Source organism: Pagrus major, chromosome 5 (genome assembly GCF_040436345.1).
Source record: "Pagrus major chromosome 5, Pma_NU_1.0".
Classification (NCBI taxonomy): Eukaryota; Metazoa; Chordata; class Actinopteri; order Spariformes; family Sparidae; genus Pagrus; species Pagrus major.
Window position 1 is genome coordinate 5,571,508 of NC_133219.1, and position 144,179 is coordinate 5,715,686.

Below are 144,179 nucleotides of genomic sequence, written 5' to 3' on the forward strand. Positions count from 1 at the left end.
ACATATGAACTATGTGTTTGATCAGCCAGTGCAAACTTGTGTTTGTGCTGAGCTGGCAGACACATTAGAATTTCTGATGTGCTTTGAACTGCTGCCAAAGCATATGATCTTTACGCCAGCACAATAAAGCTATTTTACAGTTGCTTCAACGGGAAGTTGATGAAAGTGCTCACTTTCTGTCAGGGAATTTGCGTTTATGTTGGTTGGAATCTTGCAAAGAAAACAAATCTCCCTTCTAGGAGACACACCCATATCATGCCTACACATTCTGTCAAAAAAAATATCTCTTTACACATCTGTTTACACTGATTGTCTTGTGGTGGGTTGAAGCTCAAATATTGCATAGGCCTCCCTCGTACATGTTCACTTGAAGAGGGAAAAACATCCACAGGACTCCAAGGTCAAAAAGGATAAACAAAGTATATTGTAGGGAGCTGAGGTTTCTTGATGCAAGAAATCAGGCAGAGAGATGAACTCTTTGGAAAATGCCCTTTTATTCCACTCTTCAATAGCTCTCAAGCTCACACTCGGCTACAACAAAGTCTCTTCCATTGTCTGAGCGTACAACTTTCACCTGGCCTCTTCTAGCCATGAAACGATGAAGAGCATTTATAAAGGAGTCTGTGTCCGGTGAAAACGCTACCTATTAGTGCACTGCATGGACTGCCAGGCGTTAAAAATAACGACGTATCTTTCACTGTACCTCTTCCAAGTTTTACTTCGAACAGGTCGCTGTAGTTCACTCTACTTCAGGACTCTGTCGCAAGGTAAGTCAGCCATCTGTTGTTGTCCTGCAGCTCCATGCGGTCGTCGACAGACATGCCAAGTTTGCGCCGGGGATCCCAAACTTGGTCTGCAACTTGGAGAGCACATGATTGCGCCCGCTGTGACCAAAGTTCATGTGGATACCTTGAGGATCAGTTTTGTGACATGAAGATCCTTGTCCAGCCAGTCAAGTCAGTCTTCTATGGGCTTGGTGAGCAAGTATGGCCCCTGTAACCAAGTGTGGCTTTGGATGAACTTCTCTGCCTCGAGTCTCCTTGAAACATAGACAGCAGGGTTCAATGAGGTACTAACATATCTTTATTGATGTGGCTCAGAGATCTATAAGATGGTCTCCACTCAGTTAGTGAAAGTGTGGAATCTGCTTGTTCTCTTTCTGATGTATGTCAGCACAATTGTGCTGTCTGACCAAAACATTGATTCTTGGAGTTGCAGCTGCAGTTACTCTGGCCTTCCCCATGACATATGTACAGTGGACTTTGTTGCTGCTGTTTCTCTGTAACAAATAGCTAACTGTCCCGTAACCTTCTACACTAGCGTCAGCGAAGTGGTGTAGTTTGTTTTGAATGGCCTCACCAAAGCCTGCTGGCTTCAAGCACCTTTGGACACTGATGTTCTGCAGCTGGTGAAGCAGGGAATTCTACCCAGACTACTCACAAGTGAGCTCATCAGGTATCAGGACATCCCAGCCTAGCTTCATACTGCAAGGCTCTTGCAGGATTTTCTTCGCTGGGACCCCGAATGATACAAAGGATGTTCCTCCTGGTGGGAGCCTTGTCTGACATGATGATCTTGAACCTGAAGCTGTTGGTTCACAACGTCTGATACAACAGCAAGGACTCTTCTTCTGAGTGGACTGATTTAAGACAGTCATCCTCATAAAAATTGTGCAGCACTGTTTTGACTGCTTGGATGTTAGACTGATCTCTGTTGTCAGAGGAACCGGAGAAGGTTGGAGTCTTCATCTGGCACCTTAACCTGGTGGAAAGTCGCTTCAACATCAGCCAAGACTGCCACTTCCTCTTGCCTGAACCTGGTGATGACACCAAGGAGTGTGTTAGTGAGATTTGGTCCATGTAGCAGCTGATCATTCAGAGTAGTGCCCTGGTAGGATGCTCCGCAGTCAAAAACCACTCTGAGCTATGTGCTTCTCGGGGTGATAAATCCCAGATGTGGCAGGTACCAACTTACTGTCATCACGGCTGAGGTCTTTGCTGGGTACCTTCACAGTATAGCCCTTTTCAATTATGTTATCTACGAATGCTAAGTACTCTGCATGGAAGGCTGGAATTTTCATAAACTTCTGCCTTAAGTTCAGAGTGCATTGCTCAGCTACCTCACGGTTCCTGGGTATCTTCATGTCCTTGTTCCTTAGTGGCAGAGCACATGCTATAATGTCCATCCAACAGCCCACTTGTTGTACTGTGGCAGGTGTCTTCCTGGAGAGGTCCATTGATGGTCCAGCTAAGCCGTGTTCTTACAGTATATGGGCCGTCGTTTACACTGGCAATGGCCTGCCATGGTTCAATAGCCTTTGGCGCATTAGTCTGAATTAGCAGTCCAATCTCTGCATCTATCATCGCTGAAGGTGGGGCCACTTGTTGACATCATCTTGTGAAGGAATATTGCCTGCAGTTGCCGGAATGGTCTTCTGGCTGTATGTAACTGGGAGCCCCAGAAAATCGTTGCAGTCCAAGCTGCTCACTTCCAAGCCGGACACAATGTGACGACTAGCCACCCCCATGGTCTTTAGTAAGATGTACATCCTTCTTCCTGTATTACTGAGTTCTTTCATTAGCTCCTTGGTACAGAAGCAGGCAGACAATGGTCACATAAATTGTTGCCCCTGTTTTAGGCAGCTAAAGCAAAGACCTTTTGCTTGTAAGAAGTCAATCTTCTCCTTATGAAGAGACTTATTCATCTTCTTACACTGTTCCATAGTTTGCTCTCCACCCTGACAGAAAAGACAGGGTTTTGAAAATGCACAGATTTGGTTGCCAGTGACTTTACTTTCTGGCCTAGGTTTTGGAGTCATGTCTTGTTTACTGGCAATAGTTGCAGCTGTGATGAAGCCTCTCCTGCTACCACTTCTCCTGTACAACCTCTCATCAACTTCACCTCTAGTGTGGCTCTTTATGTCACCAAACAGTGGTTGCAAGGCTTCCTTAGCCTGCTTGCTGACAAAATCCACAAGATCATTGAACTTCGCTCGACAAAATTATGCCCTGAATTCCACAAACCACACTCCTTCACTTTTCCCTCAGCATTTACGGGAGCTCGGCAATAATAGCACGCATGTTAGCTGTGTTGGCCAGATCTTTCATGTAATCCATGTCAGTCAAAGCATTACGACATCCTTTGAGATAGAGGCCAAATGAGTGGGGAGCCTCTGCGTCGCTGGACTTGATGCTGGGCCAGTTTGATGGCCTTGTTGATATACAGTATGCCACCAAAATCTTATTGGCATTTCCAAAATGTTCTTCCAGAAGTCTCTTGGCTTCACAATAGCCATACTCAGGTTTTATATGGAGACAGCTCCTTATCAACTCCCTCGGCTGTCCACTGGTGTGCTGCTCGATAAAGTACAACCGGTCTATGTTGCCCTCTGTCTCGTCCTCTACTCCATGTTCGAATGCCCTGATGAACAGCCGATATTCTAGGTGGTCTCCCTTGAACACAGGAATGTTCTGAGGAGGCAGAATAGCTAATCTCTGATGCTTAGTTAACATTACAGCAATACCTTGTAAAGTCTCTGGTATCTCTGGCTGTGGTGGAGTAGTTGAAACAATTGTTCTTTGGACGTTGTGTTGAATGTCATTACTCTGTGCAACTTGCCTGTCTGTGAGTGAGGGACTCTTTCGTTGCCTCAGAGCTAGCACATCTCTAGATTCATTTGAACATAGGAGTTCATTCCATCACTACTTGATGCTCTGGATGAGATATGAAGCCCTTCAAACTAGGTCAAAATCTTAATTTTCGCATCAGATACAGCTATGGTTTGAATCTCTAGCTCCTTCTTTTCGCTTTTTAGTTTATTCTCCTTTTGTTAGGGCTGAGTTTTTTTCCAACCCAAATGCAGAGATTGGAGACAGATGTGTTGTCCAAAAATGTTTTACTCACAACAATACTTTCAAGCAGGGAGCGAGGAGAGCAGGCAGGCTTGGCTCAGGTGAGACTGCAGGCTGAGCAGAGAGACGCCGGTGAAATTTGCACATGAAAAGGGAAAAACACAAAGCATTATCAATGCCAAGGCTAGAGAAAACATAGCAGGAAGTCACTTGCAACTCTCACGCTGGAATAGTCACCGCTCGTGGTGGAACAATCTGGCACTGGAATGTTGGCGAGGTCAGGGTAATGTAGCGGGAGGTGATGAGCTGATGACTGTCAGGTGCGTCTCTCTGCTGCAGCAGGAACCAACAAGCCACGCCCACAGACACACACACTGGGAAGGAGCAGGTGAGGGAAAACGGAGGGGGAAAAAGGTAGGGAAAACACAACAACAAGACAACAACAACAAGACACAACAAGGCTGGCATGGCACACACCGTGAGACCAAACAAGCTATGGGTAAAATGTTTCAGAGCCTGATAATATCATTCACAGAGTAACAAGGCTAAACTGCAAGAACCATCAGGGCTACCCAGCTTGCTAATGCTTGGAATGACACAGCATCTCTCATGGGGAGAGTAGAGAATTACTCACGACCACTGCTTCCTTGTGGTTTCAAAACATTCCAAAATGTCCATTCATCCAAGTGGAACTAGGTTTTCTTATGAATGTGGTGGGTTGAAGCTCAAATATTGCCTTTTTTAATTCATTCCACAGTTTTGTTGTATCTTCTTACAGGGGTATTCAAAGTCAAGTTCCCCTGATCAGAAAACTATACTACGGTAAGAAAACCATGTGGCTGGGTCCATGATTGTGCCTCAACTGCCTGAAAAGAATTCTCTTTCTCTTCAAGCCACAGTAACTTATGGTGCATTCCATTGTAAAAGCGACATCTATCAAGGAAAAGTGCAATGGAACAGCAATTCAAGGCAGATATCCAAGTCGGAAACTTGGGCAATATCTGCGTAGCCCAAATTCGCCAATATACATTTATTAAATGTATTTATTTCCTCCGTTTTCCTGTGATAACGAGTTCATTTCATTTCTTTTCTCGAGATCTCGAGTTATTATCTCGAAATAACAACTGCCGTTTTCCCGAGATAACGGGATAATTTTCTCGAGATCTCGAGATAACGAAACTTTGTTTTCCCAAGATAACGATATAATTAATTCGAGATCTCGAGATAATGACTAAGATATGATAGCTGGTCTGATGTCGTGTCTGATGTCTGGTCTGATGTCGTCGTTGTGATGATTGAAAAGATATGTGACGCAGTGATCGATATGCTCCTGCTTCTACTGACATTGCTACACTGAATGATGTTTCCTGCAGTGATTTAATATACTACACTATCGTTTTGTTTTCTCAAGATCTCAAATTAATTATATCGTTATCTCGGGAAAACAAAGTTTCGTTATCTCGAGATCTCGAGAAAATTATCCCGTTATCTCGGGAAACCGGCAGTTCTTATTTCGAGATAATAACTCGAGATCTCGAGAAAACAGATGAAATTAAGTCGTTATCACGGGAAAACGGAGGAAATAAAATGTATGAATGCATGGCCCTTTAGGGCTTCCGTAGAAAACACAACAGCAAGTAGGAAAACATATCAGCAAGTCGGAAAACATGATTGGAAATTCCAAAAACACAACAACATTAGCCAGAAAACACATCAGAATTTTGTGAAACAGAAAGGGCGGGACTTGTACTTGTATCTGATTGGGCAGATCAGTGTCAAGAACAGTGGAAATGTGGGGAGGTCCATGCTGACCAAGTTCATACAGAAGAAGACGTGCTTGGTCATCACGCTCTACATCGACAAAGGAAAATTGGTGAGAAAATAAGTTTTTCTTTATATAATTTGCGAATAGTTCACATGTTGAGAAAGCTGATGAATTCATTTGTCAACTTTCTCAAGAGTTCGCGTCGTTCATAATGTAGTCAGTAATTTTAAATGTTACTGACACGTTACCATGTGAACTATTCACAAACTATATAAAGAAAAACTTATTTTCTCACCAATTTTCCTCTGTCGATGTACAGCGTGATGACCAAGCGCGTTTTCTTCTTCTGTGTGATTTATTGACACTGATCTGCCCAATCAGATTCAACAAGTACAAGTCCCGCCCTTTCCCTTTGAAAAAAATTCTGATGTGTGTTCTGGTTAATGTCGTTGTGTTTTGGGAATTTGCAGTCGTGTTTTCTGACTTGCTCCCGTCGGCCACCGTACTTAGGAGCCTACTCGTCCTGTCTTGTTTTAAGTGCCCTCAGCTTTTAAATCAGCTGCTGTAGTTACGTGTGAAGTTCGCAGACTTGCCATTCAAACACCCGTTTGCAGCAAGCTTCCATGTTTTTTCCGAGCAAATGAACTAGAACGCTTTTATATTGGAAGTCGGAAATACCGACTCATTATTTCTGACTTCCGACTAGCAAAGATACGCACCACTTCACCAGTGGAAGCAGCAAGCTTCCTCAGTGTTCTCTTCATTCTGACATCAACATTAATTGAATCAAGTGAATATTAGCTGACTTGTACCTATGACTTAACTTATGCAATTAAATCACTTGTTTATTTCAATTTACATGAACGACCAAACAAAAATACAGACGAGCTTAGTTATTGAACCAAACATGTATGAACTTTACTTGGCTCCCACAACAACCTTTTAAAGTGCATTAGGCTTTTATTTTGGAAAAAAATAAAAGTGGAGTTGTTCAAGTTTTCAATAAGGGCTCTAAATCTTAAGTAAAATGCAGCAAACATTCATATTATTGTTCTTTTATGTCTATATGAGACTTGTTTCAGGAATCCTTTCAAAGTAAAAGTGGTGTTCAATAAAGTATTTAATGTTTTCTAATGTTTTATTGTATGTATTTCTCACAGTGTTTTTGTTTTGATCTGGACTGAGTTTGCAGTGAGTTTATCTGGATTATACACAGTCGAAATTAGAGGCAGGAGTACTATAATCATCTATAATCACAGTATTAGCCTGTGTGTTGTGTACGTCTCCAATCCCACAAAGCAGAGAGCGCGGTGTGGAGAGTTGGTGGAGCTGTGCAGGAGAGGTGCTGTGGATGGCAGGGGGAGCCAGGTTTCCACCAGGCCGGACAGACCTGCGTCAAGTTGGAACGTGACAGCATGAATAATGTTGGACTTCCGGCGGTTTGACGTTCAGAATAAAAGCAAAACAATTACCCTCTAAGAAGCGCTGCAAATGATTTCCCTATGTACAGTCAGGTAAAAACGAATTAAACCAAGTTGAATATAAACATGAACAAAATATTTTTTGCAGTGATAGAAGGTATATTGTACTATATACTCATGTACTTCACTTAAGTACAATTTTGAGGTCCTTGTACTTTACTTGAGTGTTTCCATTTTCTGCTACATTTTTACATACATTTTTTTTAAATTAGCAATTATATATACACACACACACACACACACACACACACATATATATATATATACATTATATGTATGTGTATCTGAAGCTTTTTTCTCATGATGGCCAATGCTCTATTAACTTATGCTAAACATGTTACTGTTTTTGTAAAGGTAATTTGATTTGACTGATTTTATGCTGAATACACATAATGCATTTTATTTGCATTGACAATGTTTTGTGGACAAAAAGAATATTTGTGAAACTCGAATATTTGTGGCTGCATCATTTCTTCTAGTATAAGCAGTGTTGTATAAAGTACCCAAAAGTCATAGTCAAAAAAAAGTAAAGATATCTTTATGTAATTAAGCATATCTATTATATATATATCTTTAATATTACTTTAGTAAAAGTGAAAGTCGTACTAGTACTAAGTACTATACTATACAAATAGTATTTGAGTAAAAGTCTTAAAGTATCTGATATTAAAATGTATTTAAGTATCAAAAATCATTTTTAAGAATATAAGTACAAATGAAAGTAATAAATGAAAGAATATACTGTATACCGATTACTGATATACTGATTACCTGCCTGGATGACTATCAAATCTGATATTTAGCATTTTTCTGATTATCAGAATCTGTTTTTTGTTTGTTTGTTTGTTTGTTTGTTTGAATCTAATTGCAGATGAAATAAAAATGAATTTAAGAGCAGTTTGTTATTTGAAAAGTAACTAGTGACCAAAGTACTCATATAAATGTAATGCATAAAAAGTACTATATTTGCCTCCAAATCAGTGTGTGTGGTAAAAGAATGCCGTAGCAGTACCTAAAAATTGTGTTCAACTACAGTACTTGAGTAAATTTACTTAGTTACATTCCATCACTGAGTACAGGGTAAAATATTTTAATGTTTGATTTTGAAGTAATCCGAAAGTAATCAGATTAGATTACATTTTTTGGAATCCAGTGGATTACGTTACAGACATTGCCATGTCATTTGTGTTCAGTAACTGTTTCCATTTCAAAATAAATCCGCCCCGTCTCGTGTGTTTCCTTCAGTCCAGTGAGGCGCTATCAAGCAACTACACTTGAAGTATTGATCGCATCGGCTTTTATTTCGTAACGAGCGAGCGGAAGTGGTGTAATTCACGGTGTCCGCCTTCACATCGGTCCGGAGGATGCGCATATTATCAGTTTGAAGGGAGGAGGTTTGGAGCAGCACGGACCGTCGTTGTTCAACAGCATTTCTCCGCCAGGAACAGTCCAACTACCCCGAATGCTTCATTTCACTGCTGATGTGTTGTAAGAGTACAACGCTGACCGACATTTTGCTTTCGGATATTTTGTTAGAGTGAGTGGAAGAACTTTAGCACAGAGTTTTCGGAGGTTAGGGGACTTCGTTTCACCGTGAGCGGAACGTTTTGGGATACAGGGACTAGACTGGTGTCTTCTGCCTCTGTTGAGGCTAGCTAAGTGAAATAAAAGACTCTTGTGGCAAAGGAAATACGAACAAAAAAGCGAACTCAAACGCTACTTAAGAATTTCTTCCCGCTCCGTTGGTTCTTTGGGGGTTTCGGAGTGGGGGACGCACATTCTTTTCTTCTGCCGCATAAGTTTGGCAGAAATGCGCAAACTTGTTAGCCAGCGGTGTTAGCTCAGAGTGCCTGAGCTTTGTTAACGGGCCACACGTTGAAATCTGGATTTTCTGTTTTGTTTTTTTCCTGGAAGTTTTTCTGCCTCCAATCTGAGTTCAGGAGTTTATCAGACCAACACTGGCTGTTTCACAGCCCCCCGCAAGTAAGGTGAGTTGGTGTCTTATCATTCCTTCCCTCTTTACTTTACTGTACGTTTACATGTTAAAAGTGGTTAGCTTATATTCCACTTTTTAATGATAAGATTTTACTGATGAACATCTCATCATGTAATTGAGATGTTTAAAGAATTGTGGCTCTTAGATAGTTCATTCCTCCACTTCCTGTTCAACTTTAGAAAATATTTGTTATTCACAAAAAGGAAAACTATCTGTGTATTTACGCATTTTTTCCTCAGACCTCCTCCATGCTTTTAAAATGAAAGGCCCAAATGTTGCCTGCAGTCCTGCTAAAAACTGCTCTGGCTTTCTATCTGAAGCCTCAGCAGGCGCCTTTAATCAGATTAGATGATTAGCTTGAATAAATGCAGCCCACATCAAAGATGAGGCACAGAACGCGAATGTTTTAAACTCCACATCATGGTATTATTCCCTTTTCAACAATGGAGTTTGACTGTTTGCACTCTTAACACTTTCTGTCCTTTATTGTCTTGTGATGTCCTTATCAAATGTGATGCGTCTCTGCAAAAATGATCCTGATTCTTGTAAGCCTGTGCATTATAGTTGTGTCTGTAGCATTCAGGTCACAGACAAAACTATCAAACATAAACACACTAAAATGAAATGTCTTTCTTTTAAATCCAAACACTGATTACATTTTCAGCACAGTAACATGTTTAAATCCTCAGGACAAGGGCAGCCATCATTACTACGTCTGTCATAAAGTCTGGGTCTGCAGGGGCCAGTCTGAAGTTATATAAAAGCTCTAAATGTTATGATATAAAGGAAGAGGGAGAGGATGGATGGTTTAGGAAAGCAGCACGTCCACAGGGAGTTCACCACGAGATGAAAAAGTTTTCTCCTGAACCATATAATGGGAAGTGAGCAACAGTCCTGCCCTCAAATTTACTAGGCAAGTTACTAGTAATTAAATTGTAGTCGCTCATTCTTCAGATTGATATTTTTAGTTGTTTTCAAGAAGTTTGAGATTTAATTTGTGTGTGTCAATGTGTGTTTTAGTCAAATATGCCCATGTGCATGTTGGTAACAACTCTAGGGTGAGAGTCTCTGGATTTAACCTCCCTTGGGAAAACATACATATACATGTATACTAGTATACAAAGTTGGATCACCATATGGTTGAACTTGGCCATTTCCCCCCCAAAATTATAAGACTATTTATTTTTATTTTTTTTGGCCACCCAACAGATAAAGATTAGCCATCGAAAAAGGATTGAGCTAACTGAAAAAGTACTTTGGATTCATGTGTCTTTCAGATGGCTTTACATAAATTGTCACATATTACATTTGAGTGTAGTCCCATGACACCTGATCTCCCCCCATGGCATGCTGGTGTTGAACCACTGATTCAGACTGTGAAACTGCAAAGAAAAAAAGCCAGAAGTGTGTGTCTTGGTGAAAACAGTAGCCCGGGGGAAATGGTCTGATGCTCTGTGTGCAGACTGGCCTGTTGCACAGTTAAACTGGAAAGGGGGCTCCAGATTTTTGGGAGCTGAGGAATTTTATGCATGGATGGCAGTGAACAGTAATTATGGTGCAGACGATGTTATGGGTTAGGCCTGTAACCTTTTGTCTTTCTATAATGATAGAAGCTAAATGTGCCTAGCGAGTTCTAATTGGTTCAGTTTAGACCCTTTTATTCGCCAGTAAAAGTTTGTAATGAAGCAGAATGTCAAAATGCTTTCAAATGCAAGTTTTCTTTTATTTTTGTGCAGTGTCTGTATTTTTATATAATCAAATTGTGTCTATTTAGAAGCAAAATTGCTTCCTGGAAAAAATTTGAGCTACATTCAGAATGTCCTTTTTATGCCGTACCAACATTTATCATTAATAACATGACGCAAAACCAATTTTTTTCCCTTCAAATTTTAACAGGATGGTTACCGAAGCCCAGTTTTAAACAGGCCCTGGTGCTTAATTATTAAAGACTGTAGTATTGATAAGCTCCAGCAGTGTTGGAGAAATTAAGACATTCGTCTATGATACATTTTTACTGTTCTCAAGCCAGAAGGGAGGTCTTTCTCTCTCCTAGGATATGTTTTTTACATTTCAAATATAATTTTATAGTTTGTAATTGTTATTTTGTCAAAATGAATATTAATTCTGTTCAGAATGTTTTGTTTCTTCTCTTAAAAAATGACAAAGTATCAGATCAATAAGCAGCATCAGTAAGAGTAGTAGTACATTCTCAAAATCTTAACAATACCCATCCTTACTTAGTAGATTACAATATTTTGTTGTTGTTGTATTTTGTTTTGGCTGGTGAAAGAAGCAAATTTCCCAGCCTCTTGCACATTTTGCCAGGTTTTGTCCGGTATTGTTGTCAATAGTGTGTCCTTAGTAATAATGAAACACATCAGAATTAATAAGGGTTTTGAAACAAGATGGTTGTGCACTGAAAAGAGCAATGAAACATCAAACCTATGGATATGTGTGTTGGTATTTTGGTTTATCTTCACACCAGTCTGGTTTGAAGTTTGAAGTGGATATAAAGCAAGTAATCAACCACAACCAGTAGATACGGTTTAGTTGCTTAAAGAAGAGGACTGTAGATTTGGATTGCCCACAGGTGTGAGATGTGTTATGCAGGAATTTGGTTGTGGAGTTCTGAAAATTATATATCCTGAGACAGTATGTTTTACTGTTGATCACTTAATGATAAAAATGAGTAAAATTGATTAGAAATCCTCACTGAAAATTAAGTTATTGCACATGGTAACTTAAGCCTGACAGGTGCTGGCTTTTTGAGACCAATACTGATAATGTTACTTGTGATTTTCAAAAGCTCTGATAATGGTGATATTAATTTATTTCCACATAAACGCATTATTCAAACAGTCCTGTAACAGATCCCTGAGAGTTGTTTTTTAAAAGAATTGTGGCCAGGATGTGTTTTAAACTTGAGGAAAAAAACAACAACATGTAATTGTTGCAAAACTGAAAGATTTAATCAGTTAGTGGTCAACTATTAAATTCACTTCCAGCTGCTTTTGAAAACGTTTTATTTATTTTTTTAACGAAAAAGAAATTTCAAAATTCTCTGATTCCATCTTCTTACATATGATGTTTAATGGTTAATATCTTTGGGTTGTGGACAAAACAATACAATTGAGGACAACATCTTGGGCTTTGGGACACACTGATTGATTTTTCACCATTCTCTGACATTTTGTAGACCAAACAACTAATCCAGTAAAACAACAATGAGAATAGTCATTAGCTGCGGCCCTAAATGGTTGCACATATCACAAATCAAATGCTGATAAAATATTGAAGTGGCTGGTAGATTTCAGACACAAAATAATGATTTAGTGTTGAGTGGCAGGTGAATTTGCACATTTATCTGTCAGTGGCTGATAGATGTTCACATTTTAAAGAGTTAATCTTCCACCTTTCCAAATCCTAATCCAATTTCTTGATACTTATTGGCAATTCGTCAATATATCTGCTGTAAGCTAATATTGGCCTGGCTAATTTTTTGTTAGTATAGGTTAAAAACTACACTGGAAAAAAAAAAATCTGACAAATTAGTGGACATATTTTACTGCAATTTCTTTTGCGGATACTAATAATAAGCCAATAATATCAGCGAGGGTTATCAGGCTACTGATGTATTGGTCAGTCTCTGTTCTGACTCACAAGTTGAACATGAGTGTGTCCTGTGAATTGACAGTAAGACATACTGTGTGTTTAACTCTTGCTCCCATGAGAACACAAGATGACAGAATGTTGTGTCATACTTTGAAGAAGCTACTTCCTCCTCTTTCAATTAGTGACGGTTGTCGTCGTGACGATGGCCGAGGGAACGTGGTCGGCTGCTCTCTGCGGTTCCTTCTGTCTGGCAGCAGAAACTCTTTTCCTGGAGCCTTCCCAAACACTGACTCACTGCTTACAGAGCCACGATGACCAAGCTTCTTTATCCCCCCCAGACCCTCCTGACCCCGCTCAGCTGCTGGAACACTGGACCATTCTTGGAAAGTCAAATTGAATTGGTTTTGAGGAGAACACAGTGACTGTTTCAGTGCTGAACACTCGCACAAGCGATTACCTCTCAAAGGAACCCACAGCTGCATCTGAACATGACTTTGTGTGAAAACACAAACCAAGTCGGGTTTCTTTGACTAGATGTGACGCTGTTACTGTTGTTGTTGTAATACAGAATGGACTTCAGCGTTTCTCCTAGGATGGAGTTGTAGCAGCAGAGGTGTGACAGCACACACATTTTTCTTGTATGTTCGCAAAGTGTGACGGTTTCTATCTGCTGGCAGCATAAGGGCTGTAAGTACATATGAGGTGTGAATAGACAATTTTTAAAACTCATCTGAAAATTCAAACATGCAGGGGCAAAATCAGCTTGAGGGCGCAATTACATACAATTAGCACTGCACCTAATGATTACTTTCATTATTGAGTAATCTGCCTATTATTTTCACAAGTAATCGTTTTGTCTATTAAATGTCAAAGAATTGTGAAAAATTGTCATCACAATTTACCAGAGTACAATCTTTTGTCCAACCAAATGTCCAAAACCCAAAGACTTCATTTACTGTCATAAGTGACAAAGAAATTCAGCCAATCCTCACACTTGAGAAGCTGGAACCAGCTAATGACTGAAACATTAGATTCATTATCAAAATAGTTGGTGATGAATTTCATACGATCGTTGCACCTCTATTGTTGAGGCCTGTTTTGACTAAAAATGAGCATTTGTTGGACCCCTCCTGACAGCTCATGGGAGCAAATGGTTGCAGGGCCTGTGGACTAAAACCAACTGTGAGGTGATAGATCTCTCTGCGTGGAAATGATGTCCTGGCGGTCTCTCTCTACAAGGGTGCCACATAAAAGGCCAAAGTTTTTTGGTCTTAAACAAATTCCTCAAGGGGGGTTGTGGTGGGTTAGCGGCCGGTGTTAATCTCTCCAGATGCTGCAGAGGTGATGACGTGAGCAGATGTTCATGTGAGGGTCACCCACTGCACTGTGCCCCATTTCAGAGGGTACTGTACATCCTTAAATCCTGACAGTGGCCTAGCAGCAAAAACAAAAACCTGATGCAGTGTTTTCTGAGTGGTCTGACTTAAGACTTTTTACTTTGAAGTTATGAAACATTCAATTCCTCAGAAGTGAGCAGGATGTTTCACTGATTGTTTGTTGGAGCTATCCGAGCTGCCTGGTGTACTGCAGTTTCTAATCAGTGTTTTTGTACAAGCAGGCCTGAAGGCTGAAGTCCCTCCTTGAACCTTGAAAATGTACAGAATATTCTCTTCTTTTTGACCAGTGAAGTTATTTGTCAACAAGAAATATAGATGGTCATTTGTAAAAGAAATAACATTATAACATAAAGTTTACTCTCCTGCTTTGTTAAAGGTTTTCAAAAAAAACGGTCTCGTTTAAATCTTGCATATCAAAGTCCATTTTCCTCTCACATCGCCCAACTAAATCTTTCTTTCTTTCTTAATAAACTTGTACCCTGAATTGATTTTTTCTCACTCTTAACAGACTGTTAAAGCCATGAGGTTTACTCATATGGTCATGCATTCATTTGTCTTTTATTCTTTTTATCTGTCTCTAGTTTTGCACTGTGAATGACCTGTTGCTGATGCCCCAAAGGTCTGAATGGAGTTCCAGTCGCAGAAGCACCAACAGTTGTAGCTCCCTCAGCAGGATGCTGATGAGGCCAAGATTACTTCTGTTTCTGGCTTTATTCGCCCAAGTTTTAAGGACCCAGTGCCGGCCTGCCAACGCTGATGAAGGTAAGATGGTTGATAACTTAAAGCTACTCTTTATTTGTATGCTACTTTTTGTCCACATTCTTGGTGCAGTATCATAAATATATTGTAACTGTTTGAACTTCTTAAGTCTGTCTTATCTTTACTCTTGTCTTGATAATCAAAGCTTTGTTCTAAGAACAGGAATGTAACACTAACACACTCCAGGCTTCGGTTAAGTCTTTGTAGCATCAGTTTTTCCTCCACCGACCCCTTTCAACTGAGTTTGATGTTGTTGCTCCGTCAGATGTAGCACAAACATTTTCTCATTCTTTACTCTGAGCTTACTGGCTGAACTTTTGGTCGAATGATCTTGTTCCTAAACTCAATAGTACAACTTTCAGATTTTCTCTGGTTGTTATACAAGTCCTGAAAAGGGGAAAGAGGCACTGAAATCGAATCCCTAAAAATGTGTCTCTTGGACGCAGTCCAGCAGTGTAATAGCTGCCTGGACTTGTGGGTAGATGGGTTTGGATGTTTACACTCTGCAGTCGGAAGTGGAGAGCAGCAAAAGAATATGATAAAGCCCAGCATTATAATTAGAGTAATTAAGCAAGATGGTCTCTATTGGGCTGTAAGCCCTAAAATAAACTGGCTGCGGCTGTGTTTAAGCCAGCAGTGGGACAGGGAGGAATAAATGACTCCCATCTGTAGCCCAAGGGCAGCCCCACTACCTTGCAGTCCTTGCTCCTCTCCTCCTTTGTAATGAAAAGGTATTTGTTGTCACTGAGAGAGGAGTTGACTGCCAGGGAAACTATAAATTACCCCTTTTTTGAAAAAGAGAGAAGATGCTACTTTGAGCCCTCCCTTATCCTCGAGGATCGGGTGTCTCAGGAGAATGTTTGTCTTCTAAGGTGAGCCATAAATTTCCACCAAGGGGGGGGGGGGGTCTGATGCATTTACACTCCACCCTGTTCTTAATCACCAAATGGCCAGGTACTATCTATGCGCCTCTGTGCTTTTTCTTCCCGCTCCCCCACTGACTTTTGCTTGGGAATGCTTCACTTTCCCCCCCTGCTTTCCTGCTGGGTGACGGATGGCTTCAGCTGTCGACAAACAATCACTGCAGAAGCATTTGGTTGCATTCCTTTTGTCTCGATTCGGAAACAAAATAGTTATATGGAAATTGTCGTGTCTTATGCGTGCTTCTTTGTTTGTCTGTGTGGCTTTTGGTTGTGTGTCGTTCACATAAGAAAAGAATATTCACATCAACAAATGTATTACATTGAATTTCTTCAGGGGCCACATAAACAGCCTTTTTCAAACTATTACAGACTCTCACTGGGATCATTCTGATGTGTTTTTCCTCTCATCTTCACAGTGTTGGTTTATTTTTCTGGTGGTGACGGTGAATTGTCAGAAAGTTATTTCATGTTGTTTCCCAGGGGGTTTGTGTGACTTGATGCTCTGCTGTCAGTCACGGTGGATGAGCCACTGACCCTTCAGTAAAGGGCTCTTCAAATCTAGAGTTGCCTCAGTCCTGAGAAAGACTCTTTCAGACAGTGACAGGGGCCCAGAGGAGCACAGCTCTGCTGACGCTCAGATGTTATTTTGAAGTCAGTTCACTCTCGGATTCATTTTACTTTCCCTATATTGTTCATTATCTGTCTGTGATGATGCACTATTGTTTACTTTAAACCCTGTGTTAGTGGGAAATATAATAATTAGGGGTACATAACCAAAAAATTATCTTTTATTTTAAGTTTTTATGTAAATGCTACTGTTAAAAAAATCACCATCAATGCACAAAACAACTTTAATTAGAATTTAAAATGTAACTTAATAAATAAAAATAATATATGACAATAAAACTATCATATAACACCTGAAGATGGAAGAAACATTAACTTGTAGTCTAACAGCTGAACCTCAAGCATCAAAGCTTCCACATACTTGAGAAAAGATTCAATACAATTCACCAGTTGTGCTTTATTACAAAGGTTCTTCTCCTGCACACATTGGAGCTAAGACACAAAATATCAACAGAGAAAAAGTTTGACCCTTTTCATGATGGATAAGATAAGAGTATGCTCCTGTGAATGTGCTCGTAAAAATTCTAAACATTTAGATGTTTTTTCATTTTGTCCATTTTGTTTTTCCCTTTTGTGTTAGTCAATATTTGTGTCAGTATAAAATTGTTCAGCAAATAAAGAACGTTTCCCCAAAGCTTTTTACAGATGGAGTCTGAGCAGTAAAAATTATGTCAAACTACATTTGTTAAGCAGTTGAATTGTTCAGAAGAACCTGACTCCAGTCTTAAAGGAAGCTTTCTGATGCAGTTTGGGGCTCTACATGGTATCACATTGACCGTTTGCATCATCCTTAAGCAACAGTTACAGCTAAGAAACAATTAAATGGTTTATCAGTTATCCTGTTTATTACCTGTGTGAAAAATCTGGCTAGAAAGCACCTTGGAACCTTGGTGCAAAAAGTGTCACCAACGGAGGGCGATCCACAATGCACAAGGACCTGTAGAATATTACATGCCCACTTCAGGTAAAGGAAAACCTGCTATTTTTTGTTGTCGATTGGGAGCTATTGTTTTGGCTTTCGAACCAACTTATTGTTGGTTGAAATGCTCAGAATGGTTCCATGTTGGTGGGAAAAATGGAATTGGTGCATTGGATTTAAGGGTGTAATGATTCTCTAAATAATTCTTTCACCACTGATGGCTTTGCTATTGTTTCAGCTTGCATCTTGATTTGCAAAGTCAACAGATAATTGGTTTTATGCCCTGAGAACTATCATTTACATCTTCAAATTCAAATAATATTAACCAAAAATAAAGATTCCAAAGTTCAACAAAAAATACCAAACTTCAGTTAACACCATTCAGCAATAAACAACAAAAGATTTAAATTCAGTTTATCAAATCTGTTCAGATTAAACCATTTCCCAGATAAATCATTATAGGATCTTTGGCAGTGTCTTTAGTTCTGGCCAGTACTGCCTTTGAATTTGCTGAGTGAACTTAAAAGATCATTTTGATCAATTTTCTATGTAGAATCAAAAATTGTGACAACCCCAATAGGATTACTTTTTAGCAACATGTCTCTGCAAAACATTTTTAATGATGTTTTTCAAACTATGTGACTTTCTGATATCCTAAAACAAACCTGCAGTAGAGCAGACAGAAGTAATAGATAAACATATAAAGTGTCATTCTGTTCAGAGCTGCTGGTCTTCCTGTTTGTCTATTAAAGCCACAATGTAAGGCTAAATGTAGCTGAACTCATTTGAATGACATTGGAACAATTTTGCAGTGCACAGTAATCCATGTAGCTCCCAAGTGTTAATCCGTGCTGATTGTCAGCGGCTCATTTAGGAATGAAAAGCTCCTCCACTGGAGTGCTTTCAGGAGGGACACTGGCTCAGTGAAGTTTTTTGTTTTTTTGCTTCCTGCCAGTGCTGCCTTTTGTCTCTCATCAATCCCCTCCACACGTCAGCCACCCCTTTACTCTGCTCTGTTCAAATCGGTAGAGGAAACTCGCCACAGCAGTTTTTCTCTGTGTGCCACCACCAAGCTTTAACCAGCCTGACTTCACTTCATTCAGAGATCACTCCAGTGAGAGCAGGAAATCCCAGAAGTCATTCACACGGCATATTGCTTCCTATCTTGAAGCCAGAGAAAGTTGCATAGACTGGCGCCAAGTCTTCCTTTTTGTTGGTCTTGAATTAACAGACTAGTGCCCCCACCCCCCCCCCCCACCCCCACCCCCAGTTTAAACCTCTCACTGCTTTCTTCTTCACAAAATTCCTTTCACAGTTTGTGTAATTAGACTGATTAAAAGCCACGTCAATCAATTTTTCCAAATGGTCGGAAGAACACATGCGAGGCCATTCCAGGTGGGCTGGTTTTTGAAAATATGGTCCTTAATCCATTTTAATCCAATCATAGCAGCAGGAGGATTAATTGAGATGAAACATCCTCAAATTCAAAGAAAATGCTGGAAACTTGGCACCTACATCTGAGATGAAAATACATTTTCTGTGAGTGATACCGCTGTTGCTAGAAAAACAGCATCAACTTCATCTTCAGTAGGGTTGGCCTGACTTAGTTTTGTTAAATCTCACTCCGGTTTGAAGTAGGTTGTCACAGAAGCACAAATGGTCCTGACTGTGGCCCACAATAAAGCAACCAGCACATTTTACAGCTTTTATGGGCGTTTTATGATGCCTGCTGCTAGATTAACAGCTGGGATGTTGACACAGTCTTATCAGTGACATCTCCATTTAAAGGGCAGGGACAGAGACCTACTGCCCCAGACAGTAACAACAACAGACACACACACACACACACACACACACACACACAGCACAGAGAGCTTGTGTATAAGGCTCTGTCCAGGTTGGATAGCTGCATCCCATCACTAAATGCCGCCTCTGCTCTCCCCCCTTTGGTTTTGTTTTTGAGGAGAAAGTTGATCCTACCCCGGCCCCTTTTCCTGCTGGGATTAAGGGCCTGTCAGACACATGTGATCCAGGAAATACCTTTACTATGCCCAAGGCGGGTCACCATAGCAACTGGCACTAGAACCTGCTGCTGCAGGCCCTTGCTTGCTTGCTCCTGTGCACATGCTCACTGGTTCCCTCTTCCCCTTCATTGTTCACTGGGTTTTGTTCTGATGGTGGGAGGGATTAGTTAGATTTGCTGATGTTGTCCTGAGGTTGTGCTGTATAGATGTGCTTCCTGTCGTGAGGAAGTGCGTTTACAAACACACAGTGTGCTTTGAGAATTATTTTATCTTGAGGGATCGCTTATGGCATTTGATTATCTTCTTCATTTTTTTTGTCATAATGCCAAAGGGACTGTGTAGGAAATGGGAAAGGAGGATGAGTGAAATGACCCCAGATTTTGCATTGAAGTGCTGCCACAGTGGATTACTTTGGATAAAGCAACAAAACAATGCCATCTAAAGCTGAAACAGTTTGTCAATTATTCAATTAGTCTGCCGTGAAAACACTGGCCGACGAATATTTAGATAATTGCTAAGCAATTAGTAGTAATTTTTTAAACTTAAACCTTGAAAGCATTCTTTGGTTCCAGCTCCTGTAGAAGCAGAGTAGTACTACTTACAAGGTGCATAGAGAAAGGGGAAAAAGTCTACAAAGGTCAGAACTCCAGCAACACTTGGAGTATACAGAACAACTTTATTATTAGACCAATCGATACTGCTTGTGGCCTTCATCAGGGTCATCATAAAAAAAATTACAGACAACATTAAAATCAAACCTACCCTATTTAAATGTTGTTTGTAATATGTTTCATGATGAAGGCAAGAAGCTGAAATGTGTTGATCTAATCATAAAGTTGATCCGTATACCACAACTGTTGCTGGAGTTTTGACCTCTTTGGTTCCAGCTTCTTAAATAGGAGGATTGCCGATTATAAACATGATATTTTTTAGTTTTATAGTGTTGTTTGGACAAAATAAGATGCCATCTTGGGCATCTGGGAAATTGTTTGGCATTTTGGGCTGAACAATTAACCAAAGTGATATATCCTACAGCAGGGTATTATTCTAAGATGTCATTAGAAGATGTTATACAAGATATTTTATTGTTATTACATCACAAAAACATGTCACAGTGTATATCAAGAGACTTTTCTTGTATTAGGAGAGACTTCAGAATTAACTGTACTGGAGAACAGAGCACACTGCTTTAGGCAACAAACTTTATGAACTAATGTTTCGACGCCATATGCATCTTCAGTTAGAGTCTAAGAATAGAGAGACTCACATCCACTTAAATAACCTCCCAAATTTAGGACTTAATCCAGGCCGGAAAAAATGGGAGGGGGCAATAAACTGTGTGTTAACACTTTTAACTATACTATTTATCTTATTTTAACATATCAGTTTCATGTAATTACGTGATAGCTTATTGTCAAAACATGAAACGTTATAGTGTGATAATACTGCATGAAAATATCTTGTTATAACGTGAAATGTTTTTCATAACAAAATGATTTGGGTCCAACAGTTACTTGATTTTTGAGGCCAACACTGATTTTGGGAAGTAAACAAGTCTGATATTCATGTGCACACATTTTTTTGCAATTACCTCCCAAATTTTGATCAAACACTTGTGACAAAGATATGTAACATAGACAGGATACAGTCTAACAACAATAATAATAGTTTGTTGTCCAAAATGACATCACTGCACTGAAACAGTGAAGGTCACTGGGAATTTGAAAATGATAAATTACCCCAAGCTTCTTTTCCTGCATCATGTCTAAACAAAAGTTATATATTGGTGCATATCAGACACCGCTAATGCTGATACGGATATATCTGTGGTATGCCAATATCGTAAATTATCGGTAAATGAACATGTTAAAACATGAAACATTCCATGTTACAAGATGAATAGTATATTGTTATAACAAGAAAAAAATGTGTATCTCAATAACAAAAACATCTTATAATGTGAAAATATCTTGTTATAACGATCAACTTTTCATGTTATAAGGTGATACTAATTCATTTTTCTTTTTGTGCAATATGCTTTTTGAATTATCCAAATCACAGGAGCTGCATTTTTTTGATAAAGGTAAAATGTGTCACAACATACTATTATAAAAGAAGCAGTGTGGTGCTCCAAAGATGCTCCAAAAGAATCACATCATCATCATTTTTATATTTTTTTTTCAGTTAAAAGGAAATAAAAAATTACCATGCCCACTAAAATCTAACTTGTGTCATTATCTGTCAAATACCCCCCCACCCTTTTTTTTTTTTTTTTTTAGTTGTTAAGCCCATTTCTCACAATTTTCTGACCTATTCTAGATTACATTTATCCAAATGTTAATTGGAACAGTGGACCTTGCATGTGTTGTTGGCATAAATGTGTGATCCTACAGCAAGAATGTCAAGCAAATTGTCCAGTGACGATCTTTACCTTTTGTAACTAGACAAACAACACCATTGTGATAGACAATGTGTCAGAATAATTGGGTTACCCCCTCCCCCTGTGGACTCTGTAGTCATTTAGAACAGGGGGGCTCAGGTGTCTCTCTCGGTGACGCCTCCCCTTTCTTCAATCTTCTAATTGAATTTCACCTTCCTTTCCCAAGTAGCTCCCTGCCTGCCTGACGATGGGGCCTTAACTAATTTGGGATATGATTTAATTTGGGGGAGGTTAGGCAAGCGGTTTGCTGGGAGGAAATCGAGGAGGGACTTTTCTGTTCCTGTTTTATGATTGAGGCACTTTTTGATGTGTGTTTGCTTCGTTTTCTGTGTGAGCTGAACGTTTTAGACACTATGTTCTCGATCTTTATTATTTAGTCAGAGATATTTTGCAGTTTATTTAGTAGGAACAAGCTTGTTAATAACTTGGAGTATGTATCAGGCAGTTAGTTTGTGACAAAAATGAACTATTTTCTGTTTTCATGGAGCCATTCTTGTGTGTCTAATAACCATGTCCCACTGTTTCTTTTTGGTACTCTCGGTAGAAACACAAGCTGAGCTGTTCACACTCTATCTCGGGGATCGTCTGGATCTGAGCTGCTCTGCCCGGGACTCCCACGATGCTGTTAACTGGACCAAAGACCAAGTGGCAGTAGTGGATGGAGAACACACACGCATTCGCAATGGCCAGCTGGAGATCGAGGCTGTGGAGCTGACAGACTCTGGTCTGTACGCCTGCACAACCTTCGGTAACCACAGTGTCTTCTTCAACGTCACAGGTAAAGTCATAAGCCCTTTTCACACAGAGATTCCGCATTATCACACTAAACCAAGCAGCGCCGTCTTAAAGCTGCTCCAGTGTGTCATTTTCATACAGCACACCGGTGTTCGGAACCAAAAAGAGGCGTGATGGTACACAGAATAACGCTGACATCTGTGTGGGTTTTTTTTTTTACACGTGCTTCCCCAGGTTTCCACCTGAGAATCTGAACATGTATCCGCCTACTGTCTATAATTACATGGACGCTGTTATAATGTGTTGTGATTGAGATCCTGACCCATCATGCATCGTGGAAAGTGACAAAGTTACTTGTTTTTGTTCTAAATCACTAAAGTCTCAGTCGGGAGGGCTGACAGTTGTGGTGATTTTTTTTTTTTTTATACAAGTTTCCAGAAACAGTAACTACAACAACACAATAGTGGAAGGTGACAAACACTTGGTGAGTGAAAGTGTTTTGCTCTAAATCGAGTCACATAATCCCCACCATTCAGCTGCGGGAGCCGCCTGGCTCTGCTGCTGGGGACAGATGCTGTTTTTCGGGCAGAAATGTGACGAAGAGTCGGTAGGACAGACAGAATGACAGAAACTTTTCCACATATAACTGCGATATTTTTTCCTCATAAGATGCTGAAGACACTGCCCGCTACCACATTACTGTTGTTGGGTTGAAGTGTGGGACATTTCTCTTTTATTTGATGAGTGAAGGATCTATTTAGTTGTCAGACTGTGAACACCATCAGACCATCACACTCTGTACCGCCCTGCCGGCTTCTCCATTCACACAGATGCCGTCTCTGTTGCGCCACTGTTACTACCTCCGGTGGCGGATCAGAGGCGGAGCGAAACTGTCCCCCCTCTCTGCCTCTGTAACTTTCACACAGGCGGCGAGGTGGAGTATCGGCGCATGATTCCCGCCTTGAAAAGGGCAGTGTGAATTGGGCTATAGAAACAGTGCAGAGAAATTGCAGCAGCCTTTGTAGTTTGACTGTAAAGTTTTGCCAGATTCTTTTACTCTTTGTGTAAACTTCCGTCCTGTGGGCGGCTCCAATTGGCAGCAGGAGATTGTTGCTGATATGATCCTGTTTAAATCAATCTAAAATAAAAAAACATAAAAGTATAGCATCCATTCTTTTTACAGCAGGAATGTAAGGCTTTCCTCTTCTGCTTAATCACGTTGTATGCATGTGATGACATAATCTCGTTACATGACATGACAATAGATGTTCGGGAGAAGAGATGCAGGTTGATAGTTGTCAGGGAGAGATTGAGAGGAAAAGTAGTTTTGAGCATTGTGTATTTTGTAGTGTTGATTATAGTGTATTTTGTAGTTGTGTGCATATTGAGCATTTGAAGAATCAAAATAACTGACTAAAATACTGTGTGAATCAGTTTAAATGAGACTGTTTCTACTTTCTGTTTCAGTAGTTGATGCCCTGGCCTCATCTGAGGATGATGATGAAGATGAAGAGTCTTCGTCAGAGGAACAGTTGGGTAGTCAAAAACAGCTGCGTAAGTGTGTTTATCTCTTCACGTTACTAACGCTACTGCACCATACGGTCATTACTCCCTTGCCCAGAGTCACGGGGTTCTGACTAATGGTCATGGTCAGTGATTTGAGAGCTTTATGATTCAATTATGGGCCTGCCGTGTGTGTGGGGGTCACATTTGGGTGAATGATTTCACCCTGAATCAGAGGGTTTTTACTCCCTTAGTGACAGCTTTTACATGAGTAGACTGCAGTGACTAACGATGGTTAACCTTAGATATCTTCCAATTTATCCCAGGAGCAATTAAGACACTCAGACTTCATTTTATTATCTTGCTACTACTGCCCACTCTGCCCTCAGAGAATCTAGTGTCCCACCAAGCATGACAAGCATGCCAGCTCCGACTCTTGGTGCTTTATCTCGCTTTGAAACTTTCACAACATTACTTTTATGTAACTGAGGCAATTTTAAAGCCACCGCATCCAAAACAAGTTTTTATTTAAAGAAACTTAAGGTTCTTACCTATGCAGTACTGCCAAGCCCTGTGACTGTAATTTAGATATATTTTTGGGTGGGTTGAACAAGCATTATGTAATCCTACCATTTTCTGCTAATTATCCGAGGGCTAGTCATGGTGGCAGCAGACTAAGCAAGGTAGTCCAGCAATGTTTTCCAGCTCCTCCTTAAGCCAGACAACTTACCCCACCGTGAGCTATTGCCCCTGACAACACCACTTCCAGGGCCACAAACACCACCAGGATAAGGTGGCAATTCTTGGAGCGAGCAAATCTGTAATGTTTTCTATAAAAGGAGCTTTAGGGTCATTTCCATTATCAGTTTTACCGTGCCAAGTTGAGCCGTGCCCACCCCTTGATGGACCATCTCCGGAGAGGGGCCAAAGCGTGCATGCCAGGGGACTTTTATGGGGCATTTCCACTGGATCTTTTGGCCATGCCAGGTCTAACCGAGCAGTACCCTAGATAGACCCTCTCCGGGATAGGGCCAAAGCATGCCTGTCCCGCCTCCATGCAGGCTGTGGTGACGTTGCGCCACCAGACCAGAGAGAAAGGCATTTTTAAATATCCCTCTGTCCAACTCCAAGTAGCTTTGTAGCTTCTTACTGAATCTTGTGGTTTGAAGTTTAGTTTTAGTTTTTCTGTCCCTGCTCGTACTCTGACATATGATGTATTTTACTGTTTGATCATGTTTGATTTCAGCTCTTTCAAAAGTCGTCTGCTGCAAAGTTACTGCTGTTGAAAACCCAACATTTCCTGATTCATGATAAAAGCTTTAAATCACTAAATAACAGGACTTTTATTGTTAAGAATTTATAGGAAATGATACATGTTTATCACATTGGTGGAGCTGTGTAGTATTGCGGGGAGAATGTTTTTATAGCCCCTCCCACTACAACACAAAGTAAGCACTTCATTAGTTAAAGACACACCTTCAAGCCGTTAGCCCTGTTGTAATGGAAATGCAAATCCCCGCTGCACTGCGATGACATGCTGAGTCAAATACATGTGTATGATAAAGCCCTGTCAATTTTATGTTAATTTTATGTTTTGCATCTTAATCAACGACCTAATTGTATTGGCTACTCAACTGCAATCGTCCTTTTCTATCTTTTGCTTTAGCAATGCCTCCAGAGTGGGCTCATCCAGAAAAAATGGAGAAGAAGCTTCACGCTGTCCCAGCCAGTAAAACTGTGAAGTTTAGATGCCAGGCCAACGGAAACCCAACTCCCACTCTGAAATGGTACAAGAATGGCAAGGAGTTCAAGAGAGACCATCGCATTGGAGGCTTCAAGGTAAATAATTAAAATCTTCTTTACCCTCTTTAGCATTTCTTATTGAATCACTCCAAATTACGAGTGGAGATGTGTCAGTGATCTCATCTCCGCATTAGATCACCCCTGCAGTAACATTTCCTGCAAGTGAAAAGCAGAGGCAAGGTTCACATTTGACCAGATAGTGTCGTAGTAATAATATCTCCATGTTGGCAATCCTAGCCATGAGTCTGGATGAAGGATAACATTGGCTGTACTCATTCTGGGTATGCTCTTTTGTGTAATTACATCCATGCAGCAGTACCTTTACCATGTTACCTACTGTAACAGTGAGACATGACGTGTGGTGTGATTACTCCTTTTGTCAACACCTTCCCATTTCCAGGCAAGCTGTATTCAAATGTGACGCTAACTGCTGATAAACTGAGGTTATAATAGCAGATAAGACGGTCTACTGCAGCCTGTGGATTTACTTAGCAGAGGTGTGGACCGGATCTGTTTTAAATCACCTTCATTTACTGTAAATGGCATCATGACTCTTGAGAGATGATTAATCTGTTTTTTAAGATTCTGTCTGAGCCATCAGTCAGTTCCCATAGGGCACAATGAAGTTATTAAAAGCCAGTCATTGTATTAACCAACATACAATATGATCCTTATGTGTTAGTAGGCTGTAAATATTCAGGATTTGTACAAAGCCTTTGAATTTTGGGAAATGCTTAATGTTAGCTGTGTTTAAGGAATATGCATTAATTCAAATATGCTCCTTAAAAATACTTGATTTTCCACATAATCTGATGTTTCATCTACACCAGGGCTTCCCAAAGTGGGGGCCGAGGGCCAAAGTTGGCCTGCCAGATGTTTCCACTGGAGAAAAAAAAATAACCGAAGGAATTGTCCTATGAATGTCTTGATGCGGTTAAATTTTTTTGTGGTAAAAATGCTCTTCAGATATGTAGGATCTGTGATTATCAGTTATATTTCATAATCTGGACACAGTGGGTGACACTTTGAGCAGGAAGTGCGTCAATTAAAGGAACTTGGGATTCCTCCTTTACGGAAGCCCTGGGAGGCAAGTAGGAACATTTTCAAGGGATTGGATTAAGGAAAGATTATCCTGGCATTTTTTTCCACTTGTACTTAAATCATAAGCACATGAGAAAACACTTTAGAGCAGACTTGGAAAACGAATCAACAGATTAATTTTTTTCTCACTTACCTGTCAGGGCATCCTTACAGTACCATTTAGCATCTTAAAATAACAAAACAAAACAAAAGGTGTTTCCTTTTGGTCCGTGGTCCGCTAATAAGTTTCAGTTTTGGCCCTCGAAAGGAAAAAGTTTCGGATCTGATCTACACAATCATCCATGTAAACCAAAATAATTTTGATATTTGAAATTAAGTGATTCTGTTGTTCTTCTGGAGTTGATTGCTGTGTGTATAAAGGAATAAGAGCTCGGCGACATTACCTTTAAAATAATATTGCTATGTTCAAGAACCAATATTTATCTCAATATTTTGAAATCTCCTCAAACACACTTCATGACTTTTGGTACTAGGGCTCAGTGTTTCCCAAAAGCCCAAGATGACGTTGTTAAATGTCTTATTTTGTCCACAATTCAAATATATTCAGTTTACTGCCATAGAGGAGTAAAGAAACTGGGAAGTATTCACATTCAAAAAGCTGGAATCAGAGAATTTTTGACTATTTTTTTTTTTCTTGAAAAATGACTCACTGATTATCAAAATAGCAGGTGATTAATTTAATAGTTGACAGCTAATTGAGTTACTATTGCAGCTCTACTAAAGTGATGCCGTTAAGTTGCATTTAATTTAATTTCAAAAACTTACCAGACAGTTCTAATTTTTCTAACACTTGCTTTTACCCACTTAGTCATTATAGCCACATTACTGGTGATTATTTTTCAAAAATCTCATTGTGTTAGTATTTTGTCAAAGTACCAATAATCATCCCAAACAATATTGGTGCAATAACAATATCGAGGTATTGGATCAAAAATATTGTGATATTAGATTTAGTCGCTCAGTTTGTGCATTTATGAAGTGCTTTGTGCTTGTATCACAATCTAGCCTACAAATATCACAATGTTATTTCAAGGCCATTTTACAAACTATTTTATTAAGTATAGATATAATGGCAAAGTGTTTAAAAACAAGTATTAAAACAAGTAGAACAGTTTGGTAAGTTAAAAAAATTCCATTACACTTTACTGTAATGCAGCCTTTAAAACCAGGAAAAGACAACACTTAGGACAATGTATAGACTCATATCACGATAAAGATATAAAATCGATAAATTGCTCAGCCCTAAAAGGAATTCTGTAAACTTCTTTTTTCCCACAATTGCATTTATAGTAACCATTTAGATGATAAAGCCTACAAAAATCGAGAGATTCTGGTTTAGGTACCTTTTTTTTAAAGTGCGTGAAAAGTGCTTGAATTTTGCTCTTCAAAAGCTGTTCAAACCCTGATTATTGTGCTTTATGTACCATTACACTAGCTTCGGTTTCCTCACAGGTGTAGGGTGTATGTGTACATTCACCCTCCCCCCTCCTGCATCTGCTTTTCCCATCAAGGTGTATTCTAGTCCAGCCTTGTCTCGTACTTCCCCAGCCCATCTCCCTCCCCAGCTGGGACACATTTAGGAGTTTTCTCTCAGCTGCTTGCTCCCTTCAAACCCCCCCACCGCTCAACCAAGACCTCCACCCAGCCAGGCAGCATACTTCACCATCTGGATGCAGTTTTTTCAGTCAAGGTGCATAGGTCTGCATCAGCGGCCGCGGACGTCTGTCATCCCTCCCACACTTTTGCTTTTATGGCAGGGCTTCTATTGTTCCTATCGTCTGCATGTAGACATGCAGGAGGGAGGGAATAATGCACACCACATGTATATGAACCTAAGCACAGCACATCTGGCAGCAGGCAGCTGGACTCCCTCATCACGTTTTTAGCTAAATGTGGGAAACCGTATGGCTCAGTCTGTGTACATGCATGTTTGATGTTGCCATTGCCTTAGAGGTTGGTTGGTTAATCACACACTGCCGGTCTTGGCAGATTTATGGAAGAAAACATGTCTTGGAAAAAAAGAGCCAGACATCAGTTGGTGCTAATAAGACAGGCTGGGGCAGATTAATATAAAACATGCACCCTTTTTCCTGTGGTCTATGTTAGGTAGGACAAAGATCCTCTGATCAAAACGTTGGGTGGTGTCACAGGAAGAGGGTTATCTTGTTATCATCACATGGCACGTCATTTATCTTGTTAGTTTTTGCCTTAAAATGAACAAAATTTGATTGAAGACTAATAATTTTGGAGAAAGCAGACAGAGAAAAAATCTTTTAGGTTTTCGCTCTTATACACAGAAATGCAGCCGAGCTCCAACTCTGCTGCCATGATTGGCTCCCTGCTGGTCTCATTTATGTTAATGACATTTAATTGAAAACATTTTAGCTTTGACAGTCCAATTCTTAAAAGATATTAAGTGCTACATTGCTTATTCTTACCGTTTCTTTTGTGGACAGGAAGTAAAATGACCCGCTTTAAGAGATTTTTTGCTCTGTCTCATACAATAAACTATATGTCTGATTAAGTTCATTTACTTGACAAAAACAACATATTTTATTCAACTGTGAGTCCTATCTGGACTGGATGATTTTTGTTCTTTGCTGTCACATCCTGTTCTGTAAGCCAGCCACTTTAACTTTGTCTTTTCCCCAAACCCTTTAGGTCCGAGACCATGTGTGGACCATCATCATGGAATCTGTAGTACCCTCTGACAAGGGAAACTATACCTGTGTGGTGGAAAACCAGTACGGCAGCATCAATCACACCTACCAGCTAGATGTTGTTGGTAAGCGATCACCTAATTAAAATCAGTAGTTAGTTAGTAGTTATCAGTACTTTTAGCCATTTCAGAAATTTGACCTTAACCCTCCCAACCACCAGTTGTAATTGTTTTGACCATTCGCATTATATTAATCATAACCATTTTACATGGTTTACATGATTTTCATTATTCTAGATAATTTAATAGTTGAAATCTTTATTTCATCTAATAAATCTGCCATAACTGCACAATTTTAGGAGTTTTATGTAGCTGAATGTTATTTTACATGATTTAGATTTTATCATTTTTTATGGCTTAGGCTTTTTTACTAGCCTTGTGTGTTTTTTGTCCGTGTTTCTCCATGTTATTGTTCTTCCCCTTCTTTGTTTTGTTTGAATTGATGTCATTGTAAATAAGGGGTTAGGATCTCGAGTATGAATAAAGGCTGATTGATTGAAATGCAAATTGAAGATAAATGTATAAAAATAAAAAATCGGATTGTGCATGAGGCTAACATTGCCGGTGACTGACAGTCCAGCAACACAAGGTGATGGAAAAGTAAGGTAAAAACAGTGCAAGGAGAATCATTCATGTCGTGAGCATACAGTAAAATACAAATTAAAGGTTGATATTTACACTAAACAAATAAAACTTGTGCATTTGACACTTTTCCCAAAAGTACAGTCTTGGAGGGTGAACTGGATCTGTTTCTCAGCCATTTTTATAGATGAAACCTGTTTACTGCTTGAGTGATAGATCCATGTAGAGGAGAGAAGTGATTACTCCTTCAGGACCTGCCCTCTGACTCAGTCCTATACCATCCATTCTATAAATCACAGTCCTCCGTCACTCTTGCCCCCTGAGCCTCTCCTGACCTCAACAGAGGTCTAGACTCTGAGCGGTGAGATCTCTTCAATGAGGCGAGAGTTTTGTCACAAATGCTTTCCTCATGTCCCCATGGATGTCTTTGTCAAAAAAGCCTGGACAGTCAACATTTGGCCAGATGCTTGGCCTGTAAGTTTACTTGAGAGAGTTATCATTCATCAAAATGGAGCAGCAAGACAATTTAGTTTCACAGTAACAGCTCCAGATTAAATACTTAATGTGCTTGACCATCTACTGTGGCCTACTCTTACAAGCAGAATATGGCCGGGAAACACCCGCTGGGAGAAATTATTGTCTGTAACTTGTGAAATTACACAGCATCAGAACAAATTATACAGGCGACCTTGTTTGCCATCTGCCCGGCCATTTCCAGTACCAAAACTTTGACTCGTTGCTTTTATTTGTCAAAGTGTATACTTTTAAATTATAACCTCCGCCAAGGAGGTTATGTGTTCACCCTTGTCCGTTTGTTGGTTGGGTTGTTTGTTTGTCAGTAGGATTTTTTTTCTCACTTTCTTTAACATTGTAAGATTTTTTGACCTTTCATTAATATCTCAGGGCAATATGCACAGATCTTGATTTAAAAAAATAAATAAATAAATCAGGCGTATTTAGGTGGCTGGTATCCATTTATGAGTGAATGCAATTTCATGCAGATAAAAGTGGACTGTTCACTAGGGCTGCAACTAACAATCATTTTCATTATTGATTAATCTGCCAGTTATTTTCATGATTAATCGTTTGGGCTATAAAATGTAAAAACAAAATTGTGACTTGTACAAATTGAAACTTAAACTAACCTCTGTATATGTTTTGATTGTGTTGCAGAGCGCTCTCCCCACAGGCCAATCCTGCAGGCTGGCCTTCCAGCTAATCGCACTGCAGTGGTGGGCAGTGATGTGGAGTTTGAGTGCAAAGTGTTCAGTGACCCTCAGCCTCATATCCAGTGGCTGAAGCACATTGAGGTCAACGGGAGCCGAGTTGGTCCTGATGGGTTACCGTATGTCCGTGTCCTCAAGGTAGGAGCTTCTATGACCAATCCTGCTGCAACAAGCCAATTACAATCTGTTTTGTAGAAATTGTCCTCTGTTGCTATGTTGGTTCTTTTCTCAGATACCCAGTACTGTCTGTAAAAGTGCATCCTGATTCCAAAATATGGACTTCGTTTTGCTGTTATAACTGAAAATAATCAAAAACTGCTTTTTATGAATTCTTTATCTAGTTTGATTCTGTATTTGCCATTTTTTTCTGTGCTGCACATGACATGTTTTTATTTCCAGCATTCTGGGGTCAATAGCTCGGATGCTCAGGTGCTGACCCTCTACAATGTGACTGAGGAGGAGAGCGGAGAGTATATATGTAAAGTGTCCAATTATATAGGAGAGGCAAATCAGTCGGCCTGGCTGACTGTCAACAGATGTGGGTCCACAGGTAACCACCACGCAACAGCACAGGGACGACACAGTGGAGGCGCTTCTAGGACCACCGGGGAAAAACTAGGGCCGTATAACTGGAGACAACCTCAGCTGTTTCTCTCCTCCCTTCCTCCGTTTCTCCCTCCCTCTCTCCTGCCTCAGTGCCCCTGACTGTAAATGACGCTATGGAAAATTCCCAGCAGAACAGTTGAAAGTGTTTAGTCTCAGGTTTATGTTGGGCCCATTCTCATTCCTGCCCCATGCCTGTGCTGTGCCCTCCTAATAAGGGCCTCTCCTGCCATCTTCTTCTATTACTTTCGCTCCCTTGCCCTTCAAAGTCCTCCGTGCATGGCTCACGGGCTCTGTCTCCCCTTTGTTTGTTTTTTTTTCACAGCTGTCCTCTGCTTACCTATGTTTCACAGACCTCCTGTTTTTTGTGTAAGTGTGTAAGTGTGAGAGTGTTCTGTTCTGCTGTGAAGTTTTCCATGTTGCCCATCTCTTGCATGTAGAGATGAGACTGAGGTATTTGATGTGGTGATGGGGTGGCCCAGTGTGGGAGACTCAACCTAACCAGCTCCTCCACTAACAGATACTGGAGGGCTCTTCCTGACAGAGTCCTCTGTAGGGGCTCTCGGTGGTACTTTTCTGGCAGATGGTGTTGGATGGCGGAGGAGAACGCTCCTCCATCCCCTTTCTCTTTCAGAATCCTTTACTCATCGTTCCCTTTCCCCTCTTGGGCCTCTTGTTGGGTCTGCTTCCTTTGTTATTTTCTAGACTGCTGGCCTTAACACCACGGACAAGGAAATGGAAGTCCTCCAACTGAGAAATGTGTCTTTTGATGACGCTGGGGAGTACACCTGCTTGGCGGGCAATTCTATCGGGTTCTCTCATCACTCTGCATGGTTGACCGTTTTTGAAGGTATCAATGGTTCTGTCTCTCTCCTGTATTTCCTTTTTTCGCTTTTCCAACTGAAGCCTGGCTGTCCATCTTCACATTTGCCAAAAAAATCGTCTTCTTGGACTTGTTTTGTTGAAAAATGTGACAGGAAGCCAGAGCAAGTTACAAGTACTAAAACTACCCCTCTGTCCTCAGCATGGCTCCTGTTCCATCTAAACTCTCTAGATGGGACAGTAAGGGCCATGCTCTGTTGTCTCTTCAATTAAATCAGTAAATGCCAAACACTCCAAAAGCATTAGGCTACATGACAAGTAAAAACAGGCCAGTAGTCTTTTAAAAACAAGAACACATAGAAGTGTAATTAATGGCCTCAGCCAGGTAGAACTTCACATTTACAGACGGTTTGTTTGGCAGCTCTGATCAGGTTTTACTTGAACTTCACTGAACTGTCTCTGCCACTATGCTGTTTAACTGGTGTTCGCATTTGATTCGGTGGAAAGCTGATTTTCTTTGACAAGCACTACAAATGACATATATTCCTGATGTCATTTCCTGCCGTGAGCACAGCAGCTGGCTTTGATAATTGGCTCGCTGTAGTGGATGTGTCTCATTCCTGAGGGTTGGAATGGGCATTTGTCCAATTATCAAGCTGCTTGTCAGTCAGCCACTTCACACAAGCGCAGCTCACTTGTGTTGCTGGTGTTGGTTAGGGGTGTAACGGTACACTTCAGTCCGTATGGCAGCCTTGGTTTGGGATGGTTTGTTCTACACGGTGCCTCCAGCACAAATTGGTTATATAATCTCACTAACATAAAGCAACCAAATGCCATATCTAATAATACTTAATACATTATCATGTATGGAAGCCTATTTCAGCCAGTGTGATGAAAAATCCTTTAAGTCATTATGATAAGAAGCTTTCTCAAAATGATTTAGTAGAAGAAAGTTTCTTGCTAATTTTGAGATACTACAATTTTTTTTAGAAGCTTTTTACTGAGATACTAACTCATTATTTTTGAGATACTTATTCATTTTTTAAATGACTAATTATCATTAGATAATAAGTCATCATTTTTGAGAAAATTGCTCATTAGTTTGAGAGTTGCTCTTTATTTTGAGATACTACTTCTTGAGATACTAAGTCATGAGTTTGAGATACTTTTTTTTTTTTAAAAATTCTCTTTAAAGAGATGGTATCTCAAAATATTGAGCAATTTTATTCAAAAAGAAAGAAAAAAGTGAAATTGTATCATGTTATGCCTCCAAACGTTATGATGGAAGCCATTTAGGTCTGCTAATGTTTGCTGCACCCAATTGCTTCTGTTGCATTGCGCATATAAGGAACCAACACATTAGCCAATGTAAATTTCAAGAATGTTTCTCATTTTGAGATACTAACTCATTATTTGAGATACCAACTCAATTTATTTTCTGAGAAAGTTGATACCTAATCATTTTGTCGAAGGTTTCTCATATCTGTATTTTTTAGATTCTATTTTTTGAGATACTAATTTTTGAGATCCTGACTCATTTTGAGATACTCAGTGTTTATTTATTTATTTTTATTTTTTTAATTTGCTGATTAGTTGGAGAAACTTTCTCATTTTTTTTAAGATGCTAAATCAATATTTTGAGCAGAACAAAGGGTGAGAGCACCATACCCTGAGAGGCCTCTGTGTCACCCACTCCAATACCTGGTTGGTAAGCAATCTGCAGGGGGTCCAGCTTTGAGCTCACCAGGGGTCGAAGGTTTCTGAGTATAATCCTCTATATGGTCTTCATCAGGTGAGAAGTCAAGGCTACCGGCCTAAAGTGGTTAGGCTCTTTGGGGTTTGCAGTCTTTGGTACTGGGGCCGCACAGGAAGTTTTCCTCATGACTGGGACTAAGTTTGAGGCTCAGATTGAAGATGTGCAGAACCACCTCGCAAAGCTGGTCTGCACAGTGCTTTAGCAGCCTTGAGCTGATGCCACCTGGTCCTGTGGCTTTTCTTAGCCTATTCTTCCTCAGCTCCTTGCTCACCTGGTTGACAGTCATGGAGAGGCTGTAGTGGGTGGGAGTGGGGGGTTGAATGGAGTGGTGTGAGGGGGGTGCAGTTGATGAGAGACTGAGGGGTGGAGTGGAGTGGAGTGGTGTGAAGAGGGTGCGTTGGGGGAAGGGGTGCACAGTAGCCAGGGAGGGAGTGATTGGTGCACGGACTGATGCCTGACTCTGGTGAGTGGGGATGGAGGTGGGGCCAGAATCAAAATGGCTGAAGAACAAATTGAGCTCATTTTCCCAATCCCAGTTTCCAGATTCTGGGCCCCTACCACTGCCATTACCATGACCTGAGATTGATTTTGCTCCTCTCCAGATCTCTCTGGTATTATTTCATCAAAGGCACTGTTCCAACTTCCTCCTGTAGCTGTCTTTGCCTTTTCTTATATGACTTTTGAGCTCCCTCTGCACCCCCCTCAGTTCCTTTTTTTTTTTGAGATAGTAATCTTTTGAGATACTAACTTATTATTATGAGATCCTGACTTATTTTGAGATACCAACTCAGTTTATTTTTTGAGAAAGTTTCTCTTTTTTAAGATACTAAATTATAATTTTGAGGTACTAACTCATTATATAGTATATTATATTAGGTACCGATTAATTATTTTAACATACTCGTTTTCTTTGAAAGCTTTTTTGAGATACTAATTCATTTTTTTAGATACTAACTCATGTTTTAAAATGGTAACTAATTATTTTGAGATACTCAATTATTTGAGAAAGTTTCTGATTGTTTTTAGATACAAATTTTTGGATATACTAACTCATTCTGAGATTCTGACCTTTTTGAGAAGGTTTCTCCTTATTATGAGGCACTAAGTCATTATTTTAAGATTCTGACTCATTATTTTTGAGATACTAACATTTTTTGAGCTACTAAGTCATTATCTTGAGAGAGTTACTTGTTATAATGGCATACATGATTTTTTTCCCCATCACATTGGCAGAAATGGACTTCCATAATAATGATTGCAAATGGTCCTCTAATTTAGATACTAAACCCAGTGTTTTTGGCAAGTTCTGAAAAAGTAAATAGGTACCTAGAATTTACATCTACTCCTGAACAAATAAAACTGTCTTGGTAAATAAATTAAACAGACAGGAATGACAGTAGTTGTGTGGATTTTAAAGGCATTACATAACTACTGTGAGCTCCTGAGCACAAAGCCACATCCCAAACCAAGGTATGCACTTCACTCTTTTTCATTAGAATATGGAAGCCATTACACCCCCAAGATTTGGTATGAATAAACGTTGGTGTTTTCACTGAATGGGAGGAAAAAAACAAGGTCTGAATTGGACATTTTATTTTGAAATGTTAGCACATACATATGCTATTGTGCTATTACCAGCACCAACACACAACTCTCAACACATAAGACTTTTTTTGAGTTCATGCTTTGTGCCTTTATTAGACCTACAAGTAGACGTGCAAAGTTAGACATTTGATGAAGTAGAAACGACGTGCAGTGTTGAAACATTGTGTGTGTGAAGTGTTCATATGATGTATAAAAGTCAGACCCTTTGCACACTGTTATACGTTTTGCATCCATTAACAAAACATTTAGATTTGTGGTTCTATTTAAAAAATTAATTATCTGATTCGTAGTGTTAGTTTGTGTAACACAGAATTTGAGTCGTTTGGGTTTCCCCCAACTGTTTCTTGGTGAATTAAGAGACTGTAATCACGCTCACATTAGCAAGAAATGTAAAGTGAAACCTTCAGAGAAGTGATGTTTTTGCTATGAAATAAGTTTTTGTCCCATATGTGTCAAAGGTTCTGGTTTTTAGACAGAGCAGCTGCGTGTTTGTGTAGTCAGTTTTTTTAATTTGTGTTGCTGTGTAATTGAAAGCACGGGTATATTTGGTGTGACTGGGTAAATAAAATCAGAAGTTCTGTGTTAATTTGATATCACTGATGACTGCTGACCCTGACCCCTGTCACCCTGCGTACCCCCATCTAGCTGTCCCACACTATCCTCCAGCCAACCACACTTACCTTGAGGTTGTCATCTACTGCGTGGGCTTCTTCTTCATCGCTGTCATGATTGCTATCGCAATTATCGTCAAGATTCGCAGTTCTTCGAAGAAGAGCGACTTCAACAGTCAGCTGGCCGTCCACAAGCTGGCCAAAAGCATCCCCCTGCGCAGACAGGTAACAGAAAGTAGATAGGGGGTTTGGAATATTTATACCTTTTCATCTCTTCGTCCTCTTTCCACGTGCCATTTTTTTGTTTATTTAAAGGTGCACTAGGTGCACATTTTTGGGAAAGAAGTTTTAATCAGAAAGAGCTCAATTGACTGATATTTTTTTTTTTTTTTAAATGTATTCATAAACAACCAAATAACCAAATTTTCTTTGTTTTTCGTGACTGAATAAACTGAATTAAAAAAACTGATCTTAAAGGACAACACAATTTCAAACCGCTTTTTATATCTGTTGAACCCTGCAACCTTTCTAGCTTCAAACAGTGTTCTGGGGACCTTATTTTTCTCTGAGAACAGCATGTTTATTCAGTTATGGAAACATTTCATATTTGTTAGTTTGTAGTATTATTATTGAATTGATATTGTCAGTATTAAATGATTTTAAGTTTTTTTCTCCAAAACCACATAGTGCCTGTTGAAGTTGTCTGCCTTCACTGAGTTTATATTTATGCTAACATAAAAATTGAAGGTTCATTGTAGCTCCTTGAAGTCTTGTTCATCAGGTCAGTATGATGAGTGTTCGAGGAATCCTTTCTACCCAAAGCAGAGCAGTTTGGGTGTTTTTGACATGGTCTTATGAAGAGCTGCAGTGATTAAATGATTAGTTATAAACTGTTAAATCAATTGCAAACTATTTTGATAATCAGTTTGAGTAATTTTCTCTGATTCTAGCTTCTTAAATGTGAATATTTCTGGTTTCTTTCCTCCTCTTTGACAGTAAACTGACTATCCTTGGGTTGTGGACAGAACAAGACATTTGAGGACGCCATGATCAACATTTTATAGACCAAACAACCGATCGATTGATTTATCAAGAAAATAAACAACACATTAATTAACAATGAAAATAGTTGTTAGATTAGCAACTACTCTGTGGTTTTCTTTTTCTTTAGGGTCAATGTTTACTGGTGTCTGTTCCACTATGGGGGGAGTAATGTCAGTCTTCTTTTACCTCAGGTGTCTGTGGACTCTAGCTCCTCCATCCACTCTGGAGTGATGCTGGTTCGTCCTGCTCGGCTCTCTTCCAGCGGATCTCCAATGCTTTCAGGGGTGTCTGAGTATGAACTGCCCCAGGATCCCCGCTGGGAGCTTCCCCGGGACAGGTACTTAAACATTCTGGAATAAACCTTAAGACAGAAAGGTGACCTCCTGAAAGAAAGTTACTGGTTTGAGAAAGTCAAGTTTGTTGTTTTTGAAAGTTTCTCTTTCCATTATGCAAGACACTTAAACTGCCCCAGAACAGGGTGGTTGTACCAAGTTAACAGTCTGTATGCAATTTAAGTAAACCTCAGAAGCATAGTATCTAAAATTGAACTTGATGGAGAGACACTGCAGGTGAACAGGGTACAAATTTAAACTGATAGATATTACTGTGAAACTTTCACAGCTGATTAGTTACATTACTTGCAAATGAGTTCTCATCTAAAAAAAAAAAAAAAAAATTCTCGATGTTTTTAGGAATAAAATGTTCTATAAATCAGGCTGTGAATGATATGGTATTTTGGTGTATGTAAGTGATCCTGACGTGGTGATTTCTGACTCTGATTAAGAGGGAAATTCTTTTTTGTGAAAACTGCTTTTAAAGATGTGTATTGTAAAATTAAAAAAAAAAAAAAATTCGACAAAATGAATAGGGTAAAAAAAAAAACTGATAGATATTACCTTGAAACATCCCAAGTTGATTACTTACATTAAAACAATTATTTTTTTGTATCAAAAGTTTTCTGATATTTTATGTTTGACTATGCAAACAAACCTGTTTTATTAAATATGCCCAAATTTGCATGATTATCCATGAATGAAAACCTCTAAATGTGTATTTTGGCCATTTTCTTTCCATACATCTTAAAGAAGACATAGCCTTAAACCTCAAAATTGACCAGTGTGTGAAAAAAAATGTCACCTTCAGTGTCTCCCTTAAATTTCAAATCTTCTTCAAGAATAGGAATAAAAGGTCAAACATTTTCACACAGAGAGACAATTTGTATTTAAATTGTATTTAAATTGTTAATCTCATGTGTCTTCTCCCACTTAGACTTGTTCTTGGGAAGCCGCTGGGTGAAGGCTGCTTCGGCCAGGTAGTGATGGGTGAGGCGCTGGGTCTGGACAAAGAGAAGCCAAACCGTGTCACCAAGGTTGCAGTCAAAATGTTGAAATGTAAGTATGCTGTCATGTTAGTATACAGTATAGTAAGTAAGTCAATAAAAATGTGATGGATTTGCAGCTCCATAGTGTTTAGTAATAGATTGTACAGAAGCCTCCTGTCCAGACTTGAGGGACAAGAAAACTTCTGACACAAAGCTGTGATGAGCAAATACTAAGAAACATCTGTCATTGGATCGCAGCCACTGTGCAAATGGGACAGCAGAGTAAAAATTTATGAGAACCCTTGACATCCCATATAAAGCAGTGTTCATTAAACTGTACAAAGGAGTGAGGATAGAGGGAAAGTAGCATTTATTTTCTAGCACCTTAAGTGCCTTTCCCCTGGGAGCATTCTCCAAGACAAACGCCAGCCTGTCCCCACAACAGCTGCAATGTTAGTGTGCAAGGTGATTATTGTGAGGCATTGTTGGGCCCTTCCACAACAGAACATCGTCTAATTACCCTGATATGATTTATTTCTCTTCCCCTCCAGCTGACGCCACAGAGAAAGACCTGTCAGACCTGATCTCTGAGATGGAGATGATGAAGATCATTGGGAAGCACAAGAATATCATAAATCTGCTGGGAGCCTGCACACAAGATGGTAGGATCAGACAGTCAGGGGTCTGCTGTTGACCTGCCCTGACCAACACATACAAACACACACTGTTGTCCCTAGACATGAACCTTATTTTTAGGGATGTGTATAACGGCAGAGTAAACGATTCTGACAGCGACTTCTGAGCTTGCAATTTGAATCGAGCACAGCTGCTGCCATTTCTCTTCAATCATCCCTGACAGAAAACTAAAGGAAACCAACCTCTAATGACCCTGCAGGGCTTCAATATTCAAACACAAAGCTTTTTGTTAACTCCATTTTATTTACTAACTGTTACCAACTAATTTGCATTCAGCTGTTAATCTCAAAGCATTCATAGTCTCAGCCAGTATTTGCAGGTTATGTTTGTTAACTTGCTATAACCCATTATCTCACGTTGTTATCTCCTCACCCCCACGCTGATGGAAAGTCAGGTGAAGTTCACAAAACATTTCTGGATGTGACTTGGATTACACCGCCCCAGCAATAGAAAGCAATGTTTGTTTTGATTTTTTTTTTATTATAATTATTCAATTTTTTCTTTTTTACATTTCAGTCCCCTTGTTTAGGAGAATGCTGAAATGCTGCTTTGCTCTGAAGCTCCAGAAAGGTTTTGCACACTATTAAACTTTACCTGACTTTCCTTCAATATGGGGTTGAGTCAAGCCCCCAGGAGCAGCACCAGGCTTTGAAGCCAACTTTCATAGTGGCCAAACTGTGTAATTACAATGTCACAAGATGCACTGGGGCCCAAAAACACTTTTCCCATAATTTTACATTGTGAAAGAAGCAGCTAAAAAAACTGTATAAAAACGGCATGACTTAGAGAAACAGCGGCCCACTGCTGCCACAAATTTAACCGAGTGTCTTGGGTTCGCAGACCTGAGCTGGTTTAATAAGAAAATAATAACGTTATGCTTTTATAGTGTTAATTTTATGATGACTTCCTCATTTATTTCATCCAATCCTCCATCCAGGTCCTCTGTACGTGATAGTAGAGTATGCATCCAAAGGCAACTTGCGGGAGTACTTGCGAGCTCGACGGCCACCAGGCATGGAGTACTGCTACAACCCAGACCAGGTGCCTGTGGAGAACATGTCCATCAAAGACCTGGTGTCCTGTGCTTACCAAGTGGCCCGAGGGATGGAGTATTTGGCCTCCAAAAAGGTAACAACAAAGCACAACCAGTCATTCACAGCCTTCCATATTACATTTACAAGCTCAGGTAGAACAACACCTCTCTATGAAAACTGTATATGACTTTCAACTTTCAGTTCTAGTAATGTCTGCTTCTATTTGTGCAGTGCATCCACAGAGATCTTGCTGCCCGCAATGTTTTGGTAACAGAGGACAGCGTGATGAAAATTGCTGACTTTGGCCTGGCAAGAGATATCCACCACATCGATTACTATAAGAAGACCACAAATGTGAGTATTTTTATTCTTTGTTAAAATGGGAATTCTGATATTTTCCTGGGTCTTATATTTACATGTTTTAGTGTGTAAAGGATTCATATTTACCAAAAGTTCTTGGAATTGGTCCAGTAGACACAGCTGCAATGACTGCAATGTAATCCTTTGGGGCAACTCAGACTGACGAAGTTACGTCCACTAAAAGTGCTTTTTTGTGTGTCTGACAACAATACAGAAATGATTGCTACAGAGGGAACTTTTTGTTGAATAGTAAGATCCGCTCAAGGAGAAGTCTCACTATTAATCTTGCGAGAGCTCAGTTGTTGTAGGAAGACAATGGTGGTAAGGTGAGTCAGAGTTGGAGAGAGCAGTTTGGAGTTTCACCTCAAGGAACTGCAGCAACAATTTATTCATGAAGTCATGACTGAATATTTAATGATTTTGCCAATCTAGGCTGTAACAACTCACCTTTTGAGAGACCTCTGTTGTCAGACACTTACAATAACAATTTCAGCCTGTCAGGTGCAAAAATCAGCACATTTAGTGGATGGAACTTTGACGTCCACAGTTGCCCCAAAGGATTACATTGCAGCTGTTTCGCAGTAGCCTGCTGAGGCAATCTACTGGACCGAAACCAAAACTTGTGGTAAGTATGACTTATTTGCATACCAAAACATGTTAATATAGGGTCCGGGCTTAGAAATATCAGAAATCCCCTTTTAATGTTGTTTACCTATCTGAGAACATGTTGGGTTTTTGAATAGCAAAGGCGATAATGCAAGCACTGGCACGATGACATGTTGACGACCTGATGGAGGAGCCTGTCGCCTGCAGCCATTTTCAGCTCATTGTGGCTGTTTCTGTTTGAACTATCCTCCCTGCATCATTTCAAACTGATCTGATTAAACAGTGCAGAATGACGCTGCTCGGCATCCTCTGGAGTGGAAAAAGCCTAGCACTGTAAATAGCCGTAACCTGCATTCCTTCTCCCCAGGGTCGTTTACCAGTCAAGTGGATGGCTCCTGAGGCTCTGTTTGACCGGATATACACACACCAAAGTGATGTGTGAGTATCACGTCTTGTTACTTTTCTAATTCAGCCTCCTCATGGAATGTGAGGAAAACATTTAGTCATGCAGAAAATCTAGACATTCCCGTGTGATTCTGTCTGCAGCTGGTCATTTGGGGTGTTGCTGTGGGAGATCTTCACACTGGGAGGCTCTCCATATCCAGGGGTCCCTGTTGAAGAGCTGTTCAAGCTGCTGAAGGAAGGTCACCGCATGGACAAGCCCTCAACATGCACTCATGAGCTGTAAGGAAACACTGCACACAACAAATCAAACCTCCTCTTCTGTTGGTGCCAGAACTGTTGGCCAGAATTTCCTTATTTGGTAAAAGTAACAGGGTAATATTAACTTGATCTGGAGTCTAATTAAAATTTTGGTTAAGGAGTTACAGAACATTAACAATTGCAAGAACACCTTCAGCCCACCTACTAAAGCCAGAGATTCTGAGATACTAACAGTATCAAATAGAAAAAAATTTTAAGCAAAATTTTAAGCAATTTTCATCAGTTTTAACCACTGACTAAATCTTTGTTCAATGCAAAATCAGACCAGGCAAGTTACTTGAAGTATTATTGTAATTATATGTGTAATTTTTTGCTAATAAAGTCTTTGAAAAGTGTGATTATGCTGCACAGCATATGCAATAGAGACTACTGTTTTAGGCTTGGACAATTTCAAAAATTTGATACCACGATATTGTCCCATCCAAATATCAAGATAGAAGATATCATCGTTCATTGAACTGTGCTGGGTGATGGACTCTGGGGGTGAGATTGCAAATTTGTTGTGTTGCCCTGTTTAGTTAACACCTGCTTACGGCAACGACGACATGTAATCTCGTTCAAATCCCTTGGCTCGCCATTTTCTTTCGCGTTAAACCCAAAATATTGCCAAATTGGTGAGCTGGTGTTCTTTAAAAACAGAATCCTCCGACCTGTAGTAACCTCCCAAATATTGATAAGCTTTTCCTCCGCTGCATTTTCTTTTCAAAATAAAAGCCTGATCTATTTATCTGCCCATTATTTCCAGGTTTATCTAATCTTGTAGTGTACAAAATGAGAAGAAAAAAATTCTGAAAAATGCTTATCACAATTTCCCAGAGCCCAAAGTGACATGTTCAAATCCTGTTTGTCCATCCCACAGTCCAAAACCCAAAGACTCTTTATACAAAAGTAGAGTTGCACGATATATCGTTTGAGCATCGTCATTGCAATGTACGTGTGCGCAATAGTCACATTGCAGGGCCTGCGATGTAGGAGGCAAATGAACTCATCTAATTTCAAAGGGTACCTGACACACACTGTGCATGCAGACTCTGCATGCGCAGCGATCCACCAATGACATTAGTTCTTATTCAGTGTGCCGAAGCAGACCACGCCCCTGCACATGGAGTGAGTCGCTGGTAACAACATTGAAAAATGAGCAACGAACAATTGAAAATCGCCGAAAACGAAGACTTGGTGCCAAAAAGAAAAGCAACGTCAGTTATCTGGAATTATTTCGGCTACAATAAGGATGATATTGACCAAACACGTGTTCTGTGTCGACAGTGCCTTGCATCTGTTGCCACAACGAGAGGTAACACAACTAATTTGTTTGACCATTTACGTCGGTACCACACAGCTCAGTACAACGAATGCAAAGCCAGATCTGACTGTCGTCCAAAACAAAAAGCCATTTTGGAAGCCTTTGCAAGTGCAACACCATATGAGAAAGGTTCCAAATGGCAGAAATAACCTGTTTATCACTCATTGTTAGTTACTTAATGTAATTATGAAGCTAGAATGTTCCATTTTAAGATGGAGAGCTCAAAAAGTTCAAAGGTTTGTTTATTGTCATTCAATTCAGGTTTGCACATGATAGAATGAAACATGTACTCTGGTCCCAGCACAATAAAAGCAAGCAATAAAAGATAACAATAAGAATTTCTCTAAAACACAGACAGAAGCCATACTCGTAACATTCACAAAAAGAGGTAAGATCAGTGCAGGTTAATTGTCCACACGATAGCAGCAGTGCAGCATAACATAAAGTGCTATTCGGGTCATCTGATAAAAATTCCTGTATTTTTTCATATCGCAATATATATCGCAGGGTTAAAAAAAATCGCAATGTCAGTTTTTTCCAATATTCCAATATTGCTCATTTTTCAATGTTGTTACCAGCAACTCACTCCATTTGCAGGGGCGTGGTCTGCTTCGGCACACTGAATAAGAACTAATGTGATTGGTGGATCGCTGTGCATGCAGAGTCTGCATGCACAGTGTGTGTCAGGTACCCTTTGAAATTAGATGAGTTCATTTGCCTCCTACATCGCAGGCCCTGCAATGTGACTATTGCGCACACGTACATCGCGATGACGATGCTCAAACGATATATCGTGCAGCTCTAATGCTGCTTCATAATACAAGCTTTTAAATGACTTAATAACAGGGGGCTTTTATTGTGAAGAAGTAATAGGAAATGAAAAGTGTTTGTAGCTGAATTAGTGGAGCCACTTTGTTAGCGGTGATTCTTCTATAGTACTGTGAGGATCAGGACAACTGCATCATTGGTTTAAGACACCTTCAAGCAGGTAGCCCAGTTGTGATGGAAATTCAAATCCTTGCTGCACCGAGTCAAACCGAGTAGAGGCAGGCCGGCAGATGTAATGGAAAAATGGCATGAAAGTCTTGTGGTTTTTCTGTTTTTCTGCTCACATGGTCACAACCACACTTACTCTGAACCAGATGTTGTTGACGTCAATGACAACTATTGAGGGAGTGTGTGTTGTGATTGAAACCCTCTTTTTCCAATTTGACCTGTCGTTGCCAAGAAAAAATATTAAAAGTTATCAAAGTAAAGGTGAATGCTGCCTGCACCCACAAACCTGAAAGTATTTGGCACCTGGAACAGTCTGTGCGACCTTTTAAAATCAAAAAGGTGAGTCACTGCTGGGTCTCATGTTCGGCCCAAACAGTTTGCATTAATATTTACACAACCCGCAATGTTGTATATCAGAAAAATCCAGGTGCTTAGCAACGTAATAAAGGGTCCCTACTGTTGTTTGTGTGACGACCAATAAAATTAAACACTTAAAGGTTGAGTGAGCTCCAAATGGAATATTTTGTTCAGCTTCATTTTTAGACCTTCCTGCTACAGGCTGACTCTGACCGCTCTCACAAGTATTAAAGGGACAGATCACCTCAAAATCCAAAGAATACATATTATTCCTTTTACTTGTAGTGTTATTCATCCATCTAGATTGTTTTGGTGTGAGTTGCACAGTTTTGGAGATATCAGCTGAGATGTCTGCCTTTTCTCCAATATAATGGAAGTACATGGCACTCAAAAGCTTAAGAAAAAAAATACCTTTCCAGAAATGATGACCCGATTACTTGAGATAATCCATGAACCTTGTTGGAATTATTTTCTTTTTGTATCACTGCGCAGAACAAAGCATACATCTGGACAAGGAGTTAACTAAGCTAGCTATCGTTACAGCTCAGCCGAGGAGGAATCCCCATCATCTCAGCTGCATATCGGTGGTAGCTGCAGTTTGTGTCTGAAAGAAGACAACTCTTTATGAAAAAATCCTCGACCTGTCCCTTTATTTGGATCCACACTGGAAGTTAATGAGGTCTGTTCTGTGCTTAGACCCATCTTCCATGTAATCCTGCTGACAAACTAACCAACAAAAAGACAGCTGAAAAAAAAACCTTGACAAAGGTAACAATCTAGACAAAATGGCACCACACACGGGAGGACAAGATGCAGTTTAAACTTTTAGGTGAACTGTCCCTTTATCATCCTATTACATATGTTTTTAAAAAACTCACTTTTAATTCTCTCAATCTCTGCAGGTATATGATGATGAGGGACTGCTGGCATGCTGTGCCCTCTCATAGACCCACATTCAAACAGCTGGTGGAGGATTTGGATCGCTGCCTGGCCATGACATCCAACCAGGTGAGTCCTCCTGTCCTCATCATACGAGGAAGAAGCAGAAGTGTATTATTTGGAAGTGAAATGTTGATGTTTTGTCCTTTCTTTGTGCCTACAGGAGTATTTGGAGCTGTCAGTGCCTCTGGACCAGTACTCCCCGAGCTACCCGGACACCCGCAGCTCAACCTGCTCCTCCGGCGAGGACTCGGTCTTCTCCCACGATGCTGGAGCTGAGGAGCCCTGCCTGCCAAAGTTCCCCCCCCACTCCAACGGAGCAGCCATTAAGAAACGCTGATACCTCAGTCTCCATTCAGACAAACATTAATTTTCCCTCCACTCCTTGCCTCATGGGGTTGGACTCTTCCCCTCATTCCCAGAGATGAAGCTAATAAACACTGGTGCTCTGTGAGAAAGGAGCTCGGAGGACACCTCAGAGAACTTGTCGGATCACGTGGACTGATGGGTGCAGCCGTGTTCCAATTCTGGTGGTGACAATGTTTATGGGGCACTTTGTCTTAACGGGAGTAGCAGCTGAAAATACAGCAGACTCCCACTCTTCTCTCCACTTTGGGCATTCCACGGGTCAGGAGAACCAAACGGACTGACTGTCAGGTTTTTGTTTGTTATGTTGTTGTTTTTCCTTCCTGTCGGTAGAGAAGGATGACTTTCTACCTTTCAGACCAAATCCAGAGAATATAAACCACCACGGGACATGCAGCATCATTCACTCTCTTCTTGTAAATACAGTTAGAAAATTATAAATATGAATATATATTTACATTGTACTCTTATTTTTATTACCATAATTGGTTTATTTTCTTTTGTACAAGTTGTGTTTGATCTGTTTTTTAATATAGTCTGTAGCAGCAGTTGTTACATGAGAATATCTTAAAATTGCTGAGAATTACATGGCCAGTTGTTTTGCTGTATCACAGCTTTGATTCCCCTAAATTCACTGCATAATCACCAATGGAAAAAATATATATTGGGTTTTCTATTTTTTAACCGTAAATGTTTCTCATCACACAACCTGCAATACAGTAACAGTGTTTGGGGAAAAAATAGACTCATGAAAATATTAGGGTGTGTGTGGGCATGTGTGTGTGTGGGCGTGTGTGTGTGGGCGTGTGTGTGTGTGTGTGGGTGTGGGTGTGTGTGTGTGTGTGGGCGTGTGTGTGTGTGTGTGTGGAAAATTTTGATCTTGTCTCATTTAAGATAAATTTCCTTCAAGGATGGTCACAACTATAATATTCCTGGTTGTACGCCATGCTTATTAAAATGATCTGCTTCAGTCAACATCATGCACTTCCACTGTGCATGCCTTCCATGTGATGAACTTATCTTCTACTGTAAATGCTTTAACAGGAGTTACATTTGCTGCCACATAACTTCTGATTTAAGGGTTGCAGAACATGTATGTCATCGTTAAAGGATTACATTAAATAAAATGCTATTGAAAACAAACTGCTGAAGCTTTCAGCATCTGAACTCGACTCCATAAAGGAGGTCTATAAATATCAAGATTTTCATGTTTGTGATGTAAATCATGTTTACAGAGATGGAACGAGGGCTACTTCAATCTCCCACCCATTTAACACTGGTTGCTGGGGGCTGATAAGATATGATAATGTGCTGCTGACATCATAAGTTGGCAGAATGTTGGCAAGCGCCTGTAATTTATGGCCGTGGGAATGGCTTGGCAAGTGCTGGTGCTACACTTCCATCCGTCAGCCACACCAACCATGATGCCCGTGTCTGGCTCTGGCTTCCTGTCCATTGGCTGATGCATCACCCGGATTGCAGTCACCACGCAACAGGCTAAAATCAGCCGCACAGGAAGAGTCAACCTTTTTAAAAGCTGGCTCTTAGAGTGCAGTAAGCCTTCTGTGCATACGGTTTTACAGCAGAGGGGAGAACAGTTGATGTAGAGCTTGATACATTTATTCCAACAATTACATGAATTAAAGTAAATGAAAATGAAAACCAACATGTCATGGCCTTCAAGGATACAAGAGAACACTTCAGGACTCAAACATTAGTGTTTTGGGGAGAAAATATCGTCAGATCCTGGAAACGGGGAGTAATAAAAAGTATAATCTGTGCTGATGTTGAGGTGATGATGAAGAGCTGTGTTTAAGGATAGAAAGGACAGGAGAGGCCTCACTTTATAACCTGCTAATGGTGCAGAACAAGCAGCAGAGCTGCCATTAGGTGGAGGCTATTATCACTTCTGACAGATGGCACAAGAAGAGTTTGGTAGAGTAGTTCATTCACTATCGTCCAGTATAGCAACAGTTAAGCTATCAGTGTCTTTATTTTGCTCTGATGGAGATACACATGGGAAGGTGTTAATTATTATCTGACAGTAATTAAATGTTTTCTCATCACAGAAGAAAGAAAAAGACACTGCCACGTCCTGTTTTTGTCTCCTCAGAGAAATTACTATCTGATGACTTGTAAGGAGAATGTTAATTGATTTGGGAATAATGGAATTTCAGACATCTGAGCGTCAACCACTAACTGGTATGTTGAGCTCCAGTCACACCCATGCTCATTTCTGGTCACCCAAGTATAATGTGTCCCATTATAACAGCGTCAAAAGTACTCAATCATTTATATTCATGTAAAAAATGCAGTTGGTAATCATGATTGCATCTTCTCTGGGAATGCAACAAGTCAAAGAACGGGGATTTCAAAACATACCTTACAGCAAAATAGTAAAAATTAAACGTGTTTTTAAAGATATGCATGTATTTTTTCCACAACATATATTCATTCAATCTGAATAGAGAAAAAAAAGGATTATTATAAACAGCATGGGAGAGGATCAATCAGAAACATGGAGTCCTCTAGATTATATTAATATCTCATGATAATATGAATTTAAAACTGTATTTCATACTGTTGTTTTTGCTATTGTTATAGGTGCTGATGATGATGATATATTTCTGATGCAAATTTGTGGAAAGTAAGACTCAGTTACTTTCCACAAATTTGTACAAATGAGGTACTTATATTATTATATAACTCAGAGGAAAATATTGTAGTTTTTACTCCACTACATTTATCTGACAGCTTTAGTTACTAGTTACTTTAAAAATTAAGATGTTTACTCACAAAGCATATGAATAGATTATATAATGTTATCTATTAAACTGCCCATCTGTTGAAATGATTTGTCTATTAATCAATTAGTATATTGACAGAAAATCAATGGCCAAATATCTTGGTAATCGAATAATGATTATTTTTCATGTAAAACATTTGATGTGTCCAGCTTCAGAAAATGACCTGATTTTCCCTTATTTGAATAATTTGAATGTTGTAATAATTTGAATGTTGCACAGTTGGACTAAACAAACACTGTGAAGGCATCACTTTGGTCACCACATTTGTCGCTATTTTCAGAATAGTTTCAGCAGATTGATCCAGATTGAAACTAATTATTAGATACAGTCCTTTAACAATAGTTAATGATAACAAAATCCTGCTTTTACATTAACGTATCAATAATCTAATGATATATACAATTGTGTAACAGTAACAAGGTACATTTTACAGCACTGACAAGTTTTGCTTCTCTACTTCAAGTACATTATCCTGATTTTATCAACAAACCTGTGCTCAAGTAACATTTTCAATGCAAGACTTGTACAGGTCTGACTATTTCCTCCACCACTGAATAAGGTAAATGTTGGTGAGGTTTCACTGAACTATTAAATCAATGAGGGACTGGAAGATGAAACGTGATTTGTCGTCACAGACAAAAAAAAAAAAGTCAAGCTCTGTCATGTTGGTATAAGTCTTTATACTGGCCCATAATTTAATATAATACACCTGACTGACTTAATGTTGTCTGACAAGCTGGATGAGTTTAACCACCCAACTGCATTAAACCCTGTACGTTTGTCAAATATTCATATTTCCTTTTATAATACATTGAAGCTGCAGATTTTGGCCTTTATTGCCTCCATATAACGTTAAATGGAAAACAGAACTTATTCTACCATTGGTAGGTTATTGAAGATAAAAATGCTGATGATGGAATTTAGCTGTGCCAATGTCGCCTTGACCTGCAGCCTCACAGAGCAGCTAGCTACTAGTTACAGCTATGCTAGGCGTCAGCATGGCTGTGGAGTTGTTCAAGTCTGTTTTGTGAGTCCCCCTGCTTTAGAGGTTGCTTTACTAAATGGCTAGAGCATCCGTGCTAATTTTTTTGACGGACTGTCAAGTTTGTTCAGGTTTTGAAATTACTGTTGCAGCTTAAGGTAAGTGAATATTATGAATGTATTAAAGTTGTTGGTTTCAGTTAATTACAGTTATAAGAACTGTTTGCCCGCCCTGAGCATAAAGCTCATCTCTAAGATATAGAGGACTAAAAATGACATGCTAACAGTTAGCATGCTGAGGCTAGCATTTGGCTCAACTGAAAGCATCACTGTGCAGTCTCAAAGAGCAGCTAGCTACAGCTATGCTAGTGTAACATGAGGGTCCGTTGGTGGTGACATGACTACTCTTATGAAAGAGACAGCAGGATGGAGTTGGAGATGGTGGGTTTATTGTCCTCCTTAAAATGAACAGCTTCCAACACAACACTTCCTGACTCTCCCACAGCCAACCAATCAGGAGCCAGCAGGTCTTAGACCAAGGCAAAGGCAAGAGAATCAGAGAGGCAGGTTCAACAGGTCACCGTAACTGCCTGCAAGTATGCCAATGCAGATATTTTAACATGTAAATATGCAAATATTGTAAATACTATGTAAACAGCACAAACATGTACATACTTAGCTGTACACACACTGCAAATACATTCCTAGCAAATTTACTCAAACCTATAAATGATTTTACTTCTGAACCTAACACTAGATCTAGTGTGACTGTAGGCTTGTTTAAATCTGTTTTTTGTGTTGTAGAACGTAAGTGTGATACTAAATAGCGGTAGCAGCAACATTAAATATGATTAATTCTACTATATATTACTATTTTTTATCAGACTGTGAAGCTTGTTCAGGTTTTCCATGTTACTAGCCTACCATCTCCACTTAGCATAGGCTAAATTAATATTCAGAATTTATTATAGTGGTTGATTTTAATATTTCAGTTAATTAGATACAGTTAGCAGTGTTGTAAAAAGAACAAGTAGTAGTGCAAATGTGATTTTGGACTCTTTAGTTATAAAGATAAGTAAACATATGATACATTTTACTTCAGTAAAAGTAAGTCACCCATACGAATAGTAGCCTAGGCCTACATGAGTAAAAGTCCTAAATCAAGCCTAATGATCAAAAGTACATTTATGTCAGTAAATGTCCTTAAGTATCAAAAGTACAAGTAAAAGTACAATAATACATACTGTATATGTACATGTGTATATGTATGCATTTTTCTAAATGTTGCAATCACTTTTTATCCAATTGCTGATGAAAAAAAATGTCTTAAAAAAGTGCTACTTTGCCTCTGATGCAGAATGTAATCTGCCAAATAACAAGTAACTAAAGCTAAATAAATGTAGTAAAAGTACAATATTTGCATCCCAAATGTAGTAGAGTGGAAGTAGGCCTATAATGTAAATATAGATAAATATTAAATAAATGTAAATATTTAAGTTAAGTATAAGTACTTCAAAATTGTGCTTAATGGAATGTACTTAGTCACATCCTGTCTCTGACAATTACAAGAATTATTTGCCTTCCGCGAACACAAATGCATCATCGCATCTTGAAGGTATAAATTACTGACAGATATCGTCTGCAAACTGTATATCTTTCCTCAAAGTCAGTTATATGAGCAAGATGAGACGCTTGCATGTTTCCTCGGTGGCCTGTTAGATGAATTACTTTGTGTTCTTGTTTACCAGAGATGGTTTGATTTATTCCAGTTTGGGATTATCAACTCCAGGTCTCGAGAAGAGCCTGAGCCTCACCATTAATCTGCGCCATGTGTGTTTCCTGTCAGTGCTGACAGATGACCTGCCCTTCAACTCTCTGCCACCCTGTGGAGGAGACACGTCGCCAATCAGAGATCGTTTCTCATTGCAATTAGGAGAGAGGGACCCGGGGGGGTGACGCCACTGCTGATGGTGTGTATGTGTGTGTTTGTGCTTATCTCGGTGACATCAGTATGTTGCTGTGCACCTCTGTCTCCTCACAAATTAACTGATTATTTATGTGGAGGGGGAGCTGTCAGTGAGCGTGAGGGGACAGAGAGGAGTGCAATACCGGATCTTATGAATATCATTCTGGCCAGTGTCCATGTGCAAGGTGAAGGATACATGTCTCTTGTCCTGGCATTCATCCTCATGCAGAGTACATAAAAAGGAGACCTCAGACAGCTTGTGTGGGTTACCGCAGCAGACGGGCTGCTCCGCTGCACCATACATTATTGATTTCAACACAGAGGAGGAATTTTAATTTTCTGTTGTTTTCTCACTGTGACAGACTCCCCACCCTCGTTAACAATAGTTGTAATGATGAACAGCTGTTTTGTGGCCACAGTGGTTTTGGGTGTAGTTCACTCATGAAGACATATTTAGCTGAAAATATGTCATACGTCAGGCTTATTTATAAATATGTTGTCACAGCACTGAACCCTGTGCTGGCCTCCTGGAGCAGAAATGACAGTTGGTGCCGTCTCCTCGTCTGTGCTCTTTGGTTGTTGATGCTTCGGTCTCCACAGAGGGCCTGGGCCCCTGTTTGTGAGATGGCTGTCTGTATGACAGGTCCCTGGTGCTCCAGCGGCTCTGTGGGGCACACATAACAGAAGGGGTGAGCCTAGGGCACAGCCCGTCACTCACTGCATGTCTCACTGTTGTCTCTGCGCTGTTGCCCTTTTCCGTCTTTTCGCCACAGCAAAAAACAAGAAACAAAAAAACAAGCAGATAAGTTTGTAGGGGAAGTGTCTGCTCCCTCCACCCCAAGTACTGCGTTAAGGGGAGTCACTACAGACTTACCTGGTTGATTTCTTACATTTTGACAATCAAGGGTGTCACTTTGTGTTATAAAGTGGTGGGACACAAGAGCTCAGTAGAAAAAAGAAACATTGTTTAAATGGAATCGTGTTTGAAAGATGTTGAATATTTTAATGTTTATTGAAAAGCTGACGCTAAGCTGAATTGCTGGCTGTAAATAGTGTAGATAATAAAATCACATATGAGGTTAGAGTAGACAATCCACCTGTAAGTATTTGTTGTATTCTAAATTCATTTGAAAAGTACTTAAAGTTATTTGTATTTACTTATTCTCTGTCCTCTAGACAAAATCAGTCTGTATTTTGTCGACTGTAATCTAAAGCATAACTTTAAGTCTGCAAAAGTAAATTGAAACTATGACATTTTGAGACAAAAGTTTCTGAATGTTTTCTGCTAGAAACACAAACCACTGGCATGATTTGTAGGCGGAATATTTATGGTGTCTGGAGGCACGGGTGTGGTCAGGTAAATGAGATGGATGAGTGTGTTTGTTTGGGGTTGGAGGTGTCTGCCCCGACAAGGTGTGTGTTGGCACCCATACAAAAACTGACGCCTACAGGCATGGCCCCGCCTCTTTCCCACCAGATCGACTTTCTTTAGTGCAGGAATGAGACACAGACACCTCCTCCAGGCTGAGACATATAATCTGGGCCTGTCAGGGCCTTTATCAAACAGGATCAACTGGTGCGCTGGGCCTTTCTCCACAGTCCCCACAGGCAGCAGGATACCTGCGCACACATTCCTTTCGACACATCCCTGTCCCAAGAGGCGTATCACCTGTCTTTTATGGCAGCTCGACTCAAGGATTTTGGGAGGGCTGAGCTACAGTTGCTGCTCTGCAATTTCCCAATTGAAAGCTAAAATAGCAGCGTGGCCTTTGGTTTAGAGGATATTCCTGATCCCCTGAGTCTCAAGATGTCAGATTAACAGAAAATCTTTTTGTGTGTGTGTGTGTGTTTATGCTTGTTTGGTGACTGCAGCCAAAGATATTGATAATATGACCTTATGAGAGATCAGTTCAGGAGGCCTTTAAAGGAACAGTTCACCCACCAATTAAATTTTAGTCATTATCTTCTCATCCACATGCTGATGGAAAATCGGGTTAAGTTTCTTGGTCCACGAAACATCTCTGGAACTTCACGGCAAAACAGTGATGCAGCGTTCTCCTGGTAATCTACACTCTCCCCCCTTTTTCTTTACCACAACCTGTTTCTGGCACTGTATAGTGTGTTGTCTGCTTTTCTGTTGCGCCTCATCCTCCTCAGTGAGAGACAGACAGAGAAATGTAGGGGAGAAAGAATATTTAAACAAATTTCAGATGCCCTGGAGAGAAGAATTTCTACCCATTTCTTACGTAAAGTTTTCAAGGAACTGGGCTGTAAAATCTGCCAAGATGAGGTTGCAGCACGTAAGTCCCCATCAAGAGGCTGACAAACAGGGCACAGACTGTAAGGGGCAGGGGCAAAAACTGAATGAAAGGAAACAGATATTACTCAATGCCACAGATCTATATAAGTAAAGAATAAGTATATGATGCCAGAGGGCGAGTTTCCATCAGCATTGGGGTGAGGAGATAATGACTGAATTGTCATTTTTTGGGTGAACATTTCCTTTAATAGCCCCTTGAGGATACTGCAGCCCACCTGAGGGAGCCCTCCTCTGCTCAGTGTGTTTCAGTGACTAGATAAGAGATGGTATGAATCAAAGCTGCAGGGGACTCTAATCATATAACTCCCCCCTGAGCCATATGTCTCTGTACTCTCTTTAATTGAATTGAGGCCGGGATGAGATTGGCTGACATACCTTCCAGTGACTGAGGCGCACTTAGAGAGCAAGGCGAGGAATAAGAGCAATCTGAGATGGCTGTTTTCTTGGCACCGTTTGGTGTAACACCCTAAAGGTATCCTGCAGCCTGCCTTTGAAACTTCACTGGTTTTCATTGCTGTTATTAGTCTGGTCCGAGGCCTCCACCTTTATCGTCTGATATGAAATAATCGTGAATTTTGATTATTATTAAAGACAGACTCATCAAACGTGACAGATTGGTGCTCAGCAGGTCCTGCTGTGACAAACACTTACCCTATTGAATTTCTTGGTCACGTGTGAATACGTTATTTGCTCCTGACTCACTGAGGAGGACATCTGACGTCAGCTTGTCCTCAGACTCGGCCAACTGAATTACTGGCATCTATCAGCGAGTGGCCTTATGGGGACACAGGAAGATTAAGTTAATGATTTAAAGCCTCAGAATCGCCGGTTTATTTGTGTCCTTGTCCACCTCTGTAAATCACTTTGTGTAAAGAAGTGCAGAGGAGGTGCAGACACATTACATTCATGTCTCCAGCAGACCAGTATCTACAGTATAGAAACACTGTAACGTGTGCAAACATGTCTGACTGAAGTCTCATTCCCTTTGTGACTCCTGCATAGAGCACATTGCCTGTAGCAGCTGGGGTTTTCCCCGAAAAGAACTGAGGTGAAACAAATTTCGTCTTTCCTTCCTATTTTGTTTTTTGCTTCCCATACAGCCACGAGGCTAAACCCTGAAAACCAAACCAAAGTGAAACAGACGGACAGAGAGGTCTTTTCAGGTTCCTTGGCCCGTAATCAGAATGGGACAGGGGTTTGAAACTGAACTGAACAAAGTCAGCATAGAGAGGTAGAGTTAAAGTTATCCAAACAGAGATGGTTCCAGGTGAAGCACGGCCGACTGATGGTGAGGATTTTAGAATTTTAGAATACATACGTGCCAGACAGGAGAGGATACAGTATAATAAGAAGCTGAGAGTCTGGAGGAGACAGGAGCACTTTGTGATGTTTGATGAGTATTTCTTTTTGCCAAACTCAGGATGGCCAAGTATTCCTTTTAATGTTGAGCCTTCACAGGGAGTGTTAGCTTGGCTGAACTTTCTTTTATCATTTGAGGAGCTGATGTGAAACAAGCCAGCTCAAGAGACACAGCTGTTCATATTATACAGCACCTGACTGAGGGTTAGGGTTAGACATGCTGAGGTTGCACTGCTGGTAGAAACTCACAGAGGTTTGTCCTCACTGCTGCTGCAGCTCACAATCTGACGTTTCAATTAAAAGACCCTTGACTGACATACAGTGCCTATACAAAGTATTCACCCTCTTGGATGTTTTCCCCTTTTTATCACTTTTATAAATGGAAGCATAGTCAATATAATTTGGCTTTTTTGACAATATATTTTTTTTCTTTTAATGTCAACAAATTTCTACATGGTAATGCCAATTAATCAAAAATGTATAATGTAAAATAAGTTATTGCATAAATATTCACCAGGCCGCCAAGACTACTCTGAAGGAGTTAAAGGCTTCAGCAGCTGAGCTGGGAGAGACTCTGCATACAACAACTGTTGCCTGGGTTCTTCACCAGTCAAAGCTTTATGGGAGAGTGGACAAGAGAGAGCCACTGTTGACGAAAGCTCATTAGATCTCCACTAGAGTTCACCCAAAGGCATGTGGGAGACTCCAAGGTCAACTGGATGAAACCAAAATGGAGCTTTTTGACCATCAGACTAGACACATCAGCACAAACACACCATCCCCACTGTGAAGCATGGTGGTGGCAGCATCATGTTTAATGAATTGACATCACTTTGTAGAAATCTGTTTTCACTTTGACATTAAAACCTTTTTTTCTAAATGTTTTGTCAAAAAAGCCAAATTAATTGACCATGATTCCATTTATTAAAACAAAGGGGAAAAATCCAAGGGGGTATATACTTTTTATAGGCAATGTACTAAATATAATTTAGAATTTGTCATCCAAAAACTTTATAAATTATAGTATTTATTCATCTTAACTGCTCTCATAGTGATGTTTTGGCCACAGCAGGCAGCTGTTTCAGTGAAAAAGTCGATCCAAGATTTTGCTGGCTATTTTATTCAGATTGTTGTGGCCTAAAATGCTTGATTTTACAGCAGCATTTCTATAAAAAAAAATGCAATGATATTGCACTGTTTTAATGCTTTTTTTGCAAGGAAATCACAGGAGAAAGTGAAAAGTGCAAAACCAGTGTAATCCCTCCACTTACTCACCCACACACACAGAAACAGCAAGCATTAAGTCACGGGAACTTTGACACACTGTAGGGTCAAAAAGTCTAAAACTACCACACCTCAACCCCATGCGTGTCAGAACACAACACCATCCCTATTTGCAAATCTTGCGAAATGTTCAACTACATCTACTTCACACTTGGCAGGTTTGTTGCTGAGCACCCAAGGAAGTGCTCTGGCTTCGTGACTCTGCAGGCTGAAGCTGGGCTCACACGTGATCACTCTCGTGTGATCGCTCAACCGTGACCTCATGGGGAAGCAGACGTAAACAAAATGGAGATTAGCATGGTGCAACAACTTGCTCTAGTAAGGTGTTGCAGTGAGAAAAAAACAAAATCAGGAGGTTAAATAAGTCTGGATGAGATGGGAGATGTGGTAAACATGGCTTTTCTGTTCTTCAATGAGACCTAAAGTTTCAGTCAACAACAGTATGCTAGCTAAAATTAGCCTAAAGGGCTACAATGTTTACTGTTACTTGGCAGCACCATCAGCTGCTCCAGGATGCCTCTCTCATTGGTTGTTGTGGTCCTGCTTAGAAAGTACTGATATGATCATCCAGATTTAAAATTGTAAAGTTTTGCAAGTTTTGAACAGGCACTGCATTAGTTATATGTTTAAAAATGAAAGTCAATGTCGCGTTCACAAATGGTTTGCAACTTGTTATTGCTGCACCCAAGTAGCTAAAAAAGTAATTTACTGTCGGTTCAAATAAGAATCAAAGCAAATTTTAGTTAGAGTTAGATGTCACTTCAGTTTCCTAAACATGAAGACCAACACCACAGCTCCTTAATTAACACATTCACACTTCATATTTTGTCTCCACTCTTTTGCTAAGCTAAGTTAAACAGCTGCTTGCACCAGCATGCAACTGGTATCCATCTTCTCTTTTAACCACCACTAGAAAGTAAAGAAGCATATCTCCCCAAATACATAAGGTAACTATTCCTTTAAAAGTTGCTACCAAAGTCATTCAAAATACAAAACAAGTGCTTCTGAAGATGAAATCATCCATTCTTTGTTGTGATAACTGGTTTATGTCACGCTGCACTTTTCCAAAACAGTATTTTAGACTGAAACCTGTGATTTAGTTAGTATACATGTATAGAGAGAAGATTAATCTGAGCAACATTCAGATTCCTCGGCCTCACACAGGGCATGTCAGGGTTTCCAGCTGCTGTTTCATGCTCCGTTCTCTATGCCATATAATTATGCTGGTTCCCACCGGAGGTTTGGATTGGGTTGAGCTCAGCAAGGAGTAAGCTCAGGCATTAACTGCTCCTCACTGAGCATAACTTACATAAATGCACAATTACATTTGGAACAAAAAAAAAAAGGCTAAGACACACGCAAACACACTGCAGCAAAGCACAAAAGAAAATAAACCATAAAAATAGCTGCTGCTCAGGAAATGGCATTCCTTCACTGGATAAGGCACAAACAGACCCCACTCATTTATAACTGATTCGCATGAGAAATCATTTGAAAAATGTCTCTTACAAACAGAGAGGCTTCACAGATTTGAGGGTCACACAAATTGTTCTTGGAAAAGACCCAATCTGTGTAACATTTTCAATGATCAACATCAAACTGTCCCAAGGCTAGGAAATAATCTAACACATTTCAAAAGAAGCTTTTCCTCTTTCATCTGTCAAGTTAATGTTTTTATTTAATTTCATTGCTTGCAGTAAGCATACCTCAGAGAAAAAGAAAGAAAGAAAGAAAGAAAGAAAGAAAGAAAGAAAGAAAGACTATGAAAGGAAAGTTATATGATCAGATGTTATAAAACCTTGTGCTGTGTCTCTGCTTTGGGAACAGTGTGCTGTGACCTGGACAGGCGGCATGTTTCAGGGTCTCTTTGCTTGTGACAACAGAGTTGTTGTTAAGGAAGGCTGGTAATGCCTGGCACTGAGTCTGCAGCCCTGCCAGCAGCCATTCAGACACTGCCCAGCCGCCTGCAATGGATGGACCTCATTTTCTGGTCAGCAGTGCCCTCTGGTGGCACAAATCTGAGTCATTGGCAGAATTGTTTTTAAACATCATGTTGTACATATGTACTGTATCTCTTCTTATCTGTTGTTTGTAAGTTAAAGTAAATAAAGCAAGAAAGCACAGTTTGTTGAAATTAATTTCCAGAAGACCAAGTTATCTAAAACTGATGAGAAGTCAGCCTGTTTAAATGGTTGTATAACGTCTTCTGTGGTTCTAACAGAGAATTTTAAAGTCTGACTAAATTACCCTGATGATGTAATTAAGGTTATCTCTGATTGGACTTGAGACTTCTAATTTTTAATAGAAAGCACATGGTACATACTGAAGGCAGGAGTTTGAAAGATGTGGGTGTTTACCAGGCAGGGAGGGACTAGACGCTTGGAAAAGCATTGTGGGAATTGGAGGAACTTAACACATGAGAAACTAAAAGTCAAGAAATGTGAGCTTCTCCTGCTTTGACTTTGACTATTCCTTTTAAACCTGTCTCTCCAACCTAAAGGAGGTGCACTACTAAATGACTGAAGTTCCATTTAAAGGTGGTGTTCACCTTGTGTGTCATCTGGGAGGTAATGTTTATCATCAATCAAAACAACAAAAAAACGACTTAAGCAAAGTGGGATCATGGGAGTTGTTGTCTTTATTGTTAAATGCACAATATGTAATTTTTCTCACTAGGCGTCTCTCAATAAAAACATCTCTGTCCATCTCTGGAGGAGAGAGTCGGGTGCAGAGCCAGACCTTCTGGAGGAATAAACACCCGGAGTCACATCGGATTCTGCTCTGCTCCAGAGCTGTTTATTGACGGGAGGAGAGCTCAGAGATTACTTTATATCTTTTCGGATTAAAAAGTGGATTTACCTTCACTCCTGTTTATCAACCTGACTGCAGCAGTGGTCCGCATAGGTGACCTCCATTGTCGGGTGTTCAGAATCAGAATCAGAATTGCTTTTTTTTGCCAACTAAGTTTACACATACAAGGAATTTCCTGTGGTCTGTAGGTGCAAAACAACAAAGTACTGAAAAGACATAATATAACTATAAAAATATAAATAGAGTGTGACTGATTTTAAATTTTGAAGACTGTCAACATTTATCCAGTAGTGCAAAAAGTTTGACCTAGATTGTGCAAGGTTGCAGTAGTTACTGATATTACAACGTGCAATATATGTATAACATTACAATTTTTTGTAATGTTGACCGCTGCCTGGAGCTGGAGGGGAAATGTACTTTACTTCATGAATGTAATGTTACAGAGAGGGGAGGGGGAACAGAAGAGAGAGCACCAGAGTCTCTGAGTTCAGTGAGAGTTGATATGAATCCAAACATACAGACACACACACCCTGGTGGTGAACACACTATTAAAAAAACACCCTTGCTGATGAAAATCTACCTGATGTGAGTCATGCAGAAATGTTCATGAAGAGTTAATGTTTTAGTTGTACTCATTATCTTTAGCATGTTCACCAACTTCCTTTCTCAAGTTATAGCAACAGGCGACCAAATGAACTTACCTTGAATAAAATGACGTATTTCTCTGGTTTGAAAATTGTTGGAAACATTTTAGATAATGTAAGAACAAAAGTCAACAAAATGTAAAACGAAGATAATTGTAATTGTTGACATTTTAATGTGGAAATGTTACATATCATATCTTTAAACTCCCAGGATACAGATATCTTTCTGTGCTCATATTTATTCAGCATTTGGTTCATTACCAGTTGGTGGTGTTTCTCTTCTTCTTGGCTGTGTGTATGCACTGTCATGTAACTTAAAGTGTCATATCTGGTTGCTGTGTTTATACTGCCAGTACGAACACCCTCCCACACACACACAGCAACTGACACAGGAATGCATGCACATACATCTCTCCCTACATCCTTCATGCGTCCTCGTCTACTCTCATGACTGCAGCAGCTTCACACCTGATAAGAGCTCCACAGAACATGGTTGTATAATCTTCCATCAGCACCTCCTCACCCCTCCCAGCCGCTGTTTTAAGGTTTTCTGTGTGTGCAACAGTAAATAATTAATTGTCAGCAGCACCGCCTACAGGTCCTGGTGCGGAGAAGAAAGCAGCCTTGTTCGTCATTCCTGCAGTGTGCACTCTGGCAGTGGCTCAGGGAGAAAGATAGCACAGATCCAGGGAAGCTGCAGAGCACCAACACCCACCGAGGACACACAGGACTCCCCTTACTCCCCCTCCTCCTTCCCTTCCTTTCTCTCACACCCATCCCCTCTGCCTCATGCTGGCTCTCTCAACGCTGCACTCAGCATTATCAGAACTGCTGGGGTTGTAGGCAGCCTGACCACCACCTCTCAACAAGCCACTGAGGAGAAACTTCAAGAAGTGGCTTCTCTTTCCGCCTGTTCAAGGATGCCCGAGTTCGGACAGAGATGGACGAGGCTGATATGCCTGTCGCTTCTGTGTCTGTGTCTCATCCTGCCGAGGGAAACAAATGCCAGGAGAGCCCCCAAGATCCCCCGCTGTCCTGCGACCTGCTCCTGCACCAAAGACAGTGCCTTCTGTGTGGACACCAAGGCTATCCCCAAGAGCTTCCCCCCTGGAATCATCTCTCTGTGAGTTCAACATCTTTTCGTAACCTGCATGAAGTCTGGGGCTGGTACAGATGGCTACATCACTGATGTCACCCTGCATTATGTAATGATGCATGAATCCCTGCTTGTCTTTTAATTACCTAAAAGTGATTTTAAGGGATGTTTACTTGATACAGTCAGAATTATTGTACAGAAGACAGAATTACACAGTCATGATAATAATCTCTTGCTTTACTGTACCATCTGCTGAACTTGAGCATATTGAGGGAGCACAGCAGTCCTCTTGAGCTCCAGGGAGAAACACTAACAATAGATTCCCCATCTAACTGCAGGAGTCCTGCTTCTCCTCTGAGAGATTTAATCTTGAAGAGGGTGCACTCAATAAATGGAGCGCACATAATGAAATGGAAAGCTCCACACTTGTTAGGGGAACGTTATGTTTTGCTGAGAAGGTTACTTCGTGCTCCCTCTCATCTGATTTATCCCCATCGCCTGTGATTGAATATTGACTTCAAACAGTCAGGGGAATTCCATGCAGAAGCCAGGCTGGTGCAGGTGCCCTCGTTTTACAACAGAAAAGAAGTAAAGAAGTGGAGAAGGAACTTGTGTGTCCCAGTTTTTGAAAGGATTCGGCCCTCCTTGATATTTCAACTGCAAGGAGGACCAAGAGAAGAGAGACATGTCCTTTTCTGAATGTGTTACATTAACATATTTCTCTTGGAATCTACCTTGCATGTTGCTGTGAAGGAACAGTTCCCCCCAAAATGAAAATGATCTTCTCACCCTCATGCTGAAGATAAAGTCAGGTGAAGGTTTGTAGTTCATTTCTGGAGCTTCACAGCTGAACAGCATTGCAGCATTCTCCTAAACATTAAATGGCTCTGGAATCCGGAAGCCTCCAGATTCACACAAATTGATTTGAAACGACGTTATTTTCACCTTTTTTAAAGCCAAAATCTTCACGGTAGCTGCTAAGCTAATAGCGGTAGCGTGCACCCCGTCTGAAGTGGGTACACAAGCTTGACTCCAGAGTGTAATCAACATATTTTCAAATCATTTTGCTATCTCAGGGCTTCCAAAGACTTTGATTACGAGCCATTTGATTTTTTTGTGTGTGTGTGGTCGTTTTCTAACATTCTAACAGGTTTTGTATCCTCACAAATGACACAGAAGATGAATACCTCTAAAGTAGAAGTCCAAAAATCCCAAACTGATTTGAGACAATGTTATTTACACCCTTGACACACAATCAAGCTTGTGCACCCACTTCGCACACAGCTTAGCAGCTACCGTGGAGTTTCTGGTTTTAAAAAGGTGGAAATAAAGTCTTTTCCAATTATTTTGGGTCTCAGGGCTTCTGGAGACTTACCCTGCTGTATAGAGCCATGTTATGTTTTTTATGTTTTAAACAAGTCCCCAGCTACTTCAGTTGTTTAGGAGAATGCTGCAACGCTGTTTTACTGTGAAGCTCCAGAAATGTTTTGTGGACTACAAAACTTCACCTGACTTTCCATCCGCATGGAGGGAGGAGATAATGACTGAAGATTCATTTTTCCGTGAACTGTTCATCAAATGCTGTGAACTTCTACATGTGCTTTTAACAAATTCCTTGTATGTGAAATCCTCCTTGGCAATAAACCTGATTCTGAATCTGTAGAGGGGCTTCAGAAGAAACACAAGCCACACAGTCAATGTTGAACACATTTTGAATAAGACATGAAACAAAAGCTGTCACAGTTAAAACCCAACTGATACTTGATTTTTGGGGCCGATGCCAATACCAAGGGAGTAAAAACTTCTGATATTGATATATTTGAAATCTCTGCTTAAAATGTTTATTTTTGTGCACGCCTTTGGAATTGCTTGATGCATGTTCATGTCCTTTATTCTCATGTTATCGACTGTGTCTGGTTTTTCTTTTCTTTTGTCAAACACTTCCTAACTTTGTTAAGAAAACTGTTATATAAATAAAGTTTATTATGATTGTATTGTTAGTATTATATCGGCTGGTATTTAGACATTTTTGCCAATGATTCCTCAAATGTGATTAACAATAAACGTTATCGTCCAAAACGATGTCAGTGCATTGAAACAGTAAACTGCAATGTGAATATAATTTTGTAAATTAATCTAAATGTCTTTACTGCATTATCATCCTTAGAATAAAAAGTTTATATTGCATATTCATATATAGTTTACATGCATATAGGACAACATATACAACGATAGCGGTGTAACTGTGATAGGCCAATGTCAGCCGATAATATCAATCAACTGATATATTGGTCGGGCACTAGTCAGTATTCTCAGGTCTGACTCTGCCACTGTCATCGTCACTTTCTCATCATTATAACTGATGCTGTTTCTCTAAACAGGACAATGGTGAACGCAGCCTTCTCTACAATCCCAGAGGGAGCCTTCTCACACCTTCACCTGCTTCAGTTCCTGTGAGTGTCCTGACCTGCAACAGACAACGTTCATTAGTTTAAAACATCTTAATTCTCTCTCACAAACTATATAGAAACACAACTCTTTGTGCCACATGTATGTTTTCGCTCAGCCGATGTCGCAGCGCACGCAGACATCTTTTGTTTTGTGGTAACAATGGAAGGACTTGAGCTCCTAGAAATGAATGGTTATTGAAAACAGTGGTGACATAGCAGTAATAAGAGTAAAGTGGCTCTGTATCAGTGTCATTGCCAATCACTGAGTCCCTTCAGTTCTGCCCTGCTGAACAAAGAGCCATTTATCCGCTCAGATGCAATCATGAGTGTGTATTCATGTCCGTGTTTGTGTGTGGGTCTGTGTGTGTTTGTGTGAATTCCAAATATATTCATGTATTTATGTCAGATTAGCTTTACATACTGTGAATGAGACTGTTAGTATTTTTGAAATGTATTTAGACAAATGGACATGGTTATTACAGGTATTACAGGTATGAAAATGTCAGTCAGTTGTTTTGATGATGCCCTATAGCTTCAGTTAGACATGAACTACATTATCTACATGATTTGATCATGATTGTTTCCTTTCGCAGGCTCTTGAACTCCAACACATTCACCACGATTGCTGATGATGCCTTTGCTGGTCTGTCTCACCTGCAGTACCTGTAAGTGTCTAGCTTAAATGTGAGCTACAGCTGCTCTATTCATGATTCTGACCGCTCTGTTAACTCTCTGCGTGTTGATTTACACATTGATAAAATTGACCTACACTGCTGTTAATGTTCTGACAAAAACTTCAAGACCATGTAAGATTCAAAAGAAGAAATTGTTATCCTTTTTTCCCTTTTCTTTAAATAACAAATGTAAAGTTAAATTCATCAGCAGTAAACACTCAGAGGTTTAGCTGCTACAGCCTCACTTGGACAGTAGTCCAATAGCAAATGGTGGCTAATGTTAGCAAACTTTAAATAGAGAATAAAATACTGCTGTTTCACTGACATTAGTCAGTCAGTTATCTGACTTTACTTCTGCTAGATTGCATTATATTTTAGCATTTACCATTATGCTGTAACTGTTTTGCAAAAGCTGGCTTTACAGCAGAGTTTTCAGCAGTTTTGCACTCCTTTGTTTTCTGCCAGTCGTGGGAAGTATATTTACTCAAGTATTGTACTTAAGTAGAAACTTGAGGTACTTTTATTATCGATTATTTCCTTCCATTTGTATCCAACTTTATATTTCTACTCCACTACATCTCAGAGACAAATGTTGCACTACATCTGTCAGCTCTAGTTTCTAGTTAATTTTTAGACTACAATTGTTCACACCTTTCCTCTCCTGTAAAAAAAAAACCCCTTGTATTAGCTGTGTTGATTTTGAAAGTTGTGATAAACTGAACAATGAAGTGTTCCTTTATTATGTGTTGAGAAAAGTCTCCTATTTTGTCTCCAGCTACTTCAGTTATTTAGGAGAATGCTGCAACACTGTTTTGCTGTGAAGCTTCAGAAATGTTTTGTGGACTACAAAACTTCACCCGACTTTCCATCAGCATGGAGGGAGGAGATAATGACTGAATTTTCATTTTAGTGTGAACTGTTCCTTTAAGCAAAAATAACTCCTTAAAAACCTTCTTGGATTAGCTGGAAAATGCACTGTCACCCAGCTGGACTTTTAGAGTATTTTCATTGTATTTTATAGTGCTGTACTTTCACAATGTGGTATTAGTACTTTTACCTAAAGTAAAGGATCTGAATACTTCTTCCACCACTCGTCGTAAGTCTCGGTGGTTCGATTTCTTTGTGAAGTAAATTGAATCAACGGAAGACTGCAATGTAAGATTTCAGGCCAGGACTCTGCAGTATAGCAAAGAATGCCAAAAGTAAAACTGAAAATAAATCCCCCTACCACCTCCTGCATGCTGCCTCTGTAGTGTGATAAAGCTGAGTATGCCGTTGTGTGAATTGATGGGCTCTAGAAAGTAGTTAGCTGATGGCGTCGAGTGTGTGTGATGGCCGTGCCTCAGGCTGCTCGCTGTGTGGCTCTGGCTGCAGCCCAGCCATCAGGCCTCGCTGCATCGCTGCCATGACCGCCACCACTACCCGCTGTGCATGCTAATAAAGTCATATTTTAATTCGCAGCCGCCTTGGAGAGTCTGCACACACTGTACGTTCCAGACTATCAATAGACAAAAACAAAAACAGGATCAGATGATGCTGACATGCAGACATCTGTAATACACACTGCACTCACTGTATTATTTTTATCACATGAGTCAAAGACTTGAAAGGAGCTTTAACTGTTCAGAGTCATTGATTTTCTTTGTTAATACACTGATTGTATCAGTCAACAGGATCTATGAAATACAAAATAAGACTAATAGAATATGTATCTGTATTGTTATGTCTTCATTTGTTGTCATACTGTATTTAAGTATAATTTCAGATTTGCAATGGATTATTTCTATTTTCTGCTACTTCACACTTCCTCTCCACAACATTTGGAGGCAAATATTGTCTTTTCTACTCTACTACATTTATTTGGTAACTTTAGTTACTAGTTGCTTTGCAGATTTCATGTTTTCATCAAGCAGACAAAAAAAAAAACCCACAATGATTCTGATAAGCAGAAAAATGCTGATTATTGGAAACAATAATCGGCCAGGCCAATAATCCAACATCCAACACTTCTTTTTCCAACATTGGCTGTTAGCAGTGATGGAATGTAACCAAGTACAATTTCTCAAATACTTTTTTGACGCAAATATTTAACTTTTTACTCCACTACATTTATTGTATAACTTTAGTTACTAGTTACTCTGCAGATTACATGCTGCATCAGAGCCAAAGTAGAATATTTTTGGCTGGATAAAAAAAAAGGATTCTGAATGTCAGATTTGATAATCTGCCATCCACATAATCTGTCAACCCATACAATGTGAAAATATATCTATAATTTACTTGTATTTTTTTATACTTGAATACACTGAATATCTGATACTTTAAAGGGTAACTCCATCAATTTTACACACCAAAGTGTGTTAACAGGTCATACTGCAACATATGTGCTTACTGTGGCTCCCAATGAAGCTGCATATAATCTGAATTGGTGGAGTTACCCTTTAAGACTTTTACTGAAGTTGTAATATTCATATGGGGGACTAAAGTAAGATTTTAACACAATATGTTTACTATCCTTTACTTTTACTCAAGTATGAGTTTTGATTGTAAATCCACCAGATATACGCTGTGTTGTTACTGAAGTCACCCTGCCTGCCCTGACAGCAACACAACCTCCTCCCCAAGCAAGGACGACATTATATAATACTGTCTCAATTTTTTAAACATGACACGTTCGCTCTCTTCTCAGGTTCATTGAGAATAATGACATCCAGGCTCTCTCCAAGTATACCTTCAGAGGACTCAAATCCCTTACTCATCTGTAAGTATTTTGTTGAGCCAAAAAACATTTGTCACTTTGCAGAATAGACTGAAGCTAAAGTACATACATTTGAAAAAGACTTGGAAAGAGCACACAAACAGTTTTGTACTGACTACGTAAACCAGACATAATGATACATTTCCTTGTCTAAACCTTTTCAGATCTCTCTCCAACAACAACCTGCAGCAGCTGCCGAGGGATCTGTTCAAACATCTGGACATCCTCACCGATTTGTAAGTGTGCCTTCACTGAAATCAAAACAGTAGCTGTGTTTCAAATTGCATACTTTTTCTTTTTACTTTGGTACGTACTTCAGCTGCCCTTACAAAGTACGTGCTATTGCATGCAGTATTGCTGCTCCTCAGATGGTACCTTTTCCTGGGTTGGGAAGTCGTTCTTCTAAATTTCGGTGTGTTCATGTGAATCATGTCGGAGCAACATAGAGACGTTGTTTAGCATTTCAGATGTTTCCAGTATTTGAGTGACAAGGAAGCACAAAGGATACAATGACTATATGATACATGACTTTGGAATAAGTTTCTTACCATCAGCCCAGTGTTAACTTTCGTCTGCTATGTTTCAGTGTGAGATGATGTCAACTTGCCAACTTGGGTACCAAATTTTTCTCTAACTTTCAGAGTTGACCTGAGAGGGCATTAACAGGAATTTTCCCAGTCGGAAAAACGTTTCCGATAACTCCTATAGCAAATGAACGCACAGTAAGCATACAACTGGGGCGTACTACTTTGTCATTATAATGCACCTTAAACTTTGACCATCTTGCTCATACATAGATGTCTGTAGTAAGAAATGTCAAGCTGAAAGAAAAAGTCGTCACCTGTCTCTCTCAGCTACTCAGTCATGTGACATATCTTCCCCAGCACAGACAATTATTGGTCAGAATAGTGAGAAAAGCATGTTGGCATATGACCAGATGTAGTAGGACATTCTGGTATTTTTAGCATACTGAATTCAAACATCTGAGGGGTGATTATTAAAGAAGACCTTTTTCAGTTTTTTCCTTACCTTCAGTGTTTTTACAGATTCTTGTATGTATAAAAGGTCTTGAAAGTTAAAAAGTTCTCCAACAGAAGCTTCTCTCTCCCACAGAAAACACTGCTCCTGAAACATCTCATCAGTCATCTCGCCTTTAACTCAGTGACTTTGTGACATCAAACTATGTCAACATGCCAAAAACATTGGCATAATTTATTCCTTGCTCCTAGTTTGGCACCTAAGAATTGATTTAGCACAGCTGGGCTGTTGTTAGCAGTGCTGGCTCATGCGTGTGTGAGCTGACCAATCAGAGCAGACCGGGTATTTAGAAGGGGGTCTTAGAGAGACAGGAGATAAAACTCAGCGTTTTAGACAAAGGGGATAGTGCTGTTGCATTGGACAGTATGAAAAAAATGATGTTTTTTGAGCATTAAAGCATGTAAATCTATTCAAGTAGTAACAGAAAATAAAATTATGAACCTGAAAATGTGCATAATATGTCTCCTTTAAGTTCATGGGTCTAAGTTAGAAGGAGGTTTCAGAAAACCCACTAGATTTATTTTTTTTCCAGAGTCCTCGTATGTCTTGGACCTCCTGAAACTAGTCCACAGCAGCGATAATGTCACTGTCAAAATGATGACCACTGACCTCCTCCTTCATCTTTTGGGAGAGGTAGCAGTCTCAAGGGTGCCAAATCATGTGAACAGACCAGAGTTGGAGAAGATGGCAGTCATCACTACTGTGGATCTTTGTGCTGGAGCGTTGTCTCAGACAGTGCTGACTTGTAATTATCAAGGGCCCTAAACAGACATACCAGTGCCAATACTTTCTGCATAATGACTCAGAGAGTTGAACTGCGCATGCATTGAACAAGAGCTGTAGAACACCATCCTCTTCTACCTTAGACCATGAAGTCATCAGTCAACCCTCAGATTATGTTCTGGGCACACTAAATCTTTTTCTGGCATACTAAATCGTTTAGTGGAATGGGTACTGGAGCACAGCCAGCGTCTTAACATCCGGAGAGCTTCGACTCTACAGTCTGTCACTACAAAACTCTGATTTGCTGAGGCTCCCTGAGGGTTTAGAGGGCTACCACACTCGCCTGCAAAACTATGTTGCTCGTCTGTGTGTGGTTTGTATCTGATGACCGCTGCTTTTCTTATTGTCTTGTCTTTTCCTTCCTGTTTGGATTGGAAGATTTATGTTTGAGCATTGAAGAGATAAAGCTACATATTGTCTGTTTTACAGAGACCTGCGGGGGAACTCTTTCCGCTGTGACTGTAAGATCAAGTGGCTGGTCGACTGGATGGAGAAGACCAACACTTCTGTTCCTGCTATCTACTGTGCCAGCCCCTTTGAGTTTCAAGGACGCAGAATCCACGACCTTGCACCACGAGACTTCAACTGCATTAGCGCAGGTTTCACTTTGGCCCTTTTCATTACAATGCATCTAGACGTGCATCTCAAGTGACCAGTTGTAACTGGATCTCACGTCCCTGCTCTATATGCAAATAAACATGTAGCCTACATCAGCGGGACAAACGGACACAATGTTGTTTTACACAAAGGAAGAAAGAACTTATGTAGAACATTTCCAGAATTTACAAGATGGCCCACATAATTCTGATTTTTTTTAGAGATAGCGTTTCACAATGTTTATAAAGTTTTTCCAAATTCCACAACTCACAACATTGTAAAATGTTATGTTTACTGTGAATAAAATGTTGTTTTCTCTCATGTAGTTTGCCAAAGGTGGTGTCATGGCAGACCCTCTTTTTTAATAATTCTGTGTTATCCTCTCACAGATTTTGCTGTTTATGAGACCTTCCCTTTCCACTCTGTGTCAGTGGAATCCTACGAGTTCAACGGCGATCAGTTTGTCACCTTCGCTCAGCCTGATTCAGGGTTCTGCACCTTGTATGTGTGGGATCATGTGGAGATGGTCTTCAGGAAGTTTCATAACATTACCTGTAAGTTTCCGACTGTGAAAGAATAAATATGTCATATATTTCTGTGTTTAAAAAATGTATCCTAATGTCTTTTCTGTGGATCTCCTGCAGCTCGCTCTGCTGTGTACTGCAAACCAGTGGTCATAACCAACAGTCTGTACATGGTGGTGGCTCAGCTTTTTGGTGGATCTCATATCTACAAGTAAGGCTTGTGATTTAAAATCCAAACAGCTTGAATTCTAGTACATGTACTTTACTTGAGTATTTGGATCTCATGCCACTTTTTACTTTTGCTACACTACATTTCAGAGGGTGATACTGTACGTTTTACTCCACTATAATTATCTGACATTTTTAGTTACTAGTTATTGTAATTTATTTGATTGTAATGCATGTTTGTAATTTCATGTTCTGCAAGGGTTCAAAAAGAAGAGAACAAGTCTACTACTTTTAAATCATCCATTTCCTTACAACATCTTATCCTTGTTTTTACCCTCAGGTGTTTATAAACTACTGGCTATGAAACTTTTTTAATACAAAAAAGGAAAGTACGTGAAATTATCATTCATATTATTGGTATCGGCCATGAGAAGCAGCAAATTATTGTTTATCGATATTGGCTGAAAAACATCCATCTTGTGCATCCCTAGTTTGATGTACCGAGTGGTTCCACTGGTGGTAGTGCTCTTTCACTGTTGAAGTTAGTCTGTGATAGACGGTAATAGACAGATGATTCGTCCAATCAATTTCAAAATACCTGCCCTTTTCTAAACAGTTTCAAGACTCTCCTTTCCAGATGAATTTGTGAAACAAACGCGCATCTGTAGTAATTTACTCTAGAATAGGATCTGAATATTTCCTCCACCACTGTTTAATTTCTCCAGCTTATCAAGAAACATTACCTCAAAGGAATAGCTTGACATTTCGGGAAATTATTCACCCTCTTGTGGAGAGTGAGATGAAAAAATCAACACTGCTGTAAAATCTATACAGACAACGTGTTACTGGAGCCAAAAAGACAGACGAAACAGACAAAACAGATTGTGAATCAATTTCACCTGCTTTGGTGCAAATGAAAGCGACAACAGGTGCAGAAAGGGGATGTTTTTGCATGTGGTGTCCACAGACAATTGCTCTCTCCTCATCCTTCCAGACTGATTCTTCTGTCCTTGTCACTGCTGGTAGCATGAGGCGGTACCTGCAGCCCAGTCAGGTTGCACAGGTAGTCAAGCTCCTCCAGGATGGAACATCAAATCAATTTCAAGTCAATTTGATTTATATAGCCCAAAATCAAAATCCCTCTCACAGGACGGACAGACATGTAATAGATGTTGCATGCAGAACAACAAAATCACAGTTTACAAATTTCAGTGACAGAAAATATGATACAAGTAAATCATCAAATATATGTGAAGAGTGTGGATCCAGCAGGACGACTGAGATTTTCAGTGTGATTTTGACTCCAGCCCTCAGTGGGTTGATGATTTTGGTTTCCACTGACTGTATAATTTGTTGAGAACAAAATGACGTAACAACAATGTACATCAGTAAAGATTTTCAACTTGAATAATTTGTTCATCAAGATCTGATATGTGTTTAAATTGTTCCTTACATGTTTTGGAGCAGTAGATAAAGCAAGCTAGCTGTTTCCCCCTGTTTACAATGTTTGTGCTAAGCTAAACTAAGCTAAGCATTCACAAATGTGAGAATGGTATTAATCTTATAATTAATTATGGAGACAAAGAGTATTTCCAAAATGCTGCATTATTCCTTTGATTCTGAAAAGCTTTAGGAATACTATAGCCTTGTTTCCACCAAGCAGTCTGGTTCAGTTCAGTTTGTTACACATTAGAATGGTTATCTTTGCCTTTCCATTATCAAAAGTTATGGATGGTACCAAGAACTGCTCTGTGCCATCCTGTTTTTTCTAATAGCCTTTTGTTGAGGTGCCTAGCACACTAATCTAAAGGTGGTGCCAAACCACTGCAGACCACACTCCAAAACTCCTGTTTTTTAGCAGTCTTTTGTCCTGCTGCCTGCAGCCTGTACTCAAACAAAGCTTGTTTCTCTCGGGTAAAAAAGCAACCAAATGTGTGCTGTGTGTACTGAGTGTGTGGTTGAGCATGAGAGCAAACAGATGGTGAATGCGAGCAGAGGAGAGGAAAAAAAGCTTAGCAGTTTGGGCAGTAAATCTAAAGTGTTGGTCATAGTTACCCCCAAAGCCATTGTTAACAACTCCGACTACACTGAACTGTCCTGGGTGGAAACACGAAACAGAACTCACGTTTAGGAACGGTTACCACAGGTTATGAATGGGTTCAAAGGATCTATACTGAAAGTGCTTTGGTGATTATGAGAAACTCTTTGTTGTCACAGGTGGGAAGAGGACCCACAGCGCTTTGTAAAGATCCAAGATATCGACACCACTCGTGTGAGGAAGCCCAACTTCGTGGACACCTTCCAGCTGGATGGAGAGTGGTACTTTATAGTTGCAGACAGCTCCAAGGCAGGCTCCACCAGCATTTATCGCTGGAACAGTAACGGTTTCTACTCCCACCAGTCCCTCCATCCCTGGCACCGGGACACCCATGTTGAGTTCCTTGATGTCGGGGGAAAGCCTCACCTCATCCTCTCCAGCGCCTCTCAGCCGCCGGTGGTTTACCAGTGGAATCGAAGCCAGAAACAGTTTGCTTTCTTCTCCCAGATCACAGAGCTGGCAGATGTGCAGATGGTGAAGCACTTTTGGGTGAGGAAGGTTCTCTACCTCTGCCTCACCCGCTTCATCGGTGACTCCAAGATCCTTCGCTGGGAAGGGCAGCGCTTCGTAGAGATCCAGACTCTTCCCTCTCGTGGCTCGATGGCAGTGTATCCTTTCACAGTGGGCCTGCGCCAGTACCTCATGCTTGGAAGTGATTTCTCCTTCTCCAGAGTATACCTGTGGGATGACCTCACTCAGCGCTTTCAGCCCTTCCAGGAGCTCAACATGAGAGCTCCGCGGGCGTTCAGCTTAGTATCTGTCGACAATAAGGACATTCTACTGGCTGCCAGCTTCAAAGGCAACACGCTGGCCTACCAGCACCTGGTGGTGGATCTCAGTGCCAAGTAGACATGTTACAGTCAGAGCGGAAGGAAAGAAGCCGTTTCTGAGCTCTTATCAACATGTGCCAAATAAATGAAAGACTGCGAAATGTTTAAGCCATGTAACTAAAGGTCTGCTGTTTCACCTGATGTTTGAAGGCAACTAATTAAATGATTAATCTATTTTTATGCACTAGAATGAAACGATGGGATAACTCCCAGTAACATGCCAACATTAGTGTCATGTCTGTGCTGCATCACTGCTTCTGTTCTGCCAACCATATATGTAAGCCAATTATTTTTTGACAGTATCATGTAGTATACTGTACTTTACTAGCGTGAAGATGATGTGCATGTGCATCTAAATTATTCACTAGATCGGAGTGTGACTGACTGTAAAACTATGACGATTTCGTAAGTTACAGGGTGTACTTTATCTGTGGAGAATTTTGCATGACACAGGACAAATTATGTAACTATGTAAACCAAGCAACACTAACCATTGCAATATGTTAAATCCGTGTTTATTTTTATCTTTATATGAGATACCCTTGAATCTGTTTCGGATTTAATGTTCACTCAGCAAAAATAACACGGGATCAAAGCCGGTCGAAGGCATGAGCAGAACTAGTCGAGGGGCCCCCAACATTAACAAAAAATGTGAACCTATTTTCTTTATAATTCAAAAATATATTCCTTGATTTTGTTATCCAACCTCAAAACATGTGAAATGAGAAAATATTTGGCATTGCCTGAGCAAACTGGGGCATTATGGGGGGAGTTATACATTATTTGGGGAGTTGAGCGAGCTATAACAAGATCAGAGTATATACATTAAGTTATAAAAGAAAAAAGAGTTGTAATCCTCACGTTTGTTTTGAATGTACAGTCACAAACTGTATTTACTTGTTGCTGTGTATATTTGCACATGGAAGGCTGGGTGGGAAGGGGGTATAATTAAAGCTTATGGCCCCCAAAAGTCTTGTGTCCTGTCTTATCAGTAAGGATTTCAGGGCAAGCCAGAGGCAGAGTAGGCACCATCCTGGGAAAATAAATATCTCTATGGCATCCATTGGTAACCATGACATGCTTGTTGGAAAGTGAGCTAAATAGTGCTCCAAAGTTAGGGTAATTTTGGCAGGGGGAAATCATAATCTTTAGTTGTTCTGTTTGTCGTATTTTCATGGACTTTGTTGAAATTCAGCTGTTACTTGAACAACAAACACATAGCACAATTAAAGATGGACTGGTTGAGCCTTATGGGTCTGTAATACTGTTCAGTCACCAATCAGAGGCTTTAACCAATGATCTTTGATGGATGAAGGTGACGGATTATATTTCACCTCAGCAAGTTACACTAAGGATAAATTAAAGTAGCCCATGAATAAATGTGAACAAATGAACGTTAGTATAGGAATGATTACATATACAAATGTTCATATCTAAATATATATAAAGATACATGAACACACACATATTTAACATCTATATATTCAATATCTCATTCAATTTGTATTAATCATGTATTTTATTACGTCGTATCCCCACAAACGATGCGCAACAACAGCGCAAACACAACGTTCGTGAGCGGATTTAAGGAGCGCTTGCTTCGTACGTCAACGTGTCTGCGTGGGGCGGAGTCGACGCATTTGCTCTTTGGTACACATATCACCGCTTTCTCGCGCGGTTCTGGATGGGAAAACGCGTGCGGACATATGTTGTTGATATGTGAAACGCTAGCTCGTGTTAGTCATATTTCCATGCATCAGGATGAGATGAGGGTCTGCTCTGATGTCTGGCAGCGACATGTGAGACACTTTCACTTTTCCCCGGACAGACAGATTTCTTTAGCTTACATGCTACATCCGTTATGCGGTGACATTTGTTTCTGGAAGGAGTGAGGGCAGATAGTGGGTGTTGCTAGCTAACCTAACTTGGTTCTTAGCTAGCTAATGTTAGCCGTGTTAGCTGTCTTCTTGGAATAACTAGCAGGTCGGTTTAGCCAAAGTTTAGACTGAGGGTATTACGCCACTGAAATGGACCTGACACCTGAATGGGACGACGATGAGCGGATGGACTATATGTTCTCCGACTTCAAGGAGAACCGAGACGTCAACTCGACAGACTGGGACAGTAAGATGGACTTCTGGACGGTTCTGGTGTTAAAGAGCTGCAGGCACCGCGGCGCCGTGTGTGTCAGCCTCCAGGAGCTGAACAAGACCTTCAGGAGGAAAGAGAAGTGCCCGCTGGGTTTGCCTACTGTCATCCAGACCATGGCCAGGTAACCGTCACTCTGTCTGCCCTGTCACTGCTGACTGTCGTGCCTCTCTGGGTTAATACTAACTTGTAACTTCTGCCAGGTGTGGGAAGGTCATGAGGGAGTCCGAGTTTGCTGCCAATGTGGACTGTGGCTGGCTGTCCTGGGGTGTCGGCCTGCTGCTGGTCAAGCCTCTGAAATGGACCTTCTCTACTCTGCTGGGGGGCAGCCGGGTGCCTCTGGAGGAGTCCTTTGTTGTCATTGAACTAGTCAAGGTTTGTGGAACTGTGTGCCTCATGATGGGATTCAGAGGCATCACTGTACTTTATTATACTGATGCTGTAGGCGCCATCATTCTTTATTTTAGTTGAACTTATTTTCAGTAAGATGCTTGATCTAACATTGCACAACATTGAGCTAGTTTGATTCTTTTATATGTTAACATTTCTACATGGTGTATAGACATAAATATCCCTCCAACACTGTACACACACACACATATTCAGCATCCTCTCAAACTGTCATAAATATCAACAGTTCATCGTAGCCACGGTTCACATCATAAAACAGTATTTGAAGATAACTGCCCCTGTGTTTTATGTATACTGTTAACATGGTTGCCCCATATTTTGTCAAATTTCATTTTCTTTTCATCATTCATCATTATTGATCTGTTTTTTCATCATTTATTGTAAGGATGCAAGAGCTTACATAGATTTATGTGTAATTACATGATATTTTTCAAAAAGAAATGCGAAAGATAAAAAAGGGTTGTGTGGTTATTATTGATTTCTTTGAGCATTTCTACCTCTCCTGATATATCCAAGGATCAAGTGTAATGACTCTTTGAACAATTTCTGACAAATAATTATAGAAATGGTCCAAAAAAGTGTGTAAACCTCCAGACCATGTGTATAAAAGCCCCTTGTTTGAATTTTCCATATTAAATCTCCCTTTAGTCTTTCTATTGCAAAAGATATCCAGTACAACACTTTTCTCTTTCTCTATCTCAGGCATATCAATAGGATAATAAAGGTTATTATGGCTGCAGTTGCAACTAACGATGTATTAAATGGTGACATTTTTTAAATGTTTTTTCTCACAGCCAAATATGACATTCTCAAATATCTTTTCTTTCCACAACCCAAAGATATTCAGTTTGTTGTCATTGAGGCAGAGGTGCCAAAAGTAGAAGTAATGAAGTAAGCTCTGACAAGTACAGAGTATCCCTGTGAAGGACATTTCTACCGGCCAGTTCTGTGCAAAGCTAACTAGTAGGATTTGACCAAGCCAGTCCTCCTGAACTAGGGTTGGGCGATGTCTGCTGAATTGGCATATGACGATGTCAACAGTGAAACATCGTGATGGACGATGACATTGTTGTTTATGAATTTGAGGCAGCGTGTCCCCTCAGTGTTGTTGTAAGGCAGCAGTTGCGTATTAGCTCACCACTGTAGCCGCCGCTGTTTCCCACCATGTGTGTCACCCTGCAGAGAAAACCATCCCCTGTTACCACCGACATACATCCCTGTGCCAGGTTTAAAAGCGTCTTCATTGGCTGATTGACAAAAAACAACTTCTAGACCTTCCTCAAGATTATTTTCAGTCGAATCAAAATGTCTAGAATAAATAAACTGTGATGCTAAGCAAGAGCAGTGTGTGGTATCTTCTTGTTTCGAGACTGAAGTCACACTTTGGAATGCACCTGCATTTGGAGTTGGTTGGATGTGCACACATCATCTTTGATTAGTAGAGAAAAAAAGGTCAGCATTCTCTGATTTCAGCTTCTTAAATGATAATTTCTGGTTTCTTTCCTCTATGATGGAAAACTGAATATCTTTGGGTTGTGAGCAAAACAAGACAGTTGAGGATGTCATCTTGGCCTTTTTCTGACATTTTATAGACCAAAAAAAGTATTAATTGAGAAAATAACAAACAATGAGAATAATCATCAGTTGCAGCCTTAAATTGATCAATAAAGGTCATGTTGGCAGCTGCTGGATGTACATTTTGTTATCTTTTGTTTTGCAGGAGAAAGCAGCAGAATTACTAAAGGTGTACCGGAGCAGTGAATTTGCAAGCAGCTCCATCTTGTCATTTCAAGAGCTGTGTACTCTGTCCTCTGACGTGTGTGTTGATGAGAGCACCCTGTGCATGGCTCTCCTGCAGCTGCAGAGGGACAAACAAGTGACTGTTTCTTTGCACGAAGGCGAGAAGGTAGAGTATAACCTAGCATTCTACAAACTGTTCAGTCATCAGGATCAAAACCTGTTGAGAGATATTTTCCTCTCTGACTGCTGGTGTAAAGTTTTTTTTCTGTCTTATGTGTCTTCTTTACAGATTGTTAAGTTTTGTCAGCCTGGCCAAGACCGTGTCTCCCCAGTCAGTGATGTTGATATCGGAATCTACCAGCTGCAGCGCAGTGAGAAGCTGCTGGGAGAGCGGGTGGAGAAACTGGGCCTTCAGGCTGACAAGTATATCAACTCAAATATGAACTTAAGTAGAAGTAGGATTAGTATTAGTATTGATTGACGATGTGCGGACTTAAACTGCAGTATAAGAGTCTGGTAGGTATTTGTAATCAACACAATCCATTTAGGTAAAGAAGTTGGTACTGTTATTTTAGATGATGACATATAAGGTGTACAGATGTGCAATAACTGTGTGTGCAACTTGGTGCTTTAATAGTCTTTTTTTCCAGCTGTTGAACTAATAGTCAGAAGGACTGCATTGTATTTAAATGTTCTGAATGTCAGACTTTGTGATTATTGCTAAACCTGCTTTGTATTGTCTAAGTGCAGATGCAAAGAGGAAGCAAGGATGCTGCTGAGGGAAGGGAAGAAATCACAGGTACTCACAACAGATAATTTTTAATGTGCACAACCAATTGTCAGAGCACTGTGTTCAGTGGTCATATTCACTGTCTTTCCTACAGGCTCTGAGGTGTTTAAGAGGCCGCAAAAGGGTAGAAAAGAGAGCCAACAACTTGTTTGCTAAACTGGAGTCCATCAGGGCGATCCTGGACAGAATAGCCCAGTCACAGACCGACAAGATGGTGAGAAGCAGACAGACATCACCACTCTTTCTGTCTGTGTAATCCAATCTGTTGTCAGTATTTTAAGACAGTGTTGAACATGTTTGTAGGTTATGCAAGCCTATCAGGCTGGAGTGGCAGCCCTGAGACTCTCTCTGAAGGATGTGACGGTGGAACGTGCTGAGAACCTTGTGGATCAAATTCAGGAGGTAGCTGCATATTTTAAGACCATGAATTATGTATTTTATTATTTAAATAGAAACTTTTCATGATTGCTGGTGTATAAAACTAATGTCTGGTAACATGGTTGAATGGTAGTGAACTGTTTCAACTTTTATATTGGATTAAAGCCCTTTTTCTCAGGGCTGGGCAATGTGGCCTTAAAATAATATTGCACTGTGAACATATATCTACAGTATTGTCAGTGTTGTCCCTGGAATCATTGGCTGTTTCATGTTCAGAAACATGAGATCTGTAGAAATCATTGGAACCGAAAACTCACAATATAGTTCAACTGTAACGCAGCCTTTAAAACCAGGAGAAGAAAACATTTATGCCATATTGTAATATAACCATATCCAAAATTTAAGCTATATATAGTTTCATACCTCAATAATGATATAATATCAATATATTGCCCAGCCCTGCTTTTTCAAAATAACTAAAATGAAGCAGTCATGACGCCATTATGTTTTACTAAAGTCTGTACAGTGTGTTGGCCACCGGGGGTCACTCTCATTCATACTTATATTTTTGAGTCTGCCAGATAATGAACTTGAATCTTACACTGAAGCATCCTCATGTGTCTTTTCTGTGATTTAACCAGTTGTGTGACACTCATGATGAGGTGAACCAAACTATATCCAGTGGAGTGACCGGCGCAGGTAAGTTGTACTGTCAGTTCCTTATTTAATAGATTTTATATGTGGGTCATTACATATCAATTCATCAAGGCCCTCCTTGTTCATGTCATGGATTTTCTTGAAAAAATTCATTTTTCACTTGAGTTTTGAATTTTTTAAGTCAGAGCTAAATTTAGTCATCTTTGTGATTCTTTGTATGTGTATTCTCAGCCTCGCCAATGTCTTACTTTTCTTTAGATTGGATTAAAATTTGTCCTGAACATGCAAGAAACTGCAAGGATAATTTGCAACATTTATTCATTTAAATAGTTGTAGACAGTAATCAAAAATTATTTTCTTAACCGAAAGGAAGAATCTTTCATTTTCAAAAATTTTCACTTTCTTGCAACCAAATTTTAATTCTGTGTAGTATTATTCTACACTGCTAAAAAAAAATTAGTGGAACACTTAATCGTCATAGTATAACACCACATCAGGGTAGTTCTATCACATCTAGAAGTGAATTGGTCCTGCATTAACCAGTGAGTGTCACAGATCAGGATTTTGCCAGGTCCCATGAATATAATAGAAGTACATGAATTTTTTTCGAGAAAATCTACATGAACTGTGTAATGTTCTGAATTCGGTGTGAGTTGGCAGGCATTGACCCAGTTGAACATCATGGAGATCTAAACTTGTTGTGTTTTTTGCAGATGAAGACATGGATGAGTTGGAGGAGGAACTGAAATCTTTGTTGGACGAGTCGAAGCCGGATTCCATCTCAGGTTTACCTGAAGTTCCAACAAGCATTCTGCGACCCTCCGGAGAGCTGAGCGTCACAGGTGACGACCTGCTCAGTTCTCTACCTGCTGTACCCTACAGCCCTGTGGATATAACCACTCAGCAGCTGGATGAAGAGTTGAAAATGTTGACTCTCACAGATTGAGGTTTTTGCCTTCATCTTTCTCTCACATTTGGGCTGTAATAGAAATGTTGTGAAGTAACATATGGTCGCCTCTCTCCACAGGCTTTGATCAGAAGAAAATGACATCTCCAGCCAAGAGATGAGAGCCAGCACAGTGATAGCAAAACATGGCAAGTCTGAAGCTCTGAATCAACATATCAAACTGTATCCATGAAAGAGTTCACAAAAGTACATAAATAACAAAATCGTAATTGAAGTGGTTGTAAACTCGATGGCAAGATAAAAACGAGGCACTTTACTGGATTTAATGAAAATAAAAATACCTTTCTGTGGCGGCTGCCAAAGAGAATTTTTAAAAATATATTTTCCTTTTGTAAATTATCACATTTTTCTGCTTGAAAGCTTTTAGATCCACTCTGCTGTCGGGATCTGAAGGATCTCAAGTCTAATGTGAACATTTTGATCATTTAAAGTATGCTCTTTGGTATGCCACCACGAGGAAAGCTTTTAATTTTTGTGTGAAAATTAAAAGTGTGACAAGTATATTTGTCGTTTACAGTGAGTTGTGATGTCTTTAAATGTCCTTCATTGGCAGTCCTGTAAGTGCATTAAGTGGCCTTTTGACCTGCAATTATTATGAAACTTTCAAGAAAATATTATGCCAAATAATCTACAACCATGAGTATATATTACGTAGTGTCATTGTAACATACATATGAAGACTGAGAGGTCTACCTTAAGTGAGTTTAACCAAATATGTTTCTGAAAATAAAATTTATTTTAATCATTTGTTAGTAATGGTATTTGTATGTGGGTCACTGTGCTCGAAGCAAACTGAGGAGGAACTCCATATTCAATAGTAGGAAACTTGAAGCAGCTGCATAAAAGAGGGTCGGGTTTAAACACAGAAGCACGATTCATGCTAAGGAAAAATGTGTTAGACTCATCGATGATGGCCAAATCCGTCCCAGGGATAATATTTTATTAAGAACCCTATTTCAAGATTTGCAAAGTGTTGGTGTCAAACGTCCTTTTCCTTTAAACTGTGGTGAGATTATCAATGTTGGTGGTTGCTGGTTCAGGAAATTCAGGAATCAGTTTTTACTGTGATTCAAGGAGGACACCTAGTGGCTGAATGGTTGAACCACAGACACGTTTGTATAAACGTATAAAATGTTTTCCATCTAGATTCACATCCTGTGTCAGTACCAACAGACACTTCGGAGTGAGTGTAACATTAAAGGAACAGCTCACAAAAAAATTAGAATTCAGTCATTATCTCCTCACCCCCATGCTGACGGAAAGTCAAGTGATGTTTTGTAGTCCACCAAACATTTCTGGAGCTTCACAGCATTCTCCTAAACAACTGAAACATCATTTGGCTCCATACAGCTTGTCTAATGTAATCCAAGTCTCCAGAAGCCCAGAGATCCCAAATTAATTTGAAAAGGCGTTATTTTCACCTTCGGCACATGGTTGAGCTTGGTCACCCACTTCAGACGGGGTGCACTGTAACACTTAGCAGCTGCTGTGATGATTTCAGCTTTAAAAAGGCTGTAAAGAACATCTTTTTAAACATATTTGGGATCTTGGGGCTTCTGGGGACTTGGATTATACTGGATGAGCTGTATAGAGCCATTTTTTTCTTCTTTAAGTCTTCTTTAAGATTGTTTTGAAGCTCCAGAAACGTTTTGTGGACTACCAAACTTCACCTAACTTTCCATCGGCATGGGGGTGAGTAGATAATGTCTTTCACTTTTGGGTGAACTGTTCCTTTAAGAACCTGCAGACATTTGAACAGACATGTTCTTCTTGGAAGAATGGTGTTCATCTCACCAGTGGACTTCCAGAAAATTATAATATATACCAAGGTTGTTCTAGAGGCTCAAAATGGTTCAACACCTTAGAAATATTGTCATTTGCTTTATTTTGTCACCATATGTACAAACAGAAACCAAATAACCAAACCCAAAAAAACATTCCTTTATTGTATTGATTTATACTTCAAGGACAAGTGATGTTAATGTGAAAAGCAGATTATTTAGTGATTATAATCACCTTCATGTTGGTGGTGCAGTGACTACAGTAAATATCTGAGGTGCTTAGGGTTCTCTATTAAACAATAAATAAAAATAAAAAAACATTGATGTACACAAATGTATAGCCTTTATAAAGTACTTAGTTAATATCACAAAATCCTATTACAGCATTATTTTTAAAAATGCCCCTTGTATCCCAAATAACATTAACGGATATTGTTTAAGCCTTAATTCTCTCGTTTGAACCACACACTCAATCTCTCTCTCTCACACACACACGCCTTCACCTTCATTTCATACTGCATTTACACATGTGCACCACTGCTGCAAGTCAACAACAGAAAGGTGAATTTAAAGCTCTTTCACCTTTCACCAGCAAACTTCAATTGCACATTATGCAGCTTGTACCTACAGTAACATTATTAAACTGATATAGAAGAAGATGGGGGGGGGATTAGTTTAATGATTTCAATTTTACCCTCTATGAAGCTGCAGACATGTTGTTATATAGTTTGTTGATATGTCCGGAGTACATTTGACATGATGGAGCAGACAGAGATATGTAAAGGTAACTACTAGCCATGACTACACTACTCAGCTCGTGTATGGTTGACCCAGTCAAGCAGGCACTGATGCAGATATTTGGCTGAGAGTTTGTTTTTCGCACCACATGAGACAGAATGATGTGAAAGTCAACATGTGTATAATACAAGATCAACAACGGGCCGTGAATAAGAAACATTTGGCATGCTTTATATTTTGTAATGTATATAAAGAAAAGTCTGCATGGAATACCATGAACAAAATGATCATTTTGTATTTTTTTTTTATATTGCAGTGTTGCATAAAAAGCAGGCTACACAGTGGGTCAGGCTCCTTCCTGCTCTTGCAGTGTAGTGTGTATACAGTAGATGTGTGTGTGCGTTAATGTGCGTGTTAGCGTTGCAGTGTTAAACTGTCCTGTCAGCTCCTGAACGCTTCCGCACAACCTTCTCCTCATTGACCTGGTCCACTGCCAGTGTCTCCAGCTCTGCTTGCGGCGGGGCCAGGGGAGGGGTGCCGTGAGGGATGCGGTGTGCCACGCCCACATGAGCCCTGTACTGACGGTCCCGAGCAGGGCTGTGACGAGGGCTGGCCATAGCACCCAGGGGAGTGATAGGGGAGCGCTCTGAGGCAATAGGAGGGATAACAGCAGGCCGCTCTCGCACCACCTGCGGTTCAGGGGACTCTCTTCCAGCCTGCAGGAAGGGTGTGGGGTCGGGCATGGCGTCCACCGTCTCCCGTAGAACCAGACGTCTACCGTCAGGGCCAAGCCGATACACCTCTGTCAGCTCTGGGTGAAGAGGCTGGGACAGACTTTTCTTCATGCGGCGCCGTGGGGTCTCAGGCTGCCTGTCCTTGGCTGGAGGAGGTGTGGGCTTGTATGAGGTGACTGGACTGACGTTGGGGCTGGCCTCAGATGAACTGCCAGCTAGCAGCTTCTTCTTGGTGGCGTGCAGCTGTGAGGTAAGGTACGCAATAGTGCTTGCTCTCTGCTCCAGCTCCCCAGACAGAACAGCCAGCTTGTGGCTCTTCATCTTCAGCTCCTCCAGGTACTTCTTCTCCCTCTCCTTTATGGTGTTCTCCAGAACGGAGATCATGGCATTCTTCTGCTCAAGGTCCCTGAGCAGCTCTGTGTTCTCCTCCTCCTTCTTCTTCAACTGGGCCTCCAGCTCCTCACACCTCCTTTGCAGCTCCTTGCATCGGACCTCACTGCTGTCTGCACACACAATAAAAAAACAGTTAAGCGCACAACATGTATATAATTTTTGCCAATTTTTATGGGGTCTCTGAATCAAAAGTATAATTGCTGCCTTGCGGTTGCATGCCTCCGCACACCAGTCAAGTTGCTTTTCCTGAGCTATGCCGTTGAATAATCACCAGAACATCTCTAGCAGAATATTATGTCACAGTTGAAATTGATTTTATCCAACTAGACATGTGAAATGTTATCATAATTATCATGAATTGTTGAGTCATGGCCAACAATGTGTTATGTGAGTTTGCAGTGACCTTGATCTTTGACCACCAAAATCTAATCAGTTCATCCTTGAGTCCAAGATTACTTTGTAACTTTTGGGATTAAAAAGTGGATTTATCTTCACTCCTGTTTATCAACCTGACTGCAGCAGCGATCAGTGATGGTGACCTCCCTTGTCGGGAATTTATGTTCTGTAATGTTGACTGCTGACTGGAGCTGGAGTTGAAATGTACTTTACTTCATGAACGTGAAGTTACTGAGAGGAGAGGGGAAACACCAGGCAAGTAACACAAATGAACATGTCAGACTTGCTTCACTAGTGGTGAACGCACCATTAAGCAACCACCACTGCTTATGAAAATAGGTCTGACGAGCCTCAGGCACAAATATTCAAGATGAGGTAGTGTTTTTAGAATAAATGCACAAGATTCATGCAGTTAGTAAACAGCAAACACGAGTGCACATAAATAAGTGCACACAAAAATACACATATCCCCAGACAGCCCAGTCATTAGTCCATTAAGTGCAGACACTATGGAAAGTCTGTCAGCTGACAGAGACAGTATGTTCCTATGGAGACTCATCTGCAGAGAGCTCCAGTTTCACATAACAGCTCTGGTAGACATCAGGGCACTGCTCTGCTCTGACCTTCACTGCTGCTGCCCTGCCACACCCATACATACAGTCATGTTGGCAAAAACTGTGGAATTAAATACACTCAAGTACAGCATTATGAATGTAAATGTGCATAAGAGAAATGCAGGTTTTTGATGTCTAGTTTACATTAACATTTCCTAAAGTCAGTTTCCTCTCAATTACAGTGATGGTTTAAAAGATAACTGTGCTTTTTCTCATTGTTCTAAAGTGCAGCTGGTAAATTTTCACCCCAGCTGGAACAGCTGAGCCCTGCTGCACTAAACAGGTTGCAGGCTGTGCATTAGCACTGTGTGACAGGTAATCTCATTTCCAGCACTCCGATCTCTGAGATGTTCAACACTAACATGATAGTGCCTCTAAGTGGAGGAGCTAACAATACCGCACAGATCTGGGCCAGCCATGTTGAAAAGCCTATGACATATTGTGATCCTGGTGAGCTGCAACATGTGACACACACCAGTGAGGTCATCTGTCACCTGTAAATAATCAAACTTTACACAACCTGTATGAGGCCTCCATACTGCACTGTTCTGTACTTCCAGCCAGTTTAAAGACTGGAGCTGAATCAGAGCACTGTTGTGACTCCATGTCATGGACATGGTAATGTGGGGTGAGGGGCAATTGCCAATGTTGGTTGGTTTTAGTTGGTTTTTCTATTATCTGCCAGCCAGGCTCTGCAGTACTTTTGAAGAATCACCGCTAATTCATGTCCACATTCTGGACATTCAACACATCTCATTTCCTATAACTTCTTCACAATGAAATCCCCCCGTTATTTAGTCATTTAAAAGCTTTTACTCTGAAGCAACATCACAGGAAATGTTCCTGAAACAGCTGAAAGTGAATATGATGAAACAGTTAAACACAGCAGATGTTTCTAAGTGCTGTATCGTAGGCAACTGGAAGTGTTTCAGTTTCTTGAAGATGTTTCACCTCTCATCCAAGATGTTTCTTCAGTTCAACTAACTGGAGGGGAGTTGCAGGCTTTAAACCCTGTGTGGGAGTGCCTAAGTGGACAGCAGAGTCTTGACCTGACATTATTGATTACTCTGCTGTCCACTTACATCTGGTTCGATTCCCCTGGTCTGCATGTCGAAGTGTCCTTGAGCAAGATGCTGAACCCCAAACTGCTCCTGATGTGCTGGTCGGCACCTTGCATGGCAGCCACCGCCATCAGTGTATGAATGTATGTATGAATTACTGTAAATCACTTTGGACAAAAGCGTCTGCTAAATGTCCTCAATGTAAAGTACAAACAGGACGAGAAAAACTAAAGAGATTCAGTTAGAAGCTACAAAAGTACTGACAGCTGAAAACAGACTTGTAAAAAATTATGTCTCAGGTTTCCTGCACAGACATGAGTTGAGTATCAATTTTAGGGGGACACGGGTGCTTGTTACAGATTGGTCACAGTCACCGCAGCTCGCTTGGAGGTGGGGCGGCCACGGCTTGGCCCTACCCCAGACCTGGTCCATTGGTGGCGCAGCTTGGCTCGGCTTAACTCGCCGTAGTAAAACTGATGATGGAAAAGCAAATCAGTGTGGTTTTGACTTGGTGCGGCCAAAAGTGCTAGTGGAAAAACTGTGCCACCACCAGGAAACAAACAGAGGCCTCTGCTCTCAGGTCTGTGCACTGACAGCAGAAACACAGATGTATAACCTTGACCTCTGCTGTTGCACGTCCACAATTTTTCATCACTTTAAAAAACATCAAACATAACTCTTGAGATATTACTAGAGTGGATATCATTATCAAATGTCGAATTCTTCTTTTGTCAGAGTAGCACTCAAAAGGAAAAAAGAAAATTCTGTCAATACCTCTCAGGTGAAGTTTCGAAGACCACCCAAAATTTCTGGAGCTTCACAGCAAAACAGTGTTAATACAGCTTAATACAACTTGTCCAGTGTCTAAAAGTATCAACATCCCAAATTGAGTTGTTGTTTTTAGTCATTGTGGTTACAATCACTGTTGGCAGTGGCTGTTTTTGTATTTCTGTTTTAGTTTTAGTTTTTGATGCCTGTATTAAATGTGCTTTATTATGTGGTTTGTTTTTTGTTTTGTTTTTTACCTTAAAAGCTTAACCAGCTTATGTCAGTGGTAAAACTGATGTGCATGTGGCATGTGGCTTACCTGTGGAATCAGAGCTTCTCACAGTCAGCTCATATGTCAGGTCTGTGAAAAAAAAAGAAGAGGGTTACTTACATGTCAGTGCCACATGAGGTTGCAGCTATCACACAGCATGCATGTTGGGAACAGGGCTGCATGTCAATACTTTCCATATGGTGGAGAATTCATTTAACAAGATTAGTGAGAGTTCCACGTCAGGTTTAGTGGCAGGTTAGCCAAGGATGGGGACATCAGGGCTACAGCAGACAGCGTCCTGTGTGACCTTCTTCACATCCTCCCTTTGTGGAAGAGTGGATCTATCAGTGGTAGTATGATCAAGGCAGGTTTGGGTCTGCTGCATCACTACAGTGCCTGAGTGCACTTACCAGAATAATACCTATATCAATTTGAGGAAGCTGGGATCAGTGTTGTTTGTTTTACTGTTTTCAAGTGTTAAAGTGTCTAAGAGGTTATTTAATGTGCTGGTTTTTACAACAGGGAGGGGTGTTAATGATTAATGATTTATCGATTAATCAACAATCAGAGATGGGCACAAACACAAAAAAAGGATCTTTTTACAAATTAAAAATTCTGCTTATCAAATCATCAAAACAAAACACAAAATACTGATATGAGAAAATGTATTTGAATAAAAACATTGTACTTTGTCATTTAAAAAATACACAAAGACATTCTATACAAATTATATTAATATATTTTATCCATTTAATAGCCTAAATATAGGTTGGCTTATGTTGGATAGCAACAGCTCTGAAACTGAAATAAAGTCAATATTTTTTGTTATTTAGTTTATCGTTAAAGTGATGACTTTATCTATTCTTTCAATGAAGCCTTCTCCGATTTTGCATCAAACATAGATCAAGTCAGTGGTTAAAACCGTTTCCTAATGGAAAAACGTTTTTTCAATATTATTGTATTAATGTTTAACTGATGATAATTGTTGAGGCAGTTGACTGTCTAATATCTATCTAAATACAATTTGCATCCCTTTGCAGCAGCATTAATAGAAGAGGTGACTACCTGTGGCTGTGCTCACCTGTGCATTGCTGTTGTAATCTGCGGATCTCTGCATGAAGCCCCTTCAATGTGCTGGCATGGTCCTGTTGGAGAAAGAGCAGGTTCTTCTGTGCACTCTGCAGCTGATTTTCCAGCGTGACATTTGCTGATGCCATGGCTGATTACGTCCACGCACCAGTCTCGCAACCTTCGGAGACAGAGAAAAGACAAAGAAGGTAAAGATGATAAACAAGCAAATCCACCTTGCCAACACGCTGTTAATTCTCACTCTTTCGCCCATTTGGATGTGCTCCATCTCTGCTCCGTCTGCCAATTGGCCAAACCAATCTGCCTTAGATGACAGATCGAACTAATCGCAATTAGATAATACCATCAAATCCTTTCACACTTCAGCTAACAGAGCAAGTGTAAAAATTGTAACCCTGTTCATTGATAAATAAGAGCAGCAAACATGCTTAGGATGCACTACAATAAACAGATTATTAATAATGCTGGGTCTGCTACAATGAGACTTTATAAGAGAAAAGCTCAGCAGACATAAATGATTGAGAACCTGAGAGTGAGCAGTGCAGGCCTTCAACTCAGACACTAATCTAATATATGCTAATGAAATCAATACTGTATAATGTAATTTATTTAGGACATACAATGGAAACTCTATTCCTCAACACAGAAGAAAGATAAGACTATAAAGTTCAATTTAGGTGGCGACTTAGAGAACAGTATCAGGTGAGATCCTGTAGAATATCTTTACTACACTTAATGAAAATAAATACAACAGATGGCAGGAATGACATCTCCTTCTGCTATAAAATAGTCTCTTACCAGAGTCAATAACAACAAAAACAAAGGAAAAATCAAATCTTTACACATTAATAGGCTTGTCAAATTTTTTTTTTTTTGTTGGATGATGTAAGAGCTGAAATGATCAAAAAGAAAATTAATTAAAACATTATATTTCATAATCTATTAATTGTTTCAGTCTTTTTTTCAATAAAAAATGTCAAACATTTGTTGGTTCCAATTGGGGCTGCAAGTAACATTTACTTTCATTATCGAATAACATATTTTACCAACTAATCGAGAAATCACTTAATGCTCAGGACAATTTCCAAAAGCCCAAAGTGACATCTTCAAATTGTTTCTTTTGTCTAACCAACAGTCCAAAACCCCAAATCTCTTGATTTAGAGAGATACAGTTGTGGTCAAAACTTGACATACACTTGTAAAATTTAAATTCAAAATTAAAATGGGCCCAGAAAAGTCATAATCACTCAAAAGAAGTTAAGAGGCCCATGCTACAAAGACAATTTGAAACATATTTCTATAATCACCAAAATTGATCGTTCAATTTATATGTATATTTTTGAACCAGCAGATTTGGCCACATTTTCAGAGGACCTGTAATAAATTCATTATTGAACCAAACTTCATGAATGTTTTTTGCGACACAGTAATTGTGTTCCACTCATGTATGTGTGTATGTAAACTTTTGACCACGACTGTATGTACATAAATGTCAAAGAAAAGCAGACAAATGTAAATCAAACAATTGATCAATTACCAAAATAATTGGCGGCCAATTTCCTTTTGATTGATTAATGAAGAGTCTTTAGGCTCTGGGAAATTGTGATCAGCATTTTTTCTTTTAATTTTAAAAGCACATCAATCAATGTCAGTTAAGTGACCATGAATTTTTATCTTGGCTATAGGTTCTTGGTAAAGAGTTGAATGCACCGTATCGCCTGCTCTTGAAAACCCAGTCTCCCCAATACTTGGTACAGAAATGTCCAATGAACACTATCAATTCAAGCCTTTTCTGTCACAGTCTGACAAAATTCTGTGGTGGATTTTTGTGTTTTGGCGTTTTGCTTTCTGTTGTGCTTGCAGAGGTGCATTGAGAGGCTGGGTGGAGTTTTCCCTTCACCGGAGCTGCTGACACACATGCACCTGCAGTAGGTTGGCCTGCTGATGAGCTCTGGTCTTCATGCTACCTGCTGCCAGATGATTTCATCAGTCAGACGTAGTACATGGCTCCGACTATATCGCCTTCTAGTGTTTCTACTTGTGTTTTCGTGCTTTCGCTTGGAGATCTAATATTTCTTTGTTCTACCTCAGTGGCTCCGCATCCAGCAACCCTGCTCTCCGTACCTCTACAGCCATAAGCTAACAGCTTTGCCCTGCGCTCACCTGAGCCTCACATCACGCTATCCACCAGCACCACCGTGAGCAACCTCTCCTCCTCCTTCCACCTCCCGGATGGAGACGCCAGCCTGGGTATCTCCCCACCTTCACCTGCAGTTACCTTGTGAAGTCAAATAAATTACCTTGCACTCTACTCCCTGCCTCATTGTTCACTTTTGGGTCCAACTATATACAACGAGGTGTAACACTTTTCTGCGTCCACTCTGACTAAAACTGCGTTCACTCCCTGTTTTTGTACTGGTCTGTAATATGCAGAGTATGCCTAATGTTATCTTTGATCTGCCGACCTTTGATAAACCCTGACTGATCTTCATCGATCAAATCTGACCTTACGTTTTCTATCCTTTTAGAAATGACTGAAGTAAATATCTTATAGTCAACAAAGAATAGAGATCGGTCTATGGGATTCACAATATTTTTTATTTTTCCCCTCTGCCGGTATAGCTGAAATCACAGCTTCCTTCCATGAAGGGGGAAGATTTAGAAATATATTAGATATTAATTTATTTAATTTAGAAATTAATTTTTCATTTTGCATTTCCCCTAAACATGGTAAGTCTAATGAATTAAAAAATTCTTTCATCTTGTATTCTTTTGCTGGGGGCTATGAATATAAATCTTCATAGTAATTTTTGAAAACGTTCTCTATATCTTCAACTTCATATAGTAATTGTTTTGTATGGGGGTCTCTAATCTTATGTATTGTAGCAGAGGCTTGCTGTACACTGAGACGCCTCGCTGAATATTTAGCTGCTTTAGGACCAGATTCATATTTGTTTTGTTTCGTGAACCTTAATTTTTTCTCTATTTCATTACTAAGAATGTCATCTATCTGTTGTTTTGTTACTGATATTTGTATAAAGTTCCCTAACACATCAAACAACAGCTGGGTCCTATTTCATATTGCAATCTCCGGCACAAATTAGGATTCCTTCAGTCTCCAGAGCTATGGTCTCAAACACCACCTTTAAAAACGATTTATCACTACTAGGTGGTACATAAACATTAACCAAAGTAACCACATTGTTATCTATTTTCCCTTTAACTATTACAAATCTCCCCTCTTTATCAGTCAACGCTTTGGTGAGTTTGAAATTAAGAGAGTAAGATATAATTATAGCCACTCTTCTTTTGAGGCTCTTCTTAAAATTACTAAAAGTATTTTTATAACCTAACTTCTTCAATTTTTCATGCTCTTTAAGGGATAAATGTGTTTCCTTTATATATCACTTGATTTGTTTCTTTCTTCATTTTAGCTAACAAATTTCAAAATAAACAAAACAATAAATAAAATATGAAACGAGTCTTACAATGGTTGCTATTTATTCTGGCATCTTGTTGGATAAATGTGGCTGACATTTCTTATGTAAACGAACACGCATGTAAACACAATGGAAAAATGACCAAGATAATTTACATACAGTGGGTCCAAAAGTATGAGACCTCATTGAAAATCTTAAATATTGTCACGTAAACCTTGAAGTTTGAGGATTCAGAAAGTAAATTGAAGTATCAGAAGTCAGGAGAAATTATGTTATTCTTAGTAAAGAGGGACTTTCTCAACAGCAAATCATGATTAGACTAAAGGTTTCTAAGGGGGCAGTGCATGTAACTCTAAAACACTTTATCCAAAGCACGACCAAGCACACCCAAAGTGACCACACCATCAGAAGATCAATACATCAAGCTTTTCCCTGAGACATAGAAAAGCATCTTCATCACAGATACAGAATTGAATAAATAAACAACAACAAGACTCCAATCGACAGTTGTCCTGTCAAAAGAAGGCTGAGGATGAGTAGCAGTTTCTAAATCACTTCTCAGGAGGGGGAATGAGAACAAACACTTGAGGTGGGCTGAGAAATACCAGAACTTCACAGTGGATCATGAAAAAAGTTCTATTTACTGTTGAATCCAAGTTCTAGATTTCTGTCAGTAACAGAAGGGTGTATGTAAGGAGACAAACTAAGAGAGAATGAAACCACAGTGTTTCAAACCCACAGTGAAGCAGGGTGGTTGGAATATTCAAGTCTGGGAGTGTTTTTGGACACCTGCATTGAACTGACTCCACCCTGACGAAGGAGAAGTACCAATCCATTCTTCAGAGACATGCTCCACCCTCTGGTTTGATCTTTGTGGAGAAGGATTAGTACTGCAGCAGGATAATGAGCCCAAAACTCTGACAGAACTACTTGGAGACAAAAGAAGACCATGGTATCCTGAATGTTATGGACTTCCTCCACAGTCACCTGACCTCAACCCCACTGAACATTATGGAGGCACTTGAAGACTGAGAAAGCCAAGCATGCTGTGACATCACAAGCAGCTTGGAACACTGGAGAACATGAGTCAGCAGGTTTTACACTAACTTGTGGAGCCAGCTTGAGTGCATGCCTTCATTAAAGCAAAAGGGAGACAAACTAAATGCTAAGATATGGACACAGCCTCTGCTAATGGGGTGCACTGCACGCTCTACCAACTGAGCTACTGGGGTGCCCCGATATTATGATTTGAAATGAAAAAAATTATATTACATTTAGACAGATGCAAATTAGAAGTATCTTGACTAGGGTTGCAACAGTACAATATTTTCAATAACCATCTCAGAAAATATCATGGTTTGACAACATCATGGTATATAGTATTACATAATGATTATTACTATTTTTATTATTTGTATCAATTATAAAGAAATAAAGACCCTTAAAGAAATAAAAACAGACAGGTTTTTCTGTTTAACAAGTGCTTACTATAACTGTCCTGAGTCCTGACAGACATGAAACTTGATATAAACTTGAAATATATACATTTTTAACAACACTAATATGGTAAAATTCAATATGTAGATATAAGAAATACTACTAATCATATGTAGAAATACTACAGTATGACTTGCAACCAGTATATACGTCCAATCCTAACCCTTGTGGTCTCAGACTTGCTGTTCATCAATAAGTTGATAATGTACGACAATATATGTACCATACATCAATAACGTAACTACTGTGATAGACCTATACATTAATAGACATCACAATGACACTGAGTGTGGCATGAGGGCTGCCACTCTCTTCCTTCCCTGACTCGCCCCACCTACTTCCTCCCACCCTTCATTGGATGTCCTTGTTTCCAGAGCCAGCGAGAGAGTAACAATCACTCCATCCCAACAACTCCACCCTCTGCCAGACAACTGAGAGTTGAGAGCACATTGATCCCTGCTACATTCCCTCCTGAGTGCAGAGAAAGCCTCTCCCTGCATGCATAAGAGTGCTTCAATAAAACATCCCAGAGCTTCTCACTATTACATCATCAGCTCACTCACATGAATAATATATCCTTCGACACCTCGCTGGACACACTCCCCAGTTTCAGCAGTGTGATTTTTTTTGGTGTTGTCATGGCTTACAGGGGGATAGGAAATGAGAATGTGAGGACCAAAACACAGGCTGGTAATCACAAATGGAGCCAGTGGTGTGTCATAATGGCTGAGGAGATAATCTATTATTGATGAGTAATGTGGAGTCCTTCCGGTAAACTCTGCACTGCAAGCATATCTCTCATCCCAGATCTTTTCCTAGAATGGCTTAGATAGCTTTCCATTCGCAAAGACGTGACCTCAGCTACCTTAAAACATGGCTCATGCCATACTGTGGAGGTGACAATGGGAGTGTTATTTTCATTAATTCAACAGAGACAATAAAGTTTAGATCTCTTTGTTCAGAGATAATGTAGGAGGTAAATAAGAAGCCAACAAAGACAGAGATTGTGTCTCTTCTTTATCTTATACACAAACATCACAACAGCATCTAACCATTCAGAGGAAATAAATAATCAATGAACTGCAGCAGCATGTAACATTAGCTAGTAGCTACAACTAGAGCTTATCAGTCACTGGTCTTCCTGTGGTGAAGCTGTTTCTTTGCACACAGATGTCCAAATTTAATGTCTTCTCTAGTTCTGTTACAAGTATTGTAGGGCAAAATGCGAAACACTCCGTATTATCCAAGCTACTGCTACGATTTATAAAACTTAAATTAACAATAAATAAACAGCTAACAGCTTAACTAATATAACCATTAACAATAGCAAACAGGACATGAGCAACGTGTTGACACCGACGCCTGATACTTTCCACGGCACTTTCAATTTCAGCACCTGCATTGCGGACAGCACCCCAAAGCAACAGTTCACATTAAACTGCTGCTGGTTCTGACACAAGCTGCCAGAGGACCACTACTTCACACAACCGTTATCATCAAGCTTCAGACAGCGATATCATCCAGGACATGACCTTCTTTTTATCATCAGCAAACGTATTCGTGGACGTAAAGCGAGCGGTGCTTGTGAACGGCTTCCAAACATCTCAATTTCCTCGTTGTTTTATGACCTGAACCTCACTGAATGCCTTGACTGCATTCGGTACAGTCATCACAAAGGCTGTCCTTGCGGCTAATGTTGTGTACGGCTGCTGTCCAGGGAGGAGCTGTCCAGTTAACAGAACCGCAAACAAGCTAGCTGAGAAAAACGTCACACCAAACTGCCTTTAAAATCCGTACGACTAGTAGAATATAAATAACGTGTTTCGGCATTGAGTTGTTCTGGTAAATTCAGCATACGCTGAATCCTCCAAACAGGCCCTAATTTTAATAAAAGTCCAGTTTTTAGCTCAAATGGTCACACATCGCTAACGTATCATTTAAGATTTCTCTGACGAAGACACAGCCAGTCCATTGTAAGGGTTGAGATGTCAATGAGATGAACCTGCTTGGATGAATGCCGAATCGAAAAATACACAAAAATAAGCCGTATTGCGTTTGAAAATACGCATAGTAATACCAAAATTGCGGAATTTCCAAAATGTCTTTGAATTAATCTCCATGCAGGGGAAGTACGTATGAGGATTTAATTATGCTAGCTTAGCTGAACGGCTAACTAGGATACAACAGCACATTATCTCGTGGAGAGCTTACCTTATGGCTAAAATACGCGTGCGTCGAGTGTCCTGTAAACGGTTGTAGATGGTTAAACAGACTAGCCACACCGGCTAAGTGCGTTCTGCCTTGCGGGTCATGTTGGTGATGCCGTCAGTGGCTCGCCTTGGTCGGGTGAGAGGGGAGGGTGGCTTGGGGGTGGCTGTGTCAGTTTTCTATCATCTCCCTGAGCTACTAGACAAAATAAAGCGATGCATCATGGGAAACCCGGGGAGGCTGTATTGAGCCCAACCACAGTCATTTCTAATCATGTAATTCAACATTAACTGTTCAAACTAAAACTTTAATGCTCAAAGCACAACACAAGACACGATAAAGGATTTACCGACCTTGTATGATATGTAATGTTGAAGTCGCGGTTGTCAGGGACGAGCCACAGTTTTCAGTCACTAGCATCATCACTATAGCAACAGGACCTGTCACCTGTTCTATGGTTATGCGTTCACGCCATCTAGTGGCAGCACCGGGAAAGGCAGTACTGCAATTAGTGACATCTGATTTTTCTAAGTGCTTACTACACTGTATTTAGGTGCCAGGTTTAATGTTCATTATGTGCCAGCGTGAGGTAAATTACATAAATTAATGTAAACAGATGGAAGCTATCAGAGTACAGCTGGTGGGCAGCAGAGAGGAGTCTTGACCTTCAGCGGCAAATTAAATCTCACAGTGAATGGTCTTATTTTCTTCAAGGCTTTCCAATGATATATATATATATATATATATATATATATATATATATATATATATATATATATATATATATATATATATATATATACATTACATTTTTCATGAATGTATCCATATGAGAAATTATTCTCAAACTTTTTTCTCTAGTTCTCCAATACTCTCTGGTCAAATTGGGTCTGATCTTAACAGACTCCAAAAAATAAGTAACTGGAATCAACCCAGATTACATTTGAGAAAATTTGTAATAAGATTATTGTTAAATTGAAAAGGATAACTTGATTATGTTTTTGATTATGTCTTTAAATTATGGCAATTCTTTAAAAAAAAAAATCCACTATGTTCAACTGTATTTCAAAGTAATTTACTCCTCTCATGTCGCCAGTTTTGTTGAACTTACACAAAAGCAACAGCATCCCACACTTAGAATACACAGTATATCTGTTGTTTGTGCCAGTACTGTTTTGGTAATCTGATTTGACCAACTGTATTTGCTTTGGAGATGTTTTGAGATGTTGTAAGACGAAAAGGAAAAAAATCTGTAAACTTTAAATTTTGTGGCTGCGTCCATTTATTACGTTTTAGTATAAGGTGCAATATTTTCAATGTTTGATTTTGATCAATGCAAAAGAAATCATTTTTTTGTCATCCAATGGACTACTTTGCTAATGGTAAAACTGTCATATAATTTCTATTCAGTAATGACTACATTTCAAAGTAATCTGACCCAACCCTTTAAAACTATTAGAACTTGCAACACTAACACATAGTTGTCTGTGTTATATGAATGCTATTGTTTGATTCTCGGGGCATTATTGTGCTTGCTGCCGCAGTGTAGAGATACAAAAATTGCTACTGCCTTAAATGTACAAAATACAACTTCAGCCGCTACAGGGCTCTATCAAAACAAAACTAAGGATGTTTAAGAATGTTGAGTGGACGGCTGAATGGGACACCTAAGGTCACTTCAGATTCTGAACCGTTTTCCGACGGGAAGAAAACTCAGAGATTGCTTTAAAACTTTTGGGATTAAAAAGTGAATTTATCTTCACCCTGTTTTGAATTGTAACCAGCCACACATGCTTGCTATGTGCTGTTGCTCACTGGTAAAGTAAGCTGGCTGTTTGGGGCAAATGAACACAAATGATCCTGCCTTCAAAATCACTTCACTGTTGATGTATGCACTATTAAACAAGATTTTAGCAATCCCTTGCATCTTAGACAATTGCCATCATACACCAATAATGTTTATACACTCACACAGAAACTACATTGCTTTATGTCAGTTTTTCTTTATTTTAGAAATAAGACATGCACAAAAGTGTATTAAAGTTACAATGGCATAAAACAAAATTAAAATACAATATAATTGAGGTATTGCACTAAAAATAGATAGAAATCAGTGAGAACATACTCTGTTGTTACCTTATCAGTTAAAACAGATCGCTAGTCAGCAGGGTCTGTTGGTGCAGCCTTTTTGTAGGTATTGATGCTGTCTCACTGGGCTGTGCTGAAATAGAGAGGGCAGGTGCACCTGATGCTTTATCGCTGGGCTCTTGCGAGGTGGAGGGGATAGGAGCACCTGATGCTTTATCACTGGGCTGTGCTGACATGGAGAGGACAGTAGAAGCTGATGCTGCATCGCTGGGATTAAGTGAGCTGAGGAGGACAGGAGCACTTGCTGCTACATCACTGGAAGTTGCTGAGTGGAGGTGTCTGCACATGGCTGAGGATTTGCAGGTGTGGGAACAAAATATTTGAAAAGTGCATCTGAAGAGAGGAGTATATGTGATCACTGGGTGTTACATTATATTAATAAGAAAAGTTTCTGATGGTGAAACCCAGCCAATAATGGCACCTAAGCCACATTATAGCCAGTGGTGGAAGAAGTATTCAGATCCTTTACTTAAGTAAAAGTACCAGTATCAGTAGCAAAATATAATTCAAGTATTAAAGTAAAAATACTGGTTTGGCTCCTCTGACTGATATATCATTATATATAACATAATAAGATTATTAATACTGAAGCATCAATGTGTAAGCAGCATGTTACTGTTGTTGCTGCTGGAGTCAGAGCTAGTTTGAAATACTTTATATAGTTTTTGTACAGAGACATAGGATAAATCTGAGGAGCTGTGGCATGATTAATGGGAGAGGAAAAAGAAAAAAACAAAGTTCTGATCTGTTTTTAGTGTTTGGACTTTTTCTCAACCTTTGCTTTTTGGTGAGATATTGGATCATTTAAACATCTATTGAAAAGAAACCATGTGTGAAGTTTAGAGGGAAAAAACACCATGGTCCACAATGCATTGCATTTTAAAAGCTTGTTACATTACCTATTGTGTAAAATCTTAGTTTTTAAAGTAACTAGTAACTAAAGCTGTCAAATAAATGTAGTGGAGTAGAATATACAATATTTCTCTGAAATGTAGTGGAGTGGAAGTATAAAGTAGCATAAAAAGGAAATACTCAAGTAGTACCTCTACACTGTACTTTAGTAAAGTACTTGAGTAAATGTAGCCTACTTATTTACTTTCCACAACTGATTATAACCTATGACATTCTAAACACAAACAGCAAGAATAATTACACCTAGCATTCATGCACAGAACATGTATTCAATGAGAATTTCTCCCATACTATGCATGCTTAGACATATTATGAAGATGCAAAGGCTTGAAACTATTAACTACAAACAGAACGTGATGGGAAAGGGAGCATTTCAATTGACTAACTTATTACACGCAGGAGAAGTTGTCAATAAAAATGTATGCCTGGTTTCTTGAGGCAGACAGTGGACGATTTGTGCATCACACTTAAAAGAAAAGATGTATTTCTCAGAACTATTTTGTAGGTTATTCCCCAAACACCTGAATAGTGTTTGCAACATGTCCTAATGAATATAAGGTGGGAGTAACTGATGTTACATTATAGTAAATACTATGCAAATCATCTTACTACTGTCTCTCTCCCGTTTGCTCAGCCCTAACTACTACTGATCTGGTGTGACTCAGTCACAAATGTTCACAGATGAGGTAATGTTTTAAAGTTTTATTCACCCTAAATGTAGTCTTGTTCGACTTCCCTATTCCAGAAGTAGCAGCAGTGACCTAATGAAATGCACCGCTAGCTTGAGTAAACTTTAGGATAATGTGAGTAAACAACTCAACAAATTCATGTCAAAGGTCTAGTCGTTTTTAGAAAATTTCATGCAGAATTCTTAAACATTATAATTTAAAGGAACAGTTCACCTAAAAATAAAAATCCAGTCATTTTCTCCTCACCCCCATGCTGATGGAAAGTTGGGTGAAGCTTTGTAGTCCACAAAACATTTCTGGAGCTTCACAGCAAAACAGCATCATTCTCCTAAACAACTGAAAGCTGGGTACTTGTTTAAAAATGTAATACACACAAATAAACAAACAAAAAATATGAACAGCTCCATACAGCTCGTCCTGTTATGGTGGGCTGGTAGTAGTTGTTAGACCCAAAAGCAAACACCAGAGTAGGTAGCAGTTTGAAAAGGAATTTATTTATTCATTTAAGAGTGGGTAGGATAGACAGAATGACAGCGACTTTTCCACATATAAATACCATATAAGATGCCAAAGACACTACCTGCTACCACATTACTGTTGTTTGGTCTTGTAATGTTGCTTTGTGGTTTGAAGTGTGGGAGATGTTTCTTTTATTTGATGAGTGAAGGATCTGCCCCCCTCTGTTGCGGCTCTGATACTACCTCTGCCGGCAGATCAGAGGTGGAATATAACTGTCCTCCCATTCCGCCTTTGTAACTTTCACAGAGACGGCAAAGCGGAATATCGGTGTAAGATTCCCACCTTGAAAAGGCAGTATGAATGGGGCTAGTGACAGAGGCACTCATTTCACCTCATTTCACCTGCAAGGCTCTTCGAATTAAACAAAATTTCCACACCACTCACCATCCTCAATCTGCTGGTGCTGTGGAAAGACAGAATGGACTAAAAAACAAACAAAAATCTGCACTGAAACAGGCCAAAAATGGCCTGAGGCCCTGCCCATTGCTTTAATGAGTAGAGAAGCACAGTGAACAGAGGAACAGGACTAACATCCCATGAAACTACAACCAGTCATTAACCTTTCCAAAATGCTGTGTTCCTCTGTCAAAGTTCTGCATTCACATGTGATTGCAGCCCAGCCTGGTGAATTTGTCTACTTTGAAGCAGTACAAAAGAAAGAACGCACTTCAACCAAGGTCGACTGGCCCATTCCAAGTCCTGCTGACCAACAACACTGCTGTGAAGTGTGAAGGACGGCCCACGTGGATCGACGCCTCCCATTGCAAAAGGTCAAGAATGCTGACATCGACCAGCGTTCACCTTCGTTCAACGTGCGATCATCCAACCCGACACTGATGGAAGATGATGACATTGCTGCTGCTGACCACCCTCGTGACTGGATTATTACATATCTTGTTATATAACAGTGCCAGTATGAACCCAGGGAGACAGAAGGTTGCTCTGAAAAATTCTCTTTTTACAATTGACCCACCAGAAAAAAACATGCTGAGGATGGACCTGACCTAGAGGTCGACCGATAGTGGATTTTTAAAGATATAATAACTATAGTTAGGAGAAGGAAAAAGCCGATAACCGATTAATCAGCCGATATCAAGGCCGGACAGGTACAACATAGTCATTTATATCCATATTTTAAATGTTATTTCTTTTTTTAAAAATGTAACACTATTGAAATTGAACAATCTTTGGTATTAACTTTATTGAACTGTTAAACTGAACATTATGGCCCTCTCTCTTGCTCTCTCTCTCTCTCTCTCTCTCTCTCTCTCCCACCCTCTCTGTGATAAGATACAGTGAAAATTGGGCTTTGGTTTCCTGGTGCTGGGGATACCTGGGAAAGCACAACCAGGTCGTCGTACCCTGCTGTGTTGTGCTCCGTATTCATCAGGAGTACTCCGATGATGATGGGGAGTTCACAGGCTGCAAACCTCCCATTTAAATAAAAAAGACATATATGACCCGTACAAAGTTCTATTGTATATATTGTATTGTTCTGGACATTTATTATATATGCAATTACTAATCACTAAAATACACTTTTAATACATTTTATACAAATCTTGGACAGAATCAGTCAAGATTAATGGCGTGTTTGTTTGTGTGCCACAACTCACCTTCTTAAATGGAGGCTGGTGGGGCTCTAGTGCAGGAACACAATGGCAGGTAGATATGTTTCTGGATGTTGGGAAAACACCTATGTCACATCTGAACTACCATAGAAAAAAGAAAACAAGACTGAAACAATATGGTAATTTTAAGTGCTGTATCATAGGCAACTGGACTCTGAAACTCAGAGCTCACACGTGTCCTTAATGGCTCTGTAAGAACACACCCACAGAGAGTTTTAAAGCCTGCAACTCCCCTCCAGTTAGTTCTTTAGAACTGAAGAAGCCTCTTGGATGAGAGGTGAAACGTCTTCAAGAAACTGAAACAAGTCCAGTTGCCTACTGTGGTGGGTGGTTAGGTGGACAACCAGCAAGCTATGAAAGTTACTGTCCCAAACTATTCCCAAGAGCAAAACAATAGTAAATCAGGAACGAAATGAATGAAAGATGTAGCTGCAGCGTAAGCCAGAGCAGCCGTCACAACTCCCCAGTAAGGCTGCTAAACACCAAAACAGACCCACAGTCCCGATCCGGCAGCACCTGTAAGCTAGGGGAGAGGGCGGACGAGAGCCTATGGTGCTTATTCTGCCACTAAGAGCGAATTCATAAAACAAAAACACCCATTTAGCTACTACGTACAACATGATAGGATCACAGGGCAAGGTATAGGTGGACCTACCAGCAGCAAACTGCGAGAGTCACTTCTGAGGGAGGGAAGAGGATCCACAACAGGGAGCTCTATAAAATCATAAGTAACTAGTATAAACAACCAGATAAGAAAGAGGATAAACTAAAGCACAAGCAATACAGAGACTGCTCTAATACCTTCGACAAGGGCAGAAATCAGGCGCACAGGAAGTGAGGCGTCAGAGGGAGAGCCGAGATGACAACTACCTGCCTTTATAGAATGCCCACATGCAATGATTGGCTATTGAATGCAGAATAATTGAGAAAGCAATACAATACTGGCCCACTTAAACCAGAGCAGAATACACTGTTCTGCTACACTACGATACAGCACTTATGGTTGGCTGGTAACGCTGGCGGGAAAGATACATTTGTTAGACGAAGGCATAGCTAGCTAGCAAAAAGAAAACAGGAAAAGACAGTGTAATAGTTGAAGAACCGACTATGCTAATGATGCTTAACACTACAATGTAAGGGGCAGGGTAATGCTGAGTATGGCTCCAGTGCGTCATTGAGTCCTGAGTTTAGGCCCGGCCAAAAAATCCTAAACACGAAAATGTTGATAAAACACTTAACCATCTAACTCCACAATCTTTTAACATGTTTTCAACAATCAGTTTCCAACATTTATAATGTGTTTTGAAGCAATTCTCTGAATTCCCCTTACAGGAACTTTAAAGCTTACGAATGCCTTCCTAAGGGTTGGAGTGCAGAGTGTGGCTTAGGCTACATAATCCCAGCAATGCATTTATATATACACACATATACATACATACATACATACATACATACATACATATATATACATACACACACACACACACACACACACACACACACACACACACACACATATTTATACAGTATATATACATATACTGCTCAAGAAAATTAAGGGAACACTTTAATCACAAATCAGATTTTGATGAACGAATTATTCAAGTTGAACATCTTTACTGATGTACATGGTTTAATTTGTTGCGAACAAAATGACGTAACAACGGTCAATGGAAACCAAAATCACTAACCCATTGACGGCTGGATTCAAAATCAGACCGACTGATCCAACTTGTGTGAATTTTATCACAGCAACTCATAATGTGACTCAGTAGTGTGTATGGCCCCCACATGCCTATATGCACTCCCAACAACGTCTGGGCATGCTCCTGATGAGTTGGCAGATGGTGTCCTGGGGGATCACCTACCAGACCTGGATCAGGGCATCAGTGAGCTCCTGGACAGTCTGTGGCAGTACTTGGTGGTGTCGGATGCACCGATACATAACGTTACATAGGTACGCAATTGGATTTAGGTCAGGGGAACGAGATGGCCAGTCAATGGCATCAATGCCTTCCTCATCCAGGAACTGTCTACACACTCTGGTCACATGAGGCCGGACATTGTCCTGCACCAGAAGGAACCCAGGGCCCACTGCACCACCTACCTCCATCCAATATGCTGCAATAGAACCCCGCTCCATCTGGTCTGCGGCAGAGAAAAGAAGCGACATAAAAAGAAGTTTTACAGGAGTACATTTTGTCGAGGCTTTCTAACACTAAAGACAGCTGTGGACGAGTTAAAAGATTAACTCACAACGTTTCTTGAGACATCTAACAATGTCTGTTTACTGAAGTATAGCTTTCGTGAAACTAATGACAAGACAAACTTTAACAGTTAGCGAGATGTGACTGTTTTCTAGGTACTGTGGCACTGCTAAAGCTGAGCTAAGTGAGCTATAATGTAAATGTACTGTATACACAAACACTACACGTGAAGATTATAAGATAGCAGTCTTATTTTGACTGGCTGTGTTCTTGCTCTGATGTCAGTTACTAGTTGCCTTTATTTTTAACAGCTGACTGTAAATTGCAATTATATGGACCCAGTAGTAGACCGAATATTGTCATTCAATTCATTATCTTGTAATGACTTGGCATAACGGTTACGAGACTGTTATGTAACTTCGCTATACATTTTTGAGGACATTACAAGGTTTATTACATGTGTCTAACTGTAGCAGTGACGCTGTTAGATATTGTGTAAAGTAAATCAGTAAATCATGAAATGCTTGCTCCAGGAAAGAACAAGGAACAGCTCTGGCTTCTACCCCCATGAAGAAATGAACAGGCCTGCAGAGCTAGAAGATTCTGCTGTATCGAGCATTGGACCGAGTGACACTGACAAGTAAGTCTGAAGTGGCTGAAGATCTCACTTATTGTACTTTGTAAACTATGTGCCCTGTGAAAACCATGTGGCTGTCTGATTAACAAGTTTTTCTCTGCAGTCCATGTTTCCACTATGTGACAATATAAAATTGTTAGTTTTGTACACAACTGTTCTTTACTTTCTTCCTGAAAGAGGGCAGATGGCACTGTGATGTATGTATTATGAGTGCTGACATCGTCTGAGTGAAATAATGAATTAATACTGTCTGTAGTATTAAAATTAAAGATCTTATTAACCATATCTTACATGTACAGAGGGCTTTACAAAAAACATTAAAAACACTACAGTGTTCACACTGTGTATATCTGAGCATGATCACATCACTGTTCACACTGTATAATAAACACAGTGCTAACATGTTCTACTAAAAACAATGTGTCTGAATTAAACTAATTGCCCCGCCACACCTTTGTCTTTTTTAGGACCAGAATTCAAGTCCAGCCACCTCCAGTGATGAATTACCACCCTGTCCTTTATTCTCATCTGCAGCTGGTTTCATTACATCAGCTGATGTGTTTGACCATCATCCCATGACATATACTCTCTATACTGTGAACTTTTGCACATCACATGATGAAGAGGTTTGCACAAAGCTGTACAGCAGCAGCAACAAATACTACTAATTATCTACTAATTTCTCACAAAGCTACAGCTTTGTGAGTCTAAAACATTAGTAGTATTTGTTATAGTATTTCCTTATATTTTAATTGTAATTTGTTATTAAATGTGTTCTATATTTATGTTCTTGACTGTTGCAGTAATTAGCCTTAATTTTTTATGCACCAGACACCAAGGCAAATTCCTTCCTCTAAAACAGGACCCAGTGAGCAAAAAGTGGTCTAGATCACGTCTTTTAGACATCATTTATGGACATCAAAGACGTCTAAAAGACATCCTCTAGGGAGCCAGAATGAAAGTTTTTTATACATCTTTTCTGGATGTTGTATAGACGCTTATATGGCGTTTGTCGACTAATTCTGGCTGTCTGTGGACGTCCAGATCATAGCCAGTATGAACGTCTATTCTCAACTAATTCTGGATGTCAGTGGATACCTAGATTATGGCCTGACTGGACGTCTTTTCTTAACATCATTTATCGACCAATTCTGGCTGTCAATGGACGTCCAGATCATGGCCTGGCCCGACGGACATGATATAAACCTGTTTTGGACGTCCACAGACGTTGCCTGCTCAGTGGGGAGTGGCATTTTATCGTCCACTATTGCACTGATATTTTATTTTAATTTTGTAAACTTTGTAATAAATGGCAAAACATGAAAGGCTTTTTGAAATGAATCATTCCAACCTGCTGGAAAGGGTTTTGTGCCAGCTTTATTCAAATATAGGTTCCATTGGTTGTTTAGTATGCCTGCTTCCACAGACCTGTGTTTGTTAGACCACTAGAATGAGTTGTTCTCAGAATTTAGAAAGCTGCCCCCTATTCATTTGATGCAAGAGCTGGAAATTACAAATAGCTCCTTTAATTTAATTATTTGTTGGTTTTTGCCTGTCAACCAATCACAATTCAAATGAAAACTGACATACATACAAACACAAATACACACAAACATACAGGGAGTCAAAATAAGGGTAAGTAACTCACCAATGACCTCAGTAACTATGTATATAAATAATATTGTTATTATTTTTATTGTGGTTTTTAATTGTTTATAGAATCAACACCCTTTTTGTTTTATTTTATATATTATATGGGTTGGACACTGAGTGACAGTTTATTTGATTGATATCTACAGTTCCGTAGATTTTCTATATTCAGTTTATTGTTTTCTAAGTGTTCCGTTATGCATGTTTATCACAATGTATGCATTTAATTTGATTTGTTAAAATTTAGTTATAATAAAAGTATTTTTTTAGAGGAAAAATGTACTTTTATCTCATCTTTTTGGCAGTTTCCTGCACTGTAATCCCAAACAGTTGTACTAGCTCATAACTAATAAGGTCATAACAGTCAAATGTCGCTATGCAGTTGACCAAACTATAAAGTGTTGAGCTCTGTTGAGATTTATGCCATTTTAATTGAATAGGGCTCAATATTTTATAGCTAATTTGTGTGGAACGCTCAAAAAGTTTAGGAACCATACAATAGTGTCATGACGTTATCGACGTCATGACGTTCTGGTGGGTGGGTCTTATCTCTCCCTCAGGAAAGCTGAGTCAGCCATCTTGAATTTACCTTGATGCGGGGAAGTTTTGGCTAGCCCGTGTGGAGCACAGGTATACAGTTTAATTTGTTTTTTATTTGTTTGCAATGCGCACTTTATTCCCCCCGCTTCAAACCACCACAACCTCAGTTTTTTTCATTATTCTTATTGCCCTCGTTTTCTTAAGCGCCGTCTTATCATCAGCCCTGGTTTGGTAAGTAACGCTAACGTTTTTTTGTTGTTGTTGTTTTTTAATTGAATTTCGATAAATAGTCTTAAATTTGAAACTGGGAATACATTTGTACAATGTGCACAGTGAATATTTGTTGTAAATAGTTTACAAATCCAAGTAATTGTAACTTTAGAAGTTGTTGAATGTGACAAATACGTTACGTTACTTCATCTTACAACGGTGTAACGTTATCAGCGGGTTTCCTGGATGAACTACATTTCCCATAATGCATTTTTGCCCGGGACATTGAGTTTGAACTCTCTGGCGGAGGCCGAAAGCATAACGTTATCCCTGCTTTCCGGTTTCTGCCGGTTGTTGTTTTCGCTGTTCGCCGGTAATGCACGTGCGTACTGTGAGTATACTTATTTCAATAAGTGTCCGCGTTACACAGTCAATATTTTACGTTGTCGAGCTGTGTGTATGTGTGTGCTAGCGTGAAACGAACAATGCTAAACAACATAATGTGAGTGTGTTCTCATGATGCTAACCAAGCCTGTGGTTGTATTTCTTCGTAGGCTCAAGTGTGTGGTTGTGAGATCATCTCGAAATCCTTTCAACAGTTCAGGTAGGATGTATTATGAAATAGTGTTATTAACAATTGGTTTTATTTTATGTGTTTCCACAGTCATTCTTTTGCTATTTCTTTAAATGTTTTTATCTCAACTGTAGGGTCCACAGAAAAAATAGTTTGATCACTTGAACCCTTTATTAATACTTTGCTAAAAACAAAAACATCAACAACAGAAATAGCAGATCTATAAGCACACAACTTTGATGCTTTGTTTGTTAATAACTAAGTCTTTTAACATTTTCATTTTTACTATAATTATTGTACAATGAATGTTTTTGATAGATCTGGAAACTTTTATCTGTATATTCACTTTTTAAAATTTCATTTATCATTATGTATTATTTTAAAAATGTTTTTGAACATTAATAAATCATCTTCGTGCGCATGTTGTGTACAGATATCGGACTACAAAGAGTGCTACAGAGAGTCAGCGTTTCACTATCAGACAGGTGCCAATAGGTGAGTTTTGTAAATTGTGTACTAATTTGAATTAAAAAAAAACTAGAGATTTTGCCCTGAATTATTCACAATGTTCAGATTTTTTGCAGCAGAACAGACTTAATCAAATTACTGATGTGTTGTCAACTGGTTGGCATAATCATTTTCCCCCTCATTCAAAATTTTACACACATTTTAACTTGTACAGTGCAAAACAGGGCTGAAATGGTTTAGACTTTAATTGAAAATATTTAAATTGCAGGGTGAAGTTGGCCCAATGGAGTGGAAGTGCAAGTTGTGTTCTGCAACTTCTAATACCCGGGGACAATTATTTTGGCACTATACTGTACTGCATAGCCAATATTCAAGAGTGTCCCCCCTGCCATGTCTCTATGACAGTTGCATTTGTACTTTTCCATCATTCGAAGCGATGAAAGCTCATCTGTCAAGATCTCATAATGATTCATGTAGAGTAGATGCAACTGAAGGAGCATGTGGTTTTTTTACATGTCCTTTGTGTAACTTCAAGCTGCCCTTTTCTGAGGAAATTCTATTTGGTCATTTGAGAAGTCATTTACGAAGTCATGAGATGGTAGCATGCCCATTCAAGAACTGTAATTACAGAACAAATAGCTACTCAGCGTTTAATGCACACAAAAGTAGAAAACATGGTGGTGATTCAGACTTTGGTGAATGTGTTGTATTGGCAGACAATGATAGTGTCCCAGTTTCAGTTGCAGCAGAAAGTCTTGGGGAACCTGCTGAAAGTCACAGTGCAGGGTCTGCGGACACGTTTGATCTTGAAGAGGTAAACAGTCAGTGTGACACAGACACTTTAAGAGCCCAGTTGAACCATAACTTGGCATCATTATTCCTAAAGATGCAATCTATTCTTCATGTATCTGACATGGCATCTCAGGAAATAGTGGAACATTTGACTCAGATATTTTCCTTGTCCCAACCGATACTCAAACATGACATTAGAGAGGTCTTACAGAGTCATGACATCACTGTCAGTGAAACACTTCTAAATGAGGTTGTCAGTACTGTTATGGACAGTAATGTTATTGTCAGTGCCACAGCTAAGGGGAAGCAGTTATCCTCAACCAAGAGAAGGAAAACCTTCATCGAAAATAATTACCCTGTGGTAAAGCCTGTACAGTATCGGCTACAGCCAGGACACACAGCAGTGCATGTTCCCATTCTTGAGATGATACAAAAAATCTTCAATCATACAGATATTCTGGACAAAATTAAAGAAACAAAAGTGGCACAAAACAGTCATTTTGTAAGCCACCAAGATGGTTTGTACTTCAAAGAGAACACATTCTTGTCTTCAGATGAGTTAAAGATAACACTAATTTTGTACATTGATGATTTGGAGATAGCCAATCCACTTGGCACATCACGCAAAATACACAAAATCTGTTCAGTATACTGGACACTTGCTGATCTTCCCAGTAAATACCGATCAGCCCTGCATGTGATTCAGCTTGCAGCTTTATGTAAAGTGGCTGACATACAGACATTTGGCTATGAAAAAGCACTTGGTCCTTTGTTGAGAGACCTCCGTACCCTTGAACAAGATGGGGTATTCATTGAGTCTATTGGTAAGGTGGTTCAAGGAACAGTCATGTGTGTGGTGTCTGACAATCTTGCAGCCCATGATTTGGCAGGCTTTTCAAAGTCTTTTAGAGCAGAATATTTTTGCAGATTCTGCACAGCGACACAAGCTAAACTTCAGACTCATGAAGTTGCAAGTGGCGAGTTCAGTCTTAGGACAAAAGACAGCCATAATAGTGATGTGCATGCTGTAATGCATGGGGATAGTCAGAGTCAGAATGGTGTTAAGGCAGATTGTGTCCTGAGCCAGCATCTAGAGCATTTTCATACTGTCACTGGCTTCCCACCTGATGCCCTCCACGATCTTTTTGAGGGCATTGTGCCCGTAGAGCTCGCCCTGTGTATCGGAGAGATGATCCGTCACAAATACTTCACCCTTGAATATTTGAACGAGAGAATTCTGTCATTTCCATACCAGCACACAGACAAGCTTGACAAACCTCATAAAATACCACAGACCTTCGCTGTAAAGAAAAGCATTGGTGGTAATGGCCATGAAAATGCCACATTGCTTAGACTGCTCCCTTTGATTATTGGGAATGCAGTTCCTGAAGAGGATGGAGCATGGACTGTGCTAATGGACTTAAAAGAGGTAGTAGAGTTATCGCTGTGCTCAGAATTCACAGAGGAGTCTATCCAGTATTTACAGTCCAAGATACAGGATCATAGAGAGGTGCTGAAAGAAGCCTTTCCAGATTTCAAACTCCGTCCTAAGCATCACTACATTGAACACTATCCTGACCTTGTACGCCGTTTTGGGCCCCTTGTACACTTGTGGACAATGAGGTTTGAGGGTAAACACCGTTTTTTCAAGAGAGTTGTACACGACACACAAAACTTTAAAAATGTGTTAAAAACACTTGCAGACAGGCATCAATACATGGTAGCATACCATCTAAGTGCCTCAGGATTCTTCAAACCTCACCAGCAGACATCAAATGTCTCTTCTGTACTGGTATCAATGCTTCCAAATGTTGCCAAGACATACATTGAACAAATAACAGCAAGCAATGTTATTTACAGCACATCAAAGGTCTGCATTGATGGAACTGATTACGTTGTAGGAATGTTTTTGTCTGTGGGACAAGAGGGAGGACTGCCTAATTACTGTAGAATTGAACAGGTTCTCCTGGTTAACAGTAGTGTTGTCTTTCTTTGCCAAGAGCACACATCACACTACATTGACCACCTGAGATCTTACGAACTTTTCCCAAACAATCTGGCTGTTCACACCCCATCAGAGCTAAATGACAAAACACCTCTCTGCGCTTACAACATAGATGGAAGATTGCTCTTGACACCCAAACATTTCATATTATTACACTGAAGATTTGTAATCGTTCAAGTGGTGTCCCAGTGTTTGTGTGGACCAGTGGGTATGTGGACATGTATACGTTGTGTGTGTCGCTTCACTCGCCATGAAAATTAACGTGTTTTTGTCTATTAGAAACCAAAAGATGGCTGCTGCCCAGAAGCATGTGCTGCGTGTGTATGTTGCACGAGACACCGCCCTGAAACTTACTCTACTTGAGCGACCAAAGTCAGTGGAGGAGCTGAAAGAAATAATGCAAGAGAGGTTCAAGCCGAGACTGGATGGGGACTTTAGCCTGCACTATGAGGATCCAGACTTTGATGGTGATCTTTGTCTCCTTGTGGACATCCAAGAGTTGCCAGAGAAGGGCACATTGAGAGTCGTCAGACCTGAAGGTGACACATCATCTACTGCATCTTCTGACACAGACATACTCCCACATGTACCTGCGTTACAGCGCCAGAAGAGTTGGCCTGATCACTTTGTTGTTCCTGGTTTTGGCTATGAAATGGAGCATATACTAGAAGAAGGAAATCGTGTTTATGAAGAATCAGGAAAATTGCTGAAGTTAAAGAGGTCACAGAAGAGTGAAATCCTTAAAAAAATGGCAGAAACGATCTACAGTTTTAAACCATACCCACATGAAAAGGAATTGGCAATGGCTGCTCAAGCTTTGATAACAGCTCATCCATGTCTCAGAATGACGGCTGGTGAAGACGGGGATTTGGGATGGAAACGTCACATAGGGTACAAGGTTGCGTCTTACCGTAACAATCTGGCCAAAGCTGGGGTTGCAGAAGTAGCCATCAACACAGGGAGGCGGAGCCGAAACAACCCCGACAATGACCACCCCCATCAAAACATAAAGAAAGCTCGAAAAGCTGAGGTCAACTACATCATCAACCTACCGAAGGATCAAACCCCAGCCACTCTGGAAACAATGAGAGAAGAAATCATACATGAAGTCGAAAAGACTGAGAGAAACCAATTAGTCATAGGCAAGCTCATGAACACAACCTATGCCCTTCGTCGCCAAGAAATCGTTGGAGCTCTTGTAGCTCCACGGGTGAGAGATGTCGTGGACAGATGGCCAGCCCTACTTATGGAGTCACAGGTAAAAAAAAAAAAAAAATCATTTACTATTTTACTGTTTTCCCTGTTGAGAGCAATTAATCAACATGACTCTTTAGCATGCCCACTTTAAACATGATTGATTTTTCCAATATTTAAATGACTGTTTTAAAAATCTAAATTTTCAAAAAATTCACCAAAAAGCAAATGGCAGATGTAAAAGTTGACAACACATCACGCTGGGCCATATTTTTGCCATTCACAGTAAACAAAGTATACAGAGGTTTATTGTTTTAATTTCCTTTTAGATAACATTATACAGCCTGTTTTAAATTAAAGAATGACAATTAACTTTCTATTTTGACCTTGGTTCTGACTCATCCCTAATAGAATTGCCCTTGGTTTTGCTACCTGCCAACTGAAAACTTTTAAAAATACATTCACAATTCTGTTCCTAATTCATCTTTGTACATTTCTGTGTAATTCTGTCCATGTACAGGTCTTTGCAGAGTTCCACCGAATCAACAACGTTAACCTGCGCAATCAATTCTACAAGGAGCTGGACAGACACACGCCTAAACTGATCACCTTGTTCAGAGACAAGGCCACCAAGACTGGCAAGATAGCGGAGGAGCTAGCCAAGCTCATGAGGATTTATGACCTTCAGGTGAATTTTTAACTTTGCATGATTCAGAAACAGATTATTAAAAGATTGTTTGCAGACAACTGTAAGAAGTCATAGTGTGAATTGTCTCGACTGTGCCCTGAGGTTAAGTGATTATGCCATGAACACAACATTGTCATCTGGTCAGAGATAGACGTCTTGACAAGATGTATTCTATCAGAAAGAGGTACCTTAAAAAGATACTTTATCAGCTTCAATTAGAAGAAGTCCAAATAACTACTGTTTTCGTAAAATTAGATTTTCCATTTTAAGTTTTTTCCTTTTGTGAGTTATTAAAGTATTTACAATAGAAAGTTATTCATTTGAAAAATGTTTTACTGAAGAAATGGTGACCCAAAATACTGAATCTACCATCTATAGCAATGACCACCATCAGAATATGGAGCTATTTAACACTTTGATTTTTTTTTTTAAGTGTTTGCTCTGCATTTGTGTAATTACTATTGTAATGGATATTTTTTTTCCATCTAGGAACAACGTGATGTAAATATGAGACGGGCCCTCGTCCTTCATGCACTTCCTGTGTACCTGCGTGAAGATGCCTCCAAGTTCTTCAGGACCTGTAATGTAAGTGTACTGGCCTCACTATTAATCCCTTTGCCTAGCTATTCAGTCAGCTTAAACATATGACATCACTCAAAGAACTCTAGGAGAACCAGGGGGGTAGTCCAGAAAGCAGGTTATGTGAAAACTCAGAGTGAACCCTGAGATGAGGGAAACTCTGAGTTATCCATTTCAGAGGGCTATTCCAGAAAGGAGGTTCAACAAACACTGAGCCTAACCCTGAACTCTGAGTTGACTTACCCTGTGAAGTGAAACTCTGAGTTTTAAGTTCCAGAACAGCTGATCTGAGTTAGGTAAGTCGACTCTGAGTATGTTAACTCTGAGTTGAGCTCGTGCCTAACTTCTAGTAAAAAGCCATCATCAATGGAGCTCTGATACTGTGATTCACTATGGTAACGGGAGAAAACAGGAAGCAGACATTTTCTGGGAGGAAAAAAAGTAACACGGCTGCGGCCGTAATAAAAATCACTAACAGAGTTTTAGATGCGGTCGTCTTTTCATTTTGAATTTAACATCACTTTCAAGTGCTAAGTTACAGTAATGTCTACACATCATTAGCATGATTTGTATCCTTGAGGGGCTGAACTCATTCTTATATTATTTGTGTTTTGTAGTCAGCAGATGGTCCAGACCTCACTGACACTCCGGTGGCTCTCCTGACAGTCGTCACGGATGACACTACTGATGCGGCCCTCTTGAGCCCTGAGAGCATCTGTATTGTCGTGGAGGATGAAATACTTGTGAGTGGTCCCACAAATCTGGCTGACTCATTTCTCCTGCTCTTTGGGTACGTATATGCACTAGACCTACAGTACCCAAAGAATCTCGAGCTTACATTCACATTTATCCAAAAAGTCGTGATGTGTCTTGAGGACAACAAACCACTGAAAGGGCGTCTACTGACGCTGAAGAATGATTTGTTCAATGAGTGAATCACTCAGAATGGACTATTTGTTGAGTAAGAAGAATGATGTTGTTGTTGTTGAGCTGAGTATTGAGGAAGTTTTTTGTTTTTTTCCCCTCTTTACAAATGTAATCATTTGCCTCTTCTACCTCAGATTTAAGATGTGACACTGTTTGCCTCTTCTACCTCAGATTTAAGATGTGACACTGTTTGCCTCTTCTACCTCAGATTTAATACGTTGATTGTTAATGGATAAATATCACAACATTGACGTATTGCCCAGCCCAAGTTTTTGTACTGAATAACTTGTGGAAAATGACTGTTCAATTCATGCACTATACATGTGTAATGTTCTGTTGCCTAATGTCTACCTTGATGCACTACCTGATGTTGCCAGTTGAAGTACGGCACAGTGGAAACCAGTACTTTATTTGAATGTTTTATTTAAAACAAAAAAAGTGAGTTGCAGCCTTCAAGGTATAGTAAGAAGAATGATGTTGTTTTTATTGTTGTTTTTATTGTTGTTGTTGTTGAGCTGAGTATTGAGGAAGGTTTTTGTTTTTTTTCCCCTCTTTACAAATGTAACCATTTGCCTCTTCTACCTAAGATTTAAGATGTGACACTGTTTGCCTCTTCTACCTCAGATTTAATACATTGAACGACTGTTCAATTCATGCACTATACATGTTTAATGTTCTGTTGCCTAATGTCTACCTTGATGCACTACCTTGATGTTGCCAGTTGAAGTACGGCACAGTAGAAACCTGTACTTTTATTTGAATGTTTTATTTTAAAAAAGTGAGTTGCAGCTTTCAAGGTACAGTAAGTGACAAAATGTTTTTAACAGTGTTAAATGGCTCCACATTCTAATAGTTGTCATTGCTGTTGAGGATGGATTATACTTACAATCTTACTGAATTTTATCATGAATCCTTTGTGAGTTATTATCATAATGTTTACTGAATAATGTGAGATGGAGACCCAAAATACTGAATCTACCCTCTGTAGCAATGACCACTATCAGAATATGGAACTATTAACACTTAATGTACTTTAAAACACATTTTGTTTCGCTGGAGTCATTTCCTTTTCCTTTTGTTTTAATTTATGACAAGCACTTTGTTTTGACTGAGCTCCTTTGATTCGTGCCTTTTTTAAAAGCACATTGTGTTGAATAAAAAAAGTTGTTAAATTGTCACTGTGGTGTCACTTTCATGTTTTCTAACATTATTAGCTGATTATAATTGTGTAGTGGGCCGACATCAGTATTTCAGTTTAGAATTAATTTTGAGTGCATGTCCCCCAGATTATGAGTTGAAGAATATAGAAAATTTTTAGTGTATTTCCCACATTGTATAAGTTGAAAAATATTAAAAATTTTGAGTGTATTTCCCACATTATATGAGTTGAAAAATATTGAAAATTTTGAGTGTATTTCCCACATTATATGAGTTGAAAAATATTGAAAATTTTGAGTGAATTACTCCCTAATTATAAGTTGAGGAATATTGATATTTATAAGATAACATTGAGATAATTTAAGGCAACTGCAAATGTAATTTTTATTTTATGTAAACTTAAAACATTTAAAAACATCACTAAAATATTTTTGTGTAATCTGTTACAAAATAATTTTTGAGTTCTGTGAACTTATTAGGGTTTACAGTGTGCTATGACGTATGAAAACTTGGGAAACAGTAGCCTTTTCATACTGACCTGTAACATCACCTTAAATTATTTCTGGCAAGAGAAATTCCTCAGTGACATTGCTACTGAGTAAAACGATACAAACCAAAAACAAAAGCATCCATTTTAATTCCCAACCTAAGAAAGAGTCTCACATGCAATAAGAAAAATATTCTATGGAATAAATGGAATTATTGTCCACCTCTAGAAGTGTTATTTTTTGGACGCAGCCTTTAATCTCTCCCTGGCTTTGGCATGTTTGTAATAGGGATTCAATTCTTCACATTTCTTTATTTTTAGTGTTCCTGGCACACGTCCCAGCTGCCTGCAGAAAGCAACCAGTTGAGGAGAAGGTAAGTAATCCCAACCCAGGCAAAAGTGAGGTGAAAAATAATTCCCCAGCAGAGACCCTCGTGATTTGTTTTACTTGTACACTGCTCGAGATCCCCATATATCATAACAGGTAGTACAGAGAGAATTCAACCTGAATAAATCAGGCAGGATTGACTTTGGACTCCTCCTGGGACTCTAACCAGCTTACAGACGTTATTTTTTTGGCCTTTGCCTGCAGGCGATCCAGTGTTGGGACAGATCCAGCTAAGAAATGTCCTCCACACAAACTGACCAAAGCTTCTCTCCCACCTGACATGTCCACAGTGAGGTTTTCATTAAGAGTCCGGCAGGCCCCATAAATGCGCCTGAGTTACAGCCGAGTGCATCTGTAGATTTATATTCTGTTTTTTATGAAGAAAGTAAGGAAATACATACTTTCAAACACAGCCATGCACTCAAAAATGCTTTGAATGATGCCATACAGTCGGTGGCGAAGGTGCTGGATGTGGGCCCAAAATGTCATACTGCTGGAAAAGTAATAAGATTGAACTATTAAGCTTTTGTTACAACTTCAAAAGTGTCAAAAAAGTAATTCATGTCATTCTTGAATGTGTCTCACTGGTATTGTTGCTGGATTGTGAACAGATAGCGCAGTTCTTGAAATCTACACACATGGCAGCCAGTCTCATATGGCACTGTTTTACTGCCCCTGCTCTGACAAGCTGCCAATACCAACACTTCTCAGGTTGTAATAGCTTTACAGTTATTATATTGAGGTTGGCAGAGCAAAATGCCTCTAAAACTCTGAAAAGCTAATTTAATTTTCCAAGACCGTTTTTATTTTTTTATTTGTCCTTCCAAAGAAAGTTATAATCGCTCGACTGTTGAACTGAATGTGTCATTTATGTGCAAACATCAAAGTGAGCTGCTGACAGTGCGATGGCAATAACCTATTTCAACTTTATAATAGTGTATTTAATACTGGATATACTGTATCATAATGTGAAATACAGTCAGGCAACCTTAGCTGAAAAATTCTTTGAGAAAATTTTCCATCATAACAGTCCCTATAATCTCTAGACCGATAATTCCCAATTAGGGCTACCCCAAGAAATTTAATTAAACAATTTGATTAAAAATAAATCTACATATTGTGTCAGCTATAACAATTAATTTAGGTGTTATTGCTATGAAACTTGCAATTTGTAACTTACCTTACCTGAATTCAAACACACAAACACACCCTCATTGCACCCCGTTGCTCGCTAGCTTATGGCTAATGTACAGTAAAGTAATCTTGCTTGGGTCATTGGCAAGACATCAACCAAATACTGATGTCTCGCTAACGTCTTCCCAATAAGCAAAGGCTCCCCATTATACATATATACTTTCCAACATAGCAGGCAGATGTCTACAAAACGTATGTGTGCTATATGGGTAGAAGTTATAGCGACAGGCATCCAAATGAAAAAAATGTACCTTGTGTAAAGTTGTGGATTTCTCTGGCCTTAAAGGTCCTATTTGTAAGAAAATGTAATTTTTGAGTCTCATTCCCAACTCATCAAATACTGATGCTTTAGGTTTCCCAACTCCTCAAAAAATGATCTTTCAGGATGGCAGTCAGCCCGGCCTACAATCCCAATGCGTCAGTATTTGACAAGTTGGGAATAAGACTCAAAATCAACTTTTCTTACAATACCACCTTTAAACATTGTTGGAAACATTTGAGATAATGTAAGTACACGAGAAAAAATATAGAACAAAGGTCTAGTCATTTGTAGACATTTTCATGCAGAAAGCTTACATATTATATCCTAAGAATGTGTAAAAACTAGTTAGCAAGCAAACAGATGTGATTAAAGTTATGAGGGTAGCTAAAAGTACTGGATATTTGTCCAGCTTTGGTTGTTGTACTACAAATGAAAATTTGGCCAAACCAAGATAAATACTGATAGTTCAATTGTATGAAAATATTGTAACATCCTCTTTTATGTGATTAATAGTTAAATAACATCCAGTTTGAAATGAATTCAAATGAACACATTTGTTACATAAATGGTGGTACTGATGAAGCAGTGCTGCAGGCTTGTGCTTGTGCATCTGCTCCTCATGTTTTAGACAGATGTTGAGTCTCTAACACACAGTTGAATCTTCTCTCTGTCAGACGGTAAATGGACCCCGAGACTTTTCTATTTTGATTTGCTCTGTGCTTGTGTGGAATGGAAACTATTTATCATTTCAAGTCCTTACACAGTATGTACAGTCTGAATGCCAGTAGCATCTGGACTTTATATGAGGCCATTTTAAAATTAAGGGGCCAGAATATGTGAAATGAGCACTTAAAGTAAAGGTTATTTCAACAGCAATCAGCTTCTCTGACACAGTTTTGTACCTCCCAATTAATTCATGACAAATTTACGAGCTGACAAAGCATAGGTGAACACAGAGAGGAAATTATAGGCAACATGTTACATAGGGCCCACGTGGAAAGCACTGCTATGGAATCACTGCACTGCTGCTGCCAAAATTTCTCTGCCTTTATTCTGGTAATGAGGGTGGACTGCAGGAAACCATGCAACTTTTCAGGTTTTTACAGTCCAGGGAGAGCAGCAGGCTCAATGCCATTTAATATGACACTTTAATTACTGTGGTTAATGGACCACTAACACCAGACTTTGAAGTGGCTGTAACTTAAGGTGCCCGCACAACCAGCCTCAGCAGGAAAAATGTGTGCCACAGAGTAATCCTTCCACACATACTGGTAGCAGACAATCTGTGATAAGACACATAACTCAGTTTAAATGAGCTAATGACATAGAAAACATGAGGGCTCACTGGACAAATTAAAGGAAAGCAATTGTGGCAGTATGGGAGTTAAACAAATCATCCACAGGCTTGTATAGGCAACCAAGAGAGACAGGGAAGGTCTCATTTTTCATGTCAAGGTTCAATCTGTTCACACATGACCAATAAAAAACTGATTAATACATGTACATAGCTACTAATTGTTTACAACACCCTCCCATGCCCCCGGAATCTAACCCAGTGGTTTGGAAGTGATGTTGGCTGCCCGCTGGGTGGCAACATCAAGGCAAGTCTCCAGTACATCCTATCGGGATGCAAGGTGGTGCTGACTCAGGGATGCTTCAGGTAGCGTCATGATCAAGTCCCGGCCAAGCTGGCTGAGGTCCTGGAGAGATGCAGGGTAGCAGCACACCGTACCCCAGAAACATCAAAGTCTACCCTGTCGACATTTGTCAAACCAGGCAATGCACCAAGTACTGGCACAAGAGAGAAACACCATCCTCAGACCCGGGAAAGAGTGGCAAATATTGGTGGACCTCATAAAGCAGCTGGTCTTCCTGAGAGAGATCATGTCAACCACTCCCCAGCCAGACATGGTCAGGTGGTCTGCTGTGGAGTAAAGCTGCCTCATTGTTGAGCTTGCCATTCCTTGGTAAGAGGGCATGACAGCAGCCCATGAAAGGAAACATCTGAAGAACTCAGAGCTGGCAGCGGCATGCCAAGAGGCAGGCTGGAAAGCCAAGGTTTACCAAATGGAGGTTGGATGCCGAGGATTTGTCAGCAGAGCAGTTGTCCAACTGCTCCGTGGTTAGGGTTAGGGTTGAACCTGCAGAAAGCGGTGAAGGAGATTGGCTGGGGGCTAACACCCCTGTAAAGGCAGCTGCCCCCCTGCCGGGAGACGTACTGGTATAGGGGGCAAAACATTGGTGAATGGCGGTTCCCAGCTGACTACCCTGCAGCTGACCTAATGGCACTAGAGGAGGTGCGATGGGCTGGAAAGCCAAGCAGAAAGAACACCTCACCTGTACAACTGATCTCACTGTTTTTGACATGTTTTTTAAAATTTCAAGATGTTTAAATGAATGTATTGTAGTTACTGTTTAAATGCAGTAACTATATCCATCTTTTCACACCTGATGAGGATGTCAACAGCTGTAAAGTGGTTTTGGAGAGTCCCCTTTGTTCAATAGTGAAACAATAAAGTCAACCCCTTGTTTTCAAGTGTCCTCTTGGCCGTCAGAACAGACTTACAATGGGTAGTGGTTGAAATCTGGTATTATCACAATGGGGCCATGTAGCACTAACAAACCACCCTACCCCACTATCCCAACAAGATTCCGGACACCCTACTCCTAGATGTGGATGCACAAAATGGATGGGTAGGGCTAAGTGGCAGGGCAAGTTGTGTATTGGGATTGGGCCTTCGACATGATTGATCAATCTACCGTATTATATTTAACATAGCAGTTCTTTGTTTTATCATGTGTATATACAACAGTGTCATCAGCATACATTTGCAATTCCATCCCTTGACACCATTGTGGAAATAAATAAAATATACACCGATCAGGCATAACATTAGGACCACCTGCCTAATATCTGGAAGGTTCCCCTTGTGCAGCCAAAACAGCTCTGACCTGTTTGGCATTAAATCGCAGGTAAGTGGCATTCACATGAATGCCAGCACCCAAGGTTTCACAGCAGAACATCACATTGTGATGAGATGATCAATGTTATTCACATCACCTGTCAGTGGTTTTAATGTTGTGGCTGATCGGTGTATATAGACTAAATAGAGGGCCTAAAACTGATCCTTGAGGTACACCCACAATTACTTCAAAGTGCATCATTCACTTTAACACACTGCATCCTGGTAGAAAAATATTAAAACCTCTATACCAGTGCTTTAGATGTAAAATTAAATAAGTGTTTTTGTGGATATAAAAATACAGCACCACATTGTCCTCCTTTATCAAGCTTCATCAGATTTTATTTGCACTATTAGTTTTAAGGTATCTGTTTAAGTGAATGTTCACGTGCTCACAAGCATAATTAGAACCTCTGAATCACCTTCAGTACAGTATTATTCTAAACAAATCAATGCTTCAGGCTAACTTGTGTAGTATTATGTGCAACCCTTCTGTGGTTTGTGGTGAACACTCTCCTTTTGGAATATCACACTTTGGTTGACAACCAGAAGAGAAGCAGACATGCCTGTCCTGGATTCATAGTAGTCATAAAACGCTCCAGGCTCTTATTTCAACCACCTCAGCCATCCTCTGCACACCACCATAATCACCACTCTGAGATACAGCTCAAAGAATAGCTGCTTTTCCAAAGAAACAAGAGACTGGTTGTAGGTTTTATGTTTTCAATGGAAATATTCTATCCTGGTGTCTAGTCACAAAAGGGATTTTGCTGATTCCTTCATTTCATGTGTCCACGTTTATCCAATTTTAAACCACTGGTTGAAGAGGAATCTTTGAATACTGGGTGTTCAAAAGCAGAGAGCATTTCTCTGAAATATAATCCATGGAGCTTTAGCCAAATGATGCATGTGTAGACTTTCTAACTTTCATGTTAATGTACTCCATAAAATATCTCAAAAACACTTGCTTCTAGGTCAGTGCTTGAAATGTCCTTGTGGCTGTGGTCTTGCAGAGGGGAATCTATACATATGCATGAGATCTGTGTAATGTGGCTGTGGCTCCTGTGAAAAGCAGTACTGGGGCTTTAAAGTAATGCCTTAAATCCCACTGTGATGCTGCATAACTCTGTCTTTAAAACTGTACTGAGAGTACTGGAATTTGGTATTTTTTCTGCTAGGGGTCTGAGCAGTGGCAGTTTAACCCTGTGAGTGTTGGAAGCCTCTAAACTCAACACTATAACAGACATCAATTAAACTCTTACACTGCAAAAGGTGAAAAAGTACAAATCCATACCAGGGACCCGGTAATTTGATATTTTGGGAAACACACATTTTAGCTTTCTGAAAGTTAGATGAGAAAATTGATACCAGTCTCATATCCGTGAAGTAAATGTATGCCAGGGGTTCTCAAATATTTGGAAATCAAGGCCCCTTTCTGATTGTTAAAAAAAATCCATGGACCACCTTCCCAAATAAATGAGGAAAAAAAAGCTTTGGGTTCAGTATCAGAAATTGAATGTATTTGGGTCATATTCTTTTACCACATGCTTTGGAGCATTTACTGGCGCTGGGTTGTCTCCCACGTCACACTTTCGTCTTAAGAAAATTAATAAATTTTCTGTTGCTGCATCTGAAGGAACGTTAGATAGCTAAAACTGGCAAAACACACTTGTCTCTACCTGATGATGGGTCCTAACTGGCATGGTGATATTCAAACTTAAAGGACCTATTTTTAATTCCAGGCCACCTGCTTTAAACAAATAGGGGCAGTATATCCCCCCTTCTCACGCCTCCCAATACCCATGTACGTGTGTACAGGTCCTCAATGTTTAATTCAAAACCCTTTTTGTCATTTATTTGTTTTTACGCAAATTCATTGTTTCGAATTGTTAAAATTGTAAAGACTGAAATAATTATTATGAGTTATGTCTTTATTTACCCATACGTTCACCATTCTTCAGTTGCATTTTTTTGTTACAAAATAAATACAAGTATACCAAATTCTGAGAACAGCTCATTCTATCGGTGTTAACAAACACAGGTCTAAAGGTCACTTTAGACTTACTTGTCACTGTCACTCGGTCCTATGCTTGATACCGCAGGATCTTGCAGCTCTGTAGGCCTGGTCGTTTCTTTATGGGGGTAGAAGCCAGAGCTGCTCCCTGTTCATACCTGTTGCAAGACTTTCATGATTTACCGACTGCACACAATATCTAACAGTGCCATTGCAATTACAATGGCATTACAGCTAGACACAAGTAATAAACCTTGTTATGTCCTCAAAAATGTATAGAGAAGTTTCCCAATCTCAAATTTTGCATCGTCTCATAACAGGAATGCCAAATAGTTACAATATGATGAACTGAGTGACATTTTTCAGTCTGTTTACTAGTGTGTCCATACAATCACAATTTACAGTCATTTGTGATTAATAAAGACAACTAATAACTGACAGCAGAGCATGAATACGCAAAACTCGACCAAACTGCAGATGTCCTATGATCTTCACATGTGGCATTTGTGTTTAAATTTACATTATATCTTACTTAGCTCAGTTTTAACAACGCCACAGTAACAAGATAACAGTCACATCATGCTAATTGTTACAGTTTGTGTTATTGAGTTACACTACAGATATGTTTCAGTAAACAGCCAACGTTAGATGTTACTTACGGGTCTAAAGAGATGTTGCAAGTTCATCTTTGTACTCGCCTAGAGTGGTCTCCAGCATTGTAAAGCCCCAGCAAGATGTACTGTTGTATTGCTTCTTTTAACATAGCTTCTTTTCTCTGCCGCAGACGTGGTTTCCTTCCAGGAGCTGTTGTTTTTAGATGACGATAAAGTAGTAAAGTAGTTTTTCTGGAGCTTCTGCATCTTTGTTTACTTAATAACTAAATGAGGCTGTAAACTTCCCTGCCGTCATTCCCTCGGGCGGGCTCAACTTCTTCCTGATTAACTTTGCCAACTTAATGCCACTGTAACTGTCTAGCTTAGCACAAGCTAATGTAGATTTTGTTATATCTGGATGAAACTGGACTGTTTTCCCCTGTTTCAAGTCTCAATGCTCTGCTAAGTTAACTGGATATAGCTTCATATTTAGCATACACATGAGTGGTATTAATCCTCTCATCTAACGCTTAAACTGAAAATGTACATTGACCAAAATGTCGAAATGTTCCTTGAATCTAGATGAACACAGATTGATAAGGATGAGCCTCCTTGAAGTCCTCAGCTGCTTCAAGCTCAAAACCCGCATAATATAATATAATATTGTTAGAGCTGCAAGCAGAATTAAAAGGGCCCTTGCAGCCCCATGTGTGTGGCAGCCAAGGCCTCATAACTGAATAACGACTCGTCAACAAAACTCTGATGTTGCTCTGAATGTGTATTGGACTTTAATGTCACTTCCTGCGCCCTCTTTGTGGCGGTAGAGAACACCTAATTATATGTTATCTTATGTTATCTAGTATATCAAGTTTAGATGACACAATGGACATTGTGTATTTAAGTTACAACAACTTCCTGTTTCATCGCAAAAATTCGAAATTCAACCACAACATTCAATGAAATTGAAAAGTTTAACATCTCTTTATCGTTAAGGTTTTAGGATTGCATTGACAGAACTGCATGTGAAAGTTGTCTCAGTTTGTGTTTGTTGCATGTTCTTATCTCACCTACCCAACCCAGGTATGTTAAACTTCTGCTCCTCTCTCCACAGTGTGGAGCTAGTGAACCCTGGGTACATGCTGAAGGATCAAATGCTGTAAATAAAACACTGGCTGCTGTTTATACATCTGACATATGGATTTTAGTGCCTCCAAAGGCCTGGGGCTCACTCCAGTCAAACTGGGCGACTCATCCTTTTAGCGCAGGACTCCAAATAAAACAGAGCTGCCTCGCCAAGCAAAACCCACTACAGAGCTATTTTCCACCATCTGTGCGGCCAGGCAAAAATACAAGGAAACCATTTCAACCCTGAGGCCTTTCCAGATCAGAAACACTAGATCAGTCAGATTGACGAAAAGGCCCAATCAACACACTGCCAAGGCCCTTCCTAAAGTCCACTTCCTCTGTTGGGGTAAATGAAAAGCTTCACCTAACCCTGCGCCTCTCCCAGCAGGAGAGCTGCTTCCCCACCCTGCCTGAGAAACCTCCCTGAACTGAAAACATTTGTGTCTTTTATTTCTTCCCACTGCTTGAGTCAGACACATTTCACCCATATTGACAACATCCTGAGTTCCCACATTACTTCAAGACCTTCCAAGTCACTTGCCAGATATTCTCCTTCACACTGGTGCTGTGTTCACCTGTTGCCAAGATCTCCCAGAGTCTTCCAGCTGCTCTCTGCCGGCCTGTTGTCTTTTTAAACGTCAGCAACAGAGGCGTCTCTGCTTAGTGTGGCTGCAGTGGCAGGGTCCTCGGGGCCTCATGGAGGGACTGTATTTGACTATCGTCTTTCAAAGAGGACCACAAAACACCCAAGCCCAGCTGCTTGGATGAAAACCCAACACCAGCTGGGCTCTGCGAGACCAGTCAGCACAGGAAAGCCAAGGATTACGGCCTCCTCTGCCATATTTCAGTGCTGCTCGACCACCCCTCAACTCTGAGGAGAGGCTCCCCTGCGACAAAAATCAGATCATTTCAAAGTCTCAGGTGGAAGGAATTGAATATTTGTAGAGAGGAAAACCTGTATTCAGTGCATTTTTGAATTCTTTCCCTTTCATGGAGCTGCAGCATGTTCATTTCTTGTCTAATTTTGATCATGTGATCCTAAAATTTGCTTTAACAAGCCACTCAGACCCAACACTCTGCTGATGATTCCTCCAGTGCATATTCTGCTGTTTAGTGGCAAAAGCAATTGAGGTCCATTTCAGGAAATTCTTTCCATGCTGTATTTCATTCAGGCAGGGGCACAGCTCTGCCTTTTAGCCCTCTGACAGGCCTGCTCTAGTGCCCCAGAGTGTGCAATGAAAAGAGTCTTTATCTGCCACTTACTCTGTGGCCAGGACTGCACAGACTTATACACTGGGAAAACAACCTCTCCAGAAGCGAATGGCATAACACAGGAGGGCCAACTGCTCAGGTCAAGACTCTGCTGTCCACTTACATCTGAAGGAAAAAAATCATTTGCTTTGGGACAACAATGTAAACATCTTGGCCAGAGAAGACAGATGGTCTGAAAGAGGATGAAAATAATCCATCTATGTCAAACTGGAACAACTGTCTTTGAACAGAGGAGGTGGCCTAACTGCATTGTAGGTGGGACATTACTTATCACCCACCTGCAATGCAGTACTGAGTTCCCTCCCCAGACAGCTTAACAACCATTCACTCCTGAACCCACCTAGCATACTGACTCACATGAATGCCGGTTGGGTCAACGACCCACAAGTGGCCCTAACGACTTTGAAACTCAGAGCTCACACATGACCTTAATGACTCTGTGAGGACACTCCCACACAGAGTTTAAAAGCCTGCAGCTCCTCCAGTTAGTTAGAACTGAAGAAGCCTCTTGGATGAGAGGGGAAACGTCTTCAAGAAACTGAAACAAGTCCAGATGCCTTCAAAACAGAACTTAGAATTACCATGACCTGGATGACTGAGAACCTTCATCAACACATCTCAACATAAATCGCTCTTTTGACTGTTTTTTTTCACTCACCTCTGGAGGTGGAATGAAACTCTTCAGTACTTGGCAGCTTTAACAGTAACAGCCCCAAACATCAGCTGACATAGTGTTCTGACTTGCACCTCTAAACACACTTCAGTAATCTAATACATGCAACACAAGAATTTACCTGGATGACATTGGTGCAGAATCATTTTGAAATGGTTGGGCTGACACATGCTGCAGGGACAACAGGACACATCATATGTGTAGCAGCACTGAGACACAAACAGAACATGTCACTCCTCAAAACTGTGATCATCTGTGACCAAAAGTCCACTGCTGCAGTGGGTGATGAAGGAATTAGGGTGACATGCGTGAAGTAAATTACACAAACTTGATGGAGGGAAAAATTGTGAGTTGTGTAAACGAAGCTGGCGACTTGCTGCTGAGTGAGCAGCTAGTGAGCCGTCGAGGTGAAGTGAACGGGGAAGGAACAACATGCTGCCATCCAGGGCCGGCTCTACACATTTGGTGCCCTAGGCGAGATTAGGATTAGGATTCAGGCTGCGTTTCGCTGGAGGTAGGTGGCGTGCTGGATGTTGTGGTGCTGCTGCTGCTTGTTGCCTGACTTGCAGCTGTATTCAGACATACAGTACATCCATACTGTTATACCACTGCATTAAGTCTGTTAAATCTGTCTGGCAGATTAGAAGGCCCTTCTGCAAAAATGTCTTGAGTGCATCTTGACAGTTATAGAGTAGATTACTGTACAAGCAAAAACATGCCTGCACACTACTACTTGCACCAGTGGCTCAACATAACAAATTATTACCTACACATGCCCAACAATATGTGTAATTATTTGTCCATATTGGTCAGTGAATTTCAGCACAATGTCTAACATTCTAAGTAGGAGGAGGAACACTAAACAGCCAGCAGCAGCAACAGTTAGCCAAATAAGTTTACAGACTTCACTTCCAGATGATTCGTAAACATCCTTAGCAGCTAACATAGCTTCATTATCTAGCATTATTAGCTAGTTAAGCTTTATTTCAATTTAGCTGGCTAGTACAAATGAAACGTCTTCATACAACACAGCATTTTTTTAATGATATAAAAGACAACATACAGTACCTCTACAGTGGGATTTCTTTTCCTCCTCCTTTCTCCGTTTTCTAAATTGCGCAGTGCTCAAGTGACACGGCACCCCAAATGCAGGCCAGGGTCATGGCCAGGTCAAATGATGAAGAGAGGGATGCAAAGTTTCTTTCTTTCTTTCTTTCTTTCTTTCTTTCTTTCATTCTTTCTTTTCTGTCTTTCTTTCGATATATATATATATATATATATATATATATATATATATATATATATATATATATATATATGAGCGGCTGTGGCTCAGGGGTAGGTCGCTGGTTCGATTCCCCTTGTCTGCATATCGAAGTGTCCTTGGTCAAGATACTGAACCCCAAAAACTGCTCCTGATGTGCTGGTTGGCACCTTGCATGGCAGCCACCACCATCAGTGTATGAATGTATGTATGAATTACTGTAAGTTGCTTTAGACAAAAGCGTCTGCTAAATGCCCTAAATGTAAATGTAATAAGAGGCGTCCTTTAAGGCAAGTTTTGCCAATCAGTAGGCATCTTTGCAATTAAACCAGGCAGATATTTTAGGCTGAGAGCTATAACTAAACTTTCATTAGCCACCAGGACATAAAAACTTAATATAATCACTAGGAATGTAACGATATTCCGAATTGCAATAATGCAGTTATGCTGACAGAGATTTTCGTGGCCCTGGTCATCCGCTGGAGAACAACAGAGAGAGAGATCTGTGGGACCCACGGCCAATTGTCTGTTCTTGGTTATCACACCCCGCTGGGTGCCCTGGTTGTCCTGCTGTAAAACCAAAGGGAGCGAGGGATTGCTGTGTGCTACTGGCTACTGTATTGTTTTGCAATTGTACATAGTCCAATGGCTACATATAACACATGCATAGGTCATAGCCAGCTACTCTAGGGTTCTAGATTGCAACACTCCCTCGCTCGCCCATCCCTAGCTGACAAGAATCTTATTTTCTAAATATGGACTCGTCCACAACAGCGTTGAGGGTTGTTTAGTTATTAAGTCTATAAAACTAAAGGTTATAACTAAAATAAATAAATAAATAAAAATAAGGATGCCACAAAGAAATTATGGAACACTGTGAGAATATATATTAAGTCATTACTTTGACTGTGTTTGGCTCACTCCCAGCCCTACATATCTTAGTTATCAGTCCATGTGTTGTCTCACTGCAACAGACAAGGAATAAATCTAATAAATCTCGCTAGCGCTACGTTACCACCAGCTCTCTGAGAGGCACAAACTGAGTCTATGGTGTGCTAATACTTAACGTTATACGTTATACGTTATATAGGGGTGCTCCGATCAGGGTTTTTGGAACCGATCACCGATCACCGATTTTTGAAATCAGTATCGACGATAACGATCCCGATACCAGAGCCTCTATTTTGAATTTGAAGCTTGCTTTTTATAGTGTAGCATTAATTATCAAGTTATTTAATTAGGTTACCCTTGAACCTGTATACAAAGCATTATTAAATTAAAGACATGAGGGTATCATGAATTGACTCTTTTATTTGCAGGAATTTGCAACATTGTACATAGTTGAGGCTCAGCTCAAGACTGTATGCTCCTAAAAAATGAAACAGCTCTACGTACACCACCATGTGAACATTACACTCTATAGAAACTGTAATACATGTAGTTGCCTTCCAGTAAAAAAATAACACACACATATATATATATTGGTAACAACAACTTTTCTTTCTTTCTTCCTTTCTGGGGAAAACAACTGGGCTTATTAGATAGAACAGGGCATTTATCAGTTTGCTCCTTGTAAATATATAAACATTAAAGGAAATAGCCAAATAAATAAAGTCACACAGTCCTTGTAAAAAAAATAAAAAGAAATAGCCAGATAAATAAATAAAGTCAGACAGCCCTCACAATTCACCTGCAATTAACAAACAGACAACCAAAAAGTGCAGAACAAGTGTAGCAAAATACAGTAACAATTATTGTACCTAATACAATAATGTACCTTTTAATGAGGTAGCTTTTTATGAGCTGAGAGAGAGAAAGAGAGGTGTCTAGAGTTCAGACAGACAATGTTTTATTATTTCCTTTGCTTTCCTTTGCAAGCAGCATCACTGGCAGATTTACTTTGAGAAAGATGAGCATCTCTGCATTTTTTGCAGTGAGCTTATTCCTCTTTTCATCTATAATGTTTCCCGCTGCACTAAATAGTCTTTCACTATCAACACTTGTGCACGGTGCACAGAGATAAGCTCGTGCAGCTTGTGCAAGCGATGGAAAGCGGCTTCTATTGTCCTGCCAAAAAGTAAGTGGTGTTCTGTTTTGTGGGATGACTGCCTCAGTTAAGTAGAGATTCATCTGTGCTGATGATGGGTTGCCCGAGTCAACACCATCATGTTGTTCACTGTCATCCAGTAGTTCTGCATACATAGCATGCAAGGAGCCATCTCTTGGTACCTTTTCTGGTGGCTCAGAACCCTTTGCCTCACCACTGTGCTCCTCTTGTGGTCCAGCAGCATCAGTCAGACTCAGAACATGAGAGAGAAGCCCACGGATCTTTTGCTTAAGTTCATCTGAGAAATATCTGTCCTTGTACCTATTTATTAACAAGAGAAACAAAGAAAAGACAAAAAATTAATTGATCCATTTTATGTATGTTGTCATAGGTTATTATGCTATGCTGACAAGTTGTGACAACCATACTACATTATTGCCATTATAAAGTTTTTCATTCACTTTAGCCAAAGCTAGATATGCATCTGAGTTGGAGAGCCTACTAGTGTTGTCAGAATAGTCTCATTTTTAATTATAAGTCTGAATGTAAAGTTTTAAGTTCAACACGAATGTACCTTCTCTCCCTCCCCCCGTGTCTATCTCAAACGCGCGCACATACTGACCCTGTCCCCCCCCCCCCCCTCCTCCTCCTCCTCCACCCACACACACACACACACCGACAAAATTTATGAATGATGTACTCACCTCGGATCGAGGACTGTAGCAATGGTGTACAGTGGCTCGGATTCAATATCACTGAATCTCCTCTCTAGTGCGTCCAGCAATGTCGCTTTGGAGGTTTTCACTCCTTGATCAGTGTCCGCTGTTTTCCGCAGTAGACGACGTAGAGCCCGGGTGGCTGGTATCACATCTGCTGCAGAGGCAGATGATGAGCTGATTTGATTTGTAAGCTCTTCAAAAGGGGCGAGCAGGGAAATCATGTTTTCAACTAGTTTCCATTGACTAGCGGTTAACATGGCAGGTAAATCGTAATCTGCTCCATAAGTGCAAAGTGCACGTTTCTCTTCTAAAAGGCTTCGCAGCATATACAGAGTACTGTTCCACCGAGTTGGGACATCCTGCTGTAACCTTTTGGGATCCTGGCCCAGCTGTTTCTGGATAGTTTGAAGTCGAGAGTAGGCAAGCTGGCTGTGTTTAAAATGACCAACAATGCGTCGTCCAATTGCAATTATGTCACCAATGCTCCGCTGAGACAAAACCCCCTCTTGTACAACAAGCTGGAGTGTGTGCGACATGCACGGCAGGCTTGGCAAATGTGCATCCTTCATTGCCTTTTCCATGTTTCTGGCATTATCGCGTAGGATAACGTGTACTTTCTCCATCGGTATTCCCCATGCTTGGTACATGTCTCTGAACGCACCTGCAATGGCCTCTGCGGTGTGTGATCCAGCGAATTCTCGGGAGTGAAGCACCACTTTTTTGAGCTCGAAGTCCTCATTTATAAACTGCGCGGTCAGGCTCAGCATGGACATAGGAGAGACACTTGAACTCCAAATGTCACTCGTGAAGCTGACTGATGTCACGTTACTCATGAGTGTTTTAATGTGGTCATACACTGTGTTGTATATTTCTGGCAGGCATACATCTGTAAAATATTTACGTCCTTGATGAACATAACGTGGATCCAGGTGGTTCACCAGGCGCTTAAACCCGACGTCGTCCACAACAGACAGAGGCTGATGGTCCAGGCATATGAACTCCATTATTTTTGAGTTTATTTCCTTTTGTTTCTTGCTGTCTTTTCCATATGGCTCTCCTCGCTGCAAAGTCTGTTCAATTGACAGCTGCGCGAGACTCGACTTGGGCTTGCAGGTAGCTTGCAGTCTGTCCCCTTCTGCCTTTTCAGAGGCCAACATGGTGTACTCGTTATATTCTTTTGCATGGCAGACTTTTAAATGCCGTATTAAGTTTGTAGTGTTGAAATTGCGCGTCTTATCTCCTCCGCGACTGATTCCCTTTGAGCAGACACAGCAAACAGCAAATTTAATGTCCTTTTCTGACACTTTGTAAAACTTCCAAACCGGTGACGCCATCTTAACTCTTCATCTGTAATTGTCTCGCGGTAATTGTGTTGCGCGGGTACTGCGTCACATCGGCTCTTTTGATCGGTGAAAATTAAAAATCCGGTCACTTCCGATACCAGGTATATCGACCGATGCCGATCGGGTTGCCGATCGATCGGAGCACCCCTAACGTTATACGTTATACGCATTTCTTCTCAGTGTACTGCTAATAAACATTGTACACTAACTAGGATTTGTACCATTAGCAGTGGGGGCAAATATATATCACGGTCGGTTGTAATCCTTAAAGTTACTCTTACCTGTAGAGCAGAAAGCAGGACACTTCGGGGTCAGTCTGCAAAAATTTTTCTATGATCAGAGATTTCCATCTTGGAAAGACAACTCCAATGTTTATTATTGTTTTATGCTGTCACTTGTCCCGATCTCATTTAGTGTCTTGGAGTTTCCGTTTCCTCGATAACGATTCACACTCCTGTGATTTTTCTTGTACAATAAGTATGATCATCCATCCTTTATCAGGTTGTGGTTTCCAACTTCTCACAATACATATTGTTTAGCAGGAAACAGCAGCCACTCGCTCTTCCTCTTCTTCATCTTCCAACCTAGTCATTTCTGGTGGCCACGCAAAATGCGAAAGGCCCTCACTAGTGCCAGGTTTGTCCGTTCTGGGCTACTGTAGAAACATGACGGTGCAACGTGGCGACCTCCGTGGACGGAAACCTATGTAGATAACAACAGGTCATTCTAAGGTAATGAAAACACAATGACTCTTATTTTCGGGTGATTATACACTAATTAAAACATACTTATGAATATTACATTTCATTTCTGCCAAGTCTGTTCTGCTCGATGCCACTTCATATTACACACTGTACCTTCAAGGCTGTGTGAAAGTAACAGAATTAGCCTTCCAGCACATCTGAAGTTCACTTTATTCATATTTTATATCTTGTGTGTTTAATTTGTTCAAAAGCAAGTGTAAAAAGAAAAATTTGATATTGGTTTTTACATGTCAGACTATTTTTCGTCCGGGACCATTATCTTCCTGGAGTCTCAGATAGTTTCCTGGCACAATCTCTGATAAATAATGAGTTGACATCTTAAACAAACACAATCTAAAACTTTAATTAGTTTTAGAGGTGCCAGTAGGTAAATGTCGTTAACTTTGGAGAGAGCCGCACGTGCTGTTCCCCCTTGGTTCAGGCCTTTATGCTAAGCTAATTAGCTGCTGGCTCTAACTTTACATTACCGCACAAGTATGAGAGTGGTATCAATTTGCTCATTTTAGTCTTGGCAATGAAGTGATTAATGCCCAACTACTGTCAAACTATTCCTAGATGTTGTCCACGCAAAAATAGCTCCCAGTTTCAGCTTTAAAGTGTCTGCAGGTTGCAGGTGAGACAGGCAGAAAGAGAAATGGGAGCACAGATGATCCTCAGCACTGAGGGGAATAGAGAGGCGGTGTGTCTGTGCACATTCCTGGAAGCCACAGCTCCTGTTGGCAGGGTGTCCTCCGGTGCCTGTAGGCTCTCCCAGCTCCACTTGTTTATGTCTTGGGTTTCTCTCCTTCTCTCTCCCTCTCCAAATATTGTCCAATGCCACTGAAGAATGTCTGAATGTTGTTGAAGAAGTGGAGCAGTTATATCCAACGAGCGATTTTTTCTTTCAGCTGATACTTTATGAAGAGGCCAAAAGTCCTTCTCTGAATCTCACTGACAATAATCAAACCTTTGAATGAAGATTCACATCTGTCCCAATATAACACACACATTGCACACAGCATGGCTGTACATTTATGAATGTAAATAAATGCCATGATTTATTTAACACACTGAGAAATATTTGCTTCTGGATTACCTTGAATGATTTCTTTGATGAGTTGAGGAATGTTGGCTAAAAATTGTGCTGTAATACATATATACAATGTATATATATATATATATATATATATATACATATATATATATATATATATATATATATATATATATATATATATATATATATATATATATGTATATATATATGTACTATCGATCGATTAATTTATCAAATCTTTTTTGGTTTAATCTAACTATTATTTTATTATTACTTGATTCATATAACAACTAAATAACATTTTAAAACGCAGGTTTTCCCATTCATTTTAATGATGGTAGTCCATTTTGGCTGTGCCGTTGTGTGTCGCAGTGTATAGAGAATCCTGCTGTCTCTGGTCTGTATTTAAAGAACTAATTATGAGCTCTAATTGTGAATTGTGAAATTGTGATGTATCAAAACGAAACAATATAAAAGACGTAAAAGATAACAGACAGAGAGGGAGACTGGACTGGGGAGAAAAGGCGTGTTAGTGTCTTTTATCTGTCTTGAGACCCCGCAGCCCTCTGACTGGATTTTATTTTCTCACGTTGTTGCTGTGCTCAGGATGCTTTACAAACCCAGAATGTTGGTATTTGACATCCTGGGAATGAGACTCAACAATAAACTACAGTGTCTGTGTGGTGCGTTTACGAATGCACCTGGGCAGCGGCGAAGACTGGGGACTAGCAGGCCCTGGAGCTGACGGGAGGCTAGCTGGCTGATGGCCAGCAAACACTGGAGCTAATGGGAGGCTAGCTAGCTGGTGGCTAGCAGGCCCTGGAGCTGATGAGAGGCTAGCAAACACTGGAGCTGACTGGAGGCTAACAGGCTGGTGGCTAAAAGATACTGGAGCTAGTGAGAAGCTAGCAAGCTGACAACTGGGTACACAGAGGAGAGGTGTAACAGCCTCCATGATAATTCCAGTATGGGAGTCTTTCAAATAGAATTCGTCCAACAAAGTCTCAGAGTTCTGTGGCGCCTGGAGCTTCCCGCAACCAAGGTTTAAACACTAACTAAGCCAACTCAGTTGTTTAGGGCTCAGCACTTGTTTAGGGAGTTCAGCAGCAGAAAATTGCAGGTCATCCAGGCTTTTATGTCCTAAATACATGACTGAAGTTTAGCTAACTGATTAGTGTCATCTGGCTTAATGGATAAGTATAATTGTGTATGGTATTGAGATTCTGAGTTAACAGCTCACACAAAACAGACCCTGCAGAGAAAATCACACTCGCCATGTGCTGTAGATGCAGGACATATTTTATTGCTCTAGCTCTTATGCTCTATTTGATCCCTTATTAACATTCAAAGTGGACTGGTGATCTGTTGTATTAATAGGTGAACCCCACGTATCCTTTGCAGATGCAACATAATAATCTATATTTTTGAAATAAAATCTCCTTAATCAACTAGCAGTTATAAGCTATTTTAATGAACTACTTTTACAGAAGTTTCTCTTTACAAGTTTCCCTCAATGAAAAGACATGTTGAGTCTGGCCTATACGGCCAAGCACTGGAAAAAAAAAAACTCCCACAGAAATAAAGAAATGTTTTATGGGAATAGTAGATTCAGGCTAGCTGTCAGGGACATTTTCCACTCTGAACATGAGCCACACAGGAAAGTGCAAATGAGCAACAAAACAGCTGTTAAAGTTTACAGGCCTGCAGCAATTTATTAATACATTAAAGAGCAAAACTTTGAAGTCGCTGTTTACTTGAGGTCATATGTGACAGCAGGAGAATAAGACAGACCCGTGTCTGTCTTATTCTCCTGCTGCTGTCACAGCTCGGCAGGCACCTTTTCATATTTGAGATCAAACTTTCAGACAATGTGAGTGAACTTGTAAAAACAGTTACACTCTGAGGTAAAGTTGTTAAATTCCCAACAAGCGTGTGCCAATCAAGACACTGGCATGCAATCTTAAACTTAGCAAGCAGTGACTCAGGTTTCCTCCCATGTTGGCTGTTTTAATACAGCATACAGACAAAGACTTTTGCCCCTAATTGATAGACATGTGCTTATTTACTAAAAAAGAGAAGGTCCACATTGAAATAATCAGCCTTTAAAACCTGTCTCGGTTAAAGTTTTTATTTTTCCTCTCGCTGGATTGGCGCAAAATATTTTAAACATTGATGATCCCCAGTATAAAAAGTAATTTTTATTTCACCCATATCCAGCCTTGTTTTTAGTGATATTTTGCAGATGTTAGCATGCTAACAGGCTAAACTTAGATGTTGGAAATGGTAAACATTTCACCTACCAAACTTTAGCATGTTAGCCTTGTCTTTGTGGGGATGTTTGCATGTCGATGTTAACATTTAGCTAAAAGCACTATGCGAAAATGGAGCCTCACAGAGCAGCTATAATGGCTGTAAACCTTTTTGAGCCTTTTCATACCTGGTATTACCATCCATCCTGTGTAATCAGCTCACAAGTGGACAGCTCTAGGGGTGTCAATTACCACGCGTTTTGTGACCACTTGTGATTGGATCTCACTTCCCAGCTCTATGAGCAAATAGTACCTTCCTATATCACTGGTACAAACAGACACAATGTTTTTGATACAAGAACTTAATGTACAACATTTCCCTAGTTGACAAGAAGTTGCCAGAAAAGTAATTAAGACTTTGTCAGAGACAGCGTTTGACAAAGTTTATAAAGTTTCTCCTAACTCAACAACTCACAAAACTGCACATTTTTTTAAGGGAGTCTGGGGACTGTCTCCATAGGGGACAAAGAAGTAGCCTAATTTGGTCAGTGTTACTGTATTTGCAAAATTTGATATGTTTACCATCAATACAATGTTGTGTTCTTTCATAAATCAGTTGAAACAGTGTGTTCAAACAGCTGTTAAATGTTGGCAGGTAAGACGCAATTAAGACAAAGAAGCAGACAGGCTGGTACAGCGATGCTGTGACAAACTGACACTTTTCAAAAGGAAAAAAACAACTTGTGTTTTGCACGTAATGCTGAATTTAACTGAAGGCACCAATGATTTAGAATTTGTCGTAGCCTTTTCACAGAGTTTGTTAAAATTCTGCTCATGAAACAACTCTTTAAATCACATGATGTGTTAAAGGAGTCTGGGGATATTGTGGTTACTTGTTCAATGGTTGGAGTCAGTTGAAACAAAAACAAAAAAGAAGTGAATTAGCAGTAAACATTCCATTTCTGACTGGCTCTAATAGAAGCCTCCTGCTCTGACAAATAGTGAATGAATGCAGAGACTTTGACATAAAACAACACCCTGATCCTTCCAGACGTGCCTGAACACACTCACAAAACCACACAGGCTTCGGCTTCTGTTTGTCTACATTCATGTAGGTTGTTAGATTACTGAGTCACAGACAGCTATAGGCTCTGAACTATGAAGAGCTATAGCTGAGAACATAAACTGTGGGATGCAAATGAGGTTGTAAAATATATTGCCTCTGCGGTCTTGGCTTTGTTGCAGGCAAGAGTCCTTGTTCTGAGTGACACAAACAGGACAGCAGTTACCGCAGACTGCACCAAGTTCAGATCCAACAAATTAGTAATACATATGCTTTCCTCATGTAGCAGTCGTTTTCTGTGACGTATTCATAAGTAGGAAAGTCAGCCTATAGTATCTAAACTTATAGTGCACCAGTCTCTCTGTATTTCTGCTTCTACTAACTCAGGTTTGAAGGTAACACCATTCCAGCTCTCCTCTGCTTTCCCTCCATCTGTATGTTTGTACAGGTGCACACATGATGTATGTGTTGCCACTGTGTGACTGAGCACTGACCCACTTCCGCCGTTTGGTACACTGGCACTGCTGCTTCTGCCCTGAGCAGAGAGAGCGTGAGACCAAGCAACAAACAGCCCTCTGTCAGTGGAAAGAAGCCAGACTTAGTTTTAATGGCCTCTTATTCGCATTGAGTCATTTGATTAGCTGAATTTCACAATTATTCATAAAAGTCAGAAGTCGCCATTCCACACATGGATAATTGCTGTATGTTTATACTGTACATGTCCATATGGAACATCTGCGATTTGAAATTTGCACACAAACATCTTAACACTTTTATTAAGATATCCTAAATTTACTCTGGTAAAAGTGAAAGTTACCCATATGAATACCACTTGAGTCTCAAAGTCTTTAAGTCTGAAAATATCTTATATTAAATGTACTTAAGTATCAAAAGTAACTTTCTGGCAATAAATGTACTTAAAGGAACAGTTCACCCAAACCGTTTGTTTCAGATGAAATCTTCATTCTAGCTGCTAAACTAAAAACATTTTCAAATCAGTTTGGGATATTGGGGCTTCTGGAGACTTGGGTTACATCCCCAGCTACTTTAGTTGTTTAGGAAAATGCTGCAACACTGTTTTGCTGTGAAGCTCCAGAAATGTTTTGTGGACTACGAAACTTCACCAGACTTTCCATCAGCATGGAGGTGAGGAGATAATGCTGAATTTTTGGGTCAACTGTTCCTTTAAGTATCAAAATCGAGTAAAAGCAAACTGTAGATATAATATTGGATTTTTTACGATTGCCTAAAAAATAAATTAATTTAAAAATGTGCTTTTTTAGCTCTGATGCAGCATGCAATCTGTAAAGTAACTTGTAAAAGTTATCAAATAAATGTAATGGAGTAGAAGTACAATTTGGCCTCCAAAATGTAGTGAAGTCGATGTATAAAGTAGCGGGAAATAGAACATACTCAAAGTAAAGTAGCAGAAAAAAGTACTTGAGAACAACACCTAAGTACATGTACTTAGTTACATTCCATCACTAACATTACTTTCCACATTGGCTCTGCTGCTGACACACCACCACCTTTAACCAGACATTTAACAGCAAGAAGTTAGACCAAACATCCAGAGTAACGTGTGGCAGAAACCATCAGGGTGAGGGGCCTGATGGGAAAAGGAGAATAGGGGGTGCAAATTCTGGCAGCAGCATAATTGAACCTGAACTGCGGGCGAGCTGACTTTAACTCCTGTGCCAATTCAAGCATATTAAAAGCTGGAGTCAACAGGCGAGTGAGTCCCCATGTGGTCCTCACGATGACTCCCATTCCTCACTGCTGTGTCGCTTTGCTATTCAATGCATGACTGTTGCGATTGGAGGTAACCAACATGAAGGAGGCTTGAGACACTCACGTCTTTCAAATACATTGTCATTCACATAGTATCAGCACAGGGAGTAAGACAAAGATGTCGATTTAAGGGTTAGGGTTAGGGTTATTCATGTTTTTTCTATGAATTTGAATGACCAGAATAACTTACATTAAATAGTTAATAACAACAATTTGAGAACCTTTTGCACTACAGCAGGTAGCAATCTTAAACACCAACATACTACAACAAGGAGATGCAGAGAAAGAGAAATAGATGAAGAGGGAGAGAAATTCCCCACACTCCATTATAAAATCTCTTAATTTTGTGAGTTGTTGAGTTCAGAGAAACCTTATACACTTTGTGAAACACTTTCTATGACAAATTATTAATTATTTGGGCCTACTTGTTAATTCAGCATGTTATACTTGAAGTTTTTTTTTGTTACCTTTCGTTTTCAGTAATATAGGTGTTAATTAATATACAGCAGGAGAAAGATCCAATCACAAGTGGTCACTTGAGATGCAAAATGAACAGAAGTTTACTATTGTTCAACAGGGTTCAACAATGGTAAACTTCTATCCATTTTGCCTGAACTCAGACCCCACCACTCTTTACCAGTGAAAAAAAACCCAAATTACGCAAAACAACGAGTGAAAACCAAGCAACGTCCAACTTGCAGTATGTCTGCCATCAGCGGGAGTGTTTATTGGTCCGATGTGGCACAGTCACATTCTGCTTGTTGTAGGTTTTCTACCTTTTGAGCAAAAAGGAATACAATACAATACAATCAAAAATATTTCTACTGCAAAGACAGCCCAGTTTTATGCAAGGGCCACTTTCCAGCTTTGACATTGACATCATGTATAAATTATGGTATGGTGCTGGAGAGAACATGCATACTTTGTAGGGTGTACTAAACCAGAGAAGAAAAGAGAAGAGAAAAAGAGAACTTTCGGGGAATTTTGCACATTTTATTTGCAGCTTTAATATGTTTTGTTCATACTGATTCATATACTAAACTTTTGACTCCAAAGTATTATCTATGCACCAATCAGGCCACTAGGTGTCTCCTATCACTGCTTACAAACACACTCAATTTCAGTCTGCATGTTGAGCTCCACTGCAGTACCCAGTACTGGAACTAGCAGACATACATGACCATCATTGCATGCCAAGCACTGCACCATACAGCCAAAGACAGCAGATATGCCTCCAAACTCAGTTAATATGCTGTATTTAAGTGAGAAGGTGGTGAATGTAGTAAACTCTGAAACAAGTTGTCATCACCATAACAGAAAAAATACCTCGACAAGTGTGTGTCAGAGTGAAACAGGCGTTCTGTTCCTCATAAAGAGGAGAGGAAGTTGGATGAACAAGCCCAGAATAAAACGGTTTCATAATTTTCTGGCTAACCTCCTTCATATTTTGGAGACTGCAGTTTATTTTCTGTCCATATCTTACTGGCAGCAGGCGCTCTTTGCTGTAGGGAGACTATTTTAGGGCTTATGAGTGAACTTTATGAGCCTTGGGCCACAGATTCAGTCACAGAGAGAGAGGCTTCTGGCAGCAAACAGAGGCTCACAGACTGATATTGGCTGATATGGTCCAAGGAAGAACAACACACACACACAAAAGAATATAAAAAAGGTAGATATAAATAGACATGGCAAACAAAAGCACTTGATCTTGATCTGTTCTATCTAAGTGAATCAAGTTCAGTTGGCCTGTTCATCTCCCAGCTTAGTCATTAAAAGTGTAATTTGTAAGAAATGGACAGAATTCAAAGCTCAGTTAGCCGCAGATCTAAGTGGCCCAATTAGCCCTGGATATAGGGCAATAATTGTGAGCTTTAATGCCAGTTTGAAGAACAGGTGATTTACAGTGGCTCTGACCAGGACTATGACTCCATGAACGAGAAGACACGGCAGGAGACAGAGGAGACATGAAGCGGCAAATGAGAAAATAAAGGTAAGTGTCTTTCATTTCTTTGTGAGTTGATTTTTTTCATTTATTAAGTGGTATTACGAGATATGACAGGTCGGGGCTAGCTGGTTAGCATACTGACTTCAGCAGACATCTCTGCAACACAGTGCATAGTTGTATTTGACATAATGTCCCACTGTTGTTTCTTCACGTTCGGTTGATAATGGGGCTGCCTATGTATGAACGATCTATTCCAGCCTGTGGCCTTTTGCTAAATGTCTTCCCTCACTCTCTCCCCATGTCCTGTCTCTCTCTAAGCTCTCTCTATGGAATGGACAAGATTGTAAAACTGTCCATATCTTACAAATTGCCACGTTGAAGCTGGGAGTCGTGTGTGAATCTATCTCCCTGCCAGTTTCCTGTGCTGCTTCTTAATGGTCTATATTAGATTTAGACTACATTTGATGGCTGCCTGGCAGAGAGGAGCTCTCCACACCTGAAAGCTGTCAGGGCGGCAAGGAAGCTGATTGATGCCAACAGAGGTTAAATCAACGCTGCTGGACAGGGAACATTTCGGCCGTAGCTGTGGCGCTGTTCAGTTCCGGCCGCAACGGTAGCTCTTTCCCTACTGTCTGGGAGGAAGCCGACCACTTTGAGCATGCATTTTCACAGCGCTGAAAAGCAATATTCTGACAAGCTGACATGCCTGTGAAAACAAAAAAAAAGTGACAGTTGAGCGTCAGGGAAGGTTTGGTGAGGCAGCAGGTCTTCGGTTGACTCCCTTTGACCTCAAACTGTAGGCGGATGGGAAAGCAGGCACAGTTCCACATCAGGGACTACACGGCCAACCTCACCAAGTGGCTGCGACACTGGGCGGTGGTGAAGGGTGAGGCTGCAGTACATCAAATTTAGCAGTAAAATCTAAATACATGTCAACATTAAAAATAAAGTCTCCTTTAAATAAAGCTGGAGCTTGAAACAACCCAGCTCCTTGTTTTGAACCACAGCAGACGCTGCATTTCATGGGACATGAGCCAACAGACGGGGAGGTCAGTGCAGTGAGTGAGTAACACTCCTCCCTCCTTGAACAGCTTCCATTGAGGTGCACTAAATACAGTATAATGCATTTTTTCTTGCATGCAAAGTTTCACCTTACAGAACCTGTGAGGGTGGGATGGAGCGCTGTCACCCGCTTTAAACAATCCCGATAGTGTCAGCTGATCGTTTGACAGACTGTGCCTTTGTATGAGTTGAAAAAAGCTCTGGAAGTTCTGTTGATCAAATTCCTGATCTGCATGCAGTTTATCAGTGCAGCCACCAAAACGACCACTAGCTCTGCATCAGATGGCGGTCTGGCCTGTATTCACTGAAGCAAGCCCATCCAAAAAAGGCTCAGGAAAATTGGTGTCAGCTGTTGAAATCCTCGCAGATTTGAAGTGCACCTCCAAGAAGTGATCTTTTTTTTTTTAAAGGAATAGTTCACCCAAAAGTGAAAATGCAGCCATTATCTACTCACCCCCATGCAGATGGAGTCCACAAAACATTTCTGGAGCTTCACAGCAAAACAGTGTTGCAGCATTCTCCTAAACAACTGAAGTAGCTGAGGACTTTAAAAAACGTGAAAAAACAAAATAAAACATAAAGAGCTCCATGCAGTTCGTCCGGCATAATCCTTGCTTCTGAAAGCCTATTGGCAGGAGGGACGCTAATGAGCTGCCTCACTGTCCTGTGGTGTGTGTGGCGGTGGCATTTTAGCGGCGCACAGACAAACTGACTTTTGTGTTTATTTGATCGGCTCTTCTGATCGGGCTCTATACAGACCACTGATCAAACTTTTCAATGCATATTGGCTGATGGTGCAGGTGGACTGAGGCGGAGAAACACAGGCGAGGGTAATGAAAGGAAAAACACTAGAAACAGAGAGGAGGCTATAAAAACACTGGGAAGAAGGAAAGCTAGTAAAAGAGATGCATAATTAAACAGATCCAAGACAGGTGAGGAGGGAAAATATGGCTGGTGAAGAGCACAAGAAAACAGGAGGGAAAAAACAGAACACTGGAGAAAGGGCAAAAGAAACCACAAAAACCTTGAAAACACACATAATGCACACGTACAATGAAACTAAAATGACACAACCATGACAGTTCCTGTTAAGTGATAGGACGCGCCTGAGGTCGCACCCATAATTTGCGTATTTTAACCCAAATCAGGATGTTTTCCCAAACCTTGCCAGGTTTGAAACAGTCATGTTGTTTTGGGAACAGTGATATATGTCATTTTGTGAGTGACTGGTGATCACCCTATTCAGTCTTTTAGGTGACAGGATTATGTTAGCGCACATCCAGTTTAAAATAGTTGCACGAGCTTGACAAAGTTCCAGAAATGTTTTGAGGACTATGAAACATGCTGACTTTCCATCAGCTGATTCAGTCAATGACTGAATTTTCATTTACATTTAATTGTCCTTTGAACGTTTTTTGGGAAATATTTCTGCTTCAGTTTAATAAGAATGTTCTTAATTTTCCATCTATTTTGCTGCAGAGTAACATTTTTGTTGTTGGAAGTCTGGGTTGCTGGAGGCGGCTGGTGTGCAGATTTTGTGTCTGGGGCTCGGAGCAGGGCTTCTTCCTGTCTCTCACAGGATGTGGGGTATCCTGTCTAGCAGCAGCAAACAGGGGCTTCAAAGGCAGGAGGAAGTGGTCAGGGGATGGAGAGAAGTAAGCAGGACGGGGAGGATGAAAACATGGCCAGAGACTGAGCCCTGCAGCGCTGAATGGCCTCTTAAGTTTCTTGAGTTCACATTTTAACGTGAACTCAAGAGGCACACAGGATCAACTGGTGCAAATAAAAGAGTGATTTTTAGTTCTGGAGGCAAAAGTCAAAACCTACACTCTGACTTTTCAGAGATTTGTTAAAGAGATACTCATACTGTACAATCCTCCATTCAGTGTTGTTGATAGCTCTACAATGCTCATAAGTAGAGTTTCCTTCCTACGGACTCTTGTTCTATTTACAAGTGAGGGGGCTCTCTGAGAAGCATTTGCAAATCTTGACTTCGAAAATATGTGGAGTTGGCAGTGGGAGTTGCACCCTGTTCCACTGGCATCTGAGTCATACCATAGTCAGTGGCAAATGTGTCAAGAGGCATGTACGCTGCACACTGTGGTTAATGTGATTATTCTCATGGGTAAAGCTTTCTTTTGTATGGTTTGTAGAGAAAGATGTATAATGATATATCTAGCCAATTGTTGTTTTGATAAATGTCTTTTTGAATGCTGCTCCTGAATGTTGTTTCTTGTATAGCTTGTATGCCTTAGCCTTGTGATTTTTAATTTACACCTGTTTCTTGTTCTTTTTGTATTCTATTTTGTTTATGTGATCCCTTTCCTTTCATTTACACCGACAACATTTGTATTGTACTGTATTGATGTTTCTTCCCCTACAAGTGTTCTGTATGTTTCTCTTGTCAAATAAAAAAAAAAAAAAAGTACGCTGCACAAACAAACACACTCATACACAGGGGGGATTGAAGCAAATGTGGAAGAACAGCTAATAGAGAGAGAGGAGGGATAAAACAGGGAATG

At 40.0% G+C, this 144,179-nt stretch overlaps 5 protein-coding genes and 1 long non-coding RNA gene across 16 annotated transcripts; 4 read left to right on the top strand and 2 right to left on the bottom strand.

The window, feature by feature from the left end:
• Positions 1–8,498: 8,498 nt before the first annotated feature.
• Positions 8,499–47,748, top strand: fgfr1a (fibroblast growth factor receptor 1a). 7 transcript variants are annotated; one of them, XM_073466197.1, is made up of 19 exons: positions 8,499–8,634; positions 9,012–9,085; positions 14,684–14,864; positions 22,339–22,572; positions 23,997–24,083; positions 25,699–25,871; positions 29,598–29,721; positions 31,411–31,601; positions 32,772–32,916; positions 36,895–37,091; positions 38,096–38,241; positions 39,174–39,295; positions 39,777–39,887; positions 40,859–41,049; positions 41,187–41,309; positions 42,289–42,359; positions 42,468–42,605; positions 46,203–46,308; positions 46,403–47,748. In XM_073466197.1, exons 3-19 carry the CDS (start codon positions 14,711–14,713, stop codon positions 46,577–46,579), a joined length of 2,490 nt encoding a protein of 829 aa, XP_073322298.1. In that variant the 5' UTR covers positions 8,499–8,634; positions 9,012–9,085; positions 14,684–14,710; the 3' UTR covers positions 46,580–47,748. The 7 variants fall into 7 exon arrangements, with proteins under 7 accessions (XP_073322298.1, XP_073322299.1, XP_073322304.1 ...); XM_073466198.1 differs by having other exon boundaries at positions 8,499–8,585; XM_073466203.1 differs by lacking the exon at positions 32,772–32,916 and adding an exon at positions 31,863–32,013 and having other exon boundaries at positions 8,499–9,085; positions 36,895–37,085.
• Positions 47,749–61,698: 13,950 nt separating this feature from the next.
• Positions 61,699–74,114, top strand: lgi3 (leucine-rich repeat LGI family, member 3). Its single transcript, XM_073466694.1, has 9 exons — positions 61,699–61,901; positions 64,256–64,327; positions 64,918–64,989; positions 67,688–67,759; positions 67,921–67,992; positions 70,007–70,176; positions 70,564–70,728; positions 70,819–70,909; positions 73,084–74,114. Exons 1-9 carry the CDS (start codon positions 61,699–61,701, stop codon positions 73,811–73,813), a joined length of 1,647 nt encoding a protein of 548 aa, XP_073322795.1. The 3' UTR covers positions 73,814–74,114.
• Positions 74,115–75,469: 1,355 nt separating this feature from the next.
• chmp7 (charged multivesicular body protein 7) lies at positions 75,470–81,630 on the top strand. 2 transcript variants are annotated; one of them, XM_073466979.1, is made up of 10 exons: positions 75,470–76,066; positions 76,146–76,317; positions 78,074–78,259; positions 78,383–78,516; positions 78,844–78,892; positions 78,978–79,097; positions 79,187–79,285; positions 79,903–79,960; positions 80,632–80,865; positions 80,946–81,630. In XM_073466979.1, exons 1-9 carry the CDS (start codon positions 75,822–75,824, stop codon positions 80,862–80,864), a joined length of 1,296 nt encoding a protein of 431 aa, XP_073323080.1. In that variant the 5' UTR covers positions 75,470–75,821; the 3' UTR covers position 80,865; positions 80,946–81,630. The 2 variants fall into 2 exon arrangements, with proteins under 2 accessions (XP_073323080.1, XP_073323081.1); XM_073466980.1 differs by having other exon boundaries at positions 75,729–76,066; positions 80,632–80,760; positions 80,946–81,081.
• A 2,202-nt stretch (positions 81,631–83,832) lies between these two features.
• ccdc92 (coiled-coil domain containing 92) lies at positions 83,833–88,858 on the bottom strand. 2 transcript variants are annotated; one of them, XM_073465354.1, is made up of 3 exons: positions 88,723–88,858; positions 87,690–87,731; positions 83,833–84,641 (listed from the first exon to the last, which is right to left on the bottom strand). In XM_073465354.1, the coding sequence occupies exons 1-3, from the start codon at positions 88,856–88,858 to the stop codon at positions 83,833–83,835; spliced, it is 987 nt and encodes a 328-aa protein (XP_073321455.1). The 2 variants fall into 2 exon arrangements, with proteins under 2 accessions (XP_073321455.1, XP_073321456.1); XM_073465355.1 differs by having other exon boundaries at positions 83,833–84,637; positions 87,686–87,731.
• Positions 88,859–107,011: 18,153 nt separating this feature from the next.
• LOC140996349 (uncharacterized) lies at positions 107,012–115,048 on the top strand. Of its 3 annotated transcripts, XM_073466725.1 has the most exons (7): positions 107,012–107,039; positions 107,573–107,622; positions 108,026–108,087; positions 111,137–112,115; positions 112,572–112,739; positions 113,229–113,324; positions 113,936–115,048. In XM_073466725.1, the coding sequence occupies exons 4-7, from the start codon at positions 111,147–111,149 to the stop codon at positions 114,251–114,253; spliced, it is 1,551 nt and encodes a 516-aa protein (XP_073322826.1). In that variant the 5' UTR covers positions 107,012–107,039; positions 107,573–107,622; positions 108,026–108,087; positions 111,137–111,146; the 3' UTR covers positions 114,254–115,048. The 3 variants fall into 3 exon arrangements, with proteins under 3 accessions (XP_073322826.1, XP_073322825.1, XP_073322824.1); XM_073466724.1 differs by lacking the exon at positions 107,012–107,039 and having other exon boundaries at positions 107,556–107,622; XM_073466723.1 differs by lacking the exons at positions 107,012–107,039; positions 107,573–107,622; positions 108,026–108,087 and having other exon boundaries at positions 110,785–112,115.
• A 13,881-nt stretch (positions 115,049–128,929) lies between these two features.
• Positions 128,930–131,833, bottom strand: LOC140996305 (uncharacterized). The gene is made up of 2 exons (XR_012178798.1): positions 130,390–131,833; positions 128,930–130,006 (listed from the first exon to the last, which is right to left on the bottom strand). It is a non-coding gene; the product is annotated as an uncharacterized lncRNA (long non-coding RNA).
• Between the last annotated feature and the right edge of the window lie 12,346 nt (positions 131,834–144,179).

What these genes read in the sequence shown, in the direction of transcription:
- chmp7 (XM_073466979.1), top strand. Translation starts at nt 75,822, where the DNA reads ATGGACCTGACACCTGAATGGGACGACGATGAGCGGATGGACTATATG. An exon ending in GTCATCCAGACCATGGCCAG is followed by an intron (nt 76,067 to 76,145) that starts GTAACCGTCACT and finishes AACTTCTGCCAG; the next exon opens with GTGTGGGAAGGTCATGAGGG. An exon ending in TTGTCATTGAACTAGTCAAG is followed by an intron (nt 76,318 to 78,073) that starts GTTTGTGGAACT and finishes TTTGTTTTGCAG; the next exon opens with GAGAAAGCAGCAGAATTACT.
- ccdc92 (XM_073465354.1), bottom strand. Translation starts at nt 88,858, where the DNA reads ATGGCATCAGCAAATGTCACGCTGGAAAATCAGCTGCAGAGTGCACAG. An exon ending in ATTACAACAGCAATGCACAG is followed by an intron (nt 87,732 to 88,722) that starts GTGAGCACAGCC and finishes TTTTTTTCACAG; the next exon opens with ACCTGACATATGAGCTGACT. An exon ending in GAGAAGCTCTGATTCCACAG is followed by an intron (nt 84,642 to 87,689) that starts GTAAGCCACATG and finishes TTGTGTGTGCAG; the next exon opens with ACAGCAGTGAGGTCCGATGC.
- lgi3 (XM_073466694.1), top strand. Translation starts at nt 61,699, where the DNA reads ATGCCCGAGTTCGGACAGAGATGGACGAGGCTGATATGCCTGTCGCTT. An exon ending in CTTCAACTGCATTAGCGCAG is followed by an intron (nt 70,177 to 70,563) that starts GTTTCACTTTGG and finishes ATCCTCTCACAG; the next exon opens with ATTTTGCTGTTTATGAGACC. An exon ending in GAAGTTTCATAACATTACCT is followed by an intron (nt 70,729 to 70,818) that starts GTAAGTTTCCGA and finishes GATCTCCTGCAG; the next exon opens with CTCGCTCTGCTGTGTACTGC.
- LOC140996349 (XM_073466723.1), top strand. Translation starts at nt 111,108, where the DNA reads ATGAAAATTAACGTGTTTTTGTCTATTAGAAACCAAAAGATGGCTGCT. An exon ending in CCCTACTTATGGAGTCACAG is followed by an intron (nt 112,116 to 112,571) that starts GTAAAAAAAAAA and finishes GTCCATGTACAG; the next exon opens with GTCTTTGCAGAGTTCCACCG. An exon ending in AGTTCTTCAGGACCTGTAAT is followed by an intron (nt 113,325 to 113,935) that starts GTAAGTGTACTG and finishes TGTGTTTTGTAG; the next exon opens with TCAGCAGATGGTCCAGACCT.
- fgfr1a (XM_073466203.1), top strand. Translation starts at nt 14,711, where the DNA reads ATGCCCCAAAGGTCTGAATGGAGTTCCAGTCGCAGAAGCACCAACAGT. An exon ending in GGGAGCCTGCACACAAGATG is followed by an intron (nt 39,888 to 40,858) that starts GTAGGATCAGAC and finishes TCCTCCATCCAG; the next exon opens with GTCCTCTGTACGTGATAGTA. An exon ending in TACACACACCAAAGTGATGT is followed by an intron (nt 42,360 to 42,467) that starts GTGAGTATCACG and finishes TTCTGTCTGCAG; the next exon opens with CTGGTCATTTGGGGTGTTGC.